Here is a 138,617-nt window from a genome sequence, read left to right as displayed (position 1 = left end):
AAACCATCTAGAAATGACTGGAGATATTGAGTCTTAGCCTCGTCATTAACAAATATAGAACCATTTAACGATGCCAGTTGACCTAAACACTGAATGGAATGATGAGCCATTTCGGAATTGAACCTCGCTTTCTCATGTATCTGCGAAAAAAAAACAATATTTGAATAAAAAAAACATTTTAAACACTTGCAGAGCCCCCGAGGAAGAACGATCTAAGTCACTTTTTCAACGAACACTAGTTAATGGCGCCATCTAGTAGCAAATTGTGTAAACTTTCTATGGAACAATCAATTTCAGGTTAAAACGATCGAACTCACATTAAACCAAGGCCCTTCTGAAATGGCCTCCCAGACAAATACGTCCATTGTACCCTTTATTTGACCTTAATTTGGCTGAAAATGGGAAGTCAGTTGTTCTACTGGTAATTATGATTCATATTAAACATCATTTTAAGGTTGTAATTAAACCCACGCGTTCTGTTCGCGTCAAGCATTCTCATCCAAAAGCCTGTTTTGCCGTTTATGCGAAAAGACAACAATGTGACTAAGATCGTTCTTCCCCTGGACTCTTCATTTGTTACATTGTCATTGTCTTGTCAATAAACAAGTAATTTTATAGATAGACGTCTTACTTTATTTTCAAATCTAAAAATATATTTTTGTGTAATTCGTAGGAAATGATATAAAATGGGGGTTTAAAGTTCGACTACGACTGGGCTAATGAAGATGGGCATATGAAATACAGTGTTCTATGAGGCAAATTTTGACCTTGACAGCGGCACTACGGCCTACTCTTATATCGAATTCTAACTGCCATGAGATCTTTTATGTGCACACCAATGTGTACACGGGACCTTGGTTTTCCGTATCCTCCTAAGGACTAGACAGCTGTGGTTTTCAGGCCCTCCATTTTGCTGTAAGCAATGATGGAAATTTTGCCCGGGACTACAACAGCTCGGGATACTATGTCAAGGGTTCTTTTGCGTCTAAGTCAATGTTTTACTCAAGACATCGGTTATTCGACCCATTTGGATGTTAAGTTGGAAAATGGCAACCATCTTGAATTTATGCTAATTAGTCCCTTTCCAGGTGTTCGATTTTTGGAGACTTGTTTTTACATGCAGAATACCCTACTGAATGATAATCAAAAGCTAACTTTTGAGGTGCAATTTGTTTTGGGATATGGCCTATTTTGAGCTAATTTTATTAGCCTGACACTCAACTGACAAAACTGGGATCGAAACCGAGACCTCCTGGTTAGAGAGAGAGAGAAATGGGGTTTAACTTCCACTTGACACAAACTAGGTCATTTCGGGACTAACATGGTTTAATTTTATTTACATAATTCGCATGCGCGTAGGGGTCTTTAGCAGTGGGAGGAAACCGGAGGACCCGGAGAAAACCCACGAGGTTGGACAGGCGACCCTACTCCTTGCCACGTACAACCGGGGATTCGAAACCACGCCAGTCGACTCAATGACAGACTTTATGATACAGCGCGCGCACACTAACCATTCAGCCATCCAACCCCCCCTCCTGGTTAGAGAGTCAGCACTTTAACTACTGAGCCACAAGAAAGATGTAAACATTACCTTAAAGAATAGTTGTAAAATATTTCTATCTAATAAAGTATCTCTCCATGCTTCATTAGGTTTTAATGTAACGTAACTATTAGTTTCAAATAATCCTATTCTTCTTCTCATTACTGTACATACTCATTAAGGAATTCAAAAAATATAAATCAAGTCACATTATTAAACATACATTATGCAAGAGCTAAATCTGCCTATTGCAAGTCTTTCTTTAGGCCTGAAATGTTATTTAAATTATTAATTAGACATTTATTAACTTATCTAGACCATAATCAACCCTCGATGACATCAGATTTCTTCGATATTAAATAGATTAGAACAGTTCAACCATATTTTGATTTAAGCTAAAAATGAGGAGCGAAACTTAGCTTCGAACAACCAGTGCGGTGGTTGAAATTATTGCACACGTCTTGTCAAACCTTCAAAGGGTAATATCTTCGCTCGCAATAGAGTAATTTGAATGAAATTTTCAAATCATTCATTTTACATTATCTATTTTTGAACTATTATAGCAAGAATGGCTAGCTCTTTATCCAAATCTTAAATAATGTATCCTTAAACATGCATTATGCAAGAGCAAAATCTGCCTATTACAAGTCTTTCTTCAGGCCTGAAATGTTATCTAAACTATCAATTAGGCATTAATTAACTTATTCAGACCATAATAAACTCTCGATGTCAAGGCTAGCCTTCGATGTTGGCTGGATTAGATTCCTATATGCCGCTAACGGTCGTTGATAATTAAATCAGAAAAAGTGGATAATCGAGACTATGCTGTTTATATTAATGATTTTAGTAATGATGACCGAGACTATGCAAAAATTTCACCCGCTTCTTTCTCGGCTCATAGTGGATCAATTTGACAGAAATTTTCAGCAAATTACCTTTACACTATCTAGTTTTTAACAATTATATGGAGAACTGCCATCTCTTTATCTTATCTCCCATAATGTATCTTTAAGGTATGCTGTGGTATGTGATAATCACAAAGCTTTTTTAAAACTCAAAATACTGACAGTAATTATCGAACATCACTGGAAATTTATAGGGAGAGAGAGAGAGAACTGGGGTTTAACGTCCACTCAACACAAATTAGGTAATTTCGGGACTAACATATGGTTTAATTTTATTTCAATAATTCGCTTGCACGTAGGGGTCTTTAGCAGTAGGAGGAAACCGGAGGACCCGGAGAAAACCCACGAGGTTGGACAGGCGACCCTACTCCTTGTCACGTACAACCGGGGATTCGCAACCCCGCCAGTTGACTCAATGACAGACTTTATGATACAACGCGCGCGTGCTAACCATTCAGCCATCCAACCCCCCAAAATTGATAGGCTTATTCTTCTCAAACATTAACACTGTAGTGATTATTAAAAATTACAAATTATATATCTTACTAAATATTTTTACACCTGTGTCTCAATAAAAATATAATTAAATATAACAAAGGATACAATTTTTGGGTGTAAATTCCCATGAAAGCACCTGTTCTGTTATAGAGAGAACTCTGTTTAATACAGCGATTGCCTCCCTTGTTAAAGGTGTAGGTTGACCATCTATTTCATTTAAAACTTGTAAACAGAACAGGAAAACTTTCTTTAAATTAGTTGCCTAAAAAAACAATAAGAAGAAATGACCAGTGGCTGCCAGGCAGGAAACGTACAATCAGGGGCCATATTTCAGGAAGTTACGATATCGAAAGGAGCCAAGATCTTTGGGTTATAAACATGCATTTCAAGTTTCATCAAAATCAGATCAAAATTGTGACCTCTAGAGTGTCCACAAGCTAAAAACGTGATTTTTCGTACAATCAGGGGCCATAATCCATGAAGTTATGGTCCGATACATGCCAATATTGAAAGGAACCGAGATCTTTGGGAGATTGACCTATATTTCAAGTTTCGTCAAAATCGGATAAAAATCGTGACCTGTATAGTGTCCACAAACAAATTGTGGACGGACGGACAGGGGTGACGACAATATATGTCCACATGAAAATGTGGGCGTATAAAAAGGGGCTTAACGTCCCACTGCTCTGCTCAGACTTGGCTTATGAAGACGGGCATATGCCATGCAATGTGCTATGAGGGAAATTTTGCTCAGACAGCGGCTCTATGGCCCACTCTTATATCAAATTCCAACTGTCAAGGGTTCACTTTATGTCAAGCCAATGTGAACACAGGGCCTTGGCAAAATCATAAAACATTATTAGTACTAAATTTAATATTATTACACAGGCCTACCTCAAATGTACGTTTACATCTATTGTGAAATTCCCAGGTAAAACCAGCGTTACTGGTTCGACTAGAACTGGAATATTCATTTAATAACGACGTTAACATCGAACAGGCAACCAATTGCTGAAACAAAACATCACAATAATTCGATTATATAAATTAAACAAACTATAACATAGTAACTAACTGCCTCTAAAGATCGTAAAATAAATATTCTCACATATCACCTAATTTCAACTGTCAAGGGTTCTTTTCTTTGCACATGACCATGAAAAGATAACAATTTTCTAATATAGCTTACATTATGAATTGCCTATACACACCATTGTAACGTTACCACTAGTGAAGTTGTTGAACATCCCCAGGAGATAGATAGAGAGAGAAAAGTGATTTAACGTCCGCTCGACACAAACTAGGTCATTTCGGGACTAACACATGGTTTAATTCAATTTCAATAATTCGCTTGCGCGTAGGGGTCTTTAGCAGTGGGAGGACCCGGAGAAAACACACGAGGTTGGATAGGTGACCCTACTCCTTGCCACGTACAACCGGGGATTCGAAACCACGTCAGTTGACTCAATGACAGACGTTATGGTACAGCGCACAAGTGCTAACCATTCAGTTACCCAACCCCCCTGCGAGATGGATGGAGCAGCATTCACATTATATATGGACAATACTCACCATTGCTAATTGGACTAGTGACAGCATTCAACCATGCCTGAAAAGAACAGCTGTCTAGTCCTTCGGATGGGATGAAAAAAAAATGAGGTCCCGTGTACACATTGGGTTGCACGCAAAAGATCCCTTGAAGTTGGAATTTGATATAAGGGTAGGCCGTAGTGCCGCTGTCCGTGCAAAACTTCCCACATAGCACACTGTATGGCATATGCCTGTCTTTATTAGCCCAGTTTGGAGCAAAACAGTAGGACATTAAACCCCATTTCATTTCATTGCATTCAACCTTCCACCTCTACCTCCACACTGGGAGATGGACGGAGCACAGCATATTATATATTGAGTATACTCACCATTGTAACGTTACCACTGCTAATGAGACTAGTGACGTCAGTGAACATATTTTCACATCCTGAACCTTTAGGATCTAGAGTACCTCTCTTTAATATAACCGCTACTGTCTGTAATATCTGTTCTCTTACATAACTCTGTAAACTATACAAAAATATACACAATATATGGGACGGAAAAACATCAGAACATGTAAAAGAACCTCTGACAGTTGGAATTCAATATCAGAATAGGCCATAGTGCATAGCACACTGTATGATGTTATGCCTGTCTCCATTAGCTCATTTGTAATTTTTATATTCATGTTTTATATACCAAATTTAATCAATAAGCTAGCTTTAAAAACAGTTTGTTAGACAGACAAACCCATTCTAGTAATTCCAGAAAGGTTTAGAACAAAATATGAAATGTGGTTTAACGTCCTACTGTTCTGCGCCGACTGGGCTAACAAAGACGGGCATACGCCATACAGTGTGTTATGACACGATCAGATACTATATCAAGTGACAATTCTACTGAAATGAAATAAAATGGGGTTTAATGTCCTACTGTTCTGCTCCGAGAGGACTAACAAAGACGGGTGATACCTGATATGTTTTGTGATATATCTCAGTAAAAAGGATCTCAATGATTCTATATCTTCTGCACTTAATAAATTCCATTCTCGAACTACTGCTTCCTTTAATGTAGTGGCTGTTTGAAATAATACATAATCACTCTTTGTATTCTCTGAAAAAGACAAAATTTCATATTAAATAATATTACATAATGAAAGTCAACGTTCATGTAATGTGATTAATAGAGAGTTCTGCTTCGAACTGGGCTAATGAAAACGGGCATACGCCATACAGTGTGCTATGAGTGAAATTTTGCCCTAACAGCGGCACTACGGCCTACTCTTATATCAAATTCCAATTGCCAAGGGATCTTTTACGTGCACGCCAATGTATACTCCATCCTGCATCACTGACAAGGGAAAACCACTCCGGAAAATCTGGATGAAACATAGGAAATAATAATGTTACAAATTGAAAGCCATTCTTCATGTAATGTGATGGGATTGAGAGAGGAATGGGATTTATCGTCCACTCGAAACAAACTAGGTCACTTCAAATTAACATATGGTTCAATTTTATTTCGATAATTCACTTGAGCGTAGAGGTCATTACATGCGGGAAAAAACCAGAGGACCTGGAAAAAGTTACAAGGTTGGACAGACAATCCTATTCGTCAAGTACAAGCGTGGAATCGAAAACTCACCACTTGCCGCAATGACAGATCTGACGATCTAAAGTGAATGTGTTTAACCATTTGGCTACACAGTCCTCAATGAGCGAGGAGAATTTTGCCTGGACAGTGGTGTTTTTGCTTACACTTCTTGTACTACCAAATGGCAAAGGGTTCTGGTATGTGTCACGTCAGACTTTCCTTGTCAGGTTTGCAGATACCCATCTTCAATAGAAGGCTTGATCTCGCTTTAACTACGTACATCTTATCAGGGCCTTCATGTAATACCCTGCATATTTCGGCATTCATTTCGATTGGGTACAAGCCCAGTTTGTGAGTCTATCAGATTCCTCGATCATCGGGAATACAGATTCTCGTGCTTTCAAGCTAAAATGTCTACCTGTGATAATCAAGTTGCAAAGTTCAAGGTTTGCTCAATGTCAAGGTTTCCTTGGTGGTCACTATGTCACAACCTCTGATTGGACTCTACTGTTCATGTGTCAGTAGATAAGTTCGAGAATTGTGAAGTAATCTAGCAACGTCCAGATGTTGCAAAACTTGCAGCCTATGCTTCAGGCTGGTTTTCAAAAATCCTGACATTGATTCGATCCATTGATATTCTAGTCACTAGTCCAGTTTCCTAATCTCTTAACTACTACATCCATGTAACCCAAGACACGTGAAACAAAATATAAGTCACAGTGTCAATGCGACTCCACAAGCTGGATGAAAAACGTTAATATAGAATTACCTAGTATAAATTTACAAGTATTATAAGGCAGTTTTGTTTTTCTAAAGGATAATATAACTGCTTCTGCAGCATGCCTTTGTTCTGATGTCACAATATTTGGAGGTGCCTGAAAGTAAACAAAACAAACAGTAACATATTTATCAGTTCCTTAAATGACATCTAGAAATATGGTTAAATATTCAAACAATTCTTATGGGATCAAGTCAAAGCCTAGATATATGAATTAATTACCAAACCTATGGTTGTAGTGTCTATATAAGTATGACACTGTATAGATAACCAAGATTAGATGTCTCGTGCCTTGCGCTTGTGTTGTTCGAGAATATGCCTGTCTAACCTTGTGGATATTCTCCAGGTTTCTTCCGACTTCTAAAACTGCCAACAGTGAAGCCCAGAAATAACCCAGCTGTATGTCACTTTTGATACTCTTGTGCGCTTGTATAAGTAGGCCTGTACATTTAGTGGGCAGAAAAAGCTCATCCAGTAATGAAATGAAATGGGGGTTATATGTCCTACACATTTAGTATTTTTTACTCTTCTGCCACGTCAGGTAGATATGTTTATTTGCTACGATTTGATCTTATTAGTTTTATGTACTCAGTACCTTGCAAACTTTTTGTGTTTATTAATAGCTTAAGAAGATAATCATACGCTTAAAGTAGCTAAGTCCGTAACTCAATATCATCCAAAATCTTCGACATTGAAAACACGAATTATTTTGCAATTTAAACCAGCATTGGTGTTGTGATCTTACCTGGAAAAGATGGGCTTCTGATATCCAATATTTAAGACAAAATAAACATTTAACCATTGGTACACGAATCGTGTACCATAATGCGTTTCAGCGCCATTTGTAACAAGGTGCTCAAAGAATGAGGCTAGACACATATTAAGTCATGTCAAACGGTGATGCCATATTCTTATTTGGAGAGCATGCGCAACAAATACTATCGGTGTTGACTGGAATAACCAGACGCTAGAAACTAACTTTCAGTTGAGACCTCTGGCGTATTTCGCCGAACATAACTGATGATAATTCACAGTAAAACGGAAACGATTGAATGTAAAACAGTTTATTATTATATGAGTTGCCACCCATTTGTGCCTATTTCTAGGTCCAAAATATTAGCGATTTAGCTCCTTTAAGCTTATACTATTATGACTAACTAAAAGTTATTGATTTTAAAATTAATCAAGTATTGTTTCTGGTTGACTTTCGACACTTCGTTGCGTTAACTAGTTACACATGTAATATGCATGTGTGTGTGCCGCTGTGATTCACAGTCTGGATTAACGCCGGGATGACAAATGAGGTACCTTACTTATCTAGTGAAGATGTGACAGATCAACTATTATATAAATAGTTAGTAGGCTATTCTAATTATTGCCATCAGCCATGTCATGTAATAAAAAATTTGCATGTAATATGACATGACAGGAATATTTCGCAAAATCATTCTCAGCAAATTAACACGCCTGCCAATGTTATAATTTGATAAACAACCTGATTTGAAGACACCCCATGACATTTGACAGTAAGATAATTCACTCAACCCAGTTTTCAGACGAATCTGTTGACCGAATTTTTTTATTGACAATTTTTGAAGGCGCGGAATAAACAAACAAAAAACAACTTTATTTCAAAGACATTTCAATGGATTTTCATCACAAAAACTGAAATAATTTTGTATACTTTAATTAATGTGTTTATTTGACACTGTCTTGTGAATTTTGTGTTTGAAATAACCTACCAACACAATCTGTGTAGCATGTTCCAAATCTTGCATGCTTTGATCCGCCATCACTCTTTTCTCAACGTCAACGCCATCTACACGTTTTTGCGTAATCATTCGGTTCACTTCGATTGCTGAAGTAGTGGACTAAAAATAGACTGCCCTATCCAAAAACCAGTACACTGAATAAAAGGGCAATGTTTTTGAAATAAAACTTTCAGATATTATAAAATTGTGTAATATCACCAGAAATTGAGAATATGAAACGTCTTCGGACAAGAATTACGTCATTTACATATTTATATAATATAATAAGCGTTAGCACGATTCACCCAAATCTACCCAAACCTACCAAATTCAACAATAATTTATATCGATATCATACTGCACACAACGATGTATATCTACTTCATTCTTCAATCTATTGTCAGACGGAGCTAACTGTAGAGAGGCAGCGATGTATCGATATTTGATAATATGCCTTTCTTTCTGTCAAATTGTCATTTTAGCAATTTAAATCTTGGCCATTTAATGCTCTAGAGAGATGATTATAGGCTTGTCATGTGAATAAAAGTCTAAATAATAGTACGAAACCAAATTAAAAACAGATTTAGCTCTTACATGCATCTTTAATGTGTTTGTTTTTCTTAGAAGGGAGTAATTATTTATAATTATACCAGGATCATAATTTTGGTGATCTGATGAATTCGTTATAGTGCTCCACCTTACAAAATTAAATGAAATTGAAATGAGTTTTTAAAACGCCTTATATAGGCTACTGTTCTTTCTGCACCGGAGAGAGAGAGAGAGAGAGAGAGAGAGATTTGCCGTCCACTTAACACAAACTAGGTCATTTCGGGACAAACACGTGGTTCAATTTTATTTTAATTTCAATAATTCGCTTGCGCGTAGGGGTCTTTAGCAGTGGGAGGCACCGACTGGGCTAATGAAGACGGACATAGCACCACGTCATACAATGTGCATGAGGTACCTACATTTATATCGAATTCCAACTGCCAAGGGTTCTCTTACGGGCATGTCAACGTGTACACGGGACCTCGTTTTTTCGTCCCTTCTTAACGGCTATACGTTGCCAGGCCCTCCGTTCTGCACCACTACAAGGGCGAACTATGAGTTTTAATGATAGGGTGGGCCGATTTGATTTTCTGATGCTAAATGGGTCGAATTTTAGATGACGCACCCAACTGGGAAAATATGTTTGTGCGCCCCTGACTGGGCCTCCGCGGCTTCCTAACTGGAACGAACTAAATGACATGTATGTGACACAAACTATTTCTTCTCCAACTAGAATCACCGCAAAATCATTGACTCAGATCGATCACGTAATTCATGTCCTAAAATTGAAACGAATGTTCCATTTTATGCTAAATCTGATCATTATCCTACTGGAATAAACTTCTTGTATTCATGTAATTGTGTCATATGTTATTATCCCGTATGATTTACTTGGCTTAAAGGAGTAGTTCTCACTATAATAGTCAAAGCCTAGATAATGTAAAGAGAATTTGATGAAAGTTTCTGTCAAACTAATCCGCTCTGACTCTAGATATTAGCTTTTGTATTTTAGGCCTAGCCTCGATCATTATTACTAAAGTAGGTACGGTAAAAACATAGTCTCGATTTGGATTTAATCAGATCGAATTCAAGTCCAGTAAATATCGCCGGCTAGCAAGCGATGACATCGAGTGATGATTATTTTCTGGATAGGTTAATTAATGTCTAATTAATAGTTTATATAACATTTAAGACCTAAAGAAAGACCTGCAATAGGCGGATTAATCTCTTACTGTATGTTTAATACAGGGATTAAAATTCCCAAAAATTCCCAAAAGAACGCGAAAAATATATATCCACATATTATTATACAAGACCTAATGCTTTTAAATATCATAAACTTTTTAATTCAAGCAAACAATCAATAATTATAAAATTATGTATGTTTTTAAAGATAATACTTAACAAATTTATGTCCATTGACTAAGAAATTAAAAGCCTCCATCTTGTAAATATGTAAATAACCTATCACTCATATGTCATGTATTTGATCTGAGTTGTGAATAAAGTTCTGTTCTGTTCTGTTCTGTCATAATTGATCGACCTTTTCAAAATTTTGATTTATCTAAGTACATAAATGACTTAAGTGTCGCTCCTTTTTGGAATATTTTCTTTACTTTTGAAAACCCCGATGATTCTTTTATTTTATGGTAACATACATTGAAACTAATTATTGATTAACACCAGGCCGTAACTAGGTGTGTGTGTGGGGGGGGGCTGTGAAAACATTTTCGACCATAAGATAATAGATATACATTGTACATTGTCCGTCAATATTACAGCACCCCTGATAACTTTTCCCGCCTTCCCGCCCCCTCGTTGCTCTGAGCTAGTTACGGCCCCGATCAACATGCTTCTATATATACCAACTTTTTGATGCCATGTAAATTAGTGAATATATTAGAAATGATGTTTACCATCCCGGAGGGTCAGGATACTACATCTCGTATACGCTGATAAACTGCCTAGTAGCTGATTCTGTACAGTGGCGGACTGGGTCTGAAAATATTGGTTGCCAGGTAACAAAGGGGGCCCATCCACCAATACAATTCTATCATTTAATTTTCTAAAATTTAAATTTTCGTAAAATATGTAAGTGGAAACAAAAAGATGTAATTAGAATTTTCATGCTAATAATTTTTTTTCTCACATATTTATATATTTTTTGATAATTTATATCTTAAATATATTGTCTAATGGGGCCCTCTTTTCTTCAGGGGCCCACTTGTCATTGGGCAAGCTGACAACCTGGCCAGTCCGCCACTGATTCTGTGATTGGACTACAGGGAAAATTTAAATACTAAAAAAATATCTGTGATAACGTGGATCTAAAAGTAAATTTGCCTAAGACGAAAAAAATCGGCTTCCGAAATGGCGACCCACTCAGAAAGAGCGAAACATGGTACTGTATGTTATGAAAACTCGAGATTTTCACAAGAAGAGGGGTGATAATGATTAGACATTTATTAAAATCAATGATTAGCAAAGTTAAATCACAATATGTTCACAATCTCGTTTCAGTCAATAAAAATTCAAAACAGCTACATTGTGGAACGCATTTAATTCTTGGTTAAATACTGATTCAACCAAGTCCCAGTCTCTTCCTATTATTTCTGAATTATCAAACGATTATTTTACGAGTATTGCAGATGGATTGTTGACAAATGAACCATATGAACGATAAACTCTTGAATACTGTAAATAATTAAGCCCCCACTAATAGTGTATTCATCCTTCCTTATATATTAATGTGGCCCGGTCAATACAGTATTGTAGTACCATGGGTCTTTTGTCAGTTGGGGTCACGGTGGCTAAGTGGGTAAGACGCTGGCTCGCTAACCTGGAGGTCGGATGTTCGATCCCTGCATTGGCCGAGAAAACTCATCCAGGTTTTCCAGCGTGATTCCCCCTTGTCAGTAATGCAGGGCGGGGGCCTGACAAGGATATCTGTCTAGTCGTGCGGATGTGACGAAAAACCAAGGTCCCGTGTACATATTGGCGTGCACGTAAACGATCCCTTGACAGTTTGGAATTTGATATAAGAGTAAGCCGAAGTGCCACTGTCCGGGCCAAATTTCCCTCATAGCACTCGATTCTATGGGCGTTTTCGTCTTTAAAAGACAGGAGCGGGTGATCTTTCTCCTTTCTCCGGACAGTATGTAAGAGTTTGGCTCCTGCCGTATGCAGGAGTGCCTGAATACATGTTAACGAGGGTTTTTATTTTTATTCTCCAATATTTCTTGTTATAACTTGTATATCGTAGTTACAGTTTTCAAATGTTAAGTCCATACTGTAGTCTACGTCTTAGGCACGATACTAGATCTTTGTACGATCTGAATAATATCTTTCCGTGTTTATACCCACAATTCTAACCCTATTAACCCTTCAGAATAGTTTTAGCCACAATCCACCGTTGTTACAGCTTCAATTTGTACGTTTGACACGTAATTTATAAACCTAAGTATTGTGCTCTTTTTACTGTTCTGCTCCTATACTGGGCTAATGAAGACGGGCATACGCCATATACAGTGTGCTATAAGGGAAATTTTGCCCGGGCAGCGGCATTATCGCCTATTCTTATATCGAATGCCAACTGCCAAGGGATCTTTTACGTGCATTCCAATGTATACACGGGACCTCTTTTTTTCATATCATTCGAAGGCTTAGACAGTTGTCTTTGTCAGGCCCTCCGTTCTGCACCACTGACAAGGGGAAACCATTTCGAAAAATCAAGATGTACTTTCTCGGCCAATGCAGGGATCGAACACCCGACCTGCAGGCTAGTGAGCCAGCGTCTTAACCACCTAGCCACCGTGGATCCCTCAATTGAAAGAAATCGGCGGTCATATTATATGGAAAATATAATCATAACGGTTGAAGATTTTATGTCTGTGCAAATGTAAGACCCTATTATGAATTGTGTTAATAATATCTTGTATTTTGAGAACAGTTGGCGGTAGTCGGCGGCCAATTAAAAGAAATCGGTGGTCGCTGGCGGTGAATAAGATACACCAATTTTTTAATCACATCCTCTTGTTGGCTGTCGAGACGAGGTAAAAATCGGTGACCAGATTCTTCGTTGAGTTTCAACTGTCAATGGTTCTGTTACGCGTATACCAGCCCAATCTGATGAAAACACAGATCCTATTTCGTTTCGTTTTATATAGTTCAAAATTTTGTTTTACTTGTCTTTACTACAGTGTAGGCAATCGAAAGTGTATAAAAAAAAGAAACGAAATATAGATCTGTGTTTTAATCAGATTGATACCAACGCGACCCAGGTCCCATTCGTTTAATCCGAATCAAACTTGTTCTGTACTTCATGTCATCATTTATAAGGATCAGTATGTTGGGACATAAATGAAACAGTCCTCTGAAATTAATCCACAATAAAAATGCAAATGTGACGTCACCCTTTGATGTTGGCGTACCATTATTTCAAATAATCGTACGGGCAACTTGACAATCGTACATTATTTATACTAGTGAAATATTGGACTCGCGTAACGTATTTCATTGAAAAGCATGTGCCGTATAGTGTCTGTATTTTAAGTTGTTTAAAGGGACAATAACACTCTTGCTAGCTTGACAGCTCCAGAAAATAAAAAAATAGCCTTATTCTAAGTACTATTTGTGTTAGTGTCTTACCTGTTGTGTAAATTATCCATTAAATCATATTTTACTTGTCCAAAGGGTTCAAAAATATTTTTAAATCCAAGTCGCATTTGAAAAGCTTTACGTTGAATTTTTCCAATTTTTTAAATTAGGTGTGTTAAGATGAAATTTGTGTCATCAATTAATTGGAATATTGTAAAATAGTGCGATGTTTTGACCAGAATAAAGATTAGGACATATTATTCAGTTACAACAAGAGTGGTATTGAGCCTTTAATGATCTAGAGCTTAAGACATTGCGTAATATATTGAAACAACAAGAGGGACGTAGGCTCTCGACCATTAAACAATACTTAATAATCGTCATTTATAAGGATCGGTGATATGAATTGTGTTACTGTTGGGGCAGGAAAGAAGCAATCCTCTGAAATTAATTCATAAATAATAGTCCCCAAGCAACACATAAATATAATAACACATTATCATCAAATATAAATTTCCCGATCCACCATTTTATTGAAGTATTTAATTTAATACATACATATGCATGAAAAATAATTAGATTTAATGATCGTTAAAAGCAGCATAAAAACAAACTCAAATAATTTTTATATTTAAAGGTTATTCAAAATAGATTTCACTTTTATTATGCTCTGTAAAGCTATCGGCTATCTTAGATTTAATTTTCAGTTAAAAGCAGCACAATAAAAAAAAAATCTGATTAAAACACAGATCCTATTTGGTTTCGTTTTATATTGTTCAAAATTTCGTTTTACTTGTCTTTACCATACTATGATCTGGAAGCGTTGTTATATAACCCGTGTTCTGGTTAATGTGAGGATTTAGCCATTGAAAGTGCCTGTATCCCAGTAGAAACATCAACGCTGATTAGTAACCCAAAAGTCTGACGTCATAGGGTCAAAATCCCCTCGTATCATGACCCCTGACACGACCTCCCACTAGTACCACTGGCCAGATCTTCCTGTAGTTGAGGCTATCGAAAATATAAAATAACGAAACGAAATATATAGATTTGTATTTTAATCAGATTGGCATAAAATCAAATGATTTTTTTTTAATTTAAAAATAAATATCAGTTCTATTTCAAAGAAGAATAAAACCAAGCTAAAATCAAGTGATTTTTTTTTTTAAAAAGCCATTTCAAATAGTTTACTTTATTATGCTCTGTTATAAAGTTCAAACATGTCAACACAACACAGAAATAAGATAATCAATCATAAAATATAAAAACTTAAAAATAAAAAGTTTCTCAATAAAAATGATTTTTTTCATCAAAACATTGAATCCACTGGATGTGAAATATACCATAGTAATTGTTAACCATAAATAGTGCTTTATTTGATCATGTTCCAAGACAATAAAAGTCATTGATTTTCATTGGAATCTTACACTTAATCTATATGAAGAGTCCAGAGGAAGAACCATCTAAGTCACATTTTTGTCTTTTCGCATTAAAGGCAAAACAGACCTTTCTACGAGAATGTTTGACGCGAACAGAACAAATGGGTTTAATTACAACTTCAAACTGATGTTTAATACGAATCATAATTACCAGTACAACAACTGACTTCCACTTTTCAGCCAAATCAAGGTCAAATAAAGGGTACGATGGACGTATTTGTCCGGGAGGCCATTTCAGAAGGGCCTTGGTTCGACGTGACTCCGGTCGTTTTTACCTGAAATTGATTGTTCCACAGAAAGCTTATACAATTTGCTACCAGATGGCGCCATTAACTGGAATTCGTTGAAAAAGTGACTTAGATCGTTCTTCCCCGGGGCTCTTATATCTTCTTTGAGCACCAATTGACACACGTAATAAACACAAGCACAATTACTATTTTAATTAAAGCGACGTTTCAATTAAAATAGAAATTGTGTTTCATAATATTATGTTTTTGTGTTTATGACTCAAATAGATTAATTAACCTTTAATGAAGAAATGAGAATGTCAACGGCTAATTATCTTCCACAAATGGTCAGTTTCTTTAAGTGGAGGCAATGCTCTATTCTTTGGAATTTTAAAACAGAAAAAAATAAGTCTAAAAGTATACACCATTTTTTTTCAAATTTTTATTGTCATTTTTTAAATCAATTACCGGTATGTTCCTTGAAATAGTGAAATAGTGAACATTCCAAATTGAACGGCATCCGTTTGTGTCTGCTTAGTACATTTTACACGTTGTCTTCTGGGATATTTTATCCATTGTTCATTACAAATGGCGATTGAAACCATTATATTCGTAATTATATTTGTCTTAAATATTGTATATTAGGATCCCATAACAATATTGATTGAAATGGACTAAAATTAAATTATAATTCGAGTTTTTAATTTCGAATATTATGGACAATATCGAGTTAGAAATTTAGCTTCTTTAAAGGGAGGCACTGCTGGCAATATGCATTTTAAATTAACTCACATTTAACAGTGCTATCACCATGAAATTTTCAGGAATTTTCCAATAGCCAAAATAATACTAAGCAGGCAGTTTTTGGAAAATTTGATTTATTGGTTACCATGGAAATGCAGAATTTAATTTTAAACTTACAAAAATATCGTTCTCTGAATGTATCCAAGATAGAAGCATGGAACGTATTTTAAAGCATTCCTAGGACATTTCACTGTTATATAGTCTATATAATGTTATTATTGAGTCCTTACATGTCGTGCATCACCACAAAAATTAATTATAAATTTTTTTGTTTGAATGATAAACTTCAAATGGCAATTGACTACACTAAATGTTGATTTAGAGTATTGACAATCCTTATTTACATGGAATTAGCAATATTAAAGTATATGTGTGTGTTTAGCTACTGGAATAATTCATGAACATTTCATGATAATGGTACCATTAGAAATGAGTTATTTTAAAATTCATATTGTCGAGCAATGCCTCCCTTTAAAATAAAACATTAAATAAATTTAAAAAATAGATAAAATTAAATAAAATTAAAGAATCCCCGCCAAACAGAACCAGCAACAGACTTGTAGATTTAAAAGATCTTTATATCAATCCAAGGTTTCGGGTGCAATACCCTCATTCTTGAAAAAGGGTATTGCACCCGAAACGTTGGATTGATATAAAGATCTTTTAAATCTACAAGTCTGTTGCTGGTTTTGTTTGGCGGGGATTCTTTAATTTTATCTATTCTACTACTCCGCCCCACCGGCATCATTTTTTGATCCAGATCCTACGCAGATGTACCAGCCTGTCCAGCTTTTCTACTTATTTAAGTGAGTGTTGCCGTACCCCTCCTCGTTTTCAAATTTAAAAAATAAAATAAAAAGATATCGGTTTTTAACCAAACATGGACCGTTTATATATATATATATTAATTATATTAATAGGATTAATTATAAAATTAAAATCTAATTTATTAACAAATCTAATAAATACTTTTTTAAAAAAAATAAACATTTCCGAAAAGAACTATAGGTTTAAATTTATAATTCTACAGCAAGATCTATGCAATTTGAACAAAGTCACATGTATGGATTGATTTGATTTTATAATAGGACATCATTTTTAATTTTTTGTATTGTGCACACATCTTTAACAAATATGAACATCTTAACAAGTGTAAACATCTTAAACAAGTGCACACATCTTAAACAAGTGCACACATCTTAAAAAACACACCTCTTACAAAACATATGTGATCCATTGGCCACATATTACACAAAAGTGCACACATCTAAAACCAAGCCTGGAAATAAGGCACCTGTCACATACAATGTCAGGCACAGATTCAGGCTTTGTCAGGCACAAAACTTCTGGTGCCTGTCATTTTCTCCTGCGTTGATTTGTCTTCTTTTATTGATATTATTAATACATGTCCGGCACTAAGTTGAAAATGTCAGGTAATATTTCATTAGTGCGTGACATTTTGTCAGGTACATCTAAAAGCGGTATTTCCAGGCCTGTCTAAAACAGAACACATCTCAAACAAGCACACATCCATAGATTCTTGGAAACATTATGTGAATGTGTGGTATATAAATATTGGGGTTCAGTTTGTTTTTTATTGGCACTGCTGCCTTTACAGCAGCAGTATATGAACTACAAAGACCATGCTGGAAATAGATAGACGTTTATATAACATTTCAGGCCTAAAGAAAGACCTGCAATAGGCAAATTTATCTCTTGGATAATGTATGTTTAACTCATGAAATGTTTAATTTCAGATAGAAGGATGAACCCCTTTGAATGCTGGGGGACAGATGAAAAGTAACTTGCTAAAATGATATGAGTTGCTAAAAGAAATATTTGAAAAATTGTGTAAAAATTATTATAACTAAAGTTCATCACGATCTGATTTAAGTTTTTCAAATACATCAATCAGTTGACCTTCATCACCAAGTTCATCTTGAAGCCCGTCACCACCCTCTAGTTCCTCGTCACTGAACTTTTGATCTATAGAATCTTGTATAGCATCCATAACATTTAGAATACCAGATATCTCCAACAATTGCTGATAATAATAATAAAAAAAAACAACATTATGGAATATGGCGGTAGATTGCTGATAAAAAGAGAGAGAGAGAGAGAGAGAGAGAGAGAGAGGGGGGGTTTAAAGTCTACTTGACACAAACTAGGTCATTTCGGGACTAACATATGGTTAAGTTTTATTTCAATAATTTGCTTGTGTGTAGGGGTCTTTAGCAGTGGGAGAAACTGGAGGACTCAGAGAAAACCCAAGCTCTTGGACAGGCGACTTCTACTCCTTGCCACAAACAACCGGGGAATCGAAACCACGCCAGTTGACGGAATGACAGACTTTATGATACAACGCATAGTTTGTTAATTATCTTGGCAATTGGTTATGGTAGTTGACAATTGAGAATATGTAGTTAAACGGGATTTAATGTCCTACTGTTCTGCTCCGAACTGGGCTAATGAAGACGGGCTTACGCCATACAGTCTGCTATAAGTGGAATTTTGCTCTGACAGCGGCACTAAGGCCTACTCTTATATCGAATTTAAACTGCCAAGGGGTCTTTTATGCGTCTGCTGAGAAAGTTTATCATGATTTTCTGGCATGGTTTCCACTTGTCATGTGGTGTAGGACAGAGGGCCTGACAAGGACACTATCAAGTAGTTCGGATTGTACACATTGGTGGGTTTCCCCTTGTCAAGGGCAGCTGTTTATTCATTTGGATGGTACAAAAAGCTGAGGTGATATGTACACATTGCCGTGCACGTAAATCATCCATTGACAGTTGGAATTCGATTTAAGAGTAGGCCGTAGCGTCGCTGTCAGGGCAACATTTCCCTCATGGCATATGCACGTCTTCATTAGCCTAGTTGGTGCTGAAAGATACGACGTTAAATCCCATTTCATTTGATTATCTATTTTAGAAGTATTGGAACACTATATAACACTTACTGCTGAAGAAAGTGTTGTGATGTCCTGTAAAGATATCTGTTCATCTTTATCTTGATCTATTACATCCAACATCTTATAAATAAAAACAACGTATAATCAACAATTGGTGAATACTGTAGGCAGGGTAATTTGAATGGAATTTTCATTATAGTCATTTCTCATTATCTAACGGCCAGTTCTGTGTCTAAATCTTACATAATGTATCTTTAATAAAACTATTATAGCAAGAACAGACAGCTCTTTATCTTTAAAAACACAACCCAATATGTCATTGTTTGTTTACGTTCATGAATCACTGACTCACCTTGTTAGCATTCTCTTTCATATTATCAATTTCTTCTTTAATAAATTCCTGAATTAATACAAAATTAATCTGTACATTCTTAAATAATTTCAAAAAATATTATTTTGTAGATTCTGACAATGAGAGCGAGAGAGAAATGGGGTTTAACATCCACTCGACACAAACTAGGTCATTTCGGGACTAACATTTGTATCAATTTTATTTCAATAATTCACTTGTGCGTAGGGTCTTTAGCAGTGGGAGGAAACCGGAGACACCCTATTCCTTGTCACGTATAACCAGGGAATCGTACCCACGCCAGTTTACTCGATGACAGACCTCATGATTTAGAGCGCAGATGTTAAACCATTTGGTCACTCAACCACCCTGAAAAGTTCTACATCGACCAGACTAATGAAGATGAACAGTAGGATGTTAAACGCGCTAAATCGGTTATATTAGCGACCTAGAAATGGACCCAAATGGTTCGCAACGTATATAATAATGTAATATGATTGTATATAAACTGATTTACATTCAATCGTTTATGTTTTTGCTCTAATTTCAAGTCTGTTATGTTCGCCGAAATACGCCAGAAGTCTCAATCGAATGGCCAGTCTACACCAATATTATTTATTGCGCATGCTCTCCAGAAAGGAATATAGCGTCACTGTATGTCTTGCCTCGTTCTTCGAGTTCCTTGTTACAAATGGTGCTGAAACGCATTATGGTACACGATTCGTGTACCAATGGTAAACTGTTTATTTTGTCTTAAATATTGGATATCAGAAGCCCATATTTTCATGGTAAGATCACAACATCAGTGTTGATTTAAATTGACCAATAATCCCTGTTTTCAATGTTGAAGACTTTGGATGATATTGAGTTAGAGACTTAGCTACTTTAATACAAATATACAATCATGGATAGCACAGTGATTACGGAGCGGAATCACTATCCAGGACATTTTGGCTGATAATTGTTTCCAGTGTTAAAATTACATGGCAATTGTCCTAGTAGATTATCTTAAACAGAAAAAATAAATAAGGACTATCCATAAAATACTTACATCTCCTTCAGCATCCCGTATCATCTAAAATAAACATTAACACAAATAAATACTCATGTGGAAAGAGAGAAAAAGACGTGACTTAACGTTTACTACTCTGATTAAAACACAGATTCTATTTCGTTTCGTTTTTACAGTTCAAAATTTCATTTTACTTGTCTTTACAACTAGGATGTGGAAGAGTTGTTATATAACCCGCGTTCTGGATGATGTAAGGGATTAGTCAATCAAACTGTCTGTTGCGACGAGTTTTTGGCATGAGGTGCACGAAACTGTGGGTAACCCACTTTTGGTTAATCAAATGTCTGACGTCATAGGGTCAAATACCGCTTGTATGACCTCTGATGCCACCTTCCACTACAACTGGTCAGATCTTCATGTAAAAACCGAAGTGAAATATAGATCTGTATTTTAATAAGATTCAATGTTTTACTCGACACAAACTTGGTCATTTCATAACTAACATTTTAATAATTTGCTTGCACATAGGGTTTTTTTTTGTCAGTGGGAAGAAGCTGGAGAAGCTGAGGAAACCCTACAAGTTTGGGCACGCGACTCTACTCATTATCACAAACAGGCCTGGGATCAAAACCATGTCACATGATTCAATGACAGACCTTATGATCTAACGCGCACATGTAAGCTCACTCGACAACCCCCTACCCCCCCCCCCCAAAATAAAAAAACCCAAAACATTGTTGAAAATGATCATGTTATTCCCTTCAAACCACCCAAAGCTGCCTGATAGTAATTCTCACTCTAGCAGTTTAAACCACCTGAACCTACCCAAAACTGACTCAAACTACTGCTGCTCCTTCTAGCAGTTCAAACTGTCTGAAGTGTCTCGCAACTACTTCTCTTTCTAGCAGTTCAAACTGCCTGAAGCTGCCCAAAACTATTTCTATCTCTATTTCAATAATTCTCTAGAACGTAGCTGAGATTGTCTTACAGTGGAAGCAGGCATTAAATAAAGCTATTCCACACACACAAGTGGCATCTGATGTTCTAGGAAAATAAAACTTACCGGACAAATATAGTGAATAAATTTCTCATATGTCATAACTTTACCAGGTGCTGCTGCTAAACCATCGGACAAATGAGCTCTAAAAACAGACAACAAGAAATGTGCAGGTCTGGAATTAACACATTTAGTTGTACCTGACAAAATGTCAGGCACTAATGAAATAGTACCTGACATTTTCAACTTAGTGCCGGACATGTATTAATAATATCAGCAAAAAAGACATATTAGTGCCGGACAAAATGACAGGCACCAGAGGTTTTGTGCCTGACAAAGCCTGAAACGGTGCCTGACATTGTCAGTGACAGGTGCCTTATTTCCAGGCTTGGAAATGTGGTTTAACGTCCTACTTTTCTGTACCAACTGAGCTAATGAAGACGGGCATATTTAGTGTGCTATTAGAGATATTTTTGAAGGGAATTTAGCAAATGAAATGGGATTTTAACGTCCTACTTTTCTGCACTGCCTGGGTTAATGAAGACAGGCGGGCATATGCAATACGTCATACAGTGTGCTATGAGGGAAATGTTGCTTGAACAGCAGCCCTCTGGCCTACTCTTATGGTTATTGGTCCTTTTATGTGTACACCAACGTGTACACGGGACCTTGTTTCTGTTGTTTGGCAGGGCCTCCAATTGGCATATTCCTGAAGCAATGGCCTGAGAAATCCCTCTCTGCCCATTGCTGGATTGGCTTATGATACTTGAGCTTTTGAGGGAGTTTGTCTCTTCGTCCCGTTCAATCAAATATCTCCTAAGTACAGCAACATGACAGCCCTTCGTTTAATCTGGGGTCTTCCCTAAAACTTTGGACAGTGATTTAAGGCATTAAAAACAGTGAAAGTATTAGTCGTCTCCAAACAGTATTGTTTACATTGTATCCGTGTTGATAGCGTTATTTGTCACGCAATTAGTTTTTCTGCAATATTCTGCTATGCACTGATTAATTGGGCATAATAAAATCGTGAGTCATGACGTAACGTTATGTAAACATATTTGGTCCAATTTGGAGCTTTGTTTAAAGTGTAATATTATTGTTACGCAGTTAGCTATTGGTTGTTAATCGGACTATTGACCAGTCATAATTTTGAACAGAAATGTACTTCCATTAAAGCAGTGTTTAGTGGGATTAGCTCTAATCAAACGAAACACTGCGAGGAATATGTCCAATCGGTACCATTGACAATGAAGATACTATGCTAGAAAATCCAGTAGAACTTTCTTGTCCACCACAGACAATGAACCTCATGGCATATTTCCAACTATGATTCTATATAAAATAACCAACATTTATTTTATAATTTTCTATCTGCAGTGTCGTTCAACCCACCAAAAGGTTCTGTTTTATTTCAATAATTTGCTTGCCCGTATGTGTCTTTAGCAGTTGGAATAAACTGAAGGACCCATAGAAACCCCACAAGGTTGAACAGACATCCCTAATCCTTGTCACGTACAAGCTGGGAATCGAAACCATAACACTTGACTCGATGACAGACCCTAAGATCTAAAGCATGATTCGGCCACCCAACCCCCCTTATACAAAATAAACATACTTTATATTTTCATTTGAGTTCAACAAGTAGTCAAATCCTGTTGTTTTAACCTTGTCTAAAGTCATGGTCTTATCACATTCTTTATTACATTTACTCGTATCAACATCTAACGCATCGTAGTGGTTCCACCAAATATTTACAGCTAGATTACTATTATATGATCTCACTTGATGTATCCTGTAATAAAGAAATTACTAGTATAGATAGATTACTAGTATAATAGATAGATTACTAGTATACAATGGTACTAGATAGATTACTAGTAACCACCGGTAACAGATTACTAGTATATTAGATTACTTGTATACAGCTGTAACAGATAGATTACTGTTATACAACTGTAACAAATAGATTACTAGTATGCAACTGTAACAGACAGATTACTGGTATACAACTGTATTAGATAGATTACTAGTATACAACTGTAACTGGTAGATCACTAGTATAAATCTGTATTAGATAGATTACTAGTATACAGCTGTATTAAACAGATTACTAATGTAATAGAGAGATTACTAGTGTATACAATTGTATTAGATAGATTACTAGTATACAATCATACTCAATAAATTACTAGTATACAACTGTATTAGATAGATTACTAATGTATTAGATAGTAAGATAGGTTACTAGTATACAACTGTACTTGATGTATCCTGTAATATATAGACTACCCCTGACAAGTGGGCAACAGGCTTGAAAACTACTGAAATTCTGCTCGGTCATACACCAGGGGCCTGTTTCACAAAGTTTTAACTAAGATAAAATCCAAATTTTATTAATTTGATTGGATAATATTACATTGATTTTTGTGCTTAGCCAATCAAAATTGAAGTATCTACTAAAATTTGGATTTTATCTTTAGTTAAAATTTCGTGAAACAGGGCCCAGGGCTCAAAACCTGGACATTCTAGTCTAGCTAGAGTCCATTGGTAATGTAAAACTGTGAAGTTTTCACTCAACTTTACAAAGAAGTGAAATGAAATATAGTTATGCACTAATAAAGACGAATAAAAACGAGCACTAATAAAGACGAATAAAGACGAATAAAAACGAGCACTAATAAAGACGAATAAAAACGAGCAAACACCAGGCAGTGTGCAATGAGGCTGAAATTGCATGGGACGTCGCCTGTGCTATGAGGTAAATTTTGTCAGGACACCTTTGCTTCTGCACTCTCTTCATCAAATACTTTTACTTGCATGCCAATGTATACAAGGGACCTCAGCTTTTCATCCCATCTGATGAACCACTGATAAGGGGAGTAAACCACGCTGACAAATCCTGAGCTACTGGCAACACCAGGATCTAACCCTGGACTTCCTGGTTAGTGAGCCAGCACCTTATTCACTGAGCCCACACTCCTTAGAAACACCGAGAGAGAGAGAGAGAGAGAGAGAGAGAGAGAGAGAGAGAGAAAGAGAGAGAGAGAGAGAGAGAGAGTTTAGCGTCCACTTGACACAAACTAGGTCATTTCGGGAACAACACAGGGTTCAATTCTATTTCAATAATTCACATGCGAATAGGGGTCTTTAGCAGTGGGAGGAAACCAGAGGATCCAAAGAAAACCCACGAGGTTGGACAGGCGATCCAGATCCTACTCCTTGTCACATACAACCAGGGAATCGAAACCACATCAATGACAGACCTTATGATACAGTGCGCCCGTGCTAACCATTCGACCACCCAACCCCCTCCCCCTAGAAATGAAATGAAATGGAGTTTAACGTCCTACTGTTCTGCTCCTAACCTGGGCTAATGAAGACGGGCATACGCCATACAGTGTGTGCTATGAGGGAAATTTTGCCCGGACGGCGGCATTACGGCCTACTCTTATATCGAATTCCAGCTGCCAAGGGATCTTTTACGTGCACGTCAATGTGTACACGGGACCTCGGTTTTTCGTCCCATCTGAACGACTAGACAGCTTTCCTTGTCAGCCCCTCCGACCTGCATCACTGACAAGGGAGAACCACGCGGGAAAATCTGGATGAACTTTCTCAGCCAATGCAGGGATCGAACACCCGACCTCCAGGCTAGCGAGCTTGCGTCTTACCCACTTAGCCACGTGATCCCCTCCTCCCCCTAGAAACAACTAAATGAACTCACCATTTATATGGAATATAAAGACAATCACCAGGTTCCATATGGGCGTGTATATATTCTACTTTAGCTAAGGTCGGATATTTTATATAATCCATCCTGAAAATCATTAAAAATAGGTTGCCAGTCAATGAACATACGCCCACCAGCACATAAATCATTCAAACATTTCAAAAAGATCTAATCATAATTTAAGCCTCCGCTGTGCTAATCCGATTTTGTGACAAATAGGGAATAACTTTGGATGTTTTAATGAAAAATGTTAATACATTAAAACAACAAAAGTTATATAAAGGGCTATATTTTAGTTAAAATAAGGCGAACAATTTTGAGTAAATTCTCAACTTAAGTCTAAGAATGATTTGTGAATTCAGGGCCAGTATTTAAAATAATACAGTTTTGACTTCTGTGTGCACGTTAATACTCACTTATCTACGTCAATATCAGAATAGGATCCTTCGGGTCTGTCAATAGGTACCTAAATATACAATACAATAATAATATTATACAATATAAAGAACTTATACAATAGGATCCTTCAGGTCTGTCAATACTATAATTATATTATAATTATAGATACATATTGACAGACCCGAAGGATCCTATTGTATAATTTATCTTTATTTATATTATAATTATAGATACCTATTGAGTCAATAGGTATCTATAATTATAATATAAATAAAGATAAATTATACAATAGGATCCCGAACTCAATAGGTATCTATAATTATAATATAAATAAAGATAAATTATACAATAGGATCCTTCGGGTCTGTCAACATGTATCTATAATTATAATATAAAGATTACTAATATGAGAGAGATGGAGTTTAATGTCCACTCAAGACAAACTAGATCATTTCGGGGCTAATATATGGTTTAATTTTCTTCCAATAATTCGCTTCCTCATAGGGGTCTTTAGCAGTGGGAGGAAACCGGAGGACCCGGAGAAAACCCACGAGATTGTACAAGCGACCCTTCTCCTTGTCAAGAACTTATACAATATGAGTATAGCAGGTCTGTCAATTGGTACCTACATCTACAATGTATATTATAAAATTCAACTCAAGCCATTTAGTATTTAGAAGCCCTGGTGTATGCGGGAGCCACAGTGGCTAAGTGGGTAAGGCGCAGATTCGCTAGCCTAGAGGTCGCGTGATCGATCCCTGAAATGGCCGAGAAAGTTCATCAGGATTTTCTGACGTTATTTCCCCCTTGTCAGTGGTGCAGGATGGAGGGAGGGCATGACAAGAAGACAAAGACAGCTGTCTAGTCATTTGGATGGTAAGACAAACTGAAGTCCCGTGTATACATTGGCGTACACATAAAAGATCCCTTGGCAGTTGGAATTTGATATAAGATTAGGCTGTAGCACCACTGTCCAGGCAAATTACCCTCATAGTACACTGTATGGTGTATGCCGGTATTCATTAGCCCAGTCAGGGTAGAACCTCATTTCAATTCATTTCCATGGTGTGTGTTTGTCATATTAGACCAGTTGGTGCAGAAAAGTAGGATGTAAAACTCCATCTTGTACTTATTCTCTTATGTTCCTTCATGAATAAGTCACTAGTTTAGAGAAAAGGATGTGTTTAGATATAATTATGTATTACTATTGCACATTATGATAAATGTAGGTATATAAAAATTTGTATTATATAGATGGTTCGTTTTGTCTGTGATCTGTTGAGCATTCTTCCTACATTGTCTAGATGGTTTGTTTAATCTGTGCTCTGTTGAGTATTCCTCTTACATCTTCTAGATGGTTTGTTTCGTCTGAGATCTGTTGAGCATTCTTCCTACATCTTCTAGATGGTTTGTTTTATCTGTTTTGCATGGAATATTTCTCATACATCTTCTAGATGGTTTGTTTTGTCTGTGATCTGTTGAGTATTCCTCCTATATTGTCTATCGGTGTAAACACCAGGCCGAGTCGAAGCATGTCAATATTAAGCTTGCACAGCCATGTTTATCTAACAGACAGACAGACATTTTCTTCTCGACACAATACAAATAATAAAATCAACTATTGGCATCTAAACAAATAAAACACAGAACATCACTATCCTCCCTCTCCAACATGGTTTCTTCATAATTTAGCCCCCAATGATGTAAATTAGCCACAAAAGAAAAAAAGCCATAACCCACACTTTAATAATAAGGTCCTGCACACAGCCTTCTAAATAGCTAGGTAAAAGTTGGCCTTGTTGGATTTTGACTCTCTTGTAAAGGTACAATATTGTGAAAGTTAAACATAATATGCAAGAGCTAAATCTGCCTATTGCAGGCCTTTCTTTAGGCTTCAAATGTTATATAAATTATTAATTAGACATTAATTAACAAAACAAGATTATAATCAACTCTCAATGCCATCTGATACTTGAGATTTAACTAGATTAGAACAGTTCGTCATTTAAAAATTTAATTTAAAAATGGTAAAGCGAGGTTAAGTCTCGAATATACCAGTGCCCTGGTTACCACAATGAACACATCTTGTCAAAACTACAAACAGTGATAACTTGCCGAAGAATAAAGTACTTTGAAGGAAATTTTCAATATTTTCATTTTACATTATCTATTTTTGAGCTATTATAGTAAGACTGGCCAGCTCTTTATCTAAATCTTACATAATACATCTTTAAGCATAGACAATCTAAATAATTGATACTGAATATAAATTGACAAATATTTTATTTGAAAATATCAAAGCTTCTTAAAAACACTTATATGGATATACTACTTCTGAATTTATTAACATGCTTCATTTCAATACACATACAGATATCGTTATCAAGAAAATAATGATATTTAACAAAAATGTGGTGCAATATATAGATAGCAACTGGAAACCATATAACAGATTAATCATTAATTACAAAGAATTAACAAGATGAAAGATAAATGCTTCTGATTATTATTTGCATATATCAGGCAATACGTAATTTTTCACATCTATCCCAAATTGTAATCAAATTGATTCTTACAACATTTTATTCAGATAGATGATCTCCAGACTCAGTGGGTGGGGCGTTGGCTCTCTAGGCTCAGTGGGTGGGGCGTTGGCTCATTAGGCTCAGTGGGTGGGGCGTTGGCTCTCTAACTGGAGGTCCAGTGTTCGAATCCTGCTTTGGCTGAGAAAGTTCATCAGGATATTCTGGAATGGTTCACCCTTGTCAGTGCTGCAGAACAGAGGGCTTGACAAGGGACAACATATAATCGTTCGGTTGGGACAAAAAACTAAGGTCCTTTGTACACATTGCATGTAAAAGCAATTTGAATTTTGTGTCTATATAAGTTTGATCATAAAGAAAGTGCCTACATACCATGCCCTCATATTTAACAGGATCAACGATTACAAAATCTTTACTTCCACGATAAACACAGTTGATATTATCTACAGCATCATAATGGACGACAGAATTAGTACCACCACTACTGAACCACATCATCTGAAAAAAATAAAACAAAATCAAATGGGGTTTAACGTTAACGTCCTACTGTTCTGCTCCGACTGGGCATAGACCATACAGTGTGCCATGAGGGACACTTTGCCTGGACAGTGGTGCTACAGCCTACTCTTATAATATTAGTTAAAAATGAGACCTTTAAACATGAATATCTCCGGAACTAATCAAGATATTTTGTTAATTTTTTTTTTGCTGGGCTTCTATTGGTGGCTACTTTCATGATAAACTATCAAATATTAGAAATAATAAGAAATGAATTTTGGCTGCTGGTACCTACTTATATCGAATTCTAACAGTCAAAGGATCTATTACGTGCACAGCTGCACACCAATAAGTAAACGGGACCTCGGTTTTTCATACAATCCAAACGACTAGACAGCTGTCCTTGTCAGGCCCTCTGCCCAGCATAACTGACATGGGAGAACCATGCTGGAAAATCTGGATGAACTTTTTCGGCCAATGCAGGGATCAAACATCCGACCTCCAGGATAGCAAGCCAGCGTCTTACCCACTTAGCCACCGTGACCCCCCTGCGGACAAGACATACAATAAACACAGACATTTCTAACAACAAAAATATATACCAGATCAAGTAAATCGATCCATGGGCTACATGTAGCTGTAAATTAAATGTCCACTGTGCTTTGGGCCGAATGGTTAGCACGTGAGCGCTGTATCATAAAGTCTGTCATTGAGTCGACTGGCGTGGTTTAGATTCCTCGGTTGTAGATGACAAGGAGTAGGGTCGCCTGTCTAACCCTGTGGGTTTTCTCTGGGACCTCCGGTTTGCTCCCACTGATAAATAGGCCTACCCCTACATGCAAACGAATTGTTGAAATAAAATCGAACCATGTGTTAGTCCCGATATTACCTAGTCGAGTGGACGTTAAACCCCATCTCTCTCTCTCTCTCTCTCTCTCTCTCTCTCCACTGTGCTTTACAATCCTGGGCCTGTAATTATACATGCTTCAATCCAAATACAAGCATGAATTGAAACCATGCCATCAGTCACAGACCCACAAGGTAAACCAATCAGCCAAACATATATTCAAAATAAAAACAAACTGTAGGTAATTATACACTTACAATCTCAACAAACTTGTTATCCAATAACTCTGGACATTGAAGACTACACGGTAACACCAGATCAGGTCTGAAATAAAAATAAACAAGTTGCAATTACATATATAGGTTGCCAGGCAACGCCACTGCAGCTAGGTTGTCCAAGCAGTCCATACTGATGGTCGCATGTTTATTCTTTTGTACATATTGGAGCATAGGATGGAGAGAGAGAGAAATGAGGTTTAACGTCCACTCGACACAAACTAGGTCATTTCGGGACTAACATATGGTTTAATTTTATTTCAATAATTTGCTTGCGCGTAGGGGTCTTTAGCAGTGGGAGGAAACCGGAGGACCCGGAGAAAACCCACAAGGATGGACAGGCATAGGATGGACATGACATATTGTGTATTTTTTTCAATGTTGGGGGCCACAGTGGCTAAGTGGGTAAGACGCTGGCTCGCTAGCCTGGAGGATGGGTGTTCGATCCCTGCATTGGCCGAGAAAGTCGATCCAGATTTTCCGGCGTGGTTTCCTCTTATTAGTGACGCAGGACGGAGAGCCCAACAAGAACAGCTATCTAGTCATTCAGATGGGATGAAAAACCGAGGTCCCGTGTACACATTGGCATGCACGTAAAAGATCCCTTGGGGAGTCTTCATTAGCCCAGCTCGGTGAGGAACAGTAGGACGTTAAACCCAAATTCATTTCAATTCAGTTCTTTGAATGTTAATTTGGAGTGGTCAAGGACCATAATTTCTTTGAATGTTAATTTAGAGTGATCAAAGGCAACAACTCTGCAATGTTATTGAAAATCAATAGGCTTCTTTATCTTATGAACTCTGTGTATAAATTGGGCGATAATGTAGCTGTTAGAGCATCCTGAAGATTTTTTCAAAGCGATCAAGGGCTAGAACTCTGCAAGTTATAATCGTAGTTTGTAAAAAATCAATAGGCTTCTGCTTCTCATGAACATAAATTGCAATCACTCAATGAATCGAATCATATTTGCTGTCTCTAGATGGACAGAAAGGTGTGACAACAATATTGACCACATTTAAATGGACAAAAGAATTATTTCACTTCTCTTTCAGAAAAACAATCCATTTTGTTTTTTGAGCTTGATTAACAAATAACGAGCCAGGGTGTGTTTCGTTATTTGGCATTTAAATTTTGAATAATGAATAACGAGCTAAAACATTTTTTTTGATTCAGGATTGTAATGCAGTTATCATTTGTCTGATAAATTTCATATCATTATTCTCCATTTGCCAAATAAACTGGGGCCTGTTTTACGAAATTTTAACTAAGATAAAATCCAAATCTTAGTAATTTGATTGGATAATATTAGATTGATTTTAGTGCTTAGTGAATCAAAATTGAAGTATCTACTAAAATTTGGATTTTATCTTTAGTTTAGAGTTCGAGAAACAGGGCCCAGCTTTTCTTTTGTCTAATTGACTTATAAGAAGGATGCCTTAGCAGTAAAATCCCTCTTTTAAATTCTACATGTATGTCATAAATCAATCCATTAAAATTTTATAATTATGGTGGATTAAGTTACCATGAAACAGAATAAAATTTCATGACAAAAAGTTAGTCAAGTCCTTATATTACCTTCCCAATTCACAATTATCAGACGAACTAGACAATTACACGTCAATGGACAAACCTCAAACTTTTATTGCAGTATTGCTCAGGTGGGGAAATAAAATGAGAGAGAGAGAGATGGGGTTTAACGTCCACTCGATACAAACTAGGTCATTCGGGACTAACATATGGTTTTATTTTATTTCAATAATTCGCTTGCGCGTAGGGGTCTTTAACAGTGAGAGGAAACCGGTTGACCCGGAGAAAACCCTCGAGGTTGGACAGGTGACCCTACTCCTTGTCCCGTAAAACCGAGGATTTTCTGGCAGGGCTTCCCCCTTGTCAGGGGTGAAGGAAGGAGGGATTATCTAGTCATTCGGATGGGACGAAAAAAAAAGAGGTCCCATTGTACACATTGGTGTGCACGTAAAAGATCCCTTGGCAGTTGGAATTCGATATAAGACTAAGAGCAGGTCATAGCGCTGCTGTCCGGGCAAAATTTACCTCATAGAAAACTGTATTTCATATGCCCGTCTTCATTAGCCCAGTTGGGGCAGAACAGTAGGACATTAAACCCCATTTCATTTCATTTTATTTCAGGGGGGTTGGATGGCCGAATGGTTAACATGTGCGCGCTGCATCATCAGTTCTGTCATTGACTCAACTGGCGTGGTTTCGAATCCTCGGTTTTACGTGACAAGGAGTAGGGTCACCTGTCCAACCTCGAGGGTTTTCTCCGGGTCAACCGGTTTCCTCCCACTGTTAAAGACCCCTACGCGCAAGCGAATTATTGAAATAAAATAAAACCATATGTTAGTCCCGAATGACCTAGTTTGTATCGAGTGGACGTTAAACCCCATCTCTCTCTCTCTCATTTTATTTCCCCACCTGAGCAATACTGCAATAAAAATTTGAAGTTCGTCCAGTTCGTCTGATAATTGTGAATTGGGAAGGTAATATAAGGACTTGACTAACTTTTTGTCGTGAAATTTTATTCTGTTTCATGGTAACTTAATCCACCATAATTATAAAATTTGATTATGATATGCAACATGGCAGCCATGCGAATCAAATCAATAAATGAAACATATCTATTGGGCAATAAGATACAATTTGAACATACAATTTGAACATACAATTTGAACTCATCATATTTACCTAACCATGAATAATTAACTGTTTGTGTTTTATAAAGCATTAAAGACACATGTTTTTAGTATCAATTGACATATGATTTTTTTTGTTCATGAACACTGGAAATAAATATTGGCTCCTCTAAGTATAGGTAATGAACACCATGATTTGCCTTCAAGAACATAGTTCCAAAATTCTGTGAATCGTCCTGTGGAATTTAAAAGTTTTATCCCCTGTGTTCATTAAAATAAAATTGAAACATATGTTAGTCCCAAAAGGATCTAGTTTGTGCCGAGTGGATGTTAAACCCCATTTCTCTCCCTCTACATGTATTTAGGGCAGCCATTGGCTGGATCTTGTCGCACTGTATAAAATGAAATAGGCTTTAACATCCTATCTTTCTTCACCGACTGGGCGAGGGAAATTTTTCCCAGACAGCGGTACTATATCCTACTGTTTAAAAAATTCAAACTGTCAAGGGATTCTGCATTACGTGCACGTCAATGTGTACACGGGACCTCAGTGTTTCGGCCAATAACAATGGCTATAGGTTGTTCCTTGCCAGGGGGTCAAAGTGGGTAAGACGCTGGCTCACTAACCTGGAGGTCGAGTATTCGATCCCTGCATTGGCTGAGAAAGTTCATCCAGATTTTCTGGCTTGGTTCTCCCCTATCAGTGACGCAGGACGGAGGGCCTGACAAGGACAGCTGTCTAGTCATTCGGATGGGACGAAAAACCGAGGTCCAGTGTACACATTGGCATGCACGTAAAAGATCCCTTGAATTTCAATTCGATATAAAAGTAGGCGGTAGTGCTGTTCTCTGGGCAAAATTTCTCTCATAGCACACTGTATGGCGTATGCCCGTCTTCATTAGCCCAGTTTAGGAGCAAAACAGTAGGACGTTAAACTCCATTTCATTTCATTTCATTTCTGTTCCTTGCCAGGCCCTCTGTCCTGCACCATTGACAAGGGAGAATCACTAAGCCACCATGGCTCCTACGCTGTTTAATGAGTAAAACATTATTATTACTTACTTTAAAAAAGCTGGGACAGTATCCACCATATAATAAGATGTATTCATATAATTCTTCACAAACTTTTTAAAATCCATATGTAACGTTCTCTGTTGTCTACTTTCTTTCTTCACTGTCTCCAGATGAACTTTACTCTTCGGGGGGACGTCGAGGTTTAAAAAATACTCATCGGTCCACAAATGGAATGCTGGGGAAAGTTTCGCACCAGTCCTGAGCTTGACAGGTTTTTGCGGAAGATAATAATTAGTAAAAAAATCCCCTGGGTTCGGGAAACCTACGATTTCTTCTATTTGATGTCCTGGACGCCCAGTTCCGAATTTTTGTAAATGTCCTGGTTCTTTGGTTAAATCTGTTTCTTCGCTTGTATTAACAAAGTTTAAATAACCTAATATACACACTAAAAAAAAATTCAAAAATATCCTCGAGCAGAAGTAGGAGAGATCCATTTTTGTTTTAAAAAAATAAACACATACGAAGTAAATCCGGAACTACTCTGTAACAGAATTTTGTAAATTGATAGGTTACGTTCTAACCCGAGTTCACTGTCGGAACACACAAATTAAAACTTCTCCGTAACAGAATTCTGTTGTAATCCGAGTTAGCTGTTGGTGTCTTCACCCATCAAGCGATTCTGGAAAAAAGAGAGAAAACATAAATTAACGACCCATTTATACTTGCTGGTTGCTGCTTAATGTTTTAACATCTGCTTCCATCAAAAGTGATAATCGCAGACAAATGAACAATTTATAAACATCGAGGCTGTTTAAAGCCGCAAAAAGAACACCTCTAAGGCCACACCAAATTAATTTTCTGATTTTTACGATTACCTGTTAAAAATTTATTTTTTTCTTCAGGTAAAAGCCTAATTTAAAATTACTTAGATCCGCTGTTCAAAAAGTTTGGTTCCAAATTTTTATGTTCTGAAATTTTAAACTAAACATCTTTCATGGGATTCAAGTGGCATTATATGTCTTCAGGTAAAAGTCTAATTTAAAAACCAAAATTACTTAGATCCGCTGTTCAAAAAATTTGGTTCCAAATTTTTATGTTCTGAAATTTTAAACTAAACATCATTCATGTGATTCAAATGGCATTATATTGATCAAGACCTCGAACAACTGAAAATTAAAATGGTTTGTCCTTAAATCAATAATTGTTAAAATCAATATTAGTTTAATTACTATCAGTGTTCAATATGTATCCAATAGCAGTATTTAGTGAGAAAGTTAATTTATATATCCATACACAATCTGTATCCAATAATTACATTTCACACGTAAAAAAATAAAAACGTGTTTGTCACATCTGTTACAATGACAAGTTGTGTGACGACGTGACATTAGTCACAAACTGTATCCTGCTTTCAAATAAATGACTTTTTGATGACGTTTACAAGGTAAAAACCATGTGGTGAAATACTTTTTATAAACTACGGCTGTCAAATGTGTTATTTAGGTTAAATTGTGAATCAAGTATGTCATTTAGGAATGTGGATAATATAGAAATGAAATAAAATGGGGTTCATCATCGCACTTTCTACCCTTTCCAGTCTAATGAACACGACATATGCCATGATGTTGTTTATATAATACAGGAAATGAAAACTTACAGCATTTTATGTTACTTGTAACAATCGGGGGGGGGGGGGGGCCGAATGGTTAGCATGTGCGCGCTGTATCATAAGGCCTGTCATTGAGTCAACTGGCGTGGTTTCGAATCCCCGGTTGTATGTAACAAGGAGTAGGGTTGCCTGTCCAACCTTGTGGGTTTTCTCCGGGTCCTCCGGTGTCCTCCCACTGCTAAAGACCCCTATGCGCAAGCGAATTATTGAAATAATGTTTATTTTGTCTTAAATATTGGATATCAGAAGCCCATCTTTTCCAGGTAAGATCACAACATCAATGTTGATTTAAATTGACAAATAATTTGTGGTTCTAATGTCGAAGACTTTGGATGATATTGAGTTAGAGACTTGGCTACTTTAATTATCTTCCACCAGACTCCATTAGAGATGTAAATCTTGTATAATGCTCTGTTAGAGATAGATCAGTATTAATATCTATTGTTTGAGGAAATATTTGCCTGGACAGAGGCTTATCTGCCTACTCTTCAGTCTTCATGAAGTGAATGCCAAATTTAATATGGGGACCACAGTTGGTTTTTTTTTTGTACCATCCAAAAGACCAGATGTCATTCCTTGCCAGGGCACCCAGAATCTTACTCTCTGAGCTACTGTGATTCCTAACATATGATGACATGGTGATTACTAGTATTTTAGAGAGAGAGAGAAAGAGAGAGAGAGAGAGAGAGAGAGAGAGAGATGTGGTTTAACGTCCACTCGAACACAAACTAACATATGGTTCAATTTTATTTCAATAATTTGTTTGCGCGTAGGGGTCTTTAGCAGTGGAAGGAAACCGAAGGACCTGGCGAAAACCCACGAGGTTGGAAAGGCCACCCTACTCCTTGTCATGTACAACCGGGGAATCGAAACCACACCAGTTGACTCAATGACAGACCTTATGATATAAAGTGCATGTGCTAACCATTCTGCCATCTAACCCACCGTAGGGTCTTTAGCAGTGGAAGGAAAACGAAGGACCTGGCGAAAACCCACGAGGTTGGACAGGCCACCCTACTCCTTGTCACGTACAACCGGGGAATCGAAACCACACCAGTTGACTCAATGACAGACCTTATGATATAAAGTGCATGTGCTAACCATTCTGCCATCTAACCCACCATATTTTAAAGGTCATTTAATAGAAAAATGTACTGTTTTTTATACCTTTTACTCTTTATTTTTTTTATTTTTCTATTTTAAATGATTTACCTTGTGATTACTAGTAGGTCATATAATAGTATGGTACTATTTAAAGCGAGAATTTCATATTTTCTAAGAAAGTCAAAACATAATTATGCTCAATAGGTTATCAACTCACTATTATACGATCATAGGCATTATTTCCCACACTTAAAATTCATTGACACAGGAAATAATAACACAATTACCTCCCTTGTTTTCCTATTTCCCCCCCCCCTTTTTTTTAAAAATCCAACTGAATCAAAATCAGGAGATTATCTAGTGTTTGAATTTGTTTTCTTAAAGTTGCCTAATCTATAAAAGTTAAATTTTCCTATTCCAGGCCAGTCTTCTGGCTTCATATGTTATATAAATTATTATTTTGACACTTAATTATTCACATTACAAGCTCATAATCAACTAATTTTAAGTAAATTAGAACATTTAAAGATACATTCCTGCGTACAAACTGGGTGATTTAATGGTATATATGGACTAAAAACATATTCAAACTAATTAATTTGTCATAATTTTGCTTCAAATCCTTCTCAAACATTGTAATTGCGAAGGAATGCCCTGCTATAAAAATTTGATCAAACCAGGTCATGTTTACGTCACGTGACTTACCTTTCTTGAAAATCACAGGAGAATTCATTGCATACATAAGACGATGTTGTCTTTAATCGCTTACTATTTATTACAAATATCGATTTCTAATTAAATTCCCGGATTATCCACTACCCGCATCTTTTTCCGTCATTTTTATCTCAGAAAGTGTTGTACCTCTAACTCTTCATAAAGTTTATCAACTTGTACATCAAGCGCTCAATGCTCGCGTGTGACCTTGGGCATCACTCATGCAGAAATTCCTAATCGTCGAGCTGTCGATTAGGGGAACACTTATATTTTTGTTCTGTATACGCTCCCTGATTGTTTTTCGGGGAATCCAGTATTTTACTAGTAAGATTGGATATCTCTACTTTCCATATATACCAAAATTGCCATACTTTTATTGGAAATAACCACCCAATAAATACTTTTCTGGGAACCCATCTTTAAGAGTCTAGTAATAAAAGATAATTGAGAATTTCTCAAAACTTCAAACACTCATACCTTCACTCAGAATAGAATAGAGTAATTTGACTAAAATTTCATTCAAATTACTTCATTCTCAGCCAAGTTATCATTGTTTGTAGTTTTGACAAGATGTGTGCACAGTGGTAACCAGGGCACAGGTATATTCGGGACTTAGCCTCACTTTCCCATTTTTAAATTAAATTTTTAAATGGCAAACCGTTTTAATCTAGTTAAAATCTTGAGTATTCGATGCCATCGTTAGTCAATTATGGTCTTGTTTTGTAAATAAATGTCTAATTAATAGTTTATATAACATTTCTGACCTATAGAAAGACCTGCATTAGGCAGATTTAGCTCTTGTATAATGCATGTTTAAACAAATACATTAATGTCATATATAAATTTATACCTATTCCTTTCATCTCCTTTAAAAAGTGTTAAAGTCTTCCATTATCACCTTTCATTTTCAAAAGGTAATTAGCAGGTAAGATAATCAAGTCTAGATGTCATCCAGATATGAGTTTTACTCACACTTTTAGTCTGGGAGATAAAGGCTATAATGCTATTCAAAATCTATGTTAATCTCTCGACACTATTGAAGGTTGTATATACAGCTGGTGTAATGTAATGGTGTTATAACACCTCCCACAATCAGCTGTCTTCATCTATTTAATTCTCTTTCTAAAATCCTATTTCACATCAGCCACTATGTCTAAGTCACTGAATTTCACAGTTTGATTTATTTCACTGATATTTATACAGGACCTCTCATCGCCCTCCCCCCCCCCCACCACCACCCCGCTAAAAAAACCAACACGGCCCACAATCTAAGTTTCTCAGTTTCATCTATTCAATTTTAAAAAATTTCATCAAGTCCCTGAATTTCATATTTTTTAAAATTTCACTCACTACATCAGCCCCTTGCGATAATGAGAGAGAGAGAGAAATAGGGTTTAACGTCCACTCGACACAAACTAGGTCATTTCGGGACTAACATTTGGTTTAATTTGATTTACATAATTCGCTTGCACGTAGGGGTCTTTAGCAGTGGGAGGAAACCGGCGGACCCGGAGAAAACCCACGAGGTTGGACAGGCGACCCTACTCCTTGCCACCTACAACCGGGGATTCGAAACCACGCCAGTTGACTCAATGACAGACTTTATGGTACAGCGTGAACGTGCTAACCATTCAGCCATCCAACCCCCCTTGCGATAATCAGGTATGACAGTAATATCAAACATGAAATATACGACTTTTCATACATCGACTTTTCCGTCACAGAAGTTTTTGAGTCTCAGTTAAATTGACTATAAGTCAAACCCCTTTCAGCCTTTGGCCATTTTAAAATGAACAGAAATTTTGCAGAGCAGTTGGGTTTAATCAATTCAATTCAATTCAATTCAAATCATATAATTATGTGGTTTCACCTTTATTTCAATGGGAATTGGTTTATTATATATGTTAAGCTTTGTACAGTCCAGTTTGAGGTCAGTGTAATTGAAAATTAATGGTGTTAAATAGGCCAGTAACTTTCTTGTAGTCAAATGACTACAGATTAGCCTACAGATTTTAAGGACCTGCTCCCTATTTTTTAAATCAAAAAATATGTGTTGCAATCAGGCTTTAGTTTAATATAATATATTAGGCCTACATATAAACAGATTTTTGCTGAATAATTTTAAGAATAACTCTGAATTAGTCTAAATTTCGACATTGCTCTTACCTAAGCCTAATTAGTTAATGGTCCTTATAGTCCATTTATTAGTTAAATTTTTAAAAAATGGGATATCCGACGTTTGAAGTCTCTCGGTAACTTGTCTACTTTTACTTTACTTTTTTAGTGCCACTGCTTGGAATAAAATCTAAAATATTAAAACCACCTACCTACCAGAAGATGAATTAAACTTGGAGGATCGCATTATTATTTATTGCTTGCTGTTTTATGCACGGACAAGTCGTGAGGCAGGTATTTTTATGTATTTAGAAACAGGATACAGTTAAATATGCAAACATCAACTTGCGAAATCTTATGGAGTTCACGAGTTCAAGGTAATAAGAAGCAGTCCTTGACCTTATTAGTTCCCTAACTTAAACCGGTTTATTATTTATTTTAGCAACCGGTTCACGTTTCATTAAACTATGACCGAAGTGAACGAGATTTCGTTCTAAAACTATTTTTCTGCATTGATTGGACGAAATATCTATTCTGTTTCAAGATTCTCCGATTTCTAGAATTTTTGATCGATTAAGAAAATAAAACTCGCTTTGTTAAATAAATATCACCCGTGAAGTGAAATGGGAGGACCCAAACAGTCACGTGGTCTCTCCGCCACAGCCATTTCTTTATTAACGTCAGGAAAAAATTTGCCAGTAAATTTGAAAGGTCTTTTTCTACATTTCACTTTTTTATTTGGGCTACAAGGTAAGTGCAATTGTTCTTGATAGTTCCGAGGATATATTGGCACAAATATTATGTATATTTAAGGTGTAGAAGTTGTTTATTTCGGTTTGCTATTTTTCAACCGGCTTCCCAAACCCTTTCACAGTGCGGCATGCACAAAGAAATTGTCTTTCTGGATGCAAGAACAAAGGACACTGTCGAAAATAGCAAGGACAGGCTAATTGTTGCCGCTGGAATAGACTCAATCGATTCTTATTAAAGAGCCGTTATTTTATGTTTTATGGGCGACGAAAAATTGTTTGCATGGAAAATGTTATTTAGAAACACGTGGCTTTAAGTTTTATATTCCACACTCGGTATATTGAGTATGGTTTGCCGCGTGACGCGTGCTCAATGTAGGTCAGTATTGGCTCCGCGAAGTCTCATTGTTGTACATCATTGTTTACATGTTGCAGAAATTGTTTTAAGAGTAAGGCTTGATACGACAGTTCCGTTCAACATTTTTTATCTCGATTTTGAATCTGTAAAATGTTTTTCTTTCTTGCAATTTATTTTCTTGAATTATTATTTTCCTTGACTTTAAATTTAGATCAAATTGTTTTCAACTTCATCATTTGAATTTCCCCGAGAATAAAGATGTTCAAATTCTTAGCTATAAGGCCTATTCCATTGATATGACTGTATTCTATATTAATTAGCAAGTATTTTGAAAATTCTTGCTACTGCTAGAATTAAAAACAATTCCCGAGATGATTCAACATTTGTGAAATTTAGCCCCTCATTTTACAGATCTTTCCAAGTTTTGTTTGCATATAGGCCTACTTTTGTGTGTTCATTGCTTGGAATGTCTTAATTCCATTTCAGTTGCAGATAATTAATTTATTTATTTATTTTTTTTTTGGGGGGGGGGGTAGGTATGTGACTAAAAAAATGAAAATTTTGCAAATTTAATAAAACTGGCATCATTGGAAAGGGCCTTGAATATGCATTACTATGGTCTTTAAATTTTGGTTCTACTCCAAATAGAAAAAAAGTTACATCATTTTGAAAAATAGAAAATCGGGTCAATATTGACCCTTTGTTTTAATTAGAATACAAAGACTTGAGCGTGATCACTTTTCGGGTGAAAATAATAAGTACGCACTTTAAAACATCACAGTTCCCCCAAAAGTCAACAGATATCAATGACTTTTGCATCGTTGGAGAGCTATTTGAAACCACAATACAATTACATTAATTAATTGATTGATTAATTTGATCAATTATTAATTAATTATCAATTAATGAATCAATTCGCCAATTAATGAATCAATTCGCCAATTCGTGGAGATTAATTGACGACTGACCAAATCACAAAAATGCTCATAACTTCCTTAATATTTGGTCTTTTTAATTGAAATTTTCACTAAAAGATAGCTGTTCAAAACCACTAATACATGCACAGTTAATCTCTTAATTACAGATAAATATCACCAGTCATACCATATAATAAGATGAATTCCTACACACAGATGAGTCCGTAGTCTAGTCTTAACCAAATCATAAAAATGCTCATAACTTCCTTAATACTTGGTCTTTTTCATTGAAATTTCTACTAAAAGATAGCTGTTCAAAAACACAAATACATGCACAGTTACAGATAAATATCACCAGTCGTACCATATAATAAGATGAAATTTAGCACTCAGATGAGTCCGTTATCCAGTCTTAACCAGGTCATAAAAATGCTCATAACTTCCTTGGTCTTTTTCATTGAAATTTCCACTAAAAGATAGCTGTTCAAAAACACTGATACATGCACAGTTACAGATAAATATCACCAGTCGTACCATATAATAAGATGAAATTTAGCACTCAGATGAGTCTGTTGTCTAGTCTTAACACAAAATCAAGTCACTTAAGATTAGATCAGAAGCAAGGGAATATTTCGAAATGTCATAACTTCCTTAATACTTGGTCTTTTTCATTGAAATTTCTACTAAAAGATAGCTGTTCAAAAACACTAATACATGCACAGTTACAGATAAATATCACCAGTCGTACCATATAATAAGATGAAATTTAGTACTCAGATGAGTCTGTTGTCTAGTCTTAACACAAAATCAAGTCACTTAAGATTAGATCAGAAGCAAGGGAATATTTCGAAATGTCGTACGACTCTCCATCATCGAAAGTCTCCCCCTCAGCCCAGTAACACACACGATAAACGATGCCATTCTTCCGGAGTTTCTCTATTCTTCCATAATACAGTTCTTTAACGCCCTTGTCTGTGTCAAACCAGTAGTGACAAAGGTCTTTGCCAACGACTTTACCCTCCAATATATCCCCCAAATCATCCAGAATCCCTTTATCAGTGCCAGGAAATGCTTCAGCCAGAGAAATTGGATCTGTATCAGTGGTTTTTAATTTCTTTTCCATTTTTCTTAGTTCTGTCATGTTTTTTTTCTCTTGTTGTAAGGCATTTCTTCTTTTTATTTCCACCATCACATCCTTCTGCTTAGTTTTCTTTCTTTCTCTCTGTTTTCTCGAATACGTCACCGCAAACTGAACAACCTTCTCTCTTTTATCACCACCCATGTTGTCTAGAAAATCAATTACACGGTTTTTCTGCGCCCTGATTTTGGATGAGAGGAAACACAGAGTCGCATTCTGAGCTTTCTGTTTTGCTGCCGAAAACATCCCCATTACCTCCTCTGCATCTATATTGTGCGACCTGGCCGACTCTGTTTGCTTCTCCAATTCGTCTGTGATGTCGAGGTTAAAATACTTCTCATATTGTCTCTCTAGCACTATCACGATTGCCCCTAAACAAACTTTCACCATTTCAGCAAACAAGGTTGTGTCGGATGGTACCTCTTGTTGTAAAGCACACAGTATCGGGTCTTTTTCTAGGATATTATCAAAGAAATCATTCTCACGAGAAAGAATGGTGGTGGGGTTCTTTTCCTGGAGTTTAACACGCTTTAAGACCTCTTCTACAGTCTTAATCCCTCTGATGTGATGTATTTCTGTGTCTGCCGAAGTGTAAAACATCTTCATCCAGGGTCCAGAGAACAACTTCCCAATCAACCCCAGAACCTGCAGCTCCAACTTTGTAACTGAATTTTCAAAATCTAGCATCAAACTCGATCGCAAGCCACCAAGAGAAGTACGGGAATTCAAAAACTTGAGGAAATCAGCATGATAAACGAAGTATTTGCCAGCAAGATGGAAAAGTACATGAAGGCGATTTCCCCTGTATCGGGGGATAAATCCCTTCCCTAGTCCCATTTCCTCAAGAAATATTTTAAAACCCATTGGGTCGCCTTTCCCATCCTTAAAACGAACTTTATTCAATTGCAAAATGACATTTGCGGCAAGACAATCTTGTCCAAACAGCTTTCCCTTCTCGTGGCCCTTTTCTTGTTGAAGTGATTTCAACGCCGCTCTAACTTTTGATGCAACAGTGTCAAGCGGGTGAAGATGGCAGTTCAGTTCGTTTAGTGAAGTGTTCCATGCTGCATTAATAAGACGAATAGCAGCATGATTAGAAGCACACCTGTCCGTCATACTGTTGGCAATATTTGCTGTCAAAGATTTTGAAACTGTTTGATAGTCCTTTTGGTAAAAGTCGGCGTAAACAACTGCCAGTTCATTAATGGAAGAAATTATGTGCTGGGAATAATCCTCAGCCGTCCCACCTGGTAGGTGGTCTACTGCAATGACAAGGCAACTGTCTGAATTTTTTTTAAAAGTCATATGGATGCTGTTGATGTGAATGCCTTGCTGGGTCGTTGCATCGAATCCCAAGGTTGAATCTGGATTGGCCAAGATAGTTTCGGCTGCTTGAAGCTGAGATATCAACCCCATTTCTCGCACCATCATTTCTACCGTATTGCGGTGGGGAACTTTGTCAAGTTGGGCACCAGTCCTCTGTACAAACTTATCTAAAAGTTTAGGCACATTAGCAGTTGGTACTTGATTTGTAATGGCGTCATATACAAAGAGACGTGTTTGTAAAGAGTACATCTTTCCTTGTTTCTCAAAAATGTCTGAGGTGGAGGAATCTTCGCTGTCTTCAATCTGCTCTTCAAGCACAGCTACGTCGTTTTGCAGAAAACTAATCTCTTCATCTTGCGCTTTTACCTTATTCTTAAGTACTGAGATTTCTTTGGCAGATTCATCAACAATAAAACTAGTTTTTTCACTGAGCTCTATCTTTAATCTTTTACACTGTTTTTTCTTCTGTTTCACGACATCTCTCAATTTTTTCAGTTTTGCTCCCAAACCAGAAGAATCTGATTCATCAAGTTCCTTAACACGGTTAAGTTTTCTTTTTAATTTCTGATTAATGACCCTGATAGCATTCTTCTTACTCAACTTTCTTCTGAATTCTTCAATTTGAGCAGAGTGCGCTTCCTGCATCTCTTTTTGACGTTGAATAGCCTTGTACAGACGCCCACGAAGTTTCACACAGTTTGAACAGTTCTTGTGAGACGAGGAACTGGAACTTGAATTCGGAGTTTTAGGTGTGCCTGGTGGTTCTGGTTGTAAACGTTTTCTACATATTACTTCTGTTGAAAATTCTTCCCAACAACAATCCTTGAATTTCTGCATCTCACTCTCATTTGTTAGCCTCTTATATTTCTTTATTGTCCGCTGCACTAAAGAAGTGATTTTCCCCTTTAAAATTGGAATGGCAGAACGCTCTTCTTCACTGAATGTCTCCTTTACTGCACGTTCAGCGTTTGACACGCTCGAGTCATGTAGCAAAAAAATATACAAGACATGTCCATTTTGAAGTTTATTCCCAGCAGGGATAACACAAAATGTCTCATTCAGATAAGACCTTGCTATTCCAGGTTCAGCGTCTGGGTTCAGCTTTCTTTTCTTCTTTGATGGAGGCATTATATTATGATATTCTAGGGTTTATTTATTACTGAAAAATAACAAAAAAAAATATTTAATATAGATATTTTTTTTTTTTTTTTTTTTTAAAGCAACGTTGATTGTTTACATAAGGTATTGCTGACTCAAAATACATTTAAAGTAAGAAAAAAAAGCCCCAACATAAGACCATGTGCGTTTGTTTTGTAAACAAAGTCAGGGGAGGAGCCGTATATTATCATAATTATGAGACATTTAATCCTCGATAACTATGTATTTTTATCACAATCCAGACATACAACATATTAATTGACTATTATTTTGCATTATTTGTGTGCTTTGATGCATATAAGTATAGCCATGTTCATGTGATTTTGAATTGAAATGTGTGACGACACAGTGAAAATCGAAGAAATTCGCCGCCATCTTGGAAATTCTTTGATACGACTAACTTTTTTTCGCAGCTTCGTAGGTATCCTTGGAACATAGTTTCGTCATTGATATTACACACATATATGCACAACTATACATAGAATCAATTCATATGCATTAATAAGTTATTCAAACTCACCTTGATACCGCAATTTGCACCGTTCCACGACTAAAATTCTCACTTCGTAACAAAACAACTCGTAATATCGTCAATTTTCAAGCGATTGTAAAAAATCGAAAACGAGGTAATATATTAATATATTCGGCTACGTCAGAGGGTATTTTCCACAAGGATTTCCCACACCCAGCCAATCAAAAAGCGCCCTATATAGCGTGGTCAGAAATGCCGCCCTGGGGAAAACACTTAATTACGTCACAACTAATTAGTGCCAGCACGGCTGGTTCTCAGAGCCGGATAGTCACATACCTACGGGGGGTGCATATCTACTGCTGGATTCCAAAGCAACCCTTAAGACTTGCAGATTATTCTGACTGATTTTTATTTTATTTTTATGAAATCGACTATGACATCTATAAAACAAACGATAGACATTTCGTTCATGAATATGTTCAGATAATGTAATGTCTTATTCTTTTTTCACAATAAGCTTAACATATTTTTTTTTTTTAGATGGCTGAAAATGGGGAGGAGCAAATGGACCAACAGACAGAAGACCAGCTTTTAGGTATAAAACAAGAAGAAATGGAAACGGAACTAAACGGATACGCAGATGATTTACAGAAATTATTGGACTACGGAATTTCAAAAAAAGTTTCCATGCAACTGATAAAAATCTATATATCAGGTACAGGTATATTATCAACTGCTTTCATTTCTTGGCATGAAATTACTATTCAAGTCAAAGTCTCTTCAGTATGATTTGCAATTTTCTGGGTGCCGTTTTAGAGTTGGAAAAGATCCAGTACCAACCACGGCCCTTATTCCCAAAAACTTAAACTAAGATACAATCGAAATTTTAAGAAATATTGCAATTCGATTGGCTGACCAATATGCAAATTGGATATATGCAAATTTTAAGAAATATTGCAATTCGATTGGCTGACCAATATGCAAATTGGATATATGCAAATTGCTTTTACTGGTCAGCCAATCGAATTGCAGTATTTCTTAAAATTTCGATTGTATCTTAGTTTATGTTTTCGTGAATAAGGGCCCAGAGCTTGAAATCTATTATTAAAGTCATTGTGTGTGATTTACATTATGAAAAATATTTAATTCCTCACGACTTAACATTTAATTCAGGAATCAAATTTTAAAAGCTAATTTTCCACTCTGTCAATTAGATTTCGCAGAACAAAGAATAGAGACTCTGACAAATCGATCAATCACTCTGCCTTGGCTTGAACTTTTTACATGATCAAAGGCTTTAGTTGAGTTGCAATTCTATTAAAACTTTACATCCTTAAAGTTACAATTTCATATTTTTAAGTTATATTTTTAAAATGTATTAAAATAAAGTCCTAATATAGATGGTATCTATAAACAGTCCAAGCTTGTTAAAGAATAATCCTATTAATCCTATATTTCACTATTGCCAGTTGAGAAATTGGCAAAAATATCATTCTCAACTTCAAATTCAAACGTTTGAAGATAGCTATTCCATGGTGGAGAATAGGAAAACAAGGGAGGTAATTGTTATGTCCGGCGTGAAGATTTTTTATTATGTTTTGACTTTCTTAGAAAATATAAAATTGTAACTTTAAATGTACATGTACCAGAAATATTGAACTTTTCAAAGCTTACTAATCTCTCTAGTCCTAGGCAGATTTCACTTTTGCTTTTCTTTATTCTGAAAATCAAGAGATTCTGAGGTTTTTCTCTTTAGTTTTTATTTTTATGGAATGGAATCATCTGCCCGATCTATTTTACCTCTGCATGTAAGGCTCTAATATTAGCAGAACGCCTGAAATACATTAGAAATAATTTTACGAACAAACTAATATTTTTGAAAAATCTGGTAACAGAACTAAGAAAATATTTTTTTATCATCTTTAGGTAAATTAACGCCATCAGATTTGGATGAGAGAGCTTTGGATGCTCTGAAAGAATTTAACGCTGATGACGCTGTTGAAGTTTTGAAACAATTTAATGAGAGTAACTTAGAACATGTCGGCAACAAAAGTGCTTTCCTCTGTGGACAAATGAAAACATTCAGACAAAAATCAAAACAGGGAGCTCAACCAGCCCTTGCTAAAGGCCCTGATGAGGCTAAATTAAAGGTAATTGAAATTGATTAAATGATGAATTAATAATTCTATCTGAAAGTACTGTCGCATAAATATTCACTTATATGGCCATATAAACTTGTTATACAAAACAATGTCCTGTGTACACTGGCCTTCATGTAAAAATAGCCCTTAATAGCTCCCAATTCCATAGATGTGGAAATGTCAGTTTTTGGCCAAAATTTCTCGTAGCCATGTGATCTTCATTGGCCACCACACATGAGATTCTCTATACCGGTACATCTATCAATCAACAGAGCCCTAAAAAATAGTTAAGGAATTGTTTTATGGCATTTTGTAATTTGAAGAGAAAATACATAGGTCACAATTTTATGAAATGCAGAAGAGAAGGACATACACGATTTCATTCTTTTTTTTTTTCATTTCTATTAATGAATTCCTTGGCGACCTTCGTTCATCATGATTTCTTGACTATGGTCTAACTAATTGAATCCGAATTTCATTTAGTCCGGACCATAGTCCCAAAATATTGAACCAAGGTCGCCCTTGCCGTGTTATTAGGGTAATTCACACACTACTGCATCAATGCATGAGTTTTGACGTGACTTGATGTAATGAGTTATATTGTTTGTATTACAGGAAATATTGGACAGAACGGGCTATTCTCTTGATATAACAACCGGACAACGTAAATATGGTGGACCTCCACCAGATTGTGACGGGGTACAACCAGGCCCTGGACACGAGGTAATTATTTTATAACCAAAGACCGGTCCAGATTCGATGGAGAGAGAGAACTAGGGTTTAACGTCCACTCGACACAAACCATGTCATTTCGGGACTAACATATGGTTTAATTTTATTTCAATAATTCGCTTGCGCGTAGGGATCTTTAGTAGTGGGAGGAAACTGGAGGACCCGGAGAAAACCCACGAGGTTGGACAGGCGACCCTACTCCTTGTCAAGTAAACTGGGGGTTCGTAACCACGCCAGTTGACTAATGACAGGTCTTATGATAAAAGCATGCACATGCTAACCATTCGGCCATCCAACCCCCAACGATTCGATGGAATACAATTACTCCTTATTACTGAACGATGTATCGACTAGGCTTGTCTAGCAGGACCGAATTGCAGTCAATTATCTTGAGAAGTGAGATGTAGCAAAAATAGAATAACAGACAATTTCCACATATATAAATGCGCAAATAAATTTCTTTACTTTAGCTCTTCTGCCAAAAAGTAACTTTACTGCATCTCTCAATTAGATACATTTTTAAGGTTATTTCTTTCTTTCGATTTTAGGTATTTGTTGGTAAAATTCCAAAAGATATTTTTGAAGATGAACTTGTTCCATTATTTGAGAAAACTGGTAAAATCTGGGATTTGAGGTTGATGATGGACCCATTATTAGGGCAGAATCGTGGCTACTGCTTTGTTACATATTGTGACAAGGAAGGAGCTAAAAACGCAGTCAAACAGGTAAATATAGCACTGCTTCAGGGATTAGGAAGGGGAGAAGTATGTCTGCGACCCTGTCTTCATTAGCCCAGTCGGAACAGAAACCCTGTTTCATTTTATTTATCCACTGGTAAACTGTATGCTCGTCTTCATTAGCCCAGACGGAGCAGAACAGTAGGATGTTGAACCTCATTTCATTTTCATTTCTGTTCATGCCGACGGCTGTGTCAGTCCCTTGTGAGAAATAATGTGGAAGCTTCAGGCTTGGATACAAATATTTTAAATGTACTGGACACGAAGTCTGGCATTAATGTAAGGCACGTATTGAGTATCATTAAAAAGTAAGAAAAAAAACTTTGTGCCAGACAAAAATAACGTGTCCCTTATTGCAAGGCTTAGAGTATTGCTATTCACAACAATCTCTATTAGATAAAATAACCATGCCAAAAATGTAGCAGACATTGTTTGTGACCGAGTGCCTTATTGCAAACGGCTTGCATAGTGTTGCCGTTGACAGCGGCCCGTCTTATACCCCCTATACAAGGGATCTGTTATTTGATAATTTTGTCTTGGTAATTGCATGAAATCTATGCAAATGTGGAGGACTCCAAAGAAAAAAAAACCTAAAGATTGAAGAAAAAACTAAAAAATATTGCTAGAACCAAAAAGAATTTGAAGAAATATGGTAAAAAAAAAAAAATCTATGCTTTATTTGAAATATATTTTTAAAAAAAATTGAAATGATTTGATATTTATTCCTTTGGCAGCGTTTGTAAAAGAGGATTTACAAATTCCAAAAGAATTTGGACCTCTTTTACGTTAAAAGCACTGGACACAAAATTTCAAACCTAACCCATATTTGGACCTAAATATTTCTTACAGCTTGACGATTACGAGATCCGTAAGGGTAAGACGTTAAAGGTTAACGTGTCCATTGCCAACTTGAGATTATTCGTTGGAAATATTCCTAAAAACAAGACAAGAGAGGAAATAAAAGAAGAATTCACCAGAAGAACAGGTATAGAGATCTGGGAGCAAAAATATTTATAACTCTCATGATATAAAACTTTTTACTATTTACTATTTGGATTTACTCTTTCTGTTTGGCATGCAGGATGAAAAAAAAAAGTAATTATTTTATTATTGGCCAACTATTTATTACAAACAACACTGTAAACTGAAAAAAAAAAATGGAAAAGAAATTGAAATGGAAATTTGTAACAAAAAAAAAAATCAAAAAAAATCGCCCCCCCCCCCCCCAAATTATGTAATCCCAGATAAGTCTTGTGTAGGGATAGTGAATTGTTTCTTTTAATAGAGAAGCAGTCCACTTGTAAACTGGTGCTTGTTGGTCTTAAATTCTTGATATGTAATTTTAAGTTTAATATCTATTGCAGATGGACTACAAGATGTCATTGTTTATGGCTCAGCAGATAATCCTAAATTGAAGAACCGAGGGTTTGCCTTTCTTGAATACGATTCCCACAAAGCTGCTTCAACAGCTAAGAGAAAGATTGGTTCTGGTCGAGTTAAGGTGTGGGGTTGTGACATCATTGTCGATTGGGCTGATCCACAAGAAGAACCCGATGATGAAACAATGGATAAGGTAATTTTGATTTAATATTAAAGTTTTGGGATGTTTTCAATCCAGGCCCCAAGTTCACGAAGCATTCTCAGACTTGAGTTAAGAACTTACTCAACTTTCAATCCCTGTTTATGAGAAATATCTTCAATCCAGACAAAAAAAAAATTGGTGCACATAGTTTGTTATTGATGTATTTCATACATTAAAACAACAAATGTTTTTTTATAAAGGGCTATATTTTAGGCTATATTTTAGTTAAAATATGACAAACAATTTTGAGTAAAATCTTAACTGAAGTCTGAGAATGCCTTGTGAACTTGGGGCCTGGACTTCACTTGTTAAAGTGGTGTCATTAGGGCTAGGAATAAAGCAGATTGAAATATGTTCAGGAGGTGAATGTTTCTGGGCAAGGGTTATATACATTCTTGGAATCAAAAAAATATGAATTAATGGCAAATCTTGGTATGTCACAGTCCAGCTCCTGAAAGAAATAACCAACTGTTTTTCAGGCGTTTTAATCTGTGTAGAGAAAAATAAGATAGTCTTTTTACGACTCGATCTCTTGAGATTGAGAGAGAACTCATTATCTACAACACTACTAACAAATCAAGACTTGATATGTACAACACCAGCTCACTCACCCACCGAGAAAGTGAGAAAGTCTTTGGGGTTTTCTAGCCTGGATTTTGCCATTTTGTCAGTAGTGTAGGATGATGGTTGGGGTGTGTAAAAAAACTTATAAATTGGATTTTGATGCAGAATAGGACATTAAACCTTATCCAATTTCATAACTTCGTTCAATCCCCAGCGTTCTTTTAGTACTTCATGAACTAAATCAGTTTTAACAAATTTACTTTAATCATTTGTTTTTTGTAGGTCAAGGTTCTTTATCTAAGAAATCTGACATCTGAAGTTACAGAGGAGGCGTTAAAAGAAAAATTCGAAGCATTTGGTAAAGTTGAACGGGTAAAAAAGATAAAAGATTACGCTTTTGTTCATTTTGAAGAGCGAGATTTTGCTGTAAAAGCCATGGAAGAACTTAAAGGAACAGTAAGTTGACAATTTAGATAGGTTACTAAACGTGACAATTTAGCTAGTTCACTAAAACGTGACAATTTAGGTATGTTACTAAAACGCGACAATTTAGGTATGTTACTAAAACGCGACAAGACGTGACAATTTAGGTATGTTACTAAAATGCGACAATTTAGGTATGTTACTAAAATGCAACAATTTCGGTATGTTACTAAAACACCACAATTTAGGTATGTTACTAAGACGTGACAATTTCGGTATGTTACTAAGACGCGACAATTTAGGTATGTTACTAAGACGCGGCAATTTAGGTATATTACTAAAACGTGAAAATTTAGCGTATGATACTAAGACACGACAATTTAGATAGTTTTCTAAGATGCAACAATTTAGATAGTTTTGCAAGATGTGACTAGAACATGACAAATTACATCGGTTACAATTAAGCATAGTTTACTAAAAATGTTACATTTTACAATAGTTTACTAAAAATGTTACATTTTACAATAGTTTACTATAAGTTTACTAAAAATGTTACATTTTACAATTGTTTACTAAAAATGTTACATTTTACAATAGTTTACTAAAAATGTTACATTTTACAATAGTTTACTAAAACGATACAATAAATTGCTTGAAAAGTTATTACTTAACTTTCAATATAATGTTTAAAGTTTTATCATTGTAGTTGAAATATCGACTTAAAAAAATAACGTGTTTGATGTCTTGAATATGTAAAGTTTCTTAATAATTAGTCTGGATGGTACCGAATGAATGGTCGGAATTCCAATCAAATGGCACTAATCACGTCTGCCAGTCCTGAAAACAGAAGCCAAATGAGAAGAATTGACTTTCAAATATTTTAGATGTTCTGATTGGTTGGGATAGTGTCATGTTCAGGGTCAGTTGTGCAGAATGGAGGGCCTGACAAGGACAGCTGTCTAGTTCTTCGGATGAAACGAAAAACCGAGGTTCTGTGTATACATTGGAATGCACGTAAAAGATCCCTTGGCAGTTGGAATTTGATATAAGAGTAGGCAATAGTGCTGCTGCCCAGACAAAATTTTCCTTATAGCACACTGTATGGCGTATGCCCGTCTTCATTAGCCCAGTATAGGAGCAGAACAGTAGGATGTTAAACCCCATTTCATTTCATTTGTCATGTTCAGGGTGCGCATTCCTCAACCGAAAATTGTTTGAATGATGCCCCTTGAGGGATGAAGAGGATTAAATTTGAGCAAGTTTATTCATTTATTCTCATAGCTTATCAGCTTTAACATTCTGTAATCTGCTAAAACCACAGCTTGACGACTGGTCTACGATCTATTTGTTGTTCAGTACTGTAAACTGTGGAGATAAAACTGCTACCAGTCGCTAAGTCATCTTACCTCTACATGGTAATCTGGCACGTGTGGAAAGCAACAAATTTATTTATAACAAAATTATCCATTTATAACGGAACCAATAAATCAAAAATGATATTAAAATTGATTCATTTTTTTTTTTGTAGAAAATTGGTAATTTGGAGGTTGAAATCTCATTGGCCAAACCTCAAAATGATAACAAAAAGAAAGAGATCAGAAAACGAGACTTTGACAGAAGATATCCTGGGCGAGGCTATGGAGGGTAGGTAGTCAACATCATTAATGATTGCAAACAGAAAGCATCTATTTTGAATAGAAAGCTCTCGTCAAAAGTCAAAACCTAGTAACTCACTTTTTTTGTATCAAAATTTGTAGTTACTAGGGTATGTGCTTCCTGTTGTACTAGATATTCCAATCTTTTGAATTTGTAAGCAGTTACATCCATGAAGCAACCTAGCAACTTCCTTCATTTGCCTAGTATGCCACAGAAAAACCTAGTAACTTGATAATAAAATCAATGCATAAGCTGGGGTTTAATATTCATTCATTACGTTTTTCCTTTGTTTTCTCAAAATAAAAAAAACGTGAGTTACTAGGTGTTGCCTTTTGACGGGAGAAAAATAAACTGGTCTTTCGACTTGAAAGGCTTTCGTTTGGTTTGCAAGGCACTAGGGGGGGGTGGATGGCCGAATGGTTAGCTGTATGATAAAGCCTGTCATTGAGTCAACTGGCGTGGTTTCGAATCACCTGTTGTACGTGACAAGGAGTAGGGTCGCCTGTCCAACTTCGTGGGTTTTCTCCAGGCCCTCCGGTTCCATCACACTGCTAAAGACCCCTACACGCAAGCGAATTATTGAAATAAAATTAAACCATATGTTAGTCCCGAAATGACCTATATTGTGCCGAGTGGACGTTAAACCCCATTTCTCTCTGCAAGGCACTATGTCGAGGAGTTTGAAAGCCAAGATGTCTAGTTGTTTGGCCGGCAAGGCAAGATGTCTAGTTGTTTAGCTGGCAAGGTCGCCGTCTAGCAGTTCAGCTTGTATAGACCATGTTCGTAAAGCATGATTTTACTGAATAATGTTAAGAAAAATCTCGAAACATCGGAGTTAAATCACAGTCCAGCTCCTGAAAGAAATCACCAACTGTTTTTCAGGCGTTTTAATCTGTGTAGAGAAAAATAGATAATCTTTTTACGACTCGATCTATTTTATTTGAGATTGAGAGAGAACTGATTATCTACAAAATTATTATTACTTGTTAAAATGTAGAAAGAGCAAGCTGTGTCTCTATCTGGTTAAAAGTTCCCTGATGGCGCACTGCATGACGTATTCCCTCCTTTTTTTAGCTCCATCGGCATTGACTAAAAAAAGAAATCACAGTCAGATAACATTGGTGCCTAACTTCCTGGGTTTTCTGCCACTAGTAAAGACCACAGCGCATAAGTTAGTTGTTGAAATAACATGTACCATAATGACCTGGCAGGAGTTGGATGGCCGAATGGTTAGCGTGTGCCCGGTGCATAAGGTCTTGTCATTGAGTCAACTGGCGTGGTCTCGATTACTTTCCTGTATGTGACAAGGAGTAGGGTCTCCTGTCCTGCCTCGTGCTAAAGACCCCACTGTGCATTTGTGGGGTTTCTCCGGGTCCTCCGGTTTTCCTCCCACTGCTAAAGACACCCACGCGCATGTTAAACCATGTGTTAGTCCTGAAATACCTATATTTGTATATACAATGTACAAAAGGGTTAACAAACCTTGAGAAATTTGTATTTTATTGATCTGATTGGTTTATAGGTACGATGATTACTGGGGACCACCAACAAGAATGCCACCAGGCCGTGGAGGAATGAGAGGAGGTCGAATGCCCATGCCTCCCAGAGCATATGCAGGTAAGAGATTGAGTCTGTGTCTTATAACTAAACTGGGGAAGTTGAATGATCCAACACTGTACTTTATATAATTCGGTCAGTGTGGTATTCGATCCCAAGTTTGTATGTAACGTAGCACGTACGCGTTTTATCATAAGTCTGTCATTGAGTCAACTGGCGTGGTTTCGATTCCCTGGTTGTGACAAGGAGTAGAGTTGCCTGTCCAACCTCGTGGGTTTTCTACAGGTCCTCCGGTTTCCTCCCACTGCTCAAGACCCCTATGCACAAGCGAATTATTGAAATAAAGTGGAACCATGTGTTAGTCCTGAAATGACCTAGTCTGTATCGAGTGGACGTTAAACCCCATTTCTCTTTGTATGTAATGAGAGTCGTGGTGGCTCAATAAGTAAGACAGTTAACCTGGAGGTCTGGTGTAGATTATGGTACCATATGTTCGGGACGAAGTCTGAGCTCCACCTAAATTTTTTTGGGCATGGGAATTTCAGTTTATGACATTAATGGAGAATAGATAGAAACTCTGCTCGCAGATAAAATTACTATTGTGGCATGCTAGTCATTTCATTTTCCAAAGTACTTTCATGAATAGCTGCCTGAAGGCCTTGCATTGCCTGCATCATGTCATAACTTCATAAATAACAAAAGTCCTTGGCTATAGGATTTGAATCACAGTCCAGCTCTTGAAAAAAATCACCAACTGTTTTTCAGGCGTTTTATCTGTGTATAGAAAATTAGATAATCTTTTTACGACTCTGCATCTGTTTCTGATGTTGAGAGAGAATTGATTATCAACAACTAGAAAGATCAATCGTTAGTAAAATAGTTTCACCGTCATGGTGGGGAGAGTGGCCCATGGCCTCAATGCTGGCTGGGTTATTTTGAGTTGTGCTGTAATAAACATCCAGTTAAAATATGCAAAATGGCTGCCAAAGCTTGTGAAATAAAACATGCAAAATGCCTGCCAAAGCAGTGAAATAGTAAATGCAAAATGGCTGTCAAAGCTTGTGAAATAGAACATGAATAATGGCTGCCGTGACTTTTGAATTAAAATATGCAAAATGGCTGTCAAAACTTGGGTAAATAAAGTGCAAAATAGCTGCCAAAACTTGGGAAGTAATATATGCAAAATGGCTGCCAAAACTTGGGAAATAAAATATGCAACATGGTTGCCAAAACTGTGAAATAAAATATGCAACATGGCTACCAAAGCCATAAATATTTTTGTCTATTTCTATTCATATTGTTTTTCTCCACAGATCCATACTATGATGATTTCTATGGTTACGATGATTTTGATTATTATGGAGGTTATGCGCCCGTGCCTCCGCGCGGCCGAGGAGGACGTGGAGGTATGATACCCGTAAGTATTTATAACAGATCGTGGTTAGGATCTGTTATATTGGCCACCAGGGGGCACAGTCTGAGGTCAAGGTTGGAATTTCCTGAATTTTTGATGTAGGAGACTAGTAAGGACTGTAATATTGTGCAAGGTTGGAGTCTAGAATTGTAATTTTATGAAGTTTAGATTGAAACAGGGTTAGGATTTAAAAGTTGAAATGGTTTTGAAGAGGTTAGGGCTGTTTATCATGATTAGGGTGTAGAATTTCATGGGAGAAATAATTTGAATTGTACAGGAATGTTGAAATGGTTTTTGAATTAATTGAAATTGCCACATAGTTGTCTTGGGTGTAGAATTTCATGAGTTCTGACTATAATTGCTTTGGGATCAACAAAAGGTTTTGATTCAAGGAAAATTGTTTAGCAACAGATTGACATTTGTATAAAGGATCACAACTTGATTTCTAGTATGGATTAAAGATTACTGCATTATGATATATTTGATCCTGTGAATATATATTGTCCTGTTACCACAGTTTGACGACTGGTCTACGATCTATTTGTTGTTCAGTACTGTAAACTGTGGAGATAAAACTGCTACCAGTCGCTAAGTCATCTTACCTCTACATGGTAATCTGGCACGTGTGGAAAGCAACAAATATATTTCTTGTGATTTTGAGCTGAAGTGCCACTAAACATTTCATTTCATTCTTGTGATTTGTCTCAAAAACCAGGTGTTAAATCCCATTTCATGGCTTGCATTTGTGAAAGCAAGATTTGTTTATATTAAATTTGTTTTTCTTAAATGGAAAATAAGAACACGATAAACTGTTCGATTCATTAAACCCTTGCTGTCGGTGTAAAAAAAAAAATTGCGTAAAATTAGTTTGTTCTTCTGGATGAAATATCTGGAATAACATTAGGATTCTAGTTTAAGAGATTGGCTTGTTTCATTGAATTGAGACTAATTTTAGTGGATAGATCACGATAGGGATGTGTTCTTGGATTAGGGAGCCACGGTGGCTCAGTAAGATGTTGGTTTGCTAACATAGAGGTCCCAGTGAGAGAATTCTTCAGGATTTTCCAGCGTGATTACCCCCTTGTCAGGTGAGCAGGACAGGATCTGGCACGGGACAATGTATCGTCGTTTGAATGATTCACAAGCTTGACAGATGGAATTTGCAATAAAAGAATGCTGTAGTGCTGCTGTCTGGGAAAAATTTCTTATAGCATACTGTATCTTGTTGTCATGCATGGTTTCTGAATTGTTGTTATTGCTTGTCTATATATAATTGCTCTACACATTTGTTACTGTACTTGCTTGAAAAAGGTGAGAGAATACTCTTCGAAACGTCGCCCAAATAAATCAGTAATTGTTCTTCCATAAGTATGTGTTATAGTTTATTGCTCTATCCAGTTACTAAATGCCTCTAAAAGATCATCGAAGTAGAACGTTCTACCATATTTCATTTATCAGTTTGCCGATTTTCAGGAGCTTCCCAACTTTATGGTTAAATTCATTTTTCTGTAGCTGGTAGTCACATTTTAAAACAGCTATGTCTAATTGATGCCCAATTTCTAGTCCTTGGTGTCTTAAGTTAAACCAATTCACTTAACAAATACATTATTACCACAGTTTGACGACTGGTCTACGATCTATTTGTTGTTCAGTACTGTAAACTGTGGAGATAAAACTGCTACCAGTCGCTAAGTCATCTTACCTCTACATGGTAATCTGGCACGTGTGGAAAGCAACAAATTTATTTCTTACATTGGTGGGGGCTTGGATGGCTGAATGGTTAGCGTGCGCGCGCTGTATCATAAAGTCTGTCATTGAGTCGACTGGCGTGGTTTCGAATCCCCAGTCGTACGTGGCAAGGAGTAGGGTCGCCTGTCCAACCTCGTGGGTTTTCTCCGGGTCCTCCGGTTTCCTCCCACTGCTAAAGACCCCTACGCGCAAGCGAATTATGTAAATCAAATTAAACCATACGTTAGTCCCGAAATGACCTAGTTTGTGTCGAGTGGACGTTAAACCCCATTTCTCTCTTACATTGGTCTCAATCAGCGCATAAGTATGACTTTCAAACCCCATTCCATTTTGCGTTAAATGAGATATCTTGAATAACCTAAGGTTTCTAGTTTTCCCAAGAGCATCATTTACTTGCTTCCTTGAATTAAGATCCTGTTTTGGTTATAATCACAGGAATATTTTGTTGTGTAAAATAAGATCATTGAGATTTTGTTTCAAGATGAATTTGTAGGGTCACACTGACGGGAAGTTTTATGTTTACTGTTTTGTGAATTTAATACAAGACAATTGTGAGATAATACAATTTTCCAGGTTTTGTTGGCTCAATGAAATATGTTTATCTGGTTAAAGAAGTACTATGTATAAGTTATGGTTCAATACAACGTTAAAGGTTTCATGGTTCAATACAATGTATAGTTTTGTGGTTCAATACAATGTATAAAGTTTTATGGTTCAATATAATGTATAGTTTTGTGGTTCAATACAATGTATAAAGTTTCATGGTTCAATACAATGTATAGTTTTGTGGTTCAATACAATGTATAAAGTTTTATGGTTCAATATAATGTATAAGATTTTATGGTTCAATACAATGTATAAGTTTTTGTTAGGACCTCTTTCATCCTTTGTGTGGCCAAAATAATTCGAAAAAAGTCAATTAAATCACAGAACAGCTCTTGGCCATTGTTAATATTGGTCAGGTGACATTCTGTGTAGATCATCAGCTCCCTAGATTTATATAAAATATCTTTTGGTTTATATAATCAAGATAAATAAAACTAGGGAGCTACAAGAAATTAGATATTAAAGGCTTTTTTATTGACTTGCCAAATCGATTTGAATTTTGTGGAGATGTCATGTGACAGTATATTCACTTTTTGGGGAGTTCGTTAAATGCACTGATTAGCTGTAAACAGTTCATGTGGACGGACATAGTTGAAAAAAGCATGTTATCTTTTGATCAAATCATCAAATCACACCTAGAGGTGTGGTAATCGCCTTGAAAATCGGTGTCGATAAATTCGTTGATTAGGGTAATCAATTTGAATTAGATGGACATTAAAGATGAAAATTTGAATGCAAATTAAATATAATTTGATGTAAGAATTTGTAAACTCATCAATCAATGCACATATTTTCAGAGAGTTTGATATTGAATACCATACTGTTACTTGATTTAAGAAATTGTAAAATTCGAAATTGATTAATATTTTTAGAGATAACTTGTAAAATATCCCAATTATTTTTATTGACAGCCTATGCGAGGTCGAGGGGCCCCAACCCGCGGCCCAGGCAGAGGAGGCCCTTCCGCTCGAGGCCCTTCTAGGGGAGGCCGCGGAGGTGCTGGGCGTGGTGTATCCGGAGCAAGGGGTCGCGGTGGCATGCAGAAACAAACTACAGCAACACAACAGCGTGGCGGAAAGAGGAAGGCCGGAGCCGATTTCAACCTAGGGCAATCAAAGAGACGTAACATGCAGGATACGTGGGGAACCCAACCAATCGCACAACAACCCTTGGACCAGTCCGGGGGCTACGGTGGTGCAGGCAGTTACGGAGCGGGAAATGAAGCTCAGTGGTATCAGGATTCGTATGGCCAAAACTGGGGTTAAGTTAATCAATTCATTAGTTTGATCAACCGAACTTTGAAAATAAAAACCGGTTCAGCTTCTATTTTTAACCCCCTCAGTATTCGTTGGATCATACCAAAATTATCACAATTCCACTGAATGCCCTAGATTGACACTTGGCAACAACTGTGACAAAAAAACAAAACAATAAAGGCCTCGGGATTTATATTGATTGTATAAAAAAATGTGATGTGAACAACGTGTTTTTTGATAATGTTTGTGCTTTTCTTTATCAACAACGATGATGATGATGAACCGTGTGAAAAGATCAGAAGAAAACGGTTTGGACAGGATTCACGACACAAGAAAAGAGAGACCTTTCCAAATAAAAAAAACAGAGGCAGCTGAACTCGACAAAGATTTCAAAATCATAGTTTAATTTGTTACATAGGAAGCAAATTTTTATTGCTAAAATTAAAACAAGTAAACTTATTCAAATGTTGAAATCAAAGTTTTCAAACGGTACAAACTTAAAATTAGTTGTGGTTTGTACCGTGCGTGTCTCTATCCGAGAGATGACATTTTTTTTTTTTAAGCTATCTCATCGGATGGGATGAAAAAGAGTAGACTGTGTTCACACTCCATCTGACAGTTTTGTTTTTTTTTTGTTTTTTTTTCCAAAAAATTAAAAAAAAAAGGAACTGCAGCTTGTTTTCTAGACTCTTAATGCTCCGCCATATTGATTGTGGATTCAATTTAAAAATCATTAAAAAAAATAGATTAGTTTTTTGCTCTTGCTATCATGGAGGGAAAATCGCGACCATTTAAAATCATCTGGATCATTTTACGCATATGAAAATATTATTTTTTAAATTTTTTTGGCCTCTTATATCATTTTGTAATACATGTATCATTAAATATTTTTTCTTTTTTTTTTTTGGTGTAATTATTCTTCGTTCCTTCCACAAGTCAGGAAAATTTTAATGTCAGTACATCATATTTTTTTTGGCATTTTAACTGGCGATCATCTCAATAAATTTCCTGTAAAATTGAGGAAAAATGTGGTTTTACGTGTAGATGTATAAAAAAAGAAAAAATAATCAAAATATATAAACTAGTCTTGTGTTTTGATTTATCCTATAGCCCGTTTTTTTAACCAGTTATCCTGCATTGGCCGAGAAAATTCATCCCGATTTTCCGGCGTGGTTTCCCCCTTGTCAGTGATGCAGGACAGAGGGCCTGACAAGGACAGCTGTCTAGTCGTTTGGATGGCACGGAAAACCGAGGTCCCATGTACACATTGGCGTGCACGTAAAAGTTCCCTTGGCAGTTGGAACTCGACAGAAGAGTAGGCTGTAGCGCCGCTGCCCAGGCAAAATTTCCCTCAGCACACTGTATGGCATATGCCCGTCTTCATTAGCCCAGGTTAGGAGCAGAACAGTAGGACGTTAAACCCCATTTCATTTCGATGTGACTCGGGTCATTTTTACCTGAAATTGAGTGTTCCACAGAAAGCTTGTACAATTTGCTACCGGATGGTGTCATTGAAAAAGTGACTTAGATCGTTCTTCCCTGTGGCTCCTCGACGGATTTAATACAAATTTACTGGGTTAAAACTAGTGTGGGCTGCAGACCGATTGGATTTACCAATAGGCAGACTGCAGCGGAGAGCCCCGAGATATTTTGCGACGAGGGGGAAGGGGGTCTTCTAAGATTGAAGCGGCGGTGGCTTAGTGGATAAGATGCTGTAGGTGGACTGCAACCGAGAGCCTCAAGATCTGACAACGATGGGGCGGAGGTCTTTTAAGATTGGAGTTACGGTGGCTCGGTGGATAAGACGCTGGCTCGCTAGCCTTGAGGTCGCGTGTTCGATCCCTGCATTGGCCGAGAAAGTCAAGATTTTCCGGAGCGATTTCCTCACTTGTCAGTGGTGCAGGACGGAGGGCATGACAAGGACAGTTGTTTGGCTGGCACAAAAACCGAGGTGGGGTATAGTATACACATTGGGCGTAATTGAATTCTCTCAATCCCAAAAATAGTGACAATCGAGTGAAAATGGGTACTTCGGGCTACAACGCATGCGTCGAATGGATATATAAATATCTCATCCAACCATGCCGCCGAAACCCGTTCGTCGTGTTTAATTATGTCACAATTCTACTCACACCACGTCCGTCGCCAGGACTGAATTCCGCGTCACTCGATTGCAATTCTGTCAATTTGGGACGTTCCGGACTGTGAATCGAGCATCCCCATTGACATGCAGTTGAAATTCAATACGAGTAGGCCATGGTGCTGCTACCTTGGCAAAATTTCCCCTCATAGCACACTGTTGTATGCCCATATTCATTAGCCCAGTCGAACATTAAACCCCATTTCATTTCTTCCAAGGTGTATGACATTGGCAGTCAGTCTTGGCAGACTGCTGATGCTTGCCCAGCCGGATGTTTACTTTACGGAATATAATCACTGGTTCTCTTCCACTGTGTCGATCAACCGCTCTTATTGCGAATTCAGCTTGCGAAAAGCAGTTTTATGGACATGGTGTGATTATAAAAATGCGGCGACTGAACGTAGACAATGTCAGGCTCGATGCTGTTTCAGCGATATGTCTGTACCAAAAACCGCACGCTTACATGGAAAGCGGACCTAATAGCTGTTATATGAAACCGACAGGATATCTGTGCGAAAAGAACTATTTATAAAAATAATTGACTCACGAGATAAAGAGAATCGAGATCATCCACGCGACAATTCAGCATGGCAGCCATCTTGGATATTACAATTTCCCCATAAATTGGCATCATCTGGATTCTGAATCTACAGTAACAGACATAATAATACGCGGAAGTTGCAATGGCTATGCCTTTTTACGAGTGATTAAACTACCATGTAATTTTAAAATACCATTTTATAAAGTAGAAAACAATGTTTAGACATCGCAAACTATCATCATTTCCGATGTTTTGCTTTCATTTCCTGCCGTATAACCGAAGACACGTCATTTTGGAGGAATATTGAAGATATATAATCCATCAAATAATATTAGGTTGACTATACTTCCAGGTTTCTTGAACAGCTGCTTGACTACTAGAGATATTATCTCCCTTTATAGGCCAAGCGGTGCTGTGGTTTTGGGGATATAGTTTAGATCACCAATGGTAATTTGGGTGGGATAGGGATGACGTTGGACGGCGAAACTGTTAATTAGTTCCATGCTTATGTTTAACCCTAGTATGTTATGGCTGAATGGTTAGCACGAGCGCGCTGTAACATAACAGATTTATCTCTTATATAATACATCTTTAATATATGCTAAATATATGCTAATATATGCTAATATATGCTAAATATTGTTCTTGGAATCGTGGAAGCGTATATTTTACAACCCTCCTGCTACCGCCACTCCCCAGGAGGCCATACCTCTCCCCGAGTAGGCACTCTCCACAGTAGGCCACGTGGCCTCTTCCCACAGTAGGTCACATGACCTCTCCCCAGTAGGCCCAGACCTCTTCCCCAATATGTCCCACATCTCAGTAGTAGTTCCCTCCCTTCCCCGCCGTAGGCCCCACCCTTCCCTAGTATATACCCCTCCCCGCAGTAGGCCACCTATCCCCAGTAGGCTCTACTTGTGCCAAGTAGGCCCCGCATCCCTCCAGTAAGCTCTACCTCTCCCAGTCGACCCAGCCTGTCCAAAACTAAAGACAAACAAAATAAAAGAACATAGCAATACAACTAATCTGATTTTGACAATCAGGTCACATGGTATGTCAATGAAGTCAACATAAAAATAACACAAAAATGTTTAATTTAATCCCCAAGATTTTAACTCTTCCCAATATTAAAAAACGAACACAATAGGAATACAATAAAAAGTCCTGTTAGTGTGTTCCAAATCTTCCGCCTGATTTTATTAACAGCAGTAGAAACATACCAAGCATTAAATAGACAGTAGGCCACAAACACTGAAACATAAAACACGATGATTAAAACTTCTAACCTAACCTAACTTTTTATTCTATTAACCTATCGAAATCTTCATTTAGTCCACGGACTACTCTGCATCCCTGGAGACACGGTGGCTCAGCGAGTAACACGTTGGTTCGCTAACCTTGAGGTCCCGTGTTCGAGAAAGGTCTTCGGAATTTTCTGGCGTGGTTACCAATTGCCAATGGCGCCGGACAGAGGGTCTGACAAGGGAGAACATATATTCATTCAGATTGGATTAAAACTGAGGTCCCGTGTACACACTGGCGTGCACGTAAAAGATCCCTTGACAGTTGGAATATTATGTAAGAGTAGGCCGCAGTGCAGCTGTAGTGCAGCTGTCCTGGCAAACTTTCTCTATAATCCACTGCATGGCCCAGTCGGTACAGAACAGTAGGACGTTAAACCCCATTTCATTTTCTTTGACTGGTTGACCGGGTATCGAAATGATTCTATTTGTCGCCCGAAATGTTTTTCTTTTAGCCCATTTCATTTTAACCATAAAATAGTTTACCAAAAAAGAATTAAAATGCGACACCAAGGTCATCCATATTGTCATTGTTACAAAACCTTTTAATAATAGAGTTGATTCATTGCGGATTAGTTTAATCAATAACTTGAAAGCCGTTGGACATATTATTAAGCCCTAATTAACATATTCTCTTCAAAAAAAAGTAGGGGATATTGAATTGCAAATACCTATGCAGGTTGTGATATGATAAATAGTCATGGACACTTGACATGATTTGAGAGTATGTTCACAGAATGAAATGGGGCCGTCAGATAAGCCCCCCATATGAACTGTTTATGTTCATGTGCAGGCAATTGGCCTGTTATTAACATACACTGGTTACCTGTAATAAAAACAGCTGTGCATGTCCGCAGTTTTGTATTGTTTCTGAATATCCCCTACTTGTTTTGAAGAGTATATTTGTGAATTGTCTCTTACTTATGGCAGCCAAGAGCCACTCCTCTTTTTGTAGTGCCACAATTATACCCACGATAAGAATACCAAAAGTTAAAACTTGAAGTTCAGTCCCCATGTTCCAACCTTTTTCTGAAATCGATAATTTTATTCCAATAAGAATGTAACAACTTTGTAATACGAATAGTGATTGATTGACCCAACTTTTGATACTTCTAAAAGTCAAAGGTCAATTCTCTGAAAGAAGACAAAATATTTCCCACGTGCGCGCTGTATCATAAGGTCTGTTATTGAGTCAACTGGCGTAATTTCGATTCCCCGGTTGTACGTGACCAGGAGTAGGGTCGCCTGTCCAACCTCGTGGGTTTTCTCCGTGTCCTCCGGTTTCCCCCCACTGCTAAAGACGACTACGCACAAGCGAATTATTGAAATAACATTGAGCCACGTGTTAGTCAAGAAATAGAGAGCTATTACTACATCACATGGGAGCCACGTTGGCTAAGTGGGTAAGACGCTGGTTCGCTAGCTAGGATGTCGCGTGTTCGATCCTTGCATTGGCCGAGGAAGTGCATCGTTCTGATGGGACGAAAAACCGAGGACCCGTGTATATATTGGCGTGCACGTAAAAGATCTCTTGCCAGTTGGAATTCGATATAAGAGTGGGACATAGTGCCGTCTTAATTAGCCCAGTAGAAGCAGAACAGTAGGACGTTTAACCCCATTTCATTTCATTTCATTTCATATTCTACATCACATGGGAACTACGCTGGATAAATGGGTAGGACACGGGGTCGCTAGCCTGGAGGTCCCGTGTTCGATCCCTGCATTGGCCGAGAAAGTTCATCCAGATTCTCCGACGTGGTTTCACCTGGTCAGTGGTGCAGGACAGAGGGCCTGACAAGGATAGCTTTCTTGTCGTTCGGATGGGACGAAAAACCGAGTCCCCGTGTATACATTGGAGTGCAAGTAAAAGATCCATTGGCAGTTGGAATTCGATATAAGAGTAGGCCATAGTGCCACTGCCCTGGGCAAAACTTACCAAATAGCACACTGTATGGCGTATGCCCGTCTTCCTTAGCCCAGTTCATCTATATAAAATAATACTACATCTATATTAAATATTACCACATCTATGTTAATTATTACCACATCAACCACATCTATGTTAAATATTGGCACATTTATGTTAAATATTACCACATTTATGTCAAATATTACCACATCTATGTTAAATATTACTACATCTATATCAAATATTACCACACCTATGTTAAATATTACTACATCTATATTACAGTACATATTACTACTACATCTATATTAAATATTACCACATCTATGTTAAATATAACCACAACTATATTAAATATTACCACATCTCTATTAAATATAACCACAACTATATTAAATACTACTACTACATCTATATTAAATATTAAATTTTGATACAACTATATTAGATATTACCTTGTCCCTATTACTACATTTATATTTATTCAGATTTGTTGTTATTGCTACTTTGATTGGCCTACCTTTTGTTTCTTTACTTGAAAACATTACGAGAATATTCTTCGAAACGTCACATGAGATGTGCTGTCCTCAAAATAAACAAGTTTAAACTTATAGGCGTATATTTTCGATTCGCTGAAAATGAAAGTAAAAGTAGAAGGGGAAAACACGTGAACAGTTTAAATAGAAAATTGATGTTCGGTTAGATAATTATGGAAGCCTATAACTACCATTCATAATTTCTACTTTTCGCCTCTTCAGAACACGAAAGTCGAAAAGTAGAAAAGTCGAAAAGTCGACAGTACGACAGAACATAGGTCGCTAATAGCGCAGTGTGTTAATTTCCTAATTTCTACTTTTCGAGTTGCATTTTGGCTTGTATAGCGTGTTGGCGCCTTCTTACTGACATCAATAAATACAAAAATATGACTAAGTCGAAAGTCGACAAGACGGTATACAAGCCAAAATGCAAGTCGAAAAGTAGAAATTAAGAAAAAACGGGGGGCGCTATTATCGCGGTGTGTTATTTCTTAATTTCCTATTTTCGAGTTGATTTTGACTTGTATACCGTCTTGTCGCCTCACATTTTGTCGTAACTTCTACTTTTCGACTTTTTCGACTTTCGTGTTCTGAAGAGGCGAAAAGTAGAAATTATGAATGGTAGTTATAGGCTTCCATAGATAATAGGTCTTTTGTCCCTCAGTGTTAAATCCCACATCTTCAAGGACACAAAACCTCAATTTGAAGAGAGTTTGGTATGGGCGTAGTCAATCGTAGTCAGGTCACAATGACTATACGCTTTCATCCGGGAATTCCCCTATCGTTTTTCTATCCACCCCATAATCGTGTCGTGAGCAGTGAGCCTGGTATGGGCATGGTTATTAACATTTCACGCCGTATTCAGTCGTAGCGGGATCACAATGACCTTATACTTTCATCCGGGAATTCCCCTATCGTTTTCCATCCGCCCCATAATCGTGACTAGTGAGCACACCCAAACCCTTTTTATTGATTCAAGATCAAATATAGGGATATTTTGTTTCATATACGACCCCATTGGTAAATTGTGTGTGAAATAAGACCATTACGAAACTAAAGACAAACAAAATAAAAGAACATAACAATGCAACTAAATCTGATTTGACAATCAGGTCACATGGTATGTCAATGAAGTCAACATAAAAATAACACACAAATGTTTAATTTATTTACATTTTACTAACAAATCCCCACGATTTTAACTTTTCCCAGTACTGAAAAATGAACAAAAGGACCAACAGGAATACAATAATAATTACTGTCAGTGTGTTCCGAATCTTCCGTCTGACTTGACTAACAGTAGAAATATACCAAGCATTAACTAGACAGAAGGCCACAAACACTGAAAAAAATAAAACACAAACTAACGGACTACTCTGCATCCCTGGAGACACCGTGGCTCAGCGAGTAAGACGTAGGCTCACTAACCTTGAGGTCCCGTGTCCGAGAAATTTCTTCGGAATTTTCCGGCATGGTTACCCCTTGCCAGTGGTGCAGGACACATGGTCTGACAAGGGATAACGTAAAAGAACGTTTGACAGTTGGAATTCTATATGAGAGTAGGCCGTAGTAAAAGAACTCTTGGCAGTTGGAATACTATACAAGTCTGATTTCTTGATTGAAACTCTTGTGTGTGTGTGTGTGTGTGTGTGTGTGTGTGTAAAATAGGTGTAGTTTAATGGTCGTGCGCGAGGCATTAAGTAATATATTGATATTGCACGAGTGCGATAGTACGAGGGCTATATCTATATAATTAGTTTGTTCTTCTGGATGAAATATCTGGAATAACATTAGGATTCTAGTTTAAGAGATTGGCTTGTTTCATTGAATTGAGATTAATTTTAGTGGATAGATCACGATAGGGATGTTGTTCTTGGTTTAGAGAGCCGCGGTGGCTTAGTAAGATGTTGGTTTACTAACTCGAGGTCCCAGTGTTTTGCCGAGAGAATTCTTTAGGATTTTCCAGTGTGATTTCCCCCTTGTCAGTTGAGCAGGACAGGGTCTGGCAAGGGACAATGTATGGTCGTTTGTACGATTCTCAAGCTTAACAGCTGGAATTTGCAATAAAAGTACGCTGTAGTGCTGCTGTCTGGGCAAAATTTCCCTTATAACATGCTGTATGACATTAAAAATCCATAAGTGTACACATGTGTTGTTATTGATGTGTTCCCATTTGAATATTGTTCACAATATGAAGCAAAATAAATAAGATATTTTGTTATACGACAAACTAAGTGATGCGTTTTCCTTGGCGCTCAGTATATATGACTTGATAATATTCCTGAGAATTACTATAAAGTAATGGTGTAGTTATTAAGTTGGTACTATATGTGTCTCAAAATCCAATTAATGTATCATTTGAAGCCTGTGAGCCCATAAGCTTTAGGCTTCAGATGTCATAGAAATTATAAATTAGATCTTTTATCGATGCTTTGGGACATGATAACTTTGGTTCTAATTAACTTGGTGTATAGTTTCATCACATCAATACCTTCACTAAGTTTGATAATGAGCATTTTCAGCTCTGGGTAAGCAGAGCGATAAACATTTTGATTGTAATTGATTGATAAAGTCTGATTTCTGAAATAGATATTATAGGTAAAATTAATTATATTTATGATATATTCGTTAAAAAAGTATTAACATTAGTCTTACTTTGCTCTTATGTTTTGAAAAAAATTTCACAAGTTGATTTCCTTTATTTTGTTAATGTAGAATGGTAATGAACTGCTCTTTTCATTTTCTTTGTTTTATTTGTTTCGTTTGAATTTGATTTATCTGTTTAGTTTTTGATTGTTTAATTTTTGTTAATGAAGTTGATTCTTTTAAACTTCGTTTTTTTATTTTTGAACTCTACTTGGTGTAGGTGTTCATTAGGTAATACCTCGACAAAATACCTCAATATAGAGATTAGCCGGTTGATTTGTTGGATATAAACCTTTGAATAATAGCGCCTAACAGGCAGCTGTGTTTAATTATGTTCTCCTGATTTTGATTGTTTCTGTGTGTTTGAAGTATATGTTTGTGATATGCGCTTAGAAACACTTCACGTGTAATGAAGCGCTATATAAATCGAACAATAATAATAATAATAATATATTGTACAATGTCTTGCACCAGACCACTAAAGAACTTAAAATATAGACCCTACCCAGTCCCTGCTAGTCAATGAAATACGTCACGCGGGTTCAATATTTCTAATGGCATCAATAATGTACGCTTGGCACACTGTCCGTACTATCAAAGGATGACGTCACATCTGTATTTTAACTTGAATGACCGCTTCCACCGAGGTAATATCGCAGAAAAATTAAATCTCGTATTATCGGGTGAATCTTATAGTGTTCGACGTTCCACAAAAATCGACCCGACCAGTTAGTATGTCCTAACGTTACGGTCTTCGCCGATATAACTCTCCGTATCAAGGTCTCTACGTTATTTATAAATGTTTGATGTAGTGTGGAATAATACTACCCAAGTTCCGGTCATTTGTAACAGGTTGGAAGCCCCACATGCCCCCCCCCCTTTCGCACCCCCCCCATGGTTAAATCCCATTTCGTTTTGTTCATTTTAACCATAAAATAGTTTACCAAAAGGACAGTAAACATATTGTCATTGTTACAAAACCTTCTAGTGATACAGTTGATCCACTACGGATTAGTTTGATCAACAATTTGAAAGCAATTGGACATATTATTAAGCCCTAATTTACATATTTGTGAATCGTCTCTTGCTTATAACAGCCAATAGCCACTCTTTTTTCTTTAGTGCCACAATTATACCCACGATAAGAATACCAACAGTTAAAACTTCAAGTTCAGTCTTCATGTTCCAACCTTTTTCTGAAATCGATAATTTATTTCCAATAAGAATGTAACAACTTTTGTAATACGAATAGTGATCGATTGACCCAACTTTTAATACTTCTAAAAGTATTAAAGGTCAATTCTCTGAAAGAAGACAAAATATCTCCCACTTGGGGGGCTGGACGAATGATTAACACGTGCGCGCTGTATTATAAGGTCTGTCATTGAGTCAACTGGCGTAGTTTCAATTCCCCGGTTGTATGTGACCAGGAGTAGGGTCGCCTGTCCAACCTCGTGGGTTTTCTCCGAGTCCTCGGGTTTCCTCCCACGACTAAAGACCCTTACGCGCAAGCGAATTATTGGAATAACATTGAGCCACGTGTTAGTCCAGAAATGACCTAGTTTGTGTCGAGTGGACGTTACACCCCACTTCACCTCCCAAGTGCATCCTGATTTTCCGGCGTGGTTTCCCCTTGTCAGTGGTGCAGGACGGAGGGACTGACAAGGACAGCTGTTTGTTCGGATGGGACGAAAAACCGAGGACCCGTGTATATATTTGCGTGCACGTAAAAGATCTCTTGCCAGTTGGAATTCGATATAAGAGTAGGACATAGTGCCGCTGCCCGGGGATTATTTCCTTCATAGCACACTGTATGGCGTATGCCCGTCTTCATTAGCCAAGGTTAGGAGCAGAACAGTAGGACGTTAAACCCCATTTAAATTCATTGCATTTCATTTTCTACATCACATGGGAGCTACGGTGGCTAATTGAGTAGGACACTGACTCGCTAGCCTGGAGGTCGTGTGTTCGATCCTGCATTGGCCGAGAAAGTGCATCGGGATTTTCCGGCGTAGTTTCCCCTTGTCAGTGGTGCACAGTTCATCTATATAAAATAATACTACATCTATATTAAATATTACCACATCTATGTTAAATATTACGGCATCTAAGTTAAATATTGCTACATCATTCTATATTAAATATTACTACATCTACATGTATATTAAATATAACTACATCTATATTAAATATTACTACATCTACATGTATATTAAATATAACCACATCTATATTAAAGATACATTATAGGAGATTCGATAACGAGTTGGCAGTTCTCACTATAATAGTTAAAAACTAGATAACGTAAAGGCAATTTGCTGAAAATTTCATTCAAATTGATCCACTATGAACCGAGAACTAAGCGAATGACATTTCTGCCTAGCCTCGGTCATCATTACTAAAGTCAGTACGATAAACAGCATAGTCTCGATTATCCATTTAGTCATTTAATCGAGAAGGAAAGTTATGCAGTAAATCGGCTAACAATCCACTTAAGATCGCAGGCTAGCGATGCCATCTAGAGTTGATTATGGTCTGGATAAGTTAATTAATGTCTAATTAATAATTTAGATAATATTTCAGGCCTAAAGAAAGACCTGCAATAGACAGATTTAGCTCTTGCATAATGTATGTTTAAATATTACTTTGTATATTAAATATTACTACGTCTATATTAAATATTACTACATCTATAATACATATTGCATCAATATTAACTATTAATACACCTATATTAAAGATTCATTATGTAAGATTTAGATAAAAAGCTAGCCTGTCTTGCTATAATATTTCGAAAATAGATAAATGTAAAATGAATAATTTGAAAATTTCATTCAAATTACTCTATTGCGAGCGGAGATATTAACCTTTGAAGGTTTGATAAGACGTGTGCAATAATTCCAACCACCGTACTGGTTGTTCGAAGCTAAGTCTTGCCCCTCCATTTTTAGCTTAAATCAAAATATTGCTGAACTGTTCTAATCTATTTAATATCGGATCAATCCGATGCCACCGAGAGTTGATAATGGGCTGGATCAGTTAATTAATGTCTAATTAATAATTTAGAAAACATTTCAGACCAAAAGAAAGACCTGCAACAGGCAGATTTAGCTCTTACATAATGTATGTTTAAATATTAATACACCTATATTAAATATTAATACACCTATATTAAATATTAATACACCTATATTAAATATTAATACACCTATATTAAATATTAATACACCTATATCAAATATTAATACATCTATATCAAATATTAATACACCTATATCAAATATTAATACATCTATATCAAATATAAAATTTTGATACATCTATATTAGATATTACAACCATATCAGAGCCTCGTTTAACATGGTGACTAGGCGACGCCGCCGCCGCGCACTGGCCAAACTGTGCCACCTACTGAGCCCAAAAGTTGAAGACTGGGCGGCAACATATACATACGTTTTGAAAAACGCTGACAAGGTTTTTTCCATGTGCCAATACTATATCATGGTGCGTAGGTTTACAAAATCGTCTTTCTGATTGTTTTATGGGTATATTTCTGTCTGCGGGTCAGCCGCAGCAGTGTTTTGATCTCGATTTTACAGGGTATTAATCAATCCATGGTTTAAAAAGATGCCAAAACTAATAGTGTATCAAATCTCCGAAACTATTTTGAAGTGCTCAGAAATCGAGTCTAAGGAAGTCAATTTTCAAAATATTCTGGGCCCCCCAAATCCCCGCGCGGGCTCTCACCTGCGATGTTCGTGCGGCTCGCACCATCGGTGCTCGCGGGTCGGGCTTCGACAGACATTGCCGAGCACGACCAAATCCTTAGACGAGACTCTGAACCATATTAAATATTATTACTACATTTATAATTAATCAGATTTGTTGTTATTGCTACTTTGATTGACCTACCTTCTTCGAAACGTCACATGAGATGTGCTGTCCTCAAAATGAACAACGTTAATATTTATAGGCGTATACGTGTCGGGCTGCTGAAAATGAATGGAAAATGAAAGTAAAAGTAGAAGAGGAAAACACGTGAACAGTTTAAATAGAAAATTGATGTTCGGTTAGATAGTAGGGGAAGCGTGGGAGAGTTGGGTCACTTTGTAAACTTCACTATATTCCACAGTAGATACATATATAAGAGAAAGTTACTATATTTTAGGTCAATCAGGAACAACTCACCCTGACTTTTACTTAGTTTGTTTGAATTTGTGTGAAATGGGGTTTAACGTCCACTCGACACAAACTAGGTCATTTCGGGACTAACACATGGTTCAAGTTTATTTCAATAATTCGCTTGCGCGTAGGGGTCTTTAGCTGCGGGAGCAAACCGGAGGACCCGGAGTAAACCCACGAGGTTGGACAGGCGACCCTACTCCTTGTCACGTACAACCGGGGATTCGAAACCACGCCAGTCGACTCAGTGACAGACTTCATGATACAGCACCATTCAGCCATCCCCCCCACACACACACACACTGGGGAGAGTTGTGCATATGTGTGGTAGACATTAGCTGGGGTAAGGAATTCTACACATTAGCTTAAACAATAAACAGACACATATTGCTAGTCAGTAGTAACATGTAAATTTAGAATATATTATGCCTCTTTAGGCAGTGGACTATGAACTAATACTTGTTCTTATTATAGGGATTACACTCACTGGATAAAGTAGCTATTCCACCATTGAAAGAGAGTTGTCAAGGAGCATCCAGAAAGTGTAATTCCCATAAATGAACATGTAAGGTGTTGATATAATTTACTTTGTCTAGTAGTCTCAATGCATGAACGGAATATAACAAACAGTAAAAAAAATCACATTATGGTAATATATGATAATTTTTATTATTCTGGTAAACTTGGAAGGATCAATATTAATAAAATAATGAATGTAATGAATTGAAACAAAACATCCTAACACTGCATGGAAGTCCCATTTTGTGAAGTCACATGCAAATACAAATTTGGCCTCCCGTCGTTCAGTACCACCTAGTTGTTTGGGTGCTGGAAGTTTTATGACTATGTCATTTTTGGGAAATGAAGCATCATCATTTTCATTTAAGACAAATGTTGGTTCTCTTTGCAAACGGCTGAATTCTCGATGCAAAAATACACCTTCATACTCATCACCATCTACAACATCTACTCGAACTATGTAGTGGACGCTTTGTCCCTTTGTATCAAATTTTACCACAAAATCCCCTTCAATTATTTCTTCGAAATCAGTTTTACTGTCACATGGTTCAAAATCGTCAAGTTCACTTTCACTTGAAGAAGACATCTTAGGGCTTGCCTAAAATAATGATCGTTTTGTTGTTGTCGTCACTAGTTGCTTTGGTTTTCTTTTTGTGGGCCTATTCTGTTTTGATAATAAGTTCTCAGCTATAGAATTTCTCACTGGAGTGTTTGTCAAGATTTTTGTATCACCTCGTTTTCTCCCTCGATTAGTTGCTTTGCGTTGTGCAGCTTTTGGCGATGGAACTATCTTTCTGAAGGAGAAACATAACCATTTAATTTTAACTGTTTTGAACTGGGTGTTTTACTAGTTGTGGCTTCTTGTGTATCTTCTTGATATTTTTGATTCGGCAGAGTGTCATCTTCAGGATCCAAATCTTTTTGTTGTGTAGGCATATCTGTTGTAATTATGTCTTGATCTATTACTGAAACTGGAGCATGGTCCAAGTTACTGAAAATATCCCTGTTGTAAGGGAATATACCGGTGTGTTTAAACCCTGATACATTATTCTAGTGCGTCAGACCATTAAGTTGACCATGGGTTATGAACTCGGGTATTTCGTAAATAGTTACTGTTTTTCCGGGATTGGAGCGCACCCAGTTATCTATTGCCCTGGCATAGGCGGGTTTGAATGGTTTAAAACAGTTGGCATCTAATGTTTGAAGTTTGTGGCTTGTATGTGGTGGTATAGTCAATAAAATGACCCCGTTGGCTTTCGCAAAGTCAATTGATCTTAAAGATATATGGGTTTCATGATTGTCTAAGATCAGTAGAATCGTCTTGGTATACATCCACTAGGATTCGCTGCTCCAATACAGCCTGGTGGACCATCTTTGATGAAGTGTTGTCTGAAATATTTTCTGGGAAATATTAAGAGTGGGGGAAGACTGTTCCTTCAGCATTTTTAGCATACACTGCAGTTACTAGTTGACCTCATTCTGCAGATGTTACAGATCGAACTTGTTTAACACATGTTTCAGCTACGATGTTTTCAGGTCGCTGCACAGTAGTACAGCCAGTTTCATCTAAGTTGTATATGTCATTACACTGAAATTTGTTTTCATCAAGAATTTGTGCCAAGTTGTCGAAAAATTTATTGACATTATGACGATTGAAGGCTGTTGCACGGGCAAGTGAGGTGGCTTCAGGTGTTCGAATTGTCAAGTTATTCCTCTCCTTAAAAGATTGCCAAAAATGTTCCCCTATCATTCCTGTTGTTCTCCACAACTCTGGTACAATAATATCATTCCTTGTCGCATATTCCACAACCATGGATCGATATTTATTTCTGGTTAGTCGACGAAACTGGACTGCCAAAACCTTAATATGCTCTGCTAATTCAACTTCCATATCTGTAGAAAAAAATCATGTTTTTTAACTGTCAGTTTTTGAAACCAAAAACGTCGCCTGGTTTATCAATATATCTTTTAAGGGTCATCCTTGAAATATTAAAGTCTTTAGCAGTTGCTCTAATATTGGACCCTGTTTAAACTTGTATCTTGGCTCGCTCTAAAATATCTTGAGGTACACCGCGTTCAGTTTTTCTTATGTATTTACGTGGCATCTGTAAAGAATAATTGTTTTTATTACTGATTCACTAGAACAATTGGAATGGCAAATGGCAAAGGAAATCTTCACTTGCAACTACCTTCAAAAGCCAAGTACTGTGCTATGAGGGAAATTTTGCATAGGCAGCAGTGTTTCGTCACTTCAAGTTTTAACTGTTCTTTAGTTTTAATCCCATCCAAAGTACTGGTTATGTTCACCCAATTTCTCTGTTAGATATGGTACCGGAAATTAACAAGGGAATGAGGGAGAGTTGGGCCAGTGTCACAACCCTCCCCTCACGATTGTCCCAACCCTCCCTCATGTCACCTATTTGAAAATCTCATTTTTTTTCAACTTATAATGACCTCAGAGAATTTTGTATTTGGAGTCATTATAGATGCTTATCTAAGTTATCTATTCAGATCTACCTTTCAGAAGAATGTATATTGTACAAGAACTGTAAAACAACTAACCCCTTTGTCAATTTTTTGTATAAAAAACCTTTTTTGCATGGAAATCATATACTTTATGCCTAGGTCCATGGCCACTTAAAACAATAAGAAGACACTGACCGAAGGCACCAACAGGTGGCAGCATCTGTGATAAATTACGTTATGTGGCACTGCACAGTTGGGTGTCCCAACTCTCCAAGTGGCTCAACTCTCCCACGTTTCCCATAGGTCTTTTGTCCCTCAGTGTTAAATCCCACATCTACAAGGACACAAAACTTCAAAGTAAAATGTTTTGTTTATTTGTTTTTTTGTTCGATTATGTATATGTGTGTATATCCTAGATACCTTTCATATCCGCTTCATTATTAATACTTTATTTTCAGGAAGCGATATTTATAAGCATCTTCATGCTTGTTTTTGTATCCTACATACCGTAAATTAGCTATACAAATTGTAAACATTGCAAATAAATATTGTTTAAACCAAAACTTCAATTTGAAGAGAGTCTGGTATGGGCGTGGTCATGAACATTTCACGCCGTAATCAGTCGTAGTCAGGTCACGATGACCTTATGCTTTCATTCGGGAATTCCCCTATTGTTTTCCATCCACACCATAATCGTGACTAGTGAGCACACCCAAACCCTTTTTATTGATTCTAGATGAAATATAGGGATATTTTGTTTCATATACGACCCCAATTGGTATATTGTGTGTGAAATAAGACCATTAAGTTTTTATGGTTCAATACAATGTAGAAGATTTTGTGATTCAATGCTATGTGGCGCCGATTGCGACTTTATTGTCAACTCAAAATATATATGCTTAACTCTATAAATATGACAAACTTGGTTTAATTTCTTTGGTAAACTTTAAATTGAAGCTAAACTCCAAATATATATGACATATAGCGAGGTAAGCAAGGTCTTATTGTCTCAGTAAGATGTTCAGTTATATTGTTCAGGCGTTCACAGGGAATGACACGCGAACAGTTACCCAGTAAAATTGACTGGGAATCGAAACTTTCGCCAAGGATCCAATAGGACAGTCCCTGAACGTACAGGACGAGTGTAATGAGACCTACGTCCAGAGCTGAACTACCACCACAGGAGCTTTACGTGTATGATAAAATTCAATATGGAACTTTACTTTTAGATTTATGTGATAACTTTAATGTCCCTCCTCATGTTACTGTAAACACTCCCAATTGCAATGTAGAAGTCCAAGAAAAAATTAACGCAACTTATACATTTATTAACAATCATATTAATATTGTTAAATCGTCTAAAATAGATACTTATATTTGTGACTGTCGTTTGTCTGTCTGTTCGGGGTTGGCGGCTACACTAGGTCTGCCCCGAGTCTGAAATTTGGGGTATAGGGGTAGCTCGGACCGGGACGTAACATATGCCAGGTGGCGTTAGTCTACCACTTCCGGGTATCCTGCTAGTAGATACTCATATTTGTCAAAATCCATCAAACAATGTTGATCATTCACAGTCTAGTGTTAATAGTGATGATATAATTGATTCATTGTCTGATAACTCCCTTCAGTCTACCACACTGTCATCGACAATTAGTTACGAAGGTAATGAAACAGGTGTTAATACTTATAACACGAGTATTTTCCGACGTGGTTTCCCCCTTGTCAGTGATGCAGGACAGAGGGCCTGACAAGGACAGCTGTCTAGTCGTTCGGATGAGACGAAAAACCGAGGTCCCGTGTATACATTGGAATGCACGTAAAAGATCCCTTGGCAGTTGGAATTCGATATAAGAGTAGGCGATAGTGCCGCTGTCCGGGCAAAATTACCCTTCTGGCACACTGTATGGCGTATGCCCGTCTTCATTAGCCCACTATAGAAGCAGAACAGTAGGACGTTAAACCCCATTTCATTTATAACACGAGCAATTCCTTTTCCAATCCATTTATCACTAAACGTCATGGATTCAAACCATGTCATCTAAATAGCAACAGTAATTTACAGTAAATTTGATGAAGTAAATGATTTTATGCTTGGTGAATCTAATAAGATTGATATTTTAGGTCTACCTGAAACATTTTTACACTCAAAGATTAATGACGCGTATACAAATATATCTAATTTTGAAATATTTCGATGCAATGAAATTGGGGGAGGATTGATTATGTATGTAAAGTCTAACATCATATTTAAGATACGGCTAGATCTAGAGATTGGGGAAATTGGAACAATATGATCGAAATTACACCCAAATATAGAAAAGCATTTTTATTATGCTTGGTTTGCCGACCTCCTTCCTCAAATCTTAACTGGTATAATATTTTTGAAAGCCAGTTAAATATTGTTAACAGTTCAAATATACCATTATATATTATGAGTGATATTAATATAGATTTTAAAATGAACATTCCTAAACAACGGAATGAAAATTGTTACCATAAACAATTTACACCAGCTTGTTAATTCGCCAACAAGGTGTACTCAGAATAGTCAAACAATAATAGATCATCTAGATCATCTCCCGATACGGTTATAGAATTAAATATTCCAGTTTATCGTCTTAGTGACCATTATCCAGTAATTTTTATCATAGGAAATGATGAAAACATCAAGCAACATTGTCATCTTGAAATCGAATATAGAAATTTCAAACATTTCAATGAATATGCTTTTTTAAATGACCTTTCTCTTCAAAGCTTTTCAGATCTTGAAATTATAGATAATCCAAATATGGCACTGGAAGTATGGTATAATTTATTTAATGCTATTCTTAATCTGCATGCGACAAAAAAAACCAAAAACGAATAAAAAATCATAAACAACCAGAATGGTTTAATTCAGGAATCAATAACGCTCGAAAAACAAGAGAATTTTACCAGAGAAAAATTGTTCACTCAACTACAAACTATGGCGAAACAAAACAAAACATTTAAAGTAGAGAAAAACAAATGATTAGCCAAAATTTTAATATTTGATATTTAGCGAGTTAGACCTGTCAACCAACGTATGTTCGATCTTGACTCTAGCTATATTTCAAAATCGCTGAAAACAAACAATGTGTATTCTTCTATTCGTGTGAACTCTGGGATCCCCCGTCTTTTTGCACATGTCATACTGGGAACACCGGCTGACGTGCCCTTCCCCTGGACCTGGACAACCAATCTACCTGGGACCACCGATCCCACTGTAATACCGATCCCTTTTGGACCACTGATGATTTAATTCATTGATGTCCCTATATTGTTACTGTGATAATGATGATATTGTCCGTTTCTATTTGAAATGTGAATTGATCATTCAAATGAAAATACCTTGGTGATTGTTAGCAATGAATATATTTTCTTCAATTAACCTATTTACAACCTAAACAACGCAAATTATTCACCAATGAAAATCCGCATAGATTTTATGCGATCAGGTTGTCTCCCCTTAAACTCTGCAGTGGTTATTTCATATACAACTTTTCACGACTTATTCCACGCTAAAATGTACCAATATTGATTATTTCACATTTAAAACAAAATAACAACATTAACGCTAAATAATCCCCCGGCTTCGATTCAAACGGATAAGAAAAGGACCGACGGATCAGGTGACGCTGGATCGGTGAGTAAGGCATTTGCTCGCTAACCGGGGGGGGGGGGTCCCATGTTCGATCCCATGTCATCAGTAGTGCAGGACAAGGGGCTTGGCAAGGTACAAAAATGGCTTCAAAATAACGCGTGTAGAAGTTCATAATACAGTAGAGCCAGGATATAAGTAATCAGGATATAAGCAAACCCGGTTAAGTACAACCATTGTTTGGTAACCGTTTATTTCAATGTAAATTTGCCCTGATATAAGTAATGCAAATCCGGATATATGCAAATTTGTTTTGTCACGCCTGCATATTAGCCCTACTGTACTGTAAATTCTACTTAAAGATACATTATGGGAGATTCTCGGTAACGAGTTGGCAGTTCTCACTATAATAGTTAAAAAGTAGATAATGTAAAGGCAATTTGGTGAAACTTTCATTCAAATTGATCCACTATGAACCGAGAACTAAGCGACTGAAATTCCCATAAGCCTCGGTCATCATTACTAAAGTCAGTACGATAAACAGCATAGTCTCGATTATCCATTTAATCGTTTAATCGAGAAGGAAAGTTATGCAGTAAATCGGCTTACAAATCCACTAAAGATCACAGGCTAGCGCTGCCATCTAGAGTTGATTATGGCCTGGATAGGTTAATTAATGTCTAATTAATAATTTAGATAATGTATTTTTAATAAAAGAAGCACAGCAAAGTATAGGCCTATTTAATCTTCCATACTTTAAAATTTTATAACTTTATTTACCTTGAAGACCCATAAAATAGGTAATTTAGACTTTGCTCTGATGTAAGTAAATTCTGATATAAGAAATATCAAGCTGTCACCTGACCCGTTGCTTATATCGCGGATCTAATGTATCAGCAGATTATTGGCAGGATTTATTGAACCAAGCGGGAACTTAGAGAAACACAGAGAATATTTACAAGAGGCCCCTAAAATACCGGGCCCTAGTCCTTAACCATGTTGTGTAATACTATAGGGGTTCCATGAAAGATGTTCTGTTTAATGTAGAAATTCGTTACCTACATGTACATTCGATGTATCGAAAACTAGGCCAGTGAAGTACCTTGCATTATTCTACTACTTTCTTAGACTAACTAACCGACAGTTATGCCAGTATCCATTTCTGGAAGTGTGTGTGTGTGTGGGGTCGGGGTGGGGGGGGGCAAACATTTGTTAAAACTGTGTCCTGTCTTCGCAATGTCGTGCAGTTTAAATATGACTTGACAATTTGCATTCGATATAAGAGCAGGCTACAGCACCGTTGGGCAAAATTTCCCTCATAGCACACTGTATGGCGTATGCCCTTTCTTCATTAGCCCATTCGGAGCAAAAAAGTAGGACGTTAATCACCATTTCATTTCTTTTTAGAGTAATGAATGTTGTTAATGGGAATATTGTAGAAATTTGAAACCTCTACCCCTGGACTTTCTTGCCAAGTTAGAAAAAGAGAGAAATGGGGTTTAACGTCCACACGACACAAACTAGGTCATTTCGGGACTAACATATGGTTTAATTTTTGTATTTCAATAATTCGCTTGCCCGTAGGGGTCTTTAGCAGTGGGAGGAAATCGGAGGACCTGGAGAAAACCCACGAGGTTGGACAGGCGACCCTACTCCTTGTCACGTACAACCGAGGATTCGAAACCAGTTGACTCAATGTCATCCTTATGATACAGCCCGCACATGCTAACCATTCGATCATCCAACCCCCCGCCAAGTTGTCCCCATGTTGTTGCTTCAACTATTAACCCTTGTACGGATACAAGGGCTATTTCGTGAACCCAAGACCATATCCAAAACATTTGTAGGGTATTGGTTAATAGCGAGAATTTTAGGCATTGTCAGCTACTTAACGTCGGGTATAATGTATGGAAGACCAAACAGCCCTTTATTCATTGTTATTAATTCTTAGTTCTTAATTCATAGTCCTTAATTCTTATTACTTCATTTGTTCGTATTTCGACATTTGTACTCTAAAATTAACATTTGTATCTTAAAATCAATTGTTTTACAAATCAGACATTTGTCATAAAATGTTTGTAAATTGTAGTTTGCTTAATATAATTTTAGTTATATAAAAATAAGATTTATTTTAGAAAATCACAAAATTAGCCGATATTTACATTTCATCAGAGTAATTCAGCGAATTAGCCGACATTTACATTTCATCAGAGTAATTCAACGAAAAACAAATTTCGAACAAAAAATTTCCAAATACAAATCTCCAAATACAAATCTTGCAAAACATTTTCTTCAAAAACAATTCTCCAAAAACCTTTCTCGAAATTCATCGAACCGGAACATGATGACGACACGAGCGGAAATCAACCTTGCACCATACAATAACGGGCAAGCATACAATAAGAAAAATCGCTGGATGACTGTGACATTAGCGAAACCACGTGCGTGTTATGGCTAATCCATAGAGTTATTTTTCTACATGTATTGGTTTAGCCGATCTAGCATTGAATAAAATAAAATAAATATTCTTAGTAATTAGGTTATTTTTTGATTACGACACATTTCTTTGGAAAAACGAAAGATAATTTTATCTCCTCTCATTCATGTAATCATGAATGTGCCAAAAAATAACTAATACCCGAATATTCAAAGGTGGTGTGATGCATTACACTATAACTGGAATTTCGTATTAAGACCCGTATTTTGACTTTTAAATCCCCCCCCCCCTCACAAAATAGAGTTCAGACGATCCAAATTAAATCTGTTTTAACAAGGTACGTAAATATGAACATATCAGAAATATTTTGTCATTTTGAAAAGGTATTTAGACCTTTTTAATGGTAAGCATCCCCCCGATATATTGTATTTCGTGTTATGGCTCATATGATGACGTTAAATTAACTCCTCATTTAATACAGGTCAGTGCCATTCAAATTTGTTCTTTTTTTAAAGGTATATAAATATAAATGTGCCAGAAAATAATTTACATTTTGTAGCAAGCAATACACATACTTTCCAGCAGTATATGAACAGATATCACGAATTTCTTAATACGTACTTATTTAAAGTAGCTAAGTCTCTAACTCAATATCATCCAAAGTCTTACACGTTGAAAATATGAATTACTAGCAGTATACCCGACTTCGCTCGGGGGTCATAACTCCGAAACCGGAAGTGGTAGACTAATGCCACCTGGCCTATGTTACTCCCCGGTCCGAGCTACCCCTATACCCCAAATTTCAGACTCGGGGCAGACCTAGTGTAGCCGCCAACCCGGGCTTCGCTCGGGGGTCATAACTCCGAAACCGGAAGTGGTAGACTAACGCCACCTGGCCTATGTTACTCCCCGGTCCGAGCTACCCCTATACCCCAAATTTCAGACTCGGGGCAGACCTAGTGTAGCCGCCAACCCCGAACAGACAGACTTCGCTCGGGGGTCATAACTCCGAAACCGGAAGTGGTACACTAACGCCACCTGGCCTATGTTACTCCCCGGTCCGAGCTACCCCTATACCCCAATTATCAGACTCGGGGCAGACCTAGTGTAGCCGCCAACCCCGAACAGACCGGCTTCGCTCGGGGGTCATAACTCCGAAACCGGAAGTGGTAGACTAACGCCACCTGGCCTATGTTACTCCCCGGTCCGAGCTACCTTTATACCCCAAATTTCAGACTCGGGGCAGACCTAGTGTAGCCGCCAACCCCGAACAGACCGGCTTTGCTCGGGGGTCATAACTCCGAAACCGGAAGCGGTAGACTAACGCCACCTGGCCTATGTTATTCCCTAGTCCGAGCTACCCCTATACCCTAAATTTCAGACTCGGGGCAGACCTAGTGTAGCCGCCAACCCCGAACAGACAGACAGACAGACAAACGACAGTCACAAATATATATATAGATAGATTTGTCAATTCAAATCAACATTGATGTTCTGATCTTACAAGGAAAAGGTAGGCTTCTGATATCCAATATTTAAGACAAAATAAACAATTTACCATTGGTACACAATTCGTGCGTTTCAGCGTCATTTGCAACAAGGGAACAGAAAGAACGAGGCTAGACATATTCCACAACCCCTGTCTTACGGTGACGCCATATCTTATCTGGATATCATTATTTCGACTACTTCCGGTTTCCGGATCGTTTTTGAAATTGCTTTATGCAGCGGTCTGACTATATAGCTTTATGTTCCAGGAATTTCAGAACATTTCTGAAAATGTCATTTGTATGAAAATAGGTACAGAATTGACGAAGCTACGGCCGTTTTTCAATATTTATGCACCGCACAAAATTCGGCCACTTCCGGTCTGCGCAGAAGTTTCAAAATTGTTTTAAGGAGTAGCCACCACATGGTTTCCCAATAGAAAATTTGGTTCCAGATCGATATCTGTTTCCGATCATGGAGAAATAGGCTGCAGCGGAAAAAAATAATAATAACTAGACCTGCAAGCAGCACTGAACCGGCTTTCAGGAATCAGACAGGAAGTGTGTCATACAATAGCCCATTTATCGAGCTACCAAACGATACTTTAGATGTTTTGATCCGGTCACACCCGACGGTGAAATCCCGATTGTTGCAAGAGCACCGATTTTTACTGGGTTTTTCTACTTTTTTTTTAATATCGATTATTTTTATGATTACGGTTTCACCGGTGCCACGTTACCCTAAACATATGTCACTTCCGGTACCAATGAAACCATTAAACAGGTTTCCACACAAGCATTGCACACATCAAATAAAATGGACGCCGAATCAACCAAATCCATCAGTATCAATTCATTTTATACATTTGTTACATGTAAGAGTAAAGTACTTCCGGTGATAATGAAAATGTTCAATTAGTTTTATGAAATCAGAAATGGCATAAGGCATCACATGGTGAAAATTTTTATGTAAATCGAATAATAATTGCCACTTTTATAGACCAAAAACCTTGAAAAGTGACTTGTAGAAAACCGTCTATTTCTCTGCAACCGTACAATTTAGAAATCATTTTCTGGTATCTGTATGATCGTATGGGTTCAATCTATTTGTTGATTGGAATCAAATATCATAATCAGACTCATTTGAATAAAATATCTGTTTTGAAGACTAAAAATACAGTTTTTGCCGAAATGACGTTACTTCCGGCGATAATGAAAATCTTAAATTACTTGTATGAAATTGTAAATGGCATTAGGTATCACACAGTGAAAATTTTATGAAAAAAGAATAATATTGACACTTTTATGGACCAAAAACCTTGAAAAGTGACCTGTTGAAAATCGCCTATTTCTCCGCAACTGAACAAGTTAGAAACAATTTTGTGAAATCTATATGACCTTATGAATTTTATTGATATGTGAATATAAACCAAAAGTTAAAATTATTAATACATATTAAAGAATTCTTGGTTGAAAAAATATTGATTTTAAAAGTTAAAAATGCATTTTTTGACAAAATGGCGTCACTTCCGGTGTGAATTTTAAATTGTAATCAATTTGATACGACGCATACTTGCTTTTTGAATCAAATGGTGTCATTTTTGTGAATATCTAATAATAATTGACTATTTTACAGGCAAAATAACGAAAACAGTGACTTATGCAAAATTGCCTATTTCTAGGTAACTGCTTATATTACAAACTAATTTTAACATACATTTTCTTCGTATGGTTTATAGCTACAAGTTTATAAAAGTTAAGTAGAAATATTTTAAAATCTGAAAAGCCTGAATGGGTTGTAAATAGGTCAATTTTACACCTTTTTTCACTTCTTAATCGAATTTGCTCGAAAATGAAATCGAAATTAAAAAAAATCGATCCCAACATTTTGTGCGTCTTTAAAGGGCACAGTCTTTTAGTTATATCAATTTTTAAAAAAAATAATATTTGCTATCGAAAAATGGCACCTAACTGTCAAAATTGTAGTTTTTGGTAAAAATAACCCACTTCCGGTGCCGACAGATATCTCTATCGGTAACAAAAAAAATGACAATTGAGACAACGGAGTATATGAACTTTGTTTTATACAAATCGAGTAATAAATAATTAATCTAGGACTGAAAAACTGAATTAGCCAATGGCGGCCAAAGAAAATTACTGAGACAAAAAAATATCACATTTTTGCCCAAGTCAGATGACTCGTTAATTTTGTGTAAAACACGACTAAAAAATATTCATAAATAAAACAGTTTTTTGTAAAAATTTGAATTTTAAAATTTCGAACGACAAAAGCCATAGATAAATGTTCGAAATTAAAAAATGTGAGATATCCATTGTCTCGGAAAAGATTCAGGGTTTCCAAAAATGTGAATTGTTTTAAAATAGGTAAAGAATAGGCGAAACCACGGCCGATTTAGCCAAAGTCAACTAAGAGTTGCACCCCTTCCCACAATAAATCCCATAATTCTTGCATTGATATAAACAAACCTGAATCGTGACGACGAATTCGGATTAATTTTAAAAGCATAGATATGGCCCATGAAGAGAGAAATTTTACAAAAAGAATTGAGTGTTAGATATTGAACTGGGATGCAATCAAATGGATTTTTTGAAATGACATTCTTAAATTAATTTCGTGGGCGTAAACATCTGGTTTTAAGAGGAGTTACCTCCCTTGGATAATGTAAAAGACCGGATTATCTAGCCAATTTTTCTCAAATATTGACAACGGATCCAGACTAATATTCGTAGAATATTTTTCTGGATGATAGAGACTAATAATTAGTAGCCGGATTCCACCGTGCTTAGAGATAGTTACCTCCCTAATACCCTTATAGTACAGATACAAATATAACGATTTTTCGACTTTTTTTTCAAAGATTGGGGCCCTTTTTGGAACATTTATACTATACTGATGTCCAAAAGAAAGTATACACACTAAAAATATGTCTAAGTTTTGTTTAGATTAAAAACAATTGATAAAACATTACTGAGCTTGTCTCTTGCATCCAAACTCAACATTTCTAAGCAACAAAAGGTGAAACAAATTGAAATTGTACCCAAATACCGCATAGAATGGAAAAACGACTTTGGTTGATGCAGTATGAAATGCACAGCGTATACTTTCGTTTGGACATGAGTATATATTGAGGCTAGACCACCCTAGGACTCAAAGTAACAGAAGTTTATGAAATGAATTAAGAGTAGTTTGCGAAATAAAAGCGTCTGAATAGGCTCCAAAAAGGAAAATACAAGATTTTCTGCGTCCCATAATGTATTGCCTAACCAGCAAATTTTTACCATTTAGATGTCATAAAATCGTCCATTGATCAGGATATACAATGTACTTAAGTTGTTTTGATTCGGTGAAATCTGGCATAGTAATCACTTTTTCACAAGATCACCACTTATTTTACTTTTTACGTTTTTTTTTCAAAAATATCGGATATTTTTTCGACTACTTCCGGTTTTTGGATCATTGTCGAGATAGTTTTAACAATTTGTTTAGATACTTAACTTTCTGTCACAGAAGTGTCAGAAACATCTATTCGTTAGTTTTTTGTAAAAAAGATAAATAAAAGAATATTTTCAATAATTTAACGATTTTTCAACTTTTTTCAAAGATTGAGGCCATTTTGGGACCCCTTATATTATTTCAAACCTTTTCCTTTTGGATTGACGCCACAGACTACCGATAGGACTCTGCGTTAAAAAAGTTTCAGAAAAATCGGAATTGTCGTTTTCGAGAAAAAGACGTCTAAAAAGGCTCCAAAAACGGAAAAATACTAGATTTTCGGCGTACCACAATTTATTTTCTAACCATCGAAATCGTACCATTGAGATGCCATATAATAGTCCATTAATGGGGCTATCCAAAGACACTTTACTTCTTTTGGTCCGAGAAATTCAGCTTTTCGCAAGAGCGACAATTTTTTAACCTTTTTTTTTTCATTTTTTGAATACTTCCGGTATGGAGATTATTGTCGGAATAGTTTTAATAACCAGTTTGGGCAATTAAATAGCGACAGGGCTCTGTAATGATATATTACATTATCTGATCAGATAAAATGACCCTGAGAAATCCTATGTTCAAAGGTGCCAAAAATGCAAAAATGTCAAAATATCGAAAATTAAATTTCAATAACTCAATACATATTATACATCGTTAGAATCGTAATTAGGTCAGCTATCCGAATCTGTAATCTTTTTGTAAAAATTTGTTTAAATAATAAAGTAATAGGGCATTTTGCAAAATTTCACGATTTTGTGACCTTTTTCGATTTTCAGTCCCTTTTTTATCGTATTCCAGACATTTCAAAGTCTTATTGGATGGCATAATTCACAAGACTATCGAATGGACTCTCGATAGAGAAAGTTAAAAAAAAAGTTGCGGTTAAGATTTCGAGATACAGGCGTCCAAAAACGCTCCAAATCAGAAAATACTTGATTTTCAGCTTGTCATATTTTGCTGCTTGGTCATAGTATCCGTATAAATTGGGCATCATACGACAGTCCATTCCTCGGGCCACTCAACGAAAGCTTAATTCGTTTAATCCATTGATACTGGACGGAGAAATCGAGTTTTTCCCTAAAACACCCATTTTTTGCTTTTTTTTCGAAATATCTATCATTATTTCGACTACTTCCGGTTTCCGGATTGTTTTTGAAATTGCTTTATGCAGCGGTCTGACTATATAGCTTTATGTTCCAGGACTTTCAGAACTATCGATTTATCCTTTCCAAAAAATATAAGGGTTGGGAAATGGGCAGAAAATTCGAAAAAAATCGAAAAATAAAGGGCGATAACTCAGAATGAAAATTATATTTCTGGAATCAGATGGTCTTCAGGTATCCAAAAATGTAGGTCAAATTTGAAAATTTTGAAAAATAACAAAAATTGTCTTTTAAACAAATTTTTTCATTTTTCGAAGGCTAGAAGTCAGCGACGAAGTTTCGAAATTTCGAAATTTTCAACTGCTATCGTCCGAGAAAAGACTCAGGGTTTCTGAAAATGTTATTTGTATGAAAATAGGTACAGAATTGACGAAGCTACGGCCGTTTTTTAAGTTTTATGCACCGCACAAAATTCGGCCACTTCCGGTCTGCGCAGAAGTTTCAAAAATAGTTTATCAAGTAGCCACCACATGGTTTCCCGATAGACAATTAGGTCCCATATCGGTATCTGTTACAGGCACGGAGAAATAGGCTCTACCAAAAAAAAAAAAAAAAAATAATGATAAATAATAATAATTTTAGTAATCACAATAGGCTTTCAGACAAAAGTCTGAAAGCCTAATAATAATTTTAGTAATCACAATAGGCTTTCAGACGAAAGTCTGAAAGCCTAATAATAATTTTAGTTAAAACAATAGTCTTAAGTCTGAAAGCCTAATAATTTAATTTGGTTGCTGTACCATTGTTAAATATGAATAAATGAAATGAGTGAAAAGGGTTTAACGTCCTATTGTTCTGCTCCTAACCTGGGCTAATGAAGACGGAAATACACCATACAGTATGCTATGAGGGAAATTTTGCCCGGGCAGCGGCACTACGGCCTACTCTTATATCGAATTCCAACTGCCAAGGGATCTATTACGTGCATGCCAATGTGTACACGGGACCTCGGTTTTTCGTCCCATCCGAACGACTAGACAGCTGTAGACAACAATTGAAATAAACGTCACAACCAAGATATGAGAGGTTCGACATTACATTGGAAACTATGCCTAGACGATCATTGGTCAAAAATGAAGCAGGCATAGCAGGGATAGTGTTACACGTCGAATGTTCAAAAAACGGAAAATTTGACGTTTTGACCTCAGGGGCCACAAAGAACAAAACTGAATTTAGCAAGTTTACATTTTTATTGAAAGAGTGATAACTTCCGATCATTTTCAGTATGTTTTCATGACACAAGAATGGCTTCACATTCACTTCCAGTGTAAATGACCTCATTTTTGACCTTTGACCCGAATATCTCGAAAACGCCCCATCCGCGGACTGATTACCAAAATTTTACTAGTGAAAAGTTGGGTCTGGTTTTGTGCCCATTTGATGGACACCACCCCACCCGCACTGAGCCTCCGGTCTATCAAAGTCTAATTGCCAAGGGATCGTTTGCTATAAGCTTTTGCTTACACGGACCTCGGTATTTCGTCCCATCCGAACAACTATACGGTGTAACTTGCCAGGCCCCCTGTCCTGTTCCACTTGCATGGGGATCGAACATGGGACCTCCAGGTTAGCAAGCCAATGCCCTACTCCCCTAAGCCACCTAAATTCTGATCCGTCGGCCTTTTTCTAATCCGTTCTAATCCAAACCGGGAGATTATTTAGCGTTAATATTGTGTGACACTATGAAATCAAGTTTACGTCGTGACATCCTTCGTCACGAACCTCCATAAAGAAGTTATAACACTATCCTGTTTTTCAAACTGTATCGATTATGTATTAACTCGGGAATACTGTGTTTTAATAACCATGTTTTCTATAACTATGCAGGGGGGTTGGATGGCCAAGTGGTTAGCACGTGCGTGTTGTATCATAAAGCCTGTCATTGAGTCAACTGGCGTGGTTTCGAATCCCCGGTTGTACTTGACAAGGAGTAGGGCCGTCTGTCCAACCTCGTGGGTATTCCCCGGGTCCTCCGGTTTCCTCCCACTGCTAAAGACCCCTACGCGCAAGCGAATTGTTGAAATAAAATTGAACCATATGTTAGTCCCGAAATGACCTAGTTTGTGTCGAGTGGACGTTAAACCCCATTTCTCTCTCTCTCTCTATAACTATACAGAACAGTAGGACGTTAGACCCCATTTTAATTCATTTCATTTCACAGTGTAGAGTATGTTTACTTTTTGTGACTTACACCTTATATTTTTTTACTAATGAACATTTGCTTCAAGATTGCCGGATACTCTAGACTTATGACAAGACCATCAAAACCTCATTAGAAAGCGACATCCGTTCTTCTCATTGTGTGGTTTACTTCAAATCATGTTTACTTTTAACAACAGATAAAAGTGTCCAATTGAATTGTTCAATCCCCCCCCTCACCCCCACACCCACCATCCTTCGGGTAGGCGTGGTAGTCCAAATCATATAATACACCAGTACATATTTTTAATATTATTTGTTTGTATTTAAGATAACAAGTTTCGTTACTAAATCAGATTAAAATATCTGGGTCAATGAAAATGGGAGCTCCGTTACAGAAACAAAAGGTAGATAATTTCTGCTTCTGGTGGCTAGTGTCAATAATAACAACGACTGTTTTATGAGAGAGATACAAATATTTTCTTCTTACCAAAAGATATACAGAATTTTATAAGACAGAACTAACAAAATAACAACGAAATAACAACATGGTACTTTGTATTAAATGTAACCGAATCTGGAATAACAATATATTAATATTGTCTCTCAGTAGAAATCCTCAACCACTTATTAACTCACGGCCCAAGGTAGGGATAATATTTCCAAGAAATCGGTTACGGGGCTGTTGTGTGAGCAGAATACAGTTTTCATGACAATTTCATTAGTGTAATACACCACAAAATTACACTATATTATTAATTGTTACAGTGCGATAGTATTATACTACTGTCTGAGCCGGCACAAATAATAAACTAATTTGTCCAGTATGAACAAACTTTTTTTATTGTTGTAAAATATAACCCATTGTACAAATACATATTTCAAACCTCTAACATGGAAGCTTATTATGACACTCATCAGTGTAGATCAGTTTGCACAAAGGGGGTTACAACCAGTCAGGCCAATCTTTATTTTATTCCCATCTTATAGTTGCCAGTAAGAGTTATCTTTTGAAATATTTACGTGAGTAAATTCTATCCTATATGTCATATTTAGAATGTAATGGCCTAATTACAAATTGACCGTATGTAGCGTTTAACCCAGAGGTTGAAAAAATTAAATTGAGGAAATTGAAGAGAGTTTTGTAAATTATCCATGTATTAATAACAAACAGCAAAGTGACTTTTCCGTATAATAATAATAATAATAATAATAATCCAAATAGCAAAGGGATTCCTCAATATAATAATAATAATAATAATAATAAAATTAACCCAAATAGCAAAGGGATTCCTCAATATAATAATAATAATAATAATACTAATAAAATTAACCCAAATAGCAAAGAGATTTCTCCATATAATAATAATAATAATAATAATAACCGAAAAACGAAGTAACTTCTTCATTTATCAAAATAACCCAAAATGGCGAAGTGACTTCTCCATATAATAATAATAATAATAATTACAATAATAATAAAACCCACAACAGGGAACGGATTTCTCAATAATAATAATAATAATAATAACTAGACCTGTTCTTGAAACAGAGAGAGAGAGAGAAATGGGGTTTAACGTCCACTCGACACAAACTAGGTCATTTCGGGACTAATATATGGTTTAATTTTATTTCAATAATTCGCTTGCGCGTAGGGGTCTTTAGCAGTGGAAGGAAACCGGAGGACCCGGAGAAACCCCACGAGGTTGGACAGGCGACCCTACTCCTTGTCACGTACAACCAGGGATTCGAAACCACGCCAGTCGACTCAATGACAGACTTTATGATACAGCGCGAGCACGCTAACCATTCAGCCATCCAACCCCCTTGCCTGTTCTTGAAACAGGTTTCATAGTTTTTATACAACCCTTATACACTTATACATTAATTTCAACACCTAGAAGATTAATATGTTTTGCTGTCCTGTTTTCTCAAAAGAATCTTAAAGAAAAAAAGGATTATTGAAATCTGTCAAAAAGTCCCTATATATAGTAAAAACATTTCATCAAGCAAAATTTCCTGGGTTTTTTTTAAACAAATTGCACATAACCTATGTTTACAGACCGATTGTTGTAGAACTTTCAGAATAAACACCAAACGGCTTAGTTAATCGTTTACCATCAACATTTTACACGATTTCTAAGTTTGACATTTTTTCAAAACAATTGTTTGTGACATCTAGAGGGTCCACAACCTTTGTATTACATACTTTTACACTATTTGCGTACAATGAGCAAGCGGTCATTCTGTCAGGTAGTTTCGATCCGAGTTTTATGAAATTCAAACTCAACCATCATTATGCATTATGGTGTAACTGTGATATATTTAAACGATTGTTAAAATCAGATAGAAATTGACGGTATACACGTATTTCGAATTAAAACTGCCAAGGGTTCGTTTTTTTGTACGACAATGTGTACACGCGACCGCAATGTTTGTCCCATCTGAAAGACTGAACATTGTACCTTGCCAGGCCCCGCAATCTGCACCAGGGACACGCGTTTAGCGCAGCAGCGCCTTACTCACTGAGCCCCAACGGCTGTTTTGAATATATAAAAGTAAGAATAAATTTTTAAAACGGACCAAATCTTTTAAGTGTGATATAATCGTTTTACTTTAAAACAACGTCACAGGAGAGTTTTAGTTTTAATGGTATTCAATCAAGACGTCATGTAAACAAAAGACGTGTTATATAAATTCGATGGCAAACAATTACATATTCAAATGACTTATTTTCACGGTAGAAGACCAAAGCACATATTTTGGTAAACATTTAAATTAAACATAACCAATATTAAAGGTGCTGTGTCATAATCTATCAAATTAATCTTTTTTAAAAGAATCTAGGTCAAATATCAAATTTCTACTACTACAATCTATTGCGAATAGCGAATGCTTTCCAAAAATATCAAGCTATTGACATTCGGATAAAAATAGTAGGACGAGTAAGATTTTGAAGATTAACTTACATTATCAAAATGGTGGCACATCCGGTGAAATTTTACTTTATGAGATTACTTTAAAAAAATTGATAGACGACTCATATTGACAAATATTTTTAAATAAAGAAAATTAAAGAAGTTGAAAATCTGACTTCATCATCAAAGGGGAGATAATCGGAAAATTTGTGTTGACATTTTTGGGTTAATCCACCCATTTGTAATGTATTCTGAAAGTTCCAAGTCGAAATCTTCAAAAATAAAAAGAGTTACGCTCAGAATGTTCACCTTTCTCACCTTTGACCTTAAAAATTGGTCCATACGCATGCGTCGTAGAGGCCACATTGTACAAAAAAATTTCATTTGATGTCTAATATTGGTCTATTTTCATCGTTGACGTCACTTCCTGTTATCATTTCTAATGTTTTAGATATTCATTCACCCTTTGAACTAAATACCTTTCGGATAGTATATTCTGTAGATGATATACTTTTTTCAAAACGCGAGAAAAAAAAAATAATAATCCGAACAAAAACAATAGTATACTACGTAGTAGTATAAATAATAATAATAATAATGAAAATAAAGCAAATATGGAGGGGATTTCTCCATACATAATAACCAGAGTAACAAAGTCATATCTCCATATGTATACAGAATCAGAATAACGATGCAGACCATGTCGTTAACGCAGCCAATCTGCCCAAGCTTAAACTCCTGTAAAAATGACAAAATATAATTTCATATACATCATCAATAGCACATCCTATAAAGCGTTTAATTTTTGTTGTGATTTTTTGATGCAGTTTGTTACATGGTGGCATTAGCCGGTTGTTGAAGAATGAATACGTATATCAATACGATAAAACACGATTCAACATGATACAAATAATAAAAGTGATTGGAATAATAAATATATATAATCTAATGTCACCCACACGAGTACAGACGGTTGGGCACGGGACATTAGACATATTTTCACTTGAAAAATTAATTACAAAATGAACACCGGTAAAATATAAAATACGAACTATTAAGAAAACGAAAAACGAATTTACAATAATCACGCCATAAACAGAATTTCTGTGGTCAGTATAATATTCTAAACTTAATGTAATACGAGATTCTGTTTGTTCATATGTGAAGTTGGTAAATGGTAATAAATTTGATTGAGAACTTTATCGCAGGTACAGAAGCCCTGAGCCCGGAGCTGTAGAAAATGTTTGGAAAACTTACAGTAAATTGAGCTTTCTGTAGTACATTCTGGGTACCAGACCTCGAGAGTAGGCTTTGCTAATCACTTTATCAAACATAATGTAAATTCTAGACTACAAAGGGCCCCCAAACTACATGAGAACATCAACGTCTTTAGGTTCCCCGGTGCCTACCACCCCTGCTTTATCGTGTTTAGTATGCACAGTCATTTCCGGTCAAATATAAAGAGAAAGATAACTCTCCGTGTATTAACACCAACTCTGTAATATAATGTGTTGGCAAGAAGTTGTGAATTTGGTTGTACGTGACAAGGAGTAGGATCGCCTTGTCCAACCTCATGGGTTTTCTCCGGGTCCTCCGGTTTCCTCCCACTGCTAAAGAACCCTACGGGCAAGCGAATTATTGAAATAAAATTAAAACCATATGTTAGTCTTGAAACGACCTAGTTTGTGTCAAAATATGTAAAGAAATCTGATGTAAAGATATATCGTATTATATTTATAAAATTAATGAATAATTACCTGGACAGTCTCCCTCGACTACTGTAACATCATCTATAGCCATGTCTGATCTATAGTCAGTTCCTCCAACTCCTTCAAATACAATCTACATAAAATACAATTTAATATTTCAAAGAATTGTAAAACTTAGGTGTTGACATCTACACATAATAGGAAATAAATTTCAGGAGTTCAAATAGCTGACATTTTTTTTTGTAGTTCTGTTGTATTAAAGGCTACTTATTCTATATGGGAGGGAGATAGAAATGGAGTTTAACGTCCACTCGGGACCAGTGGCGGATTAAGCTCCACCAAGGCCTGAGGCGGTAGTTGCTGGAGGCAGTGGCGGATTAAGCTCCACCAAGGCCTGAGGTGGTAGTTGCTGGAGGGCCTATTTAGTTTTTAAAGTTAGAGCCAAGGTAGTTGCTAACATTAAAAACGAGATTCGTTACTGAGGTTATCCAGGGGCCTACAATCGCGTCATAACTAGTATGACGTCTTAGACTACACTAAGCCAAAGTCGTTTGATATTGGTAATGTAACTTTATATGCCCATAAATGACGTCACGTGGATACAATATATTAAGCAAGACATAACCGAAAACTTACAAGGATTTAACGTACATTGTAGACCTACGTTTAAAAAATAAGATCAGATCTCCAAACAATAGGGCCTATTTAAAATGGCGTGGGCCTAATTAATTTCGGGTCAGGGCCTATGTTGATTCCCGTTGGGCCTAAACCCCACCCCCTAACATTCATTGTCTATGCGTTTTTAATCGTATCAGACAAGTCTAAAAAATATTTTTTTACAAAATCTTTGGGCCTGAGGCTGCAGCCTCATCAGCCTCACTGATAATCCGCTACTGCTCGGGACTAACATATTGTTCAATGTATGTCAACAATTCGATTTAGTAGTGTGTGTGTGTTTTTTTTTTTTGGGGGGGGGGGTGTATGGAGGATAAGCGATTCTACTCCTTGTCGCAAACAAGCGGGGATTCGACCTCACACCACTTGACTCAATGACACTCGTTAAATCATTCGGCCACCCAATCTCCTGTTCTCTATGAATGAACTCACTAACATCTTGATCTGGAAACTAGCATTATATGAAACTGCTTCATATATGGCCAAATGGCCTTCTGCCCAAACATTACCCTGATCATCTTCGCATCACCCAATTCCGTCCGATATCTTTTGAATCTGATCGAGTATTCAGACCCTACTTGAGGTAGATGTATAGGAACTTACCGAATATGACGATGGTATTTGTGAAAGATTTACATAGCCTTGTTTCCAAACATCCCCCATGTCACCAGCTCTTGTCCATACGACATCCCCCAATCCCGTCTGATTTGTTTTGATATACACGTTGAGTTCACCTGAAAATATCAGTTGTTAAAATCATTTATTGACGTCATGACCGGGAAAAGTATATTGTTAGGATTCGACTACAGTGATAAAAGATGTTGTTATGGTGGGTCGGTGTTAAAAATACAGAATAGATAATGGTTATGTGACAATCGGTCAGTCGTGATCTAAAAGTGAACAGATTCACAGTAATATCTGAAATGTGAATTCGTTTCTCGGTCCGTACTTACCCATATCCTCTCCATACATATGATACCAGAATGACAAACATTGTGTAGATGTAGGCTGGATAATTTCTGGACTCTCTATTCTCGCTGGGACTAATTTTTGTTTGTTTGTGGTTTCGATATATATGTATGTTCCATCTGGAAGAGAATCAACAAGAAAAATTTCATTTGTCTGGTTAAACATACACGATGCAAGAGCTAAATCTGCCTATTGCAGGTCTTTCTGTAGGCCTGAAATTTTATCTAAATTATTAATTAGACATTAATTAACTCATCCAGACCATAATCCACTCTCGATGGCATCGCTAGCCTGTGATGTTTATTGGATTAGTTTCCGGTTTGCTGTTCGACTTCCATTCATAATTTAATCATGAAATGGATAATCGAGACGATGTTTTTTATCCTACCGACTTTAGTAATGATGATCGAAGCTAGGCCGAAAATTCAATCGCTAAAATCTCGGATCATAGTGGATCAATTTGACTGAAATTTTGAGCAAATTCCCTTTACCGTATCTAGTTATTAACTATGATAGTGAGAACTGTCAGCTCTTTATCTAATCTCACATAATGTATCTTTAATAACTGAGCTGTTGACATTTCAAAGAAACTTCAATTAATTTAGATTGAGATCGTTAAATCGGTCTTATTCATCCGATTGTAAAGAGTTTTAACAATTACATGACGAATAAAGTATATTGCTTTGGAAAATGGCTTGTTAAGGATGCTCTCCGAATTTAAATGAATGATTTGAAGATATCTGTCATCAAAATTATATTTTAATAACGATTGTATTAATACATTTAGATTTAAAAGTTAAGTCTTTTATCTGAGTCGAGTCCTTTATTGCAGACAAGAAACCAATCTATGATATAGATTCGTATGGTAGCCTTAAAAGCAAATTGAAAAAAATATATTGTGATGAAGAGTGGTATTATAGTTGGTGTGCGTTTATTTAACATTGTACCAGATTTCTTCCAGCATATGTTACCTTGCCTATCTAACTATCCTTTTATTTAATATTGAATCAGATTTCTTCCTGCACATGTACACTTCGCGATTTTTCAGTAATTCATCAATTTTAGCAACCGTTAAAAAACAAAATCTTACTTCCTGTATGATCATTTGTTGGTCCTGTCGCTATTGAATATGTTCGGCCTTTATTTCTTGTCCAATCCAAAATATCGTCGGACAACTGTTTCCACCCACAGTTACTCTCATCAAAATTACAACCAATCTCTATTAATTATTAATAAAAAATATTATTTAATAGAAAATCATGACCATGTCACTGACTGCCATTTATAGAGAAACCCAGACCTCGCATACCAAAAGTATGCAAATTTACTTGTTCAATAACGTCCAACATCTAGAGCTAAATATTTAAGCATAGATTTTGAATGTACGTTCCTTCAAGATAGTGCCTGTCAGATTTAATTTCCCATTTATTGATACCTCGTAGTTCCCGGGGAATACGCCTTTAAAAGAGGGGTGAACGTTTAGATTTGTCCCATTTCAAAAGCGTTCCCCGCCAGGGTTGAAGGAGGCACAGAGTTCCTAACGATAGGAGCTATAACTTATATATATAATATCCCAGATGTGTTCATTTTTTATGTGTGATGTATTCTGCTATATAAACAAACATTGGATCAGCGCGTTTTTCCTTGGCCTTATTATTAAACAAAAACACAACATGATGTCCATATTAATGTCCACAGTGTAGTCAAAGATTTTAAGAGATGCGATAGGGATCGCTAGTGTTACAAGTTATTCTTGGCGTTCATAGCCAGAATAGTAGTGTCACACCGAATTATAGTCTTAGATATTCGATTTCTTGGGATCCGAAATACGGGTTACATAGACAATCTACACAGAGAAAAAAAGTCCCGTAAAATACGAATGTTTATACGCGCGCAAGGGAAATTAATTATGAAACAAATATAATTATGCGAAAGAGAAATAAGTTTTTTTTAAACCCGCCTGTATTTTATAAATGTTGCCTACCGCACAAGGAAATCATGAACTCCTTGCTTTATGTAAAGTACGTTTGAAAAATGAGCTATTTGTCATTTATTGCAAACACAGCAATTGGGTTATTGGGATCTCTCGAAACAATTATAGGATCGTTTGCGCCCGCTTTGAAACAAAACCACACCAGTTGACTCAATGACAGACCTCATGATACAACGCGCACGCGCTAACTATTGGGCCATCACACCCCCCCCCCCCGCCACCGATGTAATTGAGAAAAATAACTAAAGTAAAAATAAGTGAAACATATTCGCCAAGGGAGATAATGCTAAACCTATAGTAGTTTTACTTTCTCAATTAAATGATAATATAAATCAAGCGATCTTTGACGTGAATTGATCATGTATATGTTTTTTGAAAATAATAAATCAGAGACTCAATTTGGTATTGGTATTTAAATGTGATTTTCTTTATACGAGAGCAAAGCAGAGCCAACTTACTCGTGCAATTGATTCCTTGTAATGAAGGAGGACAACGACAACTCACACCACTTTCTGATATATAACACGTGGCATTATTTAAACAGGGGCTGTATATATCACAGGGATTTACTGAAATTAAATTGAAGAAAAATTATTAGATTAAAGTTTGCTTTCTCACATGGTGACGTTGCAGATATATGGTCTGCACACGCACAAGAAAACAACAGCTTTAGTTCAACTATTGCCCATCCGCTCCACAAAACAAACATGGTAGTTCGACTAGGTATGACAATTCTTTCGTTTATACGTTATTTGTTTGTAATAGCATAGAAGGAGGGTTTGTGATTTTGCATTTTCTATCAGGTTGCGATGTTTATTTGTGACTTAGTGGTGGATGGCTTAGAGACGATCACTATAACATCCTCAATGAACCTTATACGCCATCTTAGAATGGTACCCTTTTATATGACAAGAATTCTACGAGCACGCGCCTACAGGTTATCCATGGGCACCCTTCACAACTAAAATGTAGCTCACCATCACAGAGTTTCCCCCAATATCCAGTAAGACAATTACAGCTGTAACTGTTGTCAATTGGTGAACACGTACCACCATTTTCACAAGGATTAGGTTCACAGACAGGCACTAGAGTTGAAGAGGATATAGAGATTATAATATAAAGGACAGGGAGGGTAGTCGTTTCCCACGGCTATAAAATACACATTTAATTTCCGACATACGGATTACATGGACCATCTACACAGAGAAAAAAAAAGTAACGCAAAATCCGAATGTTTATATGCGCCCAAGGGAAGTTAATTACGTAAACAAATATAATTATGTGAAATAGAAATAAGTATTTTTTACACCGCCTGTGTTTTATAAATGACATACTAACGGCGCAAGGAAATCGTTTTGTGTAAAGCACGTTTGAGAAATCAGCCATTTGTCGCTTATTGAAAACACAACAATGGGTGATCGGGATCTCTTCAAGCAATTATAGGATCGTTTGCGTGCGCTATGACTTAGTTCCGGTGACACCCTTCCCGCCATGCTGTTTTTAAAATTTGGTTGAGATTCCTTGGTATTTCGACTAGGTATAACAACTCTCTCTTGTCGTGTGTTCACCCCTTTTGGATGTTATTTGTTGATAATAGAATCGAAGAAAAGCGTGTGATTTTGCATTTTCTATCAGGTTGCGATGAATATTTTTGACGTAGTGGTGGATGACTTAGAGACGATCACTATAACAACCTGTACTACATCTATAGTAATGTACCTTATACGCCATCTTAGAATGGTACCCAATTATAAGACAACAATTTTACGCGCATGCGCCTAAAGCTTTTTCCTCGGTCACCCTTTATAAGTAAAATGTAGCTCACCTTCACAGAGTTTCCCCAAATATCCAGCAGGACAATTACAGCTGTAACTGTTGTCAATTGGTGAACACGTACCACCATTTTCACAAGGATTAGGTTCACACACAGGCACTAGAGGTAAAGAGGATATAGAGATTATAACATAAAGGGCCGGGAGGATAGTCGTTTCCCACACCTATAGAATACAAAATTCCTACAGGTATATTAAAGGTTTAACAGTCTGGGTCATGTTTAGCCAATTGGATATCATGTAATACGACATGCCCAATGTGTAATCCCCGAAACACGTTATACTGGTGAAGGGGCGGTAAAGTAACCATTCAGTTTACAACATTGTGCTTATCGCACAGACGTCACAAGAAACCCAAAAGAGTGACACCTTCTCTTGTTTTAAATCCGATTGAATGCAACCCGGGGGATTATTTAACGTTGGTTATTTGATTTTGTTTTCTTCATAAACTGTTCAAATAACCATATGATTACCTTGAGAGATTTCATATTTTCCCAAAAATGCAAATCAGACACAGTAACTTTAATCGAAATGATATAAGGGGTCGGAAGTATACTCTGTATCACAACAGATCCGGGACTGTACAGCACAGTGGAGGCTTACGGTTAGCTCCCGGATCCGAATGAAATGAAATGGGGTTTAACGTCCTACTGTTCTCCTCCTAAACTGGGCTAATGAAGACGGGCATACGCAATACAGTGTGCTATGAGGGAACATTTTGCCCGGGCAGCGGCACTACGGCCTACTCTTATATCGAATTCCAAGTGCCAAGGGATCTTTTACGTGCACGCCAATGTGTACACCGGAACTCGGTTTTTCGTGCCATCCGAACGACTAGACAGCTGTCTTTGTCAGGCCCTCCGTCCTGCATCACTGACAAGGGGAAAGCACGCTGGAAAATCTGGATGAACTTTCTCGGCCGCCCCCGGATGCATTCACTAGATCTGCTATGTGCCGTGCGTTTGTTTGTGATTTCTGCTTATTGTGTCCGTAGATTTGTCTTATGTACGTGGTTGTGTGTGGCGCAGTCCACCTGCACTTACTATACTAAACAGCAAAAAAAAAAACCAAAAAAAACCCCCAAAAACAACCCCCCCCCAAAAAACCCCCCAAAAAACCGTCAGTACGATTTCAAAATCAGAGAGGCACTTTAATCAAATCATTCTAAAAAACTACTTACTAAATGGATCAAAGCAATTTTTTTAACAGTATGTGGACACATTAGTGATTAATTCATCACAATTCCAAGACATTACGAGAAGTACACAGTCTATACATCAGTATCTAAAGTCTATATGTCTTAAATAAACACCAATCTCTGGATATTAATTAATTTAATATATTTCTCTAAACATTTGTATTTGATATTATTTTGATATATTTAATGAATTGAAGAAACAGAAACATTAGAATTTAGCTGCCTGTCCACAGAACTTGTATGCAAACCCCCAGTCATCTTACCTAACGCCCTTTATGCGGATTACACTATTTTTCAGATACCGTTCTATCAGGTTGCGATGTTTATTTGTGACTTAGTGGTGGATGGCTTAGAGACGATCACTATAACATCCTCAATGAACCTTATACGCCATCTTAGAATGGTACCCTTTTATATGACAAGAATTCTACGAGCACGCGCCTACAGGTTATCCATGGGCACCCTTTACAACTAAAATGTAGCTCACCATCACAGAGTTTCCCCCAATATCCAGTAAGACAATTACAGCTGTAACTGTTGTCAATTGGTGAACACGTACCATCATTTTCACAAGGATTAGGTTCACAGACAGGCACTAGAGTTGAAGAGGATATAGAGATTATAATATAAAGGACAGGGAGGGTAGTCGTTTCCCACGGCTATAAAATACACATTTAATTTCCGACATACGGATTACATGGACCATCTACACAGAGAAAAAAAAAGTAACGCAAAATCCGAATGTTTATATGCGCCCAAGGGAAGTTAATTACGTAAACAAATATAATTATGTGAAATAGAAATAAGTATTTTTTACACCGCCTGTGTTTTATAAATGACATACTAACGGCGCAAGGAAATCGTTTTGTGTAAAGCACGTTTGAGAAATCAGCCATTTGTCGCTTATTGAAAACACAACAATGGGTGATCGGGATCTCTTCAAGCAATTATAGGATCGTTTGCGTGCGCTATGACTTAGTTCCGGTGACACCCTTCCCGCCATGCTGTTTTTAAAATTTGGTTGAGATTCCTTGGTATTTCGACTAGGTATAACAACTCTCTCTTGTCGTGTGTTCACCCCTTTTGGATGTTATTTGTTGATAATAGAATCGAAGAAAAGCGTGTGATTTTGCATTTTCTATCAGGTTGCGATGAATATTTTTGACGTAGTGGTGGATGACTTAGAGACGATCACTATAACAACCTGTACTACATCTATAGTAATGTACCTTATACGCCATCTTAGAATGGTACCCAATTATAAGACAACAATTTTACGCGCATGCGCCTAAAGCTTTTTCCTCGGTCACCCTTTATAAGTAAAATGTAGCTCACCTTCACAGAGTTTCCCCAAATATCCAGCAGGACAATTACAGCTGTAACTGTTGTCAATTGGTGAACACGTACCACCATTTTCACAAGGATTAGGTTCACACACAGGCACTAGAGGTAAAGAGGATATAGAGATTATAATATAAAGGGCCGGGAGGATAGTCGTTTCCCACACCTATAGAATACAAAATTCCTACAGGTATATTAAAGGTTTAACAGTCTGGGTCATGTTTAGCCAATTGGATATCATGTAATACGACATGCCCAATGTGTAATCCCCGAAACACGTTATACTGGTGAAGGGGCGGTAAAGTAACCATTCAGTTTACAACATTGTGCTTATCGCACAGACGTCACAAGAAACCCAAAAGAGTGACACCTTCTCTTGTTTTAAATCCGATTGAATGCAACCCGGGGGATTATTTAACGTTGGTTATTTGATTTTGTTTTCTTCATAAACTGTTCAAATAACCATATGATTACCTTGAGAGATTTCATATTTTCCCAAAAATGCAAATCAGACACAGTAACTTTAATCGAAATGATATAAGGGGTCGGAAGTATACTCTGTATCACAACAGATCCGGGACTGTACAGCACAGTGGAGGCTTACGGTTAGCTCCCGGATCCGAATGAAATGAAATGGGGTTTAACGTCCTACTGTTCTCCTCCTAAACTGGGCTAATGAAGACGGGCATACGCAATACAGTGTGCTATGAGGGAAAATTTTGCCCTGGCAGCGGCACTACGGCCTACTCTTATATCGAATTCCAAGTGCCAAGGGATCTTTTACGTGCACGCCAATGTGTACACCGGAACTCGGTTTTTCGTGCCATCCGAACGACTAGACAGCTGTCTTTGTCAGGCCCTCCGTCCTGCATCACTGACAAGGGGAAAGCACGCTGGAAAATCTGGATGAACTTTCTCGGCCGCCCCCGGATGCATTCACTAGATCTGCTATGTGCCGTGCGTTTGTTTGTGATTTCTGCTTATTGTGTCCGTAGATTTGTCTTATGTACGTGGTTGTGTGTGGCGCAGTCCACCTGCACTTACTATACTAAACAGCAAAAAAAACCCCCCAAAAAAACCCCAAAAACAAAACCCCCCAAAAAACCCCCCAAAAAAACCGTCAGTACGATTTCAAAATCAGAGAGGCACTTTAATCAAATCATTCTAAAAAACTACTTACTAAATGGATCAAAGCAATTTTTTTAACAGTATGTGGACACATTAGTGATTAATTCATCACAATTCCAAGACATTACGAGAAGTACACAGTCTATACATCAGTATCTAAAGTCTATATGTCTTAAATAAACACCAATCTCTGGATATTAATTAATTTAATATATTTCTCTAAACATTTGTATTTGATATTATTTTGATATATTTAATGAATTGAAGAAACAGAAACATTAGAATTTAGCTGCCTGTCCACAGAACTTGTATGCAAACCCCCAGTCACCTTACCTAACGCCCTTTATGCGGATTACACTATTTTTCAGATACCGTTCTTTAGGACTTCGAATATTGTCTTATGGTATTGATTGTTCGTACTTGGTTTTATTTTATTTCATAACGTAGTAATTAATATTCTTAAATCATTTGGTAATGGTTATAAATATAGGTGGACGTTATAATATGGATATAAACACATTCTGATCACTGTAACTAATTCATGAGATATAAACTGTATAACACACACATGCGATATAATATCACATTCTGACCAATGCAGCTACTGACCGCAACGGGAACCATTTCAGAGTTTGTTCTGATTCCGCGTTGTATTTTCTTGCAGATGGGGTACTGAGCGTTGCTTTTTTTCTTAATGCCAGATTGGCATACTAACTGAATTAAATAACCAACAAAATGCTGGTTAATATCAATGAATGAATGAATGAATGAAATATGGTTTTATGGCACGTCAGCTCCAACCGGGCTATATTGCGCCAAACATATGGTGAATCTAACGAGACAAATTAAAACAATATCACATAAATGAATTTATATATGTAAATAAAAACAAATATCACAGAAAATATATTAATTAAAAATAAATATAACAAATCTTTTACATATATAAATATTTAAAACGATATACATGATTAAATATATACAATTAAAATTGATAATAAAAGTTTGTCTCTTTTAAAAATGTTAGCACTTTGTCATATAGCTCCGGTTGAGCAAATAGCTGACGTACTGACTGGCAACGGTAATATTTAGATCTAATGTTCTTGAGATGATTGCACTCAATCAAGATGTGTTTCACTGTCAAAGTAACATGACAGTGAACACATTCCGGTTGAGGCTCTCGCTTTAAAATGAAAATATGAGTTAAAAAAGTATGACCAATTCGAGAGCGACACAAAACAACTTCATCCCTCCTGTTGGTTCTATAGGAGTTGGGCCAATCTCCTAGGAGAGGCTTAATGTGATGAAGTTTATTTGTGCCTGCAAGATCCCAAGACCGTTGCCAGCGGTCATAAATAAAATGATTTATACATAATTTAAAATCTTTATATGGTATTAATAAATGTGATTGGGGAAGATCTAAAGCAGCTTTGGCAGCAAAATCTGCTTGATCATTCCCCCTTATATCAACGTGACTGGGGAGCCAGCAAAAGACAACGTCTTTGCTGCTCAACTCGCAAGATATACTATTCAAAAAAAGTAGGGGATATTTGATTTTTAAGTGTTATTAAAGTCACCTAATGAAACTGACGAAGAAACAAATGACAAAATGAAATGAAGTTCACATTCATCGATTTATTCCAAATGATCGTTAGACTAAGTAAGGCACAGACTGACCATTATAAGGGTAAAATGATACCCGGGGTCAAACAGCAAAGTTACCACAGCATCACAACCAAGTCAGTAACGGGTAAATCCTCCTCTGTTTGCCAAACAAGCATTGATCCGACGTGGCATACTCCTAATGAGACGTCTAAGGTCATTTTGGTCCAGATTGTCCCATTCCTGTTGCAACGCAGCAGCAAGTTCTTGGACATTGGCAGGACGTTGTTGACGTTGACGTAACCTCTATCCAAGCATCTCCCAGACATGCTCGATGGGGGAGAGGTCGGGACTCAGTGCTGGCCAAGGTAATGTGGTGATGTTCTGTTGTTGGAGGTAACCTGTAACGATCCTGGCCCTGTGACATCTTGCGTTGTCATCCTGGAAGATGAAACGGCGGCCATGACGTCGTGCGAACGGCACAACATGGACTGCCAAGATGTTGTCCCGGTAGTACTGGCCTGTAACACGCCCTGCAACAACATGTAAAGCCGTTCTTCCAGCAACAGTGATGCCTAGCCACACCATAACAGAACCACCCCCAAATCGATCATGTCTGATGACGTTAACGTCTTGGAAGCGCTCGTTTCGACGACGCCACACCCTCCTACGCCTGTCCAAAAAATCAACAGTGAACCTTGACTCATCTGAAAACATCACATTGCTCCAGCGTCGATTATCCCAGTGTTGACGATCCCTACACCAACGACGTCTTGCCTGAATGTGATGATCTCTCAAACAAGGGATCACGCGAGGACGTCGGGCGCGAAGGTGACCCCTATGCAGTCGATTCCGAATCGTCTGGCCACTCACTCTCACACCAGTGTCTGTTTGAAGACGAGCGCTGATCTGATTTGCTGTGATGACACGATTTCTCAAGGCCAAGGTACGGATAAATCGATCCTGGGCTTGAGTTGTCGCCCTTGGTCGACCTGAGCGTGGTCTGTCCTGTACAGATTGTGTATCACGGTATCTGGACCATATTCTGCTTATGACAGACTGAGAAACATTCATCGTCCGCGCCACAACCGCCTGTGTTGTGCCGATCTGTAGCATGCCAAGGGCACGTAACCTTTCATTTTGGGTAAGCCGACGCATATCAAAATTTGTTTTCTGGTCACTAAAACAATTAAACTGATGTTTCCACCCTGGAATTGAATGCCACAATGACTGTAACATTCAAAGTCAGAGTCGTGCAAATCTTGGGTTGGACCCCCATGATGATCCCAAGCATCACCTGCATTCCATGCGGTAGCTATTGGTGCGTTTGGGCGTCACATGTAACTGGAAATGTTTCTTCTGTTAGGTTCTATAGTGACTTTTTTCGTAGTCATTTGCATATTTTAGTATTATGCCCCCAAAATCAAATATCCCCTACTTTTTTTGAATAGTATAGTAGCAGACGATAAACATCTGCTACTAATGGGTGTTCAAGCTGTTTATTGTTAATTGCTTGAAGCGAGGACAGAGAATCAGTAAAGATGACATGCTTTAAAGATGAAGAGGATTGTATGAACTCCAAGGCCTGAAGAATGGCCTGGAGCTCAGCTGTAAATATTGAAGCAGCAGGTGGAATAATATCAATGAATATCAGTACATACCTGTACAGCATTTCGGGCAGAAGTTTTCTCCTTTTATTTCACAAGTATCAAATTCCATTGGCGTGAAAAATCCATTATAAGTCTTAACTATTTTGTCTCCGTTCTTTGTTACAATATAAGCTACAAAAATAAACATTTGTATAGAACAGGATCCAACCATTTTTATGTTTAAAGCAATAGAAATACACTAGTTTTAATGTTTAAAACTGTATGTACTGAACAGAATTTAAACATTTTTATGTTTAAAACTGTATGTATTGAACAGAATCCAACCATTGTTACGTTGTTAAAACTATATGTATAGAACAGAATTCCACTATTCATGTTCATCGTAATGAAATTTTAACATCGTGAAAACCATGCGCCTTGTTGATAAAATCTTACGTCATGTTCCTACAGTAAAAACTAAAACTGGTGAACGGACCTTTGTTTAGGCCTCTGCTAAAGTGTGGAATGAGTTACATGTATAAAATAAAACTCTACTAATGTTGCTGTTTTTAAAAATAATCATTTAAACAGAACTTTTTAAATATGCTTTTGAACTATGAATATGTTGGCATATTGTGTTAAAACTGTTGTGTTACGTTATATGTATTTGACTTGTAAAGAGCGCCCTGAACTAGCTTATTAGCTGCAACACCCACCCCTACACAAATCAAGCAGTGGTTATAGCAGTACTCATTTTTAGCTGCATTTAATAGATCGTAAGGGGAGTAACGCGAAAATAGAAAACCAGTTTAAACCCTTTAAGGCAATTTAAAGACAAAAGTCAGTAGATTTCATGTATGGCGGAGAAGATACCGGTAAAAATAATAATCAAAGTTTGAATAAATAAATAAATAAATAAATAAATTTAAACATAACTTCACTTTAAACAACCAAATAAATAAATAAATTACGAACCTGTTTTCAATGCATCGCTGTCACTGCAGCATTTTCGGTTCAGCTTCTTGATCTTGCCCTTTACAGATCCCTTAAACTGATCGTAGAAAAGGCAAATGCCTCTCTGTTTGGCCTCATCACAGACTGTCTCCTTCGATTCCTTTGACTCCTTTGATTCCTTTGAAGCTGGATGTCCCCAGATGGCTGCCACAGTGATCATGAGGAAAACTAGTATTAGCGCCCGCATGTTGAAGTCTCCGATAAAACTTGTTGCTAATGTTGATACCAAGAGTTAATCAGATGTGGATCAAGAGAGGGTCGACTATTTATCCTCTACAAAGCATGTGACGTCAATTCTTTTGACCAATCAAATGGCTGTTTATACTTTATTAGTAAGTAGTGGGCCTGAAACACGTGGCGTTACCAAATTAGAGAAAAACAAATGATCAGTCAAAATTTGAATATTTGATATTTGGCGAATTAGATCTGTCAAATTTGCATATTTCATATTTAGCGAGTTAAATCTAGTTAAGCACAGGGCTGTCGGTAATTTTCCACAATTGATTAGCAGCACTGCTAATCAAAAAGTCTAATTTTGCCAAATTTGATTAGCAAATTCAAAAATTGATTAGCAGTTTTTCAGTTTCAACATAAAACACCTAAATAACAAGATATTACTTTAATTCATAAAAAATGATTACATTTTGTTCTTAGATTTTTTAGCACTGCTACAAGTAGCTGTGACAATTTGTGAACGCGACTTTTGGTTAGGTCTTCGATGCTTTTTTTCAAAGAATAGATTAACTGCTTGTTCAACATTAAAGTTCTCTAAATTATGGCCCGATCTTTTTATTCTCACAAGACCATCCAGAATTGTATCCCCCAGACATGACCTCCAATCAGTTTTAATAGTATTCATAGTTGAGAAACATTTCTCAACTACTGCATTTGAAAATGGGAAAACTCTCAGTATTTCTATCAATTTGGACACAATGGGAAATTTACCAGCTTGTTTGTTCAAAAGGAAAATTTTATTCCATACTTCTGGAGTGGATAAGTGGATTAGATTGTTTGAAACATAGAGTTTAACTTGCTGCCATTGAAATATAACTTCATCTAAAATTATCTGATGATCAGGGGTCATTTGACTGGTTTCAGGTTCACTTTCACTCTCAGACGATTCCTGGGGTGACACATTTAAAGACACATTCTCCATTGTAACTAATAAAGATTCAAAATGTTTTGCAGCTTTCAAGATCAAGTCATCTCCAAAAGTCATTAAAGCTTCTCTATCAATGGGCCACACATTTTTGTCTAATACAGTAGCACAGTTATAAAAGTTTTCATGGTTTCTACCTAACTCAAACCTATTCATGCAGGCCTTTTCAACATTATCAATGTATAAAGCTTTATTTTGTTTTAATTGTTGCAATCCAGTTTTCACTCTTGACAGTTTCATAGAGCGAAATAGAACATCATCTCCTCCAGTGGAAATGTGTGCTTCACCAGCTTCAAGCAAGTCTTTCAATTCACCAATGGTTTCTTCAGATTTGAGTAATCTTAAAGTTTCTTGACAATGCTCCAGTGCTGATAAGACAAATGAGATATTCAACACATCTTTCTGCCATGAAAGAGAAAGGACTGCTACAGGTTTCAATATTTTGATAAAAAATAAGAGATGAGCAACAAACTGAAATGTTTTTAGTTGTTCATAGATCCCTCTTGCTTTTGCATCATTCTGCTGTACAGATAAATTCTCCAGGTGTTGAGTAATCACTTTATAGTCTTTTAAAAGATGTTCAGCTGCTGTTAACTTATGTTGGATCCATCTTGTTCCCTGTGTCTTAATGGGTTTGGAGGCATAAACTTCCCAAGCCTCGCCTAACTGTTTTAGTTCTTTTAATTTTTTAGGACTTTTCTTGTAAAAGGCAAATATTTCTTGTAATACTTTAATAACTACTGTCTCAAATACTGTTCCCTTGAAACCATCCCTGATGGCTAACTCTAGTCTGTGATTAAAACAATGCACACTTATGAGCCAAGGAATATCTTCACGTAACTGCACAGCTAGACCCCTATTCACCCCCATGTTGACACTTGCCCCGTCCGCTCCTAGACCAATAATTTTTGATTTGTAATTGACAATGTTCATATTTTCCAAAACAGAATAAATCATTTCTTTTAGGCCCTTTGAAGTTCCGTCACTTATTGATTGTATTTTTAACATTTGGCTACAAAGAATGCCTTCTTGATTTACAAAAATGACATAAAGGAGTTCTTTTTCCTGAGTTGCTGAGTCGGTGCTACCATCAGTAAGTATTGAGAAAAATTTTGCAGAATTCAGTTCATCTTTTAGGTTCTGCTCCAGATTTTCAGCTATACACATAGTGAATTCCTCACACCCCTGTTTATTAGTGTATGGTCCAACTAAATCAACCCCATGAAGAATTTGAAGTTTTATAAATTTGTCAAACTTTACAAAGGCTATTTCTTCCTTTGCCATCATAAAAGCTATTTCAGTTAATTTTGTAACTCGACCACGTTCTCTGGAATTCACAGTTGAGAATGATTTTCCCAGGGGAGTTTTAGAGAAGAAGTCATCTACTGTCAATGGGCCATTTTCAATACGTAAAGCTCTCTTGTGTTGTTCTGATTTAAGGTGTTTGGCAAGGGCATCTTTTTTTAGCTGTTTGTCTCTGACACCATGAACAAATGCTTCAGAAAAATTACGGTGGATTTTGAGGTCACTGGCATGTGCCCGGCAAAGTTTACAAATAATAGATAAAACACGACCATGCTCTACTTCTAATTCAAAATTGTCAGTGCCTAATGTCTGAAGCCAATTCTTGGCAGTGGCTTCCGAAGCCCCGCTCATTTTAATTGTTTTTTTCTTCCTTACGGTACAAATCTTCGTTAGAAAATAATTTCGTCTGCTTTTTGTCGTGTGTTACTATTTTTGTTCAATCGGACACGCACGGGATTTAACGAATAAACTCGATTAACTAGACACAAACAATAATATTTTACGGGAATTCTTACTTTGATTTCTCATTTTACAATACGTTTACATGTATTTATTTATTTATTTACAATACGTGGAGGATACAATACACTGGATTAATTTTTTTTGTTCAAATTGAATAGGTACTACTGATATAATTACTCAAATTGACATGTCACGGAGCATGAATGGTACTACTTGATTCCCTATCTCTGGTTTATCACAGAGTTACGTCCCTGTAATATAGTATAATGAATTGTGTCTGGGTAGTTCGAGAAGAAGAAAATGTCACGGAGAATTCAGCTTTGTTTATAAAATTTTATTTGACATTTTATACACGTTGAAAGTGTTGAAAAAGCCTTCTAATCTTCAAAATGTGGATAAATCTTCGTGTGAATATCCAAAATGACAGGCATATTATTGATTCGCAGTTACTGCGAATCAAAAACATCAGATTTCAATTTTTGATTAGCAACGGACAAAATATGTATCGCAAATTGCGCTGCGATACTGGTTGTCGGCAGCCCTGGTTAAGCATGTTGGCTACTGCTCGCTGTGTAGAACCCATTTGAAGCATGCCAATAGCACATAGGCGTTCATCATGTTGAAGACGTCTCATTGCAAATTAAACGTAACACACTAAAGCAAAGATACGCTAAACAGTAAGTCTTATGCAAGAACCGATAGGAAAGCAAATAGGATAAAGCAGCACACGGCAGTTTTCATCAACCCTAAAAAAATACAAAAAGCAATTCGAAATAAAATTTTAAAAAAAAGTAATTTTGAGAAGTAAAACCAAAAGTATAGGAACCAGCTAAGTTTCAATAAAATCATGCATTATAACTATTTTTATTTGTGAATCTTTCCATAATCAAATTTAATTTGGTTCTTCGGATGTAACAAGTTATGGGGCGCATTTTATAGGGCTGGTCCCGGTAAACAGCACGTACAGCATGAGTTACATGAAAATCATGGATACCACATTACCATCTCAGAAGTCAGGTTGCGTTTTTGAGAATATGTCCTTGGTCTCATTCTGTGTTTGGGAAGGAGCCTTATTGCTCAGGTAAAGTTGGACATGTGGTCACAAATATACAATAAACACATTTGGCAAGTTTTATGCAACATACCAATCTGACGTTTCTTTTGCTGCTTAGTATATTATCGAGTTTCGGGACTATTACCCTAGTCTAATACCGTGCCGGTTTACTCCAGAAAAAATTGTTCCATTATATTAATTACGATAAAATAATCACTTTATAAATGTGGGACTAACTTGATTAATATTGGTTTATGTGAACCAGTTTTTATTTCAATATATCTGATAAATATAAGATAATGCAGGCTCTGTTTCTAATCACACGTGTTTATAAAGTACGTTAATAAAAATAGAATACAACAACGCAGTATAGTATAAAGTCAAAAGTTAAAAGAAATGCAACCAGATTTTTTTGTCAGTTTAAAATACTGAGCCATTCAGATATAACTGCCGAATTGTCATGAGCACGTGCGTTTTTCAGGCTAAAGTCTAACAAGAAAACTTAGTGTCCTTACATAATAAAAGTTATATTACTGTTATTAATTTCATTCAACCATTGGTTTGTCTCCAACTCGTCATTTGTGTTCATGGGCATGATGATGAGATGGTAACGTTATATGTTTTATATTTATGTTCAGACGAACACGTTATTTGTGTATAAACCAAATGATAACCTCCATCTTCAATAGTCTAATTGTGTCAAGTACTCTTCCTTTAAAATGAAATAATTATTGAGGGGTTCTCGCTGCAAATAGTATGCATCATATCAATTGTGTTCGGAAATAAAATCAGTAACTTTTATGTGATCGTTAATTTTAGATCAAAAGGTTTTAGCTATCAACTGTCGACATGTTGCTTTCATTTTTGTCCCGGAAATAATATTTTATGCATGTATTTGTGCTTCAGTGTTTTCCTCCTTGCTCGTGATTGGTTATTCAAGATAAACGTGGCTTATGGGTCGATTATGTTCGTGTATGGGAAAGGTATAACAACATCAATTGCAGAAATGGACATAAATATATCTGTACATTTAGAAACAAATTTTATTATCGGCTTAAATCGATTGTAACACGTGTTTAAATATTTGCTTCCTCAACAGTCGATATCCTCGATTATGATTGGTTGGCATTATTATCCCATTACCAGCAAATACATCTTTTCAGATACTTCCTGTGAAACATTGTTGTTATTCTACAAACTTTAAATATATCATAATTTGAGCATGGGCGTCACGCATGGGGGGCGGGGGTCCGACCCCACAATTGTTTTTCTGGGGGGGGGGGGGGGGCTTAAAAATATACTCCCCCCCCCAAAATAAAAAAATTACATGGTAGGCCCTAACTCCTATTTATTTACAACAATTATTAGGATTAGTTAAGATTATATCTGTATAAAACCTGTACATATCCCAATATGTTGGTGTGGTGTTTTTAGTTTAACCCCGTAAAATATGCCAAAACAGTGTTTAGAGAAGACTGGAACTTTAAATTTTTTATGGGGGTGGTCCCCTAAACCCCTTCAGTGGGAGGGTGACCCTCCCACACTCTCCCTATCGCGCTACAACGTCTGTACGCAGCCTCGTGCCTCTGGCGTCACAGATTGTCAACATTTTATATAATTTCATATGCGGACACCCCCCCCCCCCCAATATATATTTCACGGCTACGCCTCTGAATTTGAGTGATATAAGAAACCCTTCCAGAATTGATTCTCTTATAAAAATATCAGCCCCAAAATGGTTCGCCAATCTCTCTACACCTGTCCAACCAACTTTATGTTTTCCTAACTGATGTAAAGAACATAATATTAATTACAAAACGATCAAATGACAAAATAATGTGATTTGTAGAGTGTTCATAAGAAATTGTGGGCGACGAGTGGACGGATCGACGGCAACATACGACCATATTTCCATGTGGGTGCTTGGCAGGCGTAGGGATGGGGGGGGGGTTAGTCCTGGATTTACAACGTTTTTGATTAATTGGTAAGATAGCCACGAGATGAGGTTCGCAAGTCAGCAGTGGCGGCGCCACCTGTAGGTGGTTGGAGGGGCAAAGCTGGAGCAAAGTTCAAGGCTAAGGGGGCAAAAGCACGAGCATTAACTAGGGGTAGGGGGCTACCGGAAATGCAGCCTGGCAGTATCTCAGGCACTGATCGTTGAGGAGTGTCAATCGAACGGAACGAACCTCGACGTAGCCAACTGACGACCGCCAAAGTAGGGAGTCTTTACGGAGGGTATGGGGGACCTCCCCCAGAAAATTATGAAAAATAGATTGCCGGAAATACTTTCTGACAGTATTCAATCAGGCACCGATCGTCGAGATAAATTTAATAGACCTGATCATATACCATTTGCCGCCTGATCACTAGTTTATCCAACCAGAGAAGAAAATGTCAGAAGAACGGACTTGCGAACCTCAACGAAGTAGCGAGTCCTTGTGGGGGGGGGGTATTGGGGACCTCCTCAAGAAAATCTTTAAAAATAGACTGTCGGAAATGCTGTCTGACAGTATTCAGATACCGAATGTACAGAGAAATAGAGTTCATCAGAAGCCGTCTGTAGCATGATCACTAGTCTTTTCGACCAAATACTTTTTTTTCGTTATTTTCTCAAATTATTGGGGGGAGGTGGAAGACAGAGGGCAGACCAGATTTATGCCCCCTCCCCTTGCCGCCACTCCTAGTCAGGATATACTCTTGAAAGCATTCAATACACCAATAAATTACAGACCAATGTTCTTGTTCACTTTTATGTCCCTTGAATCAGGGACCTAGCGATCGATATGTGTAGCAATAGTTACGTGGATTTTTTTGCTACGCTCTGTGGAAATAATCGTTGGAAAAAAGGAGTGTATATATTATTCCAGGTGCAACACGCCCAGGTGCAACACGACAATTACACCTAATGTATCTTTGTGATAATTATCAAAATCATGAAAAATCTTTGGGTTTTGTTCAGTTGAATTATGCGGAATTATGTGTTAATTAGTACGAGTATCACGACGCCAAATCGGCATATCATGATAGCTTAGCGCATAATATTGTTTACAGAATTTTTGTTATTATTTCCTGTCATATCAATGTATGATCTAATTCGTATTCGTCTTTAAACCGCTTCGACTGATATATGGATGGAGGTCGAAAACAGTAGAACAGGATGATTCGACTTATACTCCACATCAACTCTACTCCATAAAATACTATACTTAAGTCCAGATATTCTGTGAAATGCTCCAGCTATTATTTATGGTAGAGAGATATACAAAAACTAACCACGATCTAAAGCTTTAAAAACTTTTATTCCGTCATTTAAAAATTGGCACTCTATATAAAATAAATATGTATAACTTGTTACACCCGAAGAACCAAATTAAATTCGAAGAAGCAAAGATACATAAATGAAAATATATAGTTATAATGCATGATTTTATTGAAACTGGGGTGGTTCCTATACTTTTGGTTTTACTTTTCGAAACTATCGTTAATGAGGCATTTTTACCCAGCCTCGTTCTGGACGAAATACCCGGTTCCAAAAAAAGGGCAAGTTAAAAAAGCAACATTTTGAAATTCCAATGTGGCAAAATTTTTGCCACGTTTTGTCTAGTCATCTGGATGTGACATATTTAACGAGGTCCCGTCTATACATTGTCGTGCATTGTCCGTACAAATTCCCCCCGACTGTAGCAGAAGGTATTTGTATTTCTATCCATGACATTATTTTTATAACTGGGGATTAATATCGACGAATCTATGTTGATACACAACGCTGGTAACGACCCGTAGCAAGTTCTTAAATCAATCTAATCACTCGAGAGAAATCCACCTCTCTCTAGAACGTTATCATATGGCCACAGACCACTAAAGTTTACCCATTGACTTTAATGTTAATTCTCGTATCTTAGACCGGCTCTAACTTTTTCCCAAATTTTCGTTGGGTAAAAGGCTTTCTACCACAGATGGTGCAACATGTGGCAACCTCTTGCCCAAAAGCACGTATGAGGTTCTTCATGAAAAACTTGAGATACGCAAGCTGGAAATAGAAACAAGTAAACATGCAATTTTAGGCCCTACATTTCAACCTAACCAACCTTTCAACTCTTGTATCCTTCCGCATCAAAATTATGAATATTCACCAAAACCTGGCAGAAACTGTAGTTTCAGATTCTTTTCTTCGATTCTACACCAAAAAGTCAACAAAAATCGCCATGCAAAAAGAGGAAAAAGGGAGAGGAAGACTAAAAATAGCTTTGGCCCTTGTTTCGTGGATGATGGCGTAGGACTATTTGGTGATCTTTGTTCTATATAGCAATGGCGAGCTGTTCAAACCAACATAGTCACTCCCTTGAACCAAATCCAAATAAAAATAGCTACCACATCCTATCACATCAGATGTCACCATAGCTCACCGTACAGCCACACATTCGCGTTGATAAAGGGAGATAACCCCATATTAAAAGGTGGCAGACCACCATTAAATTGTAGTTCGTCTATTTATAGTAATTCTCTCGATGTCTCTTTTCTCCCCATTTGCATGTCCATTTTTGTTGATTTTTTGGTCTAGAATGGACGAATAGGGTTTGAATTAACATTTTCTGCCAGGTTTTGGTAAATATTCATGATTTTGAGGCGGAAGGATAATGAGAATTATCAGGTTGGCTACGGTGATATGTACGGCAACAAGTTACATGTTTTTAGTATGCTTCTTTAAGTTTGCGTATCTCCAAATTTTGGTGGTTAACCTCATACAAATTTAAAGCAAAGAAATTGCCATTTATTTCTCTGTCTGTAGTGAAAAGTATTCACCCCAACGAAAATTTGGGGAAAAGTTGGAGGTGGGCAAAGAGGCCAGAAATAATATTGAATTCAATGGGAAAATTAATGATGGTCTGCCTCCAAAAGTATTCACAGTAGTATGAATACTTCTCTTGACGTTATATTTCTGTTGTATTTACATAATTTATTTTATATATCTTCAAATATTCGACACCGCGAATACGTGAATTAATGTATCTCGAAACTAATTAAACAAAACCAATTCGTGACCTGTAAAGAATCTAGAGGGATAGAGATTAACCACCACTCAAAACAAGCTATGTCATTTCGGGACTACCATATGGTAAATTTATTTTTCAATAATTCGCTTAGCAGTACAAGTATGCATGAGATCGAATCCGAGCAACTCCGTGACATAAATTACAAACAGGGATTTAACGTCCTTCGTTTTAAACCATATGGTTATTCGCCACGCAGTTTCCAACGAATTCCTACTCCTACTGAGATCATTTCTGAGCTTGGCATTGTAAAAGCAATCACCGGATTTTATTTCTCCGGATTATGAAACACACGCTTTGTTATCATTTGTAGTGTAGTGCCGATGTAGCAATACTAGCACATCTGGTCGAATATGGCAGCTAAATCTCAATGCTTACCAGACCCGATGTTTACACCACCCCTGCTATACATGCTACGTTTTTGCCAATGATCGTCTAGGTATGGTTTCCAATGTAACCTCTTATGTCTAGGATGTGACGTTTATTTGATTTATTGTCTTATTTCTATAACAATGGTATAGCAACCAGATTATATTTGTATCAGGAACAGAAGGTTCTTCTTAAATACTTTTTTTTATATCAAGTAGGATACAATGTTTACAAGCATAAGTCTCGAGATGTATTTCATTCTCCCGACCACCATCTTCAGAGCAGTTACTACCGGAAACTTTACATCATGTTTCTCCCTTTAAATTGGAATAGCTCTCACCAGATAGGAATATCTTTTGTCTTTTATATTCCATGTTCCTGAAGGAAACTCCAGCTAGTTTTACAACATATATCAGTTGGTACATTAGGAATTATTAGTCCATGTTAAATGGCTGTGAAATCAGAGTGTGTAGCTCTTTGCGCAACATTCCGTTGGTTCCAATATTTATAGGCACACAGGGGACCGCATTTGCGATCTCCTCATTATAAATTTGTAAGGAGTTGACCGTTTAGATTTTGATACCCTGCAGAAATACGACAATTGCAGTGGTTGGTGGTAATGCACACCACGTGACACTGGTATTATTGGCTGTCACGCGACGGTCGTTATCTGGTAATTTTAATCAGTATACACTGTTAGAAATAAATGTTAATTTACCGTAAGAATATGGTAAAATATTTACGTAGTTGTATGTTATTACACATATGTATGTTTTATTACACCAAAATAGGAGTGATAGTACAAATAGTAAAAACCCCATATTATACAGGTGATTTTACCCTGAAATAATTCATTTTACAAACGTAACGTCAAAATACAGTAATTTACAGTGTATTCCTACTACAGTAGAATCTGCATTAAGTATAGTAAGATGTACCGTAGCCCAAACGTGTTGTCGTAAACAGTTGATATCACAGAAATATTTTATTCAATAGTAATGAAATCAAATTGAAAATATTTTTGTTAGCATTTCTCACACACAAGCAATTAACAGTGATCATTGAAGTCCACAACCAAATAACAAATGATGTTACGATAACTATCAGGTACACTGTCAGACATTTATGTAAAATTACAGTAGTACAAGTGGTTTTTGTACCTCAATAGTTGGTATATTTTACAACATAATATACTACTTTTACCAAGTCTGGTGTATTTTTACCGAATTTCGTGTATGTTTATCGAGTTTCATGTCGTTTTGACAATAAATGCGATGGAATCAAAGACATAATCAAAGTCCGGTAAAAATACATTCTTACATATTATGTAATAAAATTGAACTGAAAGTAACGAAGCAAGCGTTAACTTTACAGATTTACGTTTATTCACATTATTATGTAATTTACTTTTAGGTAAGAAATACGAGTAAAAGTACAGCAGTTAAAGTATTTGTTTTTACCTTAAAATGTTAAGAATATTTACCAATATTCAAAAGGCACATTCAAAATTCGGTAAAAATAATGCTTTATATGTAATATTTCAATATTGAACGTAAAATAACATAGCCAGCATGTAATTTTACAGATTTACGTTTATTCACGTTATTTTGTAAATTTACTTATTGGTAGTTATCGTAATCGGTAAATTTACTATCTCTTATTTTATTTTATTATTCCATAGCAACGAAACATTCCTAATAATTATCTTCTTATAGTATTCATTTAAATTTGTTAACCATAATATGGACAATCACATTTTGTAAATTTTGGTATATTGCATCTAATGTATATCTAATTTCCATAATTTATACGATCTATAAATTGTATTGTTATTTATCGTACGTTAATCAGTTTGTAAGTATTTTCATAAATGTATAACAACAATGTTTTGACTTTCTGCCCGTTGTATTATCTCGTTATCAAGTTAGCTTGAAGACGGTTAATTAAACCGATTGGCCAGTGTTAGCTGGACCGGACTGTCTTTAAAGCAGGATTATAATGCCTGCAAATAGATAGTCCCGCAAGCTTACATCTGGAAGTCTGGAACCATGCTTTCGTCTACCAAACAGGAATATTGATATTCAATATATATTAGAGTAATGTTAATACGAAATTTTACACCGGGGCTACTGGTTGCTAACTCTCAGCAAACGTTGCCCGAATCCTGCCTGTAAAATTACCAATATTTAGTATTTTTAACAAAAGTGTAAATTAACATAGTGATGTATTTTTACAAGAAATGTAAATTAACATAGTGATGTATTTTTTACAAGAAGTGTAAATTAACATATATGTCCTTTTACAGTAAAATGTTAAATAACCAATGGTGTAATTTTACCTATGATTTAGGGGCAACTTTTGTTGCCCGTAATTTTAGGGTAAAATAACCAAAATATTTTTAACAGTGTATATATACGCCAACTTTATCTGTTCCATTATCCAAATTAACATAGGAGTTGTGTCTTTTATTCAAATTATAACACGAGTTGTATCTTTCATCCAAATTATAACATCTATAATCAACTATACTAATATATGTGATTATGTGTCTGAAGTTTGTTTGTCTGTCTGTCTGTCTGTTCAAGGTTCGCGGCAACACTATAGGGCTGTACCGAAGCTGAAATTTGGTGCATAGGGGTGGTCCAGATCGCGAAGCCTAGCATTCGTCTAGTATTCAATATTTAAGACACAATGAACATTTAATAATCAGTATACGAATCGTGTATTCTATGTTCTCGGGCGCCATTTGTAATAAACAAAAAAACCATACCCTTTAAGTAATTAGTAATGGTTGGTTCACACATTACAACAAAATAATAATAAAAAACGTCTAGAATGGACTAAGCAGTCGCAAATAACAGCCGTTCAATTTCGTTTGTTGTGGTATTTCATCGAACATAATTGATAAGAGGTAACGAGAGAGAGAGAGAGAGAGAGAGAGAGAGAAATGGGGTTTAACGTCCACTCGACACAACTAGGTCATTTCGGGACTAACATATGGTTTAATTTTATTTCAATAATTCGCTTGCGCATAGGGGTCTTTAGCAGTGGGAGGAAACCGGAGGACCCGGAGAAAACCCACGAGGTTGGACAGGCGACCCTACTCCTTGTCACGTACAACCGGAATTCGAAACCACGCCAGTCGACTCAATGACAGACTGTATGATACAGCGCGCACGCTAACCATTCAGCCATCCAACCCCCCGATAAGAGGTAACATAAAAACTCACAAGGATAGACAGGCCACCTTACATCTTAACACGCTACATTGGTGGCGTAGATGATTTTACTATAATCTGACGATGCAATAGATCAGTGATTCTCAACCAGTTTGCCGTGGCACACAGGTGTGCCGCGAGATCTTCCCAAGTGTGCCGCGAAATTTTGAACGGCACACTCAGAAAATGCGAAAATCCACTTGATCCCAATTGAGTATTCACTGGTGTTTTTCTTTATTTAGTTTAAGTCATTCTATGTTTCTTTGCCTAGTCTGTGTCTACTGTTGTATGCCGTCTATGACTTGCCATGTTTTTATTTTACAAAATTCATATATTTTTCATATATATTTAGCAAGGTGTGCCGCTATTTTGTCATGTGTTCCAAGGTGTGCCGTTGACAAAAAAAAGGTTGAGAGCCACTGTAATAGGCGTAAAGAAAACCGGTTCAGTCATCACAAAGACCCCAGTGTCCAGTTCCGAGTGTCATTTAAAATAAACACTGATGTACATGTAGTACTAATTTGATTAAATTCCTCTACAAGTAAAGAGGCTCGAAAATGTATACTTATAAAAAATCACAAATCATTCCGAAAAAAGCAAATATACAGTGTATGTCAAAATACCAATCTTACAGTTGTCACCAAAATCCTTTTACAACAGGTGGGTCATAGTGGCTAAGTGGGTAAGATGCTGGCTCGCTAGTCTGGAGGTCTGGAGGTCGGGTGTTCGATCCCTACATTGGCCGAGAAAGTTCATCCCGATTTTCCGGCGTGGTTCCCCCTTGTCTAGTCGTTCGGATGGAACGAAAAAGCGAGGTACGGTGTACACATTGACAGGCCCTAGTGCCACTGTCCGTACAAAATTTCCTCATAGCACACTGTATGGCGTATGCCCGTATTCATTAGCCCAGTTCGGAGCAGAACAGTAGGACGTTAAACCCCATTTCATTTCATTTCATTCCCTTTTACAAAAATTATAGAAATAAGAAGTGGCACAAGTTTATAAAATTGACAGCAATTAACCATTGATCAAGCCTTAAATTGTAATGTGAATGATGCGAATTAATTTCAGGACAATGGATCAGAAACAGTTTTTAGACATCTGTTGATCGTATCTTCTGACAATTTTAAAGTTTTAAATTAAAAAATCTTAACAATCAAGGAATAATATTTGTTTGTAAACTAACAGTTCTTTTAACTTACAAATAAAAACCTTAAACAAGCAACGAACAATACTCAGTGAATATTTAATACAAAACAACACCAAGAAATAGCCACGAAATCGAGATGATTTTATAAAAAATAATTATTGTAAATGCCTGAAATTCGAAACTAAATTTTTATTTAATTGTGATCGCATACAATAATACTTTATGTTTATGGAAGTTAGGAAAAACTATTTTGACAAATTAAAAAGCTTTATACCTTTAAAAAGATGATATTTGTCTGCAAGAAATAAAATGAAATGAGTTTTAACGTCCCACTGTTCTGTTCCGACGGGGCTAATGAATACGGGCATACGTCATACATATGCTATGAGGGTAATTTTGCCCGGACAGCGGTGTCACGGCCTGCTTGCACACAGAATCTCGGTTTTTTGTCCCATCGGAACGAATGACAGCTGTCCTTGTCAGACCCGCCGTCCTGCACCACTGACAAGGGAAAAACCACGCCAGAAAATCTCGATGAAATTTCTAGGCCAAAACGGGAGCTAACCCAGTGTCTTACTTAGCCACCGCGATTTCCTTATTGTTAAATATATACTTAAATATAAATCATTATACATTAGAATAATATATTAATAAAAATACTCTTTCTTTTCTGAAAAAAGAATTCCTTTAAATCTTTCCGAGTTTACTGCTTTAGAGAAGATAATTTGGGTAGTTAGCGCCTACATAATTAGCCGATTACTGGAAATTAATTAAAGATGCATTCCCGCGTACAAACTGGGTGATTTAATGATATATATGGACTAAAACATATTCAAACTAATTAATTTGTCATAATTTTGCTTGAAATCCTTCTCAAACATTGTAATTGCGAAGGAATGTCCTGCTATAAAAATTTGATCAAACCAGGTCGTGTTTACGTCACGTGACTTACCTTATTTGGAAGTAAGAGGAAAATTCATTGCATACATAAGACGATGTTGTCTTTAATCGCTTACTATTTATTACAAATATCGAATCCTAATTAAATTCTCGGATTATCTACTACCCGCGTCTTTTTCCGTCATTTTTATCTCAGAAAGTGTTGTACGTCTAACTCATCATAAAGTTTATCAACTTGTACATCAAGCGCTCAATGTTCGCGTGTGACCTTTGACATCACGCGTGCAGAAATTCCTAACCGTCGGGCTATCGATTAAGGGAACCCTTACATTTTTGTCCTGTATATGCTCCATGAGTGTTTTTCGGGGAATCCAGTATTTTTCTAGTAAAATTGGATATCTCTACTTTCCATATATACCAAAAATTGCCATACTTTTATTGGAAATAACCACCCGATAAATACTTTTCTGGGAACCCATCTCAAAATTACATGTTAAGGAAGCTCTTACTGGGTGTGATTTTATGATAATGTAAATAATGAAAGAAAAATCCTTTCATATGGTGAAAAAAGTAAATATTATTAACATCTAAAACATCTTGAATTTTCCATGTTTTTGATATTGGATCATAATTTAATGGTACACCCCCCCCCCCCCGGGCTGATATTGATGCATTATTGTTAAAGATACATTATGGGAGATTAGATAACGAGTTGGCAGTTCTCACTATAATAGTTAAAAACTACATAATGTAAATTTCAGTCAAATTGATCCACTATGAACCGAGAACCAAGCGGATGAAAGTTCCGCTTAGCCTCGATCATCATTACTGAAGTCGATAAGACAAAACTAATAGTCTTGATTATCCATTTAATCGTTAATCACGAAGGAAAGTTTTGCAGCAAATCGGACTGTAATCCAACAAATATCGCAGGCAAGCCTTGACATCGAGAGCTGATTATGGTCTGGATAAGTTAATTAATGTCTAATTAATAGTTTTTATAACATTTCAGGCCTCAAGAAAGACCTACGGACGCGTTCTTAAGTGGTCTGCAATACGAGAAGACATTACATAATATCTGATCAAAGAGGAAATCAGTTCAAAATGATATATAGGCGCGGAAATGCCATATAATGACTGGCGAGGGCCTATGAAAAGCTGTTCATAATAAGCATGTGAGCGATCGAGATCGCCTACGTCACGTGTTTCGACCAATCACTCACGCCTTTAGACCGAAGAGTAGAACTTTCATCTGGAATTTAATATTTTTTTCTCTTTTGGCCATGAACCGCGGGGCCCCCGGAAACATAGGGCCACCTGGATCGCGGGGATCATTTGTCTCATGCCTAGACTGGGCTTTGGTCACATATTTAAAATAATGTTTAGTGCGATACTAGCTTTATTTTAATTGTAGGTGGTTGAGGTTTAGTCTCAACAATAGGAACACGTGACGATACAACAGAGAAAACAGCCATGGTCGTGTCTCATGATGTATTTATTATCGTCAATGAAATTTGGAAAAGTTTTTTTATCCCGTGGTATTATTACAACGGTATTGTCTATTTTATATAAAACATAGTTACGGTCACGACACAAACTTGGAACACACACAAATGAAACTGCGACAGTTCATCTGTAATTACATAGTGATTTATTTATCCACAACCCCTCCATTTATTACTCCATCCAGAGTTATGCCAGCATGTTTAGGTGGCGGTTAATTTCCGTTAGCTCGTTGTTTTTATAGGTAGCAAACTATAGATTTTTACTAGGATCCTCTTTATCGTCAAACTTTGTTCCCTGAGACATATGAATGGTCACGGATCTGTATCTACAAATGTTGTCAAGTCGTATATTTTAGACCCTGTATCTATGAATAACGTATATGTTGTGAACTCGTATATTTTGGGATGAATTTAAACGAGGCACATTCGCTCTGTGCATGAGAAGCCCACGTCAACTAGAAAAAACATTTCAAGATTCCACTGAATTACAGAATGATGGACTGAAACTTCACGAAATTCGCATAGATACTGTTCCCCATTTCTTTGTGCCAGAGTGGAAAAAACAACTAGGTGTGGGCCGGAATTCTCAGAATCCTGCAATTTCATCGGATTCACCCGACACTGTCGCCCGCAAAAATTTACTAATTATTAAGTCACCTGCACCCTGTTTGTGGGGATACGTCAGAAACGTCTGCCGATGGTTCGTAACTCCAAAAAAAAATTCAATTTTAAGGCCTCAGCAAAATTTGATGATAGCTTGTCTGCTGGCTGAATATGAGTGCGAGACGATTTCCTGAGGCTGGTGTTAAACATTCCTTGACATTTTTATAAACATCAAATTTTATTTTTATTTTTATTTCCGCCCGCCGCTCCTGACAAATATGTCGAGGGTAACGCAATTCTCATAATTAAATTTGTATAGCCTTATACTGGAATATTCATTATCTGAACTAATGCTATGTTCATTAATCAACATGTAGTGTGTCAAATGTTCAAGTTCGTAGTCAAGGTAAAATAATTTACCTGGAACAACAAATCCAAAATTCAAAAAGCAGCTTTCATGAATTTCACTTTCGTCACTCTCTCTGTACCAATGTGTCTCGTGGCTTTCCATCACAGGAGGAATCAACTAGCGCTCCCGGCAACAATAATGGGGCATTTTTCAATGAAAATATTCCTACTTATTCAATATTACTAACTGGTCAATCAAATGGTCAAAATTTTCACAACTAGTCCCATTTTTTAACCAGTTAAATTCTCTTCACTCTTGACGATACAATGAATATACGTTAATTAATAATATGACGATATGATAATTTCACTGGTTGATGGTTGTAAATTACTTGCAGGGCGGGTTTTGGCCTAAATTAATCGATTTATGAGATATATTATTTGACAGAGATTATTTGGGGTTCATTTTTCAAAATTTTCTAGGGAGTGAGCCCCGGACCCCCCGTCCGGGCTCCGCGGTCAGTAAAAGGGGCCGCTCCGACACGGGAGCCCGGGGCGGTTCCCGGCCCCAATCCGCCCCTGCACAGCGGTAGGACTAGGACACCTTCATCAGACAAAAAGTAACAGAACTTGAACGACCCGAGTTCGAATTGCTGTGTGTATGGAGATGAACCTGGATTTTCCAAATCCGGTGTTCTATTAACAGCGCCAACCGCTGTAGGGCTCACAAGGACAGGGAGGAAAAACAGATGTAGGGCTCATAGGGTAAGGTAGGAACATCCGCTGTAGGGCTCACAAGAGAAGGGGATAACCTGCTGTAGGGCTCACAAGAGAAGGGAAGAAACATCGATGTAGGGCCTACAAGGTAAGGTAGGAAAATCCGCTGTAGGGTTCACAAGGGAAGGGAGGAAAAACCTCTGTAGGGTTCACATGGCAAGAAACCCCACTGTAGGGCTCACGAAGGGACGAAAACCGATGTTGGGTGTCACAAGGGAAGGGGAGAAGAACTGCTATTGGGCCCACAAGGGAAGGGATTTATCGTCCACTCGACACAAACTAGGCCATTTCGGCACTAACATATGGTTCAATTATGTTTCAATAATTCGCTTGCGCGTAGGGGGTAGGGGTCTTTATCACGAAGTTGGACATGCAACCCAACTCCTTGCTGTCACGTACAGAGAATCGACACCACGCCACTTGACTCAATCACAGAGCTTTTGAAACAACGCGCACGCGTTAACCATTCGGCCTCCCATCAACTCCTTCCTTGATGGGTGTACTTGTCCTGATTTGTTCCAAAATGGCAAAGCTGAGTATCTTTTGGGAAAATGAAGAAATATATTGCCTGATTTGAGCTTGTGCGGATTTGTTAAATTAGTGTTGTTCCACCCCCCCTGCAAAACGTTTCGCCACCGCCCCTCCCGTGAAAATATTGTCAACCATAAAATCAATAGATATACATTGTCCGTCAATTTTACAGCACTCCCTGAGAACACTTCTAGCATCCATCGTTGCTCTGAGCTAGTTACGGCCCTGGGATTCAGGATATGTTGACGATGGAGGTTCATCCTTGTTCTGAGCATAATAGTTTTCTCTATATACTGTCCATTACAACCAGGGCAAACAATCATATAGATTACATAAATGGTTTTGCAATCCAATAACGTCAAATTTTACCAGTAGCTGTGAGTGTAAAATACTGTTAATTAATCTGACTATCATCAGCACCCTTCTTTAAGCACTATAACGTCAATTTAAAGCACTTAATTATGATCTAGGCATCTTCAAGTTACAATTAATACCAGGATTTGCCATTGGGGTATTTCAAGGCTTCCTTACACTCGTTTGTAAGCTCATCATCAGTAAAGAGGGTACAATACTGGTAGTTATATTGACTATAATCATCATCTCTATCTTTAGCTATATCATCAATATTATCTATATCATCATCATCATCATCATCATCATCATCTTTAGATCTATCATAGCCACCATAACCATCATCATCATCAAAATCATTACAACCATCATCAATATTATCTATGTTGTAATCTTTAGGATGAAGAACATCTTTTAACAGGAGAAAGTCGTTTAATTCTCTAGGAAGTTCTAGATCCATAACCTTCTCCTCTATACCCAATCCTAGCTTCTGTCTGATGATTCTCCTACACTGAGACTTGAGAGATATATTACAACAGTACTTAGTGAATATCTCTCGGTGTCGTGAGTGGAATGTAGCATCTGGATCATCTTTCTCTTCTTCCTGTAAATTTAATTATTGTCCTATTTCTTCTTCTGGTGACCCTCTAAGACATAATAGTCTTCTCATGTCATCTCTCTCTATATTTGTGTCTTCCTTCACAAAATTTAAAGTTGCTAATATTTGGTTTTCAGGAGCTCCACAAAGATATAAAAGTTTTCTCAGTTCACCTCTGTCTTGACTGCTAAGTTCTCTCATATCAATCTGGTTATAACTACTTTCAACTTTAGAAGTAACAAGAGACTGAAGACAGCAGTTTTCACCGACTAAATATTTAATAAAACTAACAGCCGTACGTGGATCCCAACAACGTGGAAAACACAAGGTGGCTTGGATCAGTGTGGTACTGTTAATACATGGAAAATTGAGAAGCATATTATCTCCCGCAGATACAAGTAATTTAAAACTTAGATCAAACACACTCTCATAGATATCTAGATGATGTAAGGCAGATTTTCCACTGTAATTAACCAGTGTACCAGCATCAAGTAATTTCCTTATGAGACATCTATCGTTTTTCATTGCCGCCATCATTAAAGCAGTTTTACCTCTTCCATCTTGAGTATTTATATTTATACCAACAGACAGTAAGATATCAACACACTCCATGTATGTTGGATATATCTGTCTACAGTAATCCTCAACAATGTCATGTTTAAATCTCTTATTCAAGCCATCTTTAATCAGATAAAACCCAATGATACACATATGAAGAGCTGTGTGACCGTTGTTATTCTGTGCATTGATGTCTAGTCTAGGATGGCGTGTGAATAGTTGTAAATATTTACTATTCAATAACAGGGCGGCTATCATAATAGGTGTATTGGTTTTAGAACATGGATGGTTTATGTCTAGCTTTTTATTAAATAACCAGTTAAACTTATCTAGAGAATAATCATAGTTTACTCTAGCTATCAGATGTAGCATACTTTCTCCTTCTCTTGTAACACCATTAACAATCATCTGTAATCCCATGTAATAATTGAACAGCTCCAACCTCTTACAAGTAAGAATCTGGTGAAATAATTTCACTCCATTGTTAGGTGATATCAGTACATCGCGAGAATAAAGTTTAAATATATTTGTAGAATTTAACAAGTAATATTGAACACAATAACTACACGCTGTATCACCATTAGTATCAGTTAGATTTACATCAGAATGTTGAATCATCAGTTTTAAGAAACGGATATCGGCTTGCCTTCTTGTATATTGCATTAATGGCGTTTGTCCTTCTTTATTTTGATGTTTCATATTACAGCCAGCATAGATCAATGCAGTGACCAAATTATATTGTAATCTGAACAATATATTACTTTGTTTTAATATGATTTCCGGTTTTTGGGTGGTTACTATATTGAACAGTGGCGTGTTACCATGAATATCGGGTTTGTTTACATCTACTCCCATGTTTATTAAAGTTTTAACAACCTGAATACAATCGCCTGAATACTGGTCTACATCTTTCTCGTCAATATTGTATATGCTATATATTACATGGTTCAGAATATTTCGGTCAGATTTATAGATATAATTAACATGTGCCCCATGTCATAACAAATACATTACAACTTTATACAATCTGTTACTAGCAGCTATACCTATAGGTGTTTGTTTATATCTATTCGGGTGGTTGACATCTACACCGGCTTTAACTAATTTAATTACATACTGTAACAACCCATCTTCTTCTATTTCATCATATTCCAATGCACTATATAAAACTAAGTGTAAGACATTATTCTGGTACTTATCATTATACAGTATATCTACACAATGATCGATAAGATATATAACACTGTTATACAATCCTCTCCTAGCAGCTATATCTATAGGCGTTTGTTTATCTTTATTTAGATGGTTGACATCTACACCAGCTTGAACCAATTTAATTACACACTGTAACAACTCGTCTTTAGTTCCAGGGTGGTATGTTCGGTAACTATCTAAAACTAAGTGTAATAGATTGTTATGTTCATCATCTATATACTCTATATCAACACCATGATCTATCAGATAAATAACAATGTTAGATAATCCTTTCATAGCAGCTACATGTATAGGTGTTTTTTTATACACATTCATATGGTTGACATCTACACCGGCTTTAACTAATTTAATTACACACTGTAACAACTCGTCCCTGTCATCTTGATCGAGGTATATTCGGTAACTATCTAAAACTATGTGTAATATATTGTTATGTTTATAATCTATATACTGTAGCGGTAAATCAGCACATTCGTCTATCAGATGTATAACACGTTGATAATTTCCACTCCTAGCATCTTCAATTATAGTTTCATTCATTTCCCGGGGAGACAATGTTGCCAGTACATCTGATATATGATCACTTTGGTGAGCAGCTATTTCGCCTAATCTGAAATATATTAAAGAAAGTTTAGGTTTAATGTAATTACAAGATATGAAAATATAAAGATATTCGTTCTAAATATATTAAACCATATTATAGAATTAATCCAAGTGTATATACATTCATAATGTAAATAATCTCACATTTGCGCATGTATGTGTGTTTTGTATATTGTACTGTATTGTATTTGGTGGGCAGTTAGCTCAAGGAATAAAAGAACAGAACAGAACAGGACTGATAATAGTTAATAAATCAATGATTGTATAAATTAATAATCAAGCTAGAAAAATCAATGATCAATACTTACAGAGTTATACGCCCCTTGTGACTGCAACTGAGTTGAAAGTGATATTTCTCTTGATTTCTTCAACTGTGATATCTGAAACGTATAAATAGCACTATTGTATTACTGTGTGAAAAGGATGGAAAATTTTCAAGTTGTTGGATAGAATATTTCAGTTCAATATGAACATGTTTGTGCTATTTTTAGTATCTGCTGTGTCGGTGGCAATACCAATCCGAACTGTAATTAGTTATGTGAACTATCAAGACCTATAATCACCTACTATGTTTAGTATTTGCTGTGTCGGTGTCATTACCAGTTGTGAATTGTTAAGACTAGATAGTATCTGCTGTTTCGGTGTCAATACCAATTCTGTCAAGACTAGATAGTATTTGGACGAGCAAGCTGGGTATAATCACCTACTTATCGGAAGTTAGACTTTCCACTCACGGTGTATATAACTATTTTCTCACTGTGCTTTGAACATGCTTTTGGGTAGATTTAACGCTCAACGTACATTTAATGTACATTATTATTATTATCATCTAACATTACTCAGTAGTTCATAATTGGGTTTGGGAGCCACGACGGCTAAAACGCGATCTCGATAGCCTGGAGATCATGGGTTGGATTCCGGTGAGATTTCATCCGGTTTTCCGCCGTGTTTTCCAATTGCCAGTGGTGGTGGCCGGTGGGCCTGGCACTGATGGGACGAAAAACCAAGGCGCCGTGTACAGATTTGTGTGCACGTAAAAGATCCCTTGACAGTTGGAATACAATATAAGAGTAGGCTGTAACGCCGCTGTCCGAATAAAATCTCCCTCATTGGCATAGCACACTGTATGGCGTAAGTCCGTCTTAATTAGCTCATTCGGAGCTCAACAGTAGACCTTATAATATAACGTACGTTATAAAAATGACAATCTGACATTTTTTCAAACATTCAATATTGTCCTATACAATTAACAGGTGTGATGTCAACCAGGTGTAATGTGTAAAGTAATAATAGACAGTTAGATATATACGACTGTCGGTAACTAAAGTTATTTAATAGAGGACAATATTGATATTCACAGAACCTAACGTCAACTCGACACAAACTAGGTCAGTGTCGACACAAACTATGACAGTACGGGCTGTTTACCAGAGTTACAGAGTTAGGTGGGGTGTATCTATTTTATATATTAATCGATGACATGATATCTATTTTATATATTAATCGATGACATGATATCTATTTTGGTCGTGGATTTGTGGAAGGAAATTTTACATAAGTAACATTGGTTGTTATTGTATCTTTATAGGAACATGTTCCTGATTTATTAAGTAATAAACAGGTATATACGTATACAATATATATGACGGAATACTCTTACCTTCAATACACGCCTTCGTGATGTATATTATGTGATTGAAATTTGTTTTAATCAGTTTCAGCAATAACGATAAATACTTCCTTGAATAAAATGGACTACTGTCTAACGAAACTAAAAGGACACAAACCACCAAATATTTGTACGCCGTCACCAACGAAACAAGTATCAAAGTTATTTCTAGTCTTTATTTCCCTTTCCCTTTCCCCCCCTTTTGCATGGCGATTTTTGTTGACTTTTTGGTGTAGAATGGAAGAAAAGGGTTTGAAAATACATTTTCAGCCAGGTTTTGGTGAATTTTCATGATTTTGAGGCGGAAGGATACAAGAGTTGAGAGGTTCACTCAGAACAATTTTAATTCAAGTTTTAAAATAACACTTCCTCTTTTTCACTTGTTATAAATAGTGTGTATATAACTTATCTAATTTATATGATTTTCACCATTATTTTATAGTATGTACATAGCAGATCTGTATATATGTTTTGTATACCTTGTATGAGGAGAGAGGGGACCACGTGGCTGAGTGGGTAAGGCGCTGGCTCGCTAGCCTGGAGGTCGAGTGTTCGATCCCTGCATTGGCCGAGAAAGTTCATCCAGATATTCCGGCGTGGTTCCGGCTTGTCAGTGATGCAGGACGGAGAGCCTGACAAGGACAGCTGTCTAGTCCTTCGGATGAGACGAAAAACCGAGGTCCCGTGTATACATTGGAATGCACGTAAAAGATCCCTTGGCAGTTGGAATTCGATATAAGAGTAGGCGATAGTGCCGCTGCCCGGGCAAAATTTCCCTCATAGCACACTGTATGGCGTATGCCCGTCTTCATTAGCCCAGGTTAGGAGCAGAACAGTAGGACGTTAAACCCCATTTCATTTCATTTCTGTATGAGGAGAGGGGTAACATAAGCTATGCCTGTTCCCTGACCCCTTTTCATAAATTTGAAATAAAATAGCGTTTACAAAAAAAAATTCACCCCCACCCCCGTGAGAAAATTTTCGACCATAAAAATAATTGATATACATTGTCCGTCAATTTTACAGCACCCCTGAGAATACTTCTCGCCCCCTCGCTGCTCTGAGCTAGTTACGGCCCTGCATGCTTTTGGGCAAGAGTTTCTCACCTGTTGCTCCGTCTGTGGCAGAAAGTGTTCTACCCAACGATATTTTGGGAAATAGTTAGAGCCGGTCTAAGAGACGAGAATTAACATTAACTGTTTTAAAACGGCACAGAATATCACGAGCTGACAATAGGGCACTGGGATGTAATACCTCAGAGAGCTTACTCGGCCATCCCCGGAATCGACCTCCTCCAACATCATATCGACCGAGCAACCGTGGCTTCAACGTTACAAGAGTGCACTGAAATGACCAGGTTTCTTACTGCAACCAATGTTTGGGAAACAGATACCCCCACACACCTTTCTCTAGTTGCAAAGAACCGCCTCTAGTCGTTCGGAGAGGACGGAAACCCGAGGGTCAACTTGCACGTAAACTAACATTTGACCATTAGTATGCAGTTGCTGTCCTGGCAACTATTCCTTCCTAACACACTGCATGGTGTTAATCCCCTGTGGTTGTGTAATGATTATGACGCTGGCTCGGAAACCAGGTCTTAGGTCTTGAAAGTGTCACGGGTGTTCCGTCGTGGTTTCCCCTTGTCAATGGCATTTCATTTATAATAATATTAATAAGATATTCTTTATTAGTATAATGAACAAAGAGAGGACGGTACCCAACATGCCCGGTCCCTTTCGTTTGTTGCCGAAGAGCGGTATGGACTGATTGTTATTTCTTTAGTTTACAGATTTGACGGGATCACCTGGCAACCAATTCTTGTGAATATCCAGGTTCGAATTTGCCACTCCCCAGTGTCATATAACATTTTCTTCTACAGCACCTCTTGGCACCAATGCCAAGTCCAGTTCTGTTATGTTATAACTATTCCTGAGAGGTTAGAAGGCAGAATGGTTAGCGCTTTGAGTCAGCTGGCTTGGTTTCGTGACAAGGAGTAGGATCGCCTGTCCAACCTCGTGGGTTTTCTCTGGGTGCTAATGAACCCTACGTGCAAGCGAATTATTGAAATAAAATTGATCTATATATTGGTCGCGAAATGACCTAGTGTGTGTCGAGTGGACGTAAAACCCCATTTATAACCTTCTATAACCATTCTTTATTTATAATCCACAGGCACAGATGACAGAGAAACTTTCGCACGCGAGTGTACGAAATATTCAAAAACACACGGTTACTTTACCTTTCATTCTGCACTGGATGTCGAACGGGACGAGGAACAGAAATTACAGATTTGTGAATTACTTTTTAAAGAAATATCGGATTTGGTTTTATCTAAAGATCCTAGAGAATTTGATCAAGATTATATTGTCACATCATCATACGTCTTTAAGGATTAAAAAATATTACTACATATGTACTTAATCATGTTTTCTATTATTTTAACTAAGGTACGAAACATACGTAACTAAGGTACGAAACATACGTACGTAACAAAAGTACGAAACACACGTAACTAATGTATGAAACATAGGTAACTAATGTATGAAACATAGGTAACTATATGAAACAGGGGTAACTAATGTATGGAACACAGGTAACTAATGTATGAAATATAGGTAACTAATATATGGAACATAGGTAACTTATGCATAAAACATAGTGGACCATTTTCGTTTTCAACTACCGCAATTACCACCCGATGTCAACGAAACTTGCAGATTATAATTACATTTTAGAGTAGGCAAAGTTTCGGCCACTTCCAATTAACAGTTTCCGAGGTATCAGGTTAGCACACATGTCATGTGGCACGTCTGCAGAAACTTACAGAATATGATAACAGTAATCATATCTCAGAGTAGGCAACGTTTCTGCCACTTCCGGTAAGCGGTTACCGAGATATCGGGTCAGTACACATTTCATGTGGCACGACTGCAGACCGCAATTACCAACCGATTTCAATGAACCTTGCAGATTATAATGATATTAAAAATATCTCAGTCTAGGTAGAGTTTCGGCTACTTCCGTTTAGCGGTTTCCAAGATATCAGGTTACCACACATTTTACGTAACCCGACTACAGACCGCAATTATGAACCGATATCCAGCAAACTCACCGAATATGATAACATTAGTAATATCTCAGAGTAGCCAACATTTCGACCACTTCCGGTTAGCGGTTTCTGAGATATCAGGTTACCACTCATTTCATGTGGCACGGCTGCAGACTGCAATGGCCAACTGATTTCAATGAAACTTGCAGATTATCATAACATTAATAATATCTCAGAGTAGCAACAATTTGAACCACTTCGGGTTAGCTATTTCTGAGATATCAGGTTACCACACATTTCATGTGCAATGACTCTCTTCTATTAAATTCCAATAATCGACGTTTGCAGTAGGTTTCCGATAAAAGTAACCAATAAGAAATTTGTGATTTTTTTTAGATGCAACTCAATCCCTACGGCTTCACGATTATGAATTAAACGATAATGTAACATTTCCTTGAAGGAATAACCACGTTTGGGGTATGGGGAGCTTTGTATCTATGCCACCAATGATCAATTCCTGGCTGATCACGAGACACCAGTAAGCGGAACTTCGGAAGGGCGTGTACGGACTAGCTAAAAAGTGGTCAGTAACGGTGTTTTGCTAACATTAAGATAAGCTTCACCGTAGGAATTAGACAGACTCGTTCAGTTTTCAAACCTTTATGTAACAACAAATTCTAAATACATGTATATCAGTATTTACAGCTTTAATGCGTTTATTTCTGTTAACTGTCTTTTTTGGGGGGTGAACAGCGTTCACTGTACTATTAAAGTGTCTTTACTTATTCTTGATTTTGCCAACTTGTCTTTTGCGGGAAATCATAGATCGCCCGTACTCTCTAAACAGAACGCGCAAGGACCACTTTCGTGAGAGGAGGTAATAAGCCTTCGGAACGTAGCTTGAGAATTTCAGCGACGTTACCGCTGATAACCGACCGCAAGCCCAACGGCTAGCCTACAGTAGGATGACCCACCATAAATAAATATCTCCATATATTTCGACAATTTCGCCACAAACTTTATATATATGCCAAGCCTCAAATCAGTTTCACACAATTATAGTCACTTAATAAACGATCATGTTGTACTTAATAAGCTATGACCATTAATCATCTATAAATAATAGACTGAAAACTGGTTCCATGTGTCGTCCATAACATCCAGACACTTTTGAGTAAAAGATAGGTTACGTGCCCTTGTTTTGAAATTAGTCTCGCTTAACCAGTCTATCGACCATTCTACGTCTGATTGACAGGTCGGGATAATCAAGACTACTTTTTTTACGAAACATAACTAGGATGACCCGTGCACTTTACAGAAAGTTGGTCTCGACACGGCTAAATGTGCACGCTTCAGTTGCGTGTCTCGAACTGATTTCTGACTACCCCGCACTCGCTTTGAGTCGATAAATAGCCATGGCACGTGCAATTCTCTACAAATATATCAACTATTACAGCCGTAAAAAATCTATTGTTGACGATTTTGAATAGCAGTAAAATTTAGCTTCTTGGTTATTACAGCAGCTTTAGTAATTACGTTTGTTTTATTTTTTAAATTGCTTTATCATTAACTGTACCGTTAAGAGCGGCATCTTTTGGTTTAGTACAAATACTATCTCTGAATCACTTTCTTTAGCAGGAACATGATACTAGCAGTAGTTTCATTTTACTTTTACAAGTTTCTTAAAACAATTGTTGAGTTGTCTAAAGTGCTTATTTCTAAATTCAATTTCTTGTTCTAGCTTTATGTTATGTTTCGTAAAAAAGTAGTCTTGATTATCCCGACCTGTCAATCAGACGTAGAATGGTCGATAGACTGGTTAAGCGAGACTAATTTCAAAACAAGGGCACGTAACCTATATTTTACTCAAAAGTGTCTGGATGTTATGGACGCAACTTGGAACCAGTTTTCAGTCTATTATTTAAAGATGATTAATGGTCATAGCTTATTAAGTACAACATGATCGTTTATTTAGTGACTATAATTGTGTGAAACTGATTTGAGGCTTGGCATATATATAAATATTGTGGCGTAATTGTCGAGATATTTGGGGATATTTATTTATGGTGGGTCACCCTAACATAACAGAAAGCTAGAACAAGAAATTGAATTTAGAAATGAGCACGTTAGCTAGCTCAACAATTGTTTTAAGAACCTTGTAAAAGTAAAATGAAACTACTGCTAGTATCATGTTCCTGTCTAACCCGAGTGTTTCAGAGATATTATTTGTACTAAACCAAAAGATGCCGCTCTTAACGGTACAGTTAATGATAAAGCGATTTAAAAAATGAAACGAACGTAATTTCTAAATCTGCCGTAATAACCAAGAAGCTTAATTTTACTGCTATTCAAAATCGTCAACAATAAATTTTTTACGGCTGTAATAGTTGATAGATTTGTAGAGAATTGCACGTGCCATGGCTATTTATAGTATCATACTGTCAGAAAGCTGGCCTCGACACGGCGAATGTGCACGCTTCAGTGGTAGTCTCGAACTATCAGCGGTTGACTGTATTTCTGTAGGTGCATGGGTCACCCTACCTACAGTGTAAATTCTAGCCAGCATTATGTATCTATAAGAGACATTTATTCATTCTGGCGGTTTACAAAAATTGTATTCAAAAATTCAAATCATAAGAGCATACTCGTGACTAATACACAGTATCATATTGATTATAAAAGTACAATGTATATATTGGTTACACTATATATGTCACAAAACATCAATCATTACATAATAATAATTATTTACTAGTTATATAAATCATTTGAAGAGGTATGAGTTATCCGTTCTTTAATATAACAGTTATATAATTATCATGGTTAGAAAGGTACGGACAATTAAGGTATTAAACAAAATGATGACTAGAGAACATAACACTATAGACTTCTATGATAAGATATATAATACATGTTTAATATATATAGAAATGGCGTGGTTCTCCCTTGTCAGTGATGCAGGACGGAGGGGCTGACAAGGAAAGCTGTCTAGTCGTTCGAATGGGACGAAAAACCGAGGTCCCGTGTACACATTGGCGTGCACGTAAAAGATCCCTTGGCAGTTGGAATTCGATATAAGAGTAGGCCGTAGTGCCGCTGTCCGGGCAAAATTTCCCTGTATGGCGTATGCCCGTCTTCATTAGCCCAGGTTAGGAGCAGAACAGTAGGACGTTAAACTCCATTTCATTTCATTTAATTTATATAGAAATGAAAACGTCCTACGCTAACAAAAATTGAAATATGATAGTATCAGTTAATGGCTCTTGACTGCTTCAGATACATGTCATGTAGAGCCGCCAATAACAGATTCACAGAGCAACAGAAAGATGTCCCAGGTGTCTTACAATCTGTAATAAATACTTGTCATGTTTAACTCAGTGGTGTATCGTACGCCATAAGAGTTACACGTTGTGTCTTACGGTCAGGGATAGATACATGACATATATAACTGGTGGTAGCAGATACACGTAGTATATTGTACGCCATAATAAGAGTTACACGTTGGATCGTACGGTCGTAGTAGATACATGACATGTATAACTGTAGATAGGTAACAGCTATTGTGTTCAATAAAACACAATGAAATGAACTGAAATGGGGTTTTCTGCTCTTTTCAAGCTAATAATAATGATGAGCATGCGTCATATAGTTTGTCATCCGATATGAACGACCAGACGCGGCCCCCTCCCCATCCTACAAGGGATGCTCATCTACTTTCGGTTTCTATTTCAATTCAGTAAAACATATAAGGGGATAAGTCTTCAATCATTGGTTACAATTTATTACGTTATTCATGAATTTTAAATATTACACCTAAAAAGATCAAAACATTTCGGTGTTACGCATTCAACAAAACACGTAGACACAAATGCAGTTTTCAAATGTGTATATAAACATCCACTCGTGCCTGTCGACATCAGATAGTATTGTGAAATCTCGCGTGTGTCTGTTTGGGTTTGTTTGGGGTTTTTTTTTGGGGGGGGGGGATGTTGCGGGTG

At 36.8% G+C, this 138,617-nt stretch overlaps 6 protein-coding genes and 1 long non-coding RNA gene across 16 annotated transcripts in view; 1 reads left to right on the top strand and 6 right to left on the bottom strand.

Annotated features, from left to right (window-relative positions):
- Positions 1-8,692, bottom strand: part of LOC126811029 (exportin-4) — a 13,966-nt gene extending 5,274 nt beyond the window's left edge. The window contains exons 1-8 of the mRNA XM_050536499.2: positions 8,590-8,692; positions 6,839-6,944; positions 5,448-5,589; positions 4,863-5,004; positions 3,838-3,954; positions 3,049-3,205; positions 1,592-1,704; positions 1-140 (exon numbers count right to left, since the gene is read on the bottom strand). The exon at positions 1-140 is cut by the window's left edge and continues 18 nt beyond it. Of these exons, the coding sequence (XP_050392456.1) occupies positions 1-140; positions 1,592-1,704; positions 3,049-3,205; positions 3,838-3,954; positions 4,863-5,004; positions 5,448-5,589; positions 6,839-6,944; positions 8,590-8,688 (1,016 nt within the window). The 5' untranslated portion in view covers positions 8,689-8,692. The remainder of the gene's footprint in view (positions 141-1,591; positions 1,705-3,048; positions 3,206-3,837; positions 3,955-4,862; positions 5,005-5,447; positions 5,590-6,838; positions 6,945-8,589) is intronic.
- An 8,544-nt stretch (positions 8,693-17,236) lies between these two features.
- LOC126811030 (tRNA wybutosine-synthesizing protein 5) lies at positions 17,237-39,420 on the bottom strand. Of its 2 annotated transcripts, none has more exons than XM_056099227.1 (12): positions 39,258-39,420; positions 33,492-34,122; positions 29,757-29,823; positions 28,527-28,652; positions 25,629-25,678; positions 25,207-25,299; positions 23,098-23,274; positions 21,549-21,627; positions 20,525-20,548; positions 19,477-19,524; positions 19,173-19,244; positions 17,237-18,257 (listed from the first exon to the last, which is right to left on the bottom strand). In XM_056099227.1, exons 2-12 carry the CDS (start codon positions 33,935-33,937, stop codon positions 18,081-18,083), a joined length of 1,359 nt encoding a protein of 452 aa, XP_055955202.1. In that variant the 5' UTR covers positions 33,938-34,122; positions 39,258-39,420; the 3' UTR covers positions 17,237-18,080. The 2 variants fall into 2 exon arrangements, with proteins under 2 accessions (XP_055955202.1, XP_055955201.1); XM_056099226.1 differs by having other exon boundaries at positions 39,262-39,420.
- A 249-nt stretch (positions 39,421-39,669) lies between these two features.
- Positions 39,670-60,664, top strand: LOC126811026 (heterogeneous nuclear ribonucleoprotein R). 5 transcript variants are annotated; one of them, XM_050536496.2, is made up of 12 exons: positions 39,670-39,795; positions 45,704-45,878; positions 47,090-47,313; positions 47,920-48,027; positions 48,585-48,761; positions 49,623-49,758; positions 50,138-50,346; positions 51,202-51,375; positions 52,871-52,986; positions 54,521-54,615; positions 55,869-55,972; positions 59,236-60,664. In XM_050536496.2, exons 2-12 carry the CDS (start codon positions 45,704-45,706, stop codon positions 59,587-59,589), a joined length of 1,872 nt encoding a protein of 623 aa, XP_050392453.1. In that variant the 5' UTR covers positions 39,670-39,795; the 3' UTR covers positions 59,590-60,664. The 5 variants fall into 5 exon arrangements, with proteins under 5 accessions (XP_050392453.1, XP_050392452.1, XP_055955199.1 ...); XM_050536495.2 differs by having other exon boundaries at positions 45,704-45,884; XM_056099224.1 differs by having other exon boundaries at positions 45,704-45,884; positions 55,869-55,961; positions 59,232-59,576.
- Positions 41,144-45,500, bottom strand: LOC126811024 (uncharacterized). Its single transcript, XM_050536492.2, has 2 exons — positions 45,212-45,500; positions 41,144-44,692 (listed from the first exon to the last, which is right to left on the bottom strand). Exon 2 carries the CDS (start codon positions 44,659-44,661, stop codon positions 41,866-41,868), a length of 2,796 nt encoding a protein of 931 aa, XP_050392449.1. The 5' UTR covers positions 44,662-44,692; positions 45,212-45,500; the 3' UTR covers positions 41,144-41,865.
- A 2,674-nt stretch (positions 60,665-63,338) lies between the features above and the next one.
- LOC126811046 (uncharacterized) lies at positions 63,339-72,770 on the bottom strand. Of its 2 annotated transcripts, XR_008786238.1 has the most exons (5): positions 72,566-72,770; positions 65,992-67,349; positions 65,499-65,547; positions 64,484-64,591; positions 63,339-63,512 (listed from the first exon to the last, which is right to left on the bottom strand). It is a non-coding gene; the product is annotated as an uncharacterized LOC126811046 (long non-coding RNA). The 2 variants fall into 2 exon arrangements; XR_008786237.1 differs by lacking the exon at positions 65,499-65,547.
- Positions 72,771-90,632: 17,862 nt separating this feature from the next.
- Positions 90,633-108,380, bottom strand: LOC126811033 (adhesive plaque matrix protein 2). Of its 4 annotated transcripts, XM_056099222.1 has the most exons (12): positions 108,106-108,380; positions 107,203-107,322; positions 102,806-102,913; positions 101,958-102,065; positions 100,266-100,373; positions 99,418-99,525; positions 98,899-99,009; positions 97,538-97,666; positions 96,432-96,566; positions 96,082-96,212; positions 94,852-94,936; positions 90,633-93,832 (listed from the first exon to the last, which is right to left on the bottom strand). In XM_056099222.1, the coding sequence occupies exons 1-12, from the start codon at positions 108,329-108,331 to the stop codon at positions 93,825-93,827; spliced, it is 1,377 nt and encodes a 458-aa protein (XP_055955197.1). In that variant the 5' UTR covers positions 108,332-108,380; the 3' UTR covers positions 90,633-93,824. The 4 variants fall into 4 exon arrangements, with proteins under 4 accessions (XP_055955197.1, XP_055955198.1, XP_050392464.2 ...); XM_056099223.1 differs by lacking the exon at positions 99,418-99,525; XM_050536507.2 differs by lacking the exon at positions 102,806-102,913.
- A 1,264-nt stretch (positions 108,381-109,644) lies between these two features.
- Positions 109,645-110,470, bottom strand: LOC126810667 (uncharacterized). Its single transcript, XM_056098797.1, has 3 exons — positions 110,342-110,470; positions 110,057-110,200; positions 109,645-109,671 (listed from the first exon to the last, which is right to left on the bottom strand). Exons 1-3 carry the CDS (start codon positions 110,468-110,470, stop codon positions 109,645-109,647), a joined length of 300 nt encoding a protein of 99 aa, XP_055954772.1.
- Positions 110,471-138,617: the final 28,147 nt, after the last annotated feature.

The sequence above is a fragment of the Patella vulgata genome, chromosome 2 (assembly GCF_932274485.2).
Source record: "Patella vulgata chromosome 2, xgPatVulg1.2, whole genome shotgun sequence".
Taxonomy (NCBI): Eukaryota; Metazoa; Mollusca; class Gastropoda; family Patellidae; genus Patella; species Patella vulgata.
The sequence above is the reverse complement of the archived record's forward strand: the minus strand, read 5'-3'. Positions and strand labels throughout refer to the sequence as shown.

What these genes read in the sequence shown, in the direction of transcription:
- LOC126811030 (XM_056099227.1), bottom strand. Translation starts at nt 33,937, where the DNA reads ATGGATCTCTCCTACTTCTGCTCGAGGATATTTTTGAATTTTTTTTTA. An exon ending in ACTGTCCCAGCTTTTTTAAA is followed by an intron (nt 29,824 to 33,491) that starts GTAAGTAATAAT and finishes TTTTTATTTCAG; the next exon opens with ACCTGATCTGGTGTTACCGT. An exon ending in TACGGGATGCTGAAGGAGAT is followed by an intron (nt 19,525 to 20,524) that starts GTAAGTATTTTA and finishes GTATTAATTCAG; the next exon opens with GAATTTATTAAAGAAGAAAT.
- LOC126811024 (XM_050536492.2), bottom strand. Translation starts at nt 44,661, where the DNA reads ATGCCTCCATCAAAGAAGAAAAGAAAGCTGAACCCAGACGCTGAACCT.
- LOC126811026 (XM_050536495.2), top strand. Translation starts at nt 45,704, where the DNA reads ATGGCTGAAAATGGGGAGGAGCAAATGGACCAACAGACAGAAGACCAG. An exon ending in ATGATGAAACAATGGATAAG is followed by an intron (nt 50,347 to 51,201) that starts GTAATTTTGATT and finishes TGTTTTTTGTAG; the next exon opens with GTCAAGGTTCTTTATCTAAG. An exon ending in CCTGGGCGAGGCTATGGAGG is followed by an intron (nt 52,987 to 54,520) that starts GTAGGTAGTCAA and finishes ATTGGTTTATAG; the next exon opens with GTACGATGATTACTGGGGAC.
- LOC126811033 (XM_056099222.1), bottom strand. Translation starts at nt 108,331, where the DNA reads ATGCGGGCGCTAATACTAGTTTTCCTCATGATCACTGTGGCAGCCATC. An exon ending in TTTGGGGAAACTCTGTGAAG is followed by an intron (nt 102,066 to 102,805) that starts GTGAGCTACATT and finishes CTTCAACTCTAG; the next exon opens with TGCCTGTCTGTGAACCTAAT. An exon ending in AACAAATGATCATACAGGAA is followed by an intron (nt 96,567 to 97,537) that starts GTAAGATTTTGT and finishes ATTCTCTTCCAG; the next exon opens with ATGGAACATACATATATATC.
- LOC126810667 (XM_056098797.1), bottom strand. Translation starts at nt 110,470, where the DNA reads ATGTGTATAGCTGAAAATCTGGAGCAGAACCTAAAAGATGAACTGAAT. An exon ending in AACTCCTTTATGTCATTTTT is followed by an intron (nt 110,201 to 110,341) that starts GTAAATCAAGAA and finishes AAAATTATTGGT; the next exon opens with CTAGGAGCGGACGGGGCAAG. An exon ending in GGGATGGTTTCAAGGGAACA is followed by an intron (nt 109,672 to 110,056) that starts GTATTTGAGACA and finishes TTGTCTTATCAG; the next exon opens with CACTGGAGCATTGTCAAGAA.